Source organism: Schistocerca cancellata, chromosome 2 (assembly GCF_023864275.1).
Source record: "Schistocerca cancellata isolate TAMUIC-IGC-003103 chromosome 2, iqSchCanc2.1, whole genome shotgun sequence".
NCBI lineage: Eukaryota > Metazoa > Arthropoda > Insecta > Orthoptera > Acrididae > Schistocerca > Schistocerca cancellata.
This window is the reverse complement of record NC_064627.1, coordinates 475,536,604-475,680,782: the sequence shown is the minus strand read 5'-3', so window position 1 is coordinate 475,680,782 and position 144,179 is coordinate 475,536,604. Positions and strand designations below refer to the sequence as shown.

The 144,179-nt window shown below is 42.7% G+C and overlaps 1 non-coding gene across 1 annotated transcript; it reads left to right on the top strand.

Annotated features, from left to right (window-relative positions):
* The first annotated feature begins 37,904 nt into the window (after positions 1-37,904).
* On the top strand, positions 37,905-37,979 carry Trnas-cga (transfer RNA serine (anticodon CGA)). The gene has a single exon. It is a non-coding gene; the product is annotated as a tRNA-Ser (tRNA).
* Positions 37,980-144,179: the final 106,200 nt, after the last annotated feature.

Here is a 144,179-nt window from a genome sequence, read left to right as displayed (position 1 = left end):
CCAACTCTGTTCAACAGTCATTCGGCGATCCCCCAAAACAATTCTCTCCACTTTCTCGATCATGTCGTCAGACAGGCTTGTGCGAGCCCAAGGTTGTTTCGGTTTGTTGTCACACGATGTTCTGCCTTCATTAAACTGTCGCACCCACGAAAGCACTTTCGACACATCCATAACTCCATCACCACATGTCTCCTTCAACTGTCGATGAATTTAAATTGGTTTCACACCACGCAAATTCAGAAAACGAATGATTGCACGCTGTTCAAGTAAGGAAAACGTCGCCATTTTCAGTATTTAAAACAGTTCTCATTCTCGCCGCTGGCGGTAAAATTCCATCTGCCGTACGGTGCAGCCATCTCTGGGACGTATTGACAATGAACGCGGCCTCATTTTAAAACAATGCGCATGTTTCTATCTCTTTCCAGTCCGGAGAAAAAAAAATCGGAGGCCTTAGAACTTGAATGCACCTCGTAACATTCGTCTTTGTTTTAATAAAGTTTCCTTTCCCATTGGAACCTTCCCATCTCCTCTATATCTCTTTTGTTGTTACGCAATAACCATCTCCTCTATATCTCTTTTGTTACGCAACCTTCCCTTTTACAATAAGATATGAAACCTTCCCTTTGGATTTCTTTCTCTTGCTTAATAATAACAAAAGAAATCTTTCCTTTGAAATTAATTCTCTTTCTTAATTTTCGCATACAAATTTAAATGCTGCTTATTAAAAGTTATTTTCTGATTATTTCTACGAAACATAGAATGTGTCGTAGTCGTGGCCCTCAGTCGTTACCTGCAATAACCCAGAACTATTCATAACCTTTTTTACTGTTACTGGATCGCCATCTGACTGCTACATCGAACTGCGACATGACTTACTCTGTTTTACTATACTCTATTAGCTGCTGGTGGGCATTCATAATAAGTGGCTGTATTTATTACCAAACCTGACGTTATTCTTTAATTAATTTGATTGAAGTTAAGTAATTCATAGTTAAACTTTTTCTTGACAACAATAAAATTTTGCAAATTTTTTTACGTTGATGGTTTTTGGGATGGATTATAATCAGTAATGCAATATTGCTGGCAAAAATTAATTATATTCTGAATGGAATGGTTTTACAAACGTTCAAATGGGACTTAGCTTTTACAATTATCTGACAACTAGAATTGCGCAAACATACCTTCAGTAGCCTTGAGTTTCTCAAAAAAATAATTCAGTAATATTAGTTCCTCTTATGATAATATTAGCTGATGTCTCTACATCCGTTTATAATCTCTTGTAAATCATAGCTGGTGGCTGGCAGGCACACCGCTCCTCTCAACCTCTCGCTTCAGACCTGCTACCGGCTCGCTTCACTTCTCCCTTACTACTGACTTCTACGAACGCTTAAGTGCGGTCTCTCATGCCAACAATGCTTTCTGGTGCAGACAATCCCTGCTACCATTACAAAATGAATCAATGCGCGGTCTTTCCCGATCTTTTCTTAAAATGTATCCATACGCGGTCTCTCCCGCCCTTTTTAAAATTATATCAGTGTGCGGTCTCTCTTGCCAATAATACTTTGGTGCAGACATTCCCTGCTACCACAATTATTTCCAACATAAAAAAATATTAATTATTCCTACTTAATCCCAGGAATAAAATATAAACATCTTTCATAAACTGTGGTTTGACAACAGACAATAGAAATATACACGTCTTACACCATTAAATTTGTTATACGGCTTGTAAGGGCAATCATTTCCGCTTGATCATCTACATTTCCTTTTATAAAATGTGAACCAAATTCTTATACACTTGACTATAAGCAATGTACTTCTTTGAAATCGATTGAACTGATGTGCAGCCACGACACCTATCGGGCATGTACGGAGAACGTTCCTTGCCGCTACACGGCAATATAACAGTCTCTTTTCACGTGCAGTACGTACGTTACAATGGTGCTCTTTTCATTCCGTACTTTTATTTGTTTCACGAAGCCGAAATGGCTTCGCGCCAAAGAAACTGGTATAGTCATGCGTATTCAAACACAGAGATATGTAAACAGGCAGAATGCTGCGCTGCAGCCGGCTACGGCTATATAAGACAAGGGTCTGGCGCAGTTGTTTGATCAGTTATTGCTGCTGCAGTGGCAGGATATCAAGATTTAAGTGAGTTTGAATGTGTGTAATAGTCGGCGGATGAGCGAAGGGGCACAACAGCTCCGAGGTAGCGATGAAGTGCGGATTTTCCCGTACGATCATGTCACGAGTGTACCGTGAATATCAGGAATCCAGTAAAACACCAAATCTCCGACATCTCTTAGGCCGGAATAAGATCCTGCAAGAACGGGACCGACGACGACTGAAGAGAGTCGTCCAACGATACAGAGTTGCAACCATTCCGCACATTGCTGCAGATTTCAATGCTGGGCCATCAACAAGTGTCAGCGTGCGAACCATTCAACGAAACATAATCGATCGATAATGGCTTTCGTAGCCGAAAGCCATCTCGTGTACCCTTGATGACTGCACGACACTAGACTTTACTCCTCGGTTGGGCCCGTCAACACAGACATTGGACTGTTGATGGCTAGAAACTTGTTGCCTGGTCGGACGCGACTCGTTGCAAATTGTATCCAGCGGATGGACGCGTACTGGTGTGCAGACAATCTCATGAATCCATGGATCCTGCATTTGAGCACGGGACTGTTGTCGCTGGTGGAGGCTCTGTAATGCTGTGGGGCGTGTGCAGTTGGAGTGATATGGGACCCCTGATACGTCTAGATACGTCTCTGACAGGTGACTCGTACGAAAGCATTCTGTCTGAACACCTGCATTCATTCATTTCCATCGTGCATTCCGAAAGACTTCGGCAATTCCAGCAGGACAATGGGACACCCCAAACACGTCCAGAATTGCTACAGAGTGGCTATGAGTTTAAAGACATTCGCTGGCCACATAACCCTCCAGACACGAACGTTATTGAGCATATCTGCGATGCCTTGTAACGTGCTGTTCAGAAGAGATCTCCACCCCCTCGTACTCTTGCGGATTTATGGACAGTCCTGCAGGATTCATGGTGTCTCTTCCCTCCAGAACTACTTCAGACATTAGTCGAGTTCGTGCCACGTCGTGTTGCGGCATTTCTGCGTGCTCGCGGGGGCCCTAAATGACATTAGGCATTGGATCTTTAGTGTACATTGGTATAGTTACGAGTGTTTTGTACATTAGTCTTCCTCTATGTGCTTATATTTTTTAGATCTGAAGATAGTCATTACCGACCGAAATTAGAAACCTGATTACAAAAAAAGACATTGTGATCCATAACTCGAATTATAATAAAGCAAATATTTTCCGTGATCGCAGGAAACTTTCTTGCTGCTGCTTCACAGTTTTTAAACAGTCTCACTCGTTCTGTTCTACTATGACTATATTCTATCACAGTTTCTGTCTCAATCTTCCACTCGTTTACTGCTTCTATCTCATTCATTCCTTCCCACCGCTGCTGTTTTTTCTCACCGTCGTTGTTTCTCTCTCCATCGTTGTCACTGACATAGACTCTGTCTTTCATTATCACTGGCTCCCACCCACTTCTCCTTGCTACTTCCCTTTATTCCTCTCCCAGTGGCACTGTCTCCTTCACTTTTTCCCTAGTCCTTTTCTGTCACTGTCGACTATGTTAAGCTACCAGTGTGTCTTTCTTTTTCTCTCACACTGGCATGGTCTCCCTCGCTCTGTCTAAAACACAACCATTTTGCGCTATCGTCCAGTGTTTATACTTTTCCGTCTCTTTCTCATTGCTACTGTCTCTTTCTCTCGGAGCATAAAAAAGCGCGTACCGGTATATGTTCACATGCAAAATTTTGGGGAAAATTTTTTGAAGGGGATGAGGAAGGTATAATGATGTAGCTGATACCTCACTTTTCAGTCAGAGTACTTTGCACAGGAACATATCCGCGTTTTTTGTTTTTCTAGCTGAACGTTTCTGCGTTGGTTCCTTTCTATACCTGCTACAGGAAGGTATGTCACTCATGTGAAAAGAACTTCGTAGGTCAGTAAAATTTTGGTCGTTTAATTACGTGAAATTGAAATAACGCCGAACTTATTTATTTGTTTAATCGTATTGCTAGGGCCCCCCGTCGTGCAGGCCGTTCGGCAGCTGCCGGCCTTCAAGTTGACGCCACTTGGGCGACCTGCAGTCGATGAGGATGATAGGAGGATGATGAGGACAGCACAACACCCAGTCCCTGGGTGGAGAAAATTCCCCAACCCAGCTGGGAAATGAACCCGGGCGCAGAGGATTTTCAATCCGTCACGCTGACCATTCAGCTACCGGGGGCAGACAACGCAGAACTAATTGTTCATCTCAGACTGGATTTTACGCGCACAAAAACTTTGCAAATGCTTCAGTACCACATCACGGCGTTCGCAGAACCCGTCATGTTATAACGGAGACAGTTCACAGCATATTTCTCCGTACTACGTCACTTTATGAACTACATTTTCGACTCACACCGGATTTTAGGTGCGTATTTTACGTGTATAAGTAGGGTAACTTTAAACTTGTGTATCTCGGAAATGGATGAAGGTATCAAGAAAATTATCAAGGTCGTTCGAGAGTGAGTACTTAGAAATGCATCGTAAAAATAACACACACATGCTGTGCATAGCTACCTTGGAATCTGCGGCTCGTTCTGGTACCGCAACGCCATTATTGTAGGTTGTTTTTCTATAACGGATAAAGATATTTGATAACGGGAAGACGGCAGTTCTAGATAAACGCCTAGAGAATACACTCCTGGAAATTGAAATAAGAACACCGTGAATTCATTGTCCCAGGAAGGGGAAACTTTATTGACGCATTCCTGGGGTCAGATACATCACATGATCACACTGACAGAACCACAGGCACATAGACACAGGCAACAGAGCATGCACAATGTCGGCACTAGTACAGTGTATATCCACCTTTCGCAGCAATGCAGGCTGCTATTCTCCCATGGAGACGATCGTAGAGATGCTGGATGTAGTCCTGTGGAACGGCTTGCCATGCCATTTCCACCTGGCGCCTCAGTTGGACCAGCGTTCGTGCTGGACGTGCAGACCGCGTGAGACGACGCTTCATCCAGTCCCAAACATGCTCAATGGGGGACAGATCCAGAGAACTTGCTGGCCAGGGTAGTTGACTTACACCTTCTAGAGCACGTTGGGTGGCACGGGATACATGCGGACGTGCATTGTCCTGTTGGAACAGCAAGATCCCTTGCCGGTCTAGGAATGGTAGAACGATGGGTTCGATGACGGTTTGGATGTACCGTGCACTATTCAGTGTCCCCTCGACGATCACCAGTGGTGTACGGCCAATGTAGGAGATCGCTCCCCACACCATGATGCCGGGTGTTGGCCCTGTGTGCCTTGTGCCTCGGTCGTATGCAGTCCTGATTGTGGCGCTCACCTGCACGGCGCCAAACACGCATACGACCATCATTGGCACCAAGGCATAAGCGACTCTCATCGCTGAAGACGACACGTCTCCATTCGTCCCTCCATTCACGCCTGTCGCGACACCACTGGAGGCGGGCTGCACGATGTTGGGGCGTGAGCGGAAGACGGCCTAACGGTGTGCGGGACCGTAGCCCAGCTTCATGGAGACGGTTGCGAATGATCTTCGCCGATACCCCAGGAGCAACAGTGTCCCTAATTTGCTGGGAAGTGGCGGTGCGGTCCCCTACGGCACTGCGTAGGATCCTACGGTCTTGGCGTGCATCCGTGCGTCGCTGCGGTCCGGTCCCAGGTCGACGGGCACGTGTACCTTCCGCCGACCACTGGCGACAACATCGATGTACTGTGGAGACCTCACGCCCCACGCGTTGAGCAATTCGGCGGTACGTCCACCCGGCCTCCCGCATGCCCACTATACGCCCTCGCTCAAAGTCCGTCAACTGCACATACGGTTCACGTCCACGCTGTCGCGGCATGCTACCAGTGTTAAAGACTGCGATGGAGCTCCGTATGCCACGGCAAACTGGCTGACACTGACGGCGGCGGTGCACAAATGCTGCGCAGCTAGCGCCATTCGACGGCCAACACCGCGGTTCCTGGTGTGTCCGCTGTGCCGTGCGTGTGATCCAGTGTCCGGAGCAAGTATGGTGCGTCTGACACACCGGTGTCAATGTTTTTTTTTTTCCATTTCCAGGAGTGTATAATGTTAAAATTCGATCGATTTGCTGCGTTTATTTGTTATTTATATATCACCTCGCACCAGATTTTACATGCATATTTTACGTGTTCTAGTAGTTTAAGTTTGAACCTATGCGGCTCAGAGACGAGAAAAGATATCAATGAAGTTTCCAAGATAGTACGCTGTGCATAAACGTCTTGGAATCTGCGGCTCGGTTTCTCCGCTAGGAAATTCTTTTTTCGGAGGTTTTTCTTAGGAACCAACCATGAACTAAAGGTGCCTTCATAAGCCCCTTGAGGCTCACCGTAGACTACATGTAACACAAAACGAACCAACCAAGATGCTCCATTTGCTTACGCGGGGCAAAGTGTGCAGTATTCAAAATTTGTCCCCGTACTGTACAATTGTTACAGAAGAAGGACCCTTTCATTGAGTATACAAAAGGTCCCCAGCCCATGGTGTGTCCGGAACAATTAACCCTGACTTTCTGTCACCGAATAGAATCTGAGACCTGAGCCGCGGAAGAGTCCCGCCTTTATGCGCCGTGTTTTGGAACGTATTGGGTAGCGCATGGTGTCGCGTGCGACCGATAAATTTGGCTCTGAAGCCACAAGACGCGAGGCACAGTTGCGGCACGCAAAGCCGCACAAGACGAGCGCCTAAACGCAGGCACGCGTGCGCACGCACACGCACCACAACAGAAGGCCGGCTGGCGCGCTCACAAAGGCCTGCCCCGGCGCGGGCGGGCGCCGTGAATCTTTAAAATCACTCTGTCGGTGCCGAGCGCCGGGGCAGCTCAGTTGAGCGGGCACAAGGGCCGCGGCTCGTCGCCGCCCGCACCGCTGTGTCAACACGGCCTACAAAGCCGGCAGCCTCAGCCGCCTCCAGGAGGCTAATGAACCTCCTTCCGAGAACCACGCCACCACGCAGGCTGGCTGATTCACAGATACCTGGGCGGCGCGCTCACGAAGGCCGCGGTACGAGCGCGGCGCCCGCGCACAGCTCGGCGCTCCATCCGACAGCGGCGGCCTGTCCTCCGCGGGGGCAGCCTCTTCCGGGAAGGGCTAATCAGCCTTCAGTGACGTCACGTTAGGGTTAGTCTCTCACTGATTGCGCCTCCGCTCCATCGTTGTCATTACGGCGTTTGGCTGAGCAGCGCTGTCTATGTGGAGTCCTGCTGTAGGATGTGCGTACGGCTTCAGCTTTTGTTGCGCACATGTGTCAACCGGAGGTGGTCATAAGGTTTTAATTGTCGCCACTACTTTAGCCGTCTGGATTGGCCTGACGCAGCAGCAACATTTCCGCTGATGCCGAAAACGAATTAATGCTCTATACTTCACTTTATGCATAGGCTGCGCCATATTATTTTGATCCTTCTAGGGCGTGCTACTGTACTATCGGGCGGCGATTTCAGGGTGTAGTAGGGCTGCAGATGTGTACCTGCATATATGATGATGATGATGATGTTGTGGTTTGTGGGGCGCTCAACTGCGCGTTTATCAGCGCCCGTACAAATTCCCAACCTTTGCTCAGTCCAGTCTCGCAACTTTCAGGAATGATGATGAAATGATGAGGACAACACAAACACCCAGTCATCTCGAGGCAGGTGGAATACTTGCATACAAACCGTTACGTAATTTTATTTTACAGGGAGGTGGCGTCTCGTCGCAGGAAAAGTTAGTGACTTATTTTTTCATTTAATAAACAAAATCGTGTAGGCCACGTTTTATTAGCTGTTATTGCCAGTTTCTTCAGATTTAACACTAAAGTATAGGACGGCGTCAGCTAGTGTGCGTCATTGAATAACGCGTAACAGACCAATTCAGCCGAAACGGTAATAACAATTATTTAATACAATGTTATTTAGACTGTTTTGTTCAGTAAACAGCGCCGGCCGCGGTGGTCTAGCGGTTCTAGGCGCTCAGTCCGGAACCGCGCGACTGCTACGGTCGCAGGTTCGAATCCTGCCTCGGGCATGGATGTGTATGATGTCCTTAGGTTAGTTGGGTTTAAGTAGTTCTAAGTTCTGGGGGACTGATGACCACAGATGTTAAGTCCCATAGTGCTCAGAGCCATTTGAACCATTTTTTTGTTCAGTAAATAACTTCATTTTTCAGATGATAGTTAAAACTTTATATTACCCCTCGTGAATAAACCCGTCCTCTCCGTGGCTGATAATGACTTTGGATTGCGGGGCGTCTAATGTTGTGGTTATCACCGCCATACAAATTCCCAACTTTTCACTGTCCAGTCGCGTCATTTTCCAGAATGATGATGAATGATGAGGAGAACACAAACACCCAGTCCTCGGGAGGAGAAAATCCCCGACCGGTAGGAATCTAAACTAGACTCCATTAACCAGAGGCAGAAAAGGTAACCATTAGACCACGAGCTGCTGCTACCGTAGCTGAGTGGCCAACCTAAATGGCTGCCATAAGGAGGACCAGGCTTCGACTCTTGGTACTGCCGAGTCATAGTGAAACAACCGATATGCAAGCACAGCTGCGAGTAACAAGGTAAGTGCTCTAAAAACCACTGTATGCTGCGTAAGAGAATACTTAGCTTTCTTCTTATCTAGTGTTCATCTCTGATGTTGGTGAGCAGTAGCACGCCATTCTACTCCACTGTCTGCCTTTTCCTTCACTTGCACATATCATGCATCACTCATAGTCTGGCGCATGTGTGATGTCTTTAGTGGTCCCTGGCAATTCCTTCCTTTAGTACCTCTGCCTGCTATTTTTCTAATGACGTTCTTGTCTCTTAAAATGAGTCCTATGACTCTTTTTTTTTTTTTTTTAATTGATGTGTATCCACAGTGATATAGTTACCTCTATTCTTATCAGCATTTCTTCATTGGCAACTCTCTCTCAAGCTGATCTTCAAAATCTTTCTGTAGCACAAAATCTCGAGTGTTTCTAACCGTCCTTTCACTTGTTTTCCTATTGTCCAAGTCAGACACTCGTATCGGGCCATACTTCAGACAAATGATGTCCTCATTTATAGACTTGCTGGTCAGTTCTTTCTCAGACTGAATGCAATTCTTTTTTTGCTGTATTTTGTTTGAAATTTCTTTCTGGCTTCTGCCATCTCTGCTTACAGGTATGTTCCTCTGTCGCTTCTAAAACCTCTCTCCCAATTCTCATTTTTAAAGGCTCATGTTCTTCTTTAGTACTACAACAGCATCACATTAGTGTTTCTCTTATTTATTCTCATATCAAATGATTACAGAAAATTCTTTCCATTGTGCTGGATATCTTCTCTATATCTTATTTCGACTCCGTGACCACAGCAACATCATCTGCATATCGCAAACTGTCCATTAATTTTGAACTTTATTGTTCCGCAAACATGCTCTGTAGCTTCCTGGATGAATGCATTGAGTGTATGAGGATATAAAGTACACATTTGAATCAAGCCTTTTCGAATTTTTGATTTTTATTTATTATGAAAATTTTAATCACAGCCACTTTTGTCTTATAGAAGTTTAGACCTGCTTTTCTCAGCAAAAATGGTTGTGTGTGTCCTTGTCTATACACGATAATCTCTCATACTTTTCTCTTACGGCTTTTCTGTAGTGTTACAGCCTCAGATGTTATGAATATCCCAACGTAACTTTGTGAAGTATCTACATGTTTCAACGATTGCCATATAAAAGACTTTTGTACTGACAGAGCTGCTTGGCTACATTCCCTTCTAAATCCTTCCACAACGACACACGCACACACTAGAGAAGCCCAGCAAGTCATCCACTTAAAAACACAAAAAATATATACTTTTACTTGCGCTATGGGGTCTAGTTTTTTTTTTGTCCGGGACATACTGGTCCAGAATTAAACTGAAAATAGTTACCATTCTCCACTTCTGACCAAGCTTTTTGGGAATTTTCTTCGGCCGTAAGGCAAATACCGCTGCTGGAAATCTCCTTCCAAATAAATTCCAATTGAAATTCTTTCTTCCCCGTTACCCGTTCTCTTGGTGTTTGGCTGAAAAGTCTTTGTCTCTTCAATGGGTCTTCAGCCCTCTCTACATAGGTATTGAATAAGGAAAGATAAACGAATTTCTTCGAAGACTCTCCTAAATCCGTTCCACCCAATTCCAGGCACGCCATCAGTACATGGGAAAAGGTGGTGCAAGTCTCTACTAGGCCCAGTCCTCACGGTGGCCGAGCAGTTCTAGGCGCTACAGTCTGGAACCGCGCGACCGCTACGGTCGCAGGTTCGAATCCTGCCTCGGGCATGGATGTGTGTGATGTCCTTAGGATAGTTAGGTTTAAGTAGTTCTAAGTTCTAGGGGTCTGATGACCTCAGAAGTTAAGTCCCATAGTGCTCAGAGCCAGTTTTTAGTCTCTACTACATTACCTTCTTTGCAAGTCTACTGCACTAAAGTGGACCTTTTTCCAGCTGTTTGTCCGTTATTTTTTTAACATCTTTTTCCAAATAAAAGAAATACATGGTTAATGCAGTGGAGTCAGCTTAATTCAGGTGACGCTGAGGGATTTAGATTTGGAAATGAGATCCTGCAGTAATAGATGACTTTTGCTATTTGAGCAGAAAAATAACTCACTTTGGTAGAAGTAACGAGGAAATCAAATTCAGTCGAGAAAAAAATTCTTCTGGAAGATATAAATATGTCATCATCAAATATAAATTTAATATAATTTAAATTTCTCCATGTTGTATGCAACTTGTTGTCAACGACTGCATTATAAATTTATAAAATAATTTTTTTCCCTTAAGTCACTAATAAATATTACTAACAAGTACTGAAGCAGAAAAAAATGACTTCATGAATAAATTTAAGTGTTACGCTCTTCTGAAAGTATTTGATTGGCGTGAAGCCTCATGTCGAAGTGAAAGTAGACGATAAACAGCACAAACAAGAACGAAGAGAATTTTTTAAAATGAGTTGTTACGAAGAAAGATGAAGGTTGGCTGGGCAGATCATATACGAGGGCGTGATGAAAAGTAATGCCTGCGAATTTCTTACGTCCAAAACTTCAAAGCTTCTTAAATAAAACAAACGTTATTAACATTCTACATCTTTATTCTTCCTGTTTACGTATTTATTTCTCAACAAAGTCATCTAGGGCATGAGCACATTTCTCCCAATGAGAGACCTATTTTTTAATATCGTCATTGTAGAATGTCTCACTTTGTTGTCGGAGCCACACCCTTATCTCTGCTTGCATCGCATCGTCACTATCAACGTAAAGTCCTCGAAGGCGTCCTTTCTGTTTTGGAAAGAGTTGAAAATCAAATGGGGCCTAGTCGGGACTGTGTGAAGGATGACTATCTACAGTAAACCCAAGGCGTTGGATTTTTGCAGATGTCACAGCGCGCCGGCCAGGGTGGCCGAGCGTTTCTAGGCGCTACAGTCTGGAACAGCGCGACCGCTACGGTCGCAGGTTCGGATCCTGCGTCGGGTATGGATGTGTGTGACGTCCTTAGGTTAGTTAGGTTTAAGTAGTTCTACGTTCTAGGGTACTGATGACCTCAGCAGTTAAGTCCCATAGTGCTCAGAGCCATTTGAACCATTTTGTCACAACGCTCGTATATGGTCAGACGTTGCCATGCTGAATGAGAGGGTGTTACATGTGTAAACGAACTCTTAGAATTCACGCCTTCAGTTTTCTGAACCGTTTCTCATGCACCAACGTATATAAACTATGTGATCAAAAGTATCCGGACCCTGTCTGAAAATGACCTAGAAGTTCGTGGCGCCCTCCATTGGTAATGCCGGAATTCAATGTGGTGTTGGCCCACCCCTAACCTTGATGACAGCTTCCACTCTCGCAGGCATAAGTTCAATCAGGTACTGGAAGGTTTCTTGGGGAATGGCAGCCCATTCTTCACGGAGTGATGCACTGAGGAGAGGTATCGATGTCGGTCGGTGAGGCCTGGCACGAAGTCGGTGTTCCAAAACATGCCAAAGGAGTTCTATAGGATTCAGGTCAGGGCTCTTTGCAAGCCAGTCCACTACAGGATGTGATTCTCTAGTAACCAGTCCGCCACAGGCCGTGTATTATGAACAGGTGCTCGATCGTGTTGAAAGATGCAGTCATCATCCCCGAATCGCTCTTCAACAGTGTGAAGTGAAGAGGAGCTTAAAACATCAAAGTCCTGTACTGTGATAGTGCCACGCAAAGCAACAAGAGGTGCAAGCCCCCTCCATGAAAAACACGACCGCACCATAGCACCACCGCCTCCGAATTTAACTATTGGCACTACACACACTGGCAGATGACGTCCACCGGGCATTAGTCATACCCAAACCTGCCAAATGATCGCCACATTGTGTACCTTGATTCGTCACTCCACTCCAGTGTTTACGCTCCATAAACCAAGTGAAGCGTCGTTTGGCATTTACCGGGGAGATGTGTGGCTTATGAGCAATCGCTCGACCATGAAATCCAAGTTTTCTCACCTCCCGCCTGACTGTCGTAGTACTTGCAGTGGATCTTGATGCAGTTTGAAATTCCTGTGTGAGGGTCTGGATAGATGACTGCCTATTACACATTACGACCTCTTCACCTGTCGGCGGTCTCTGTCAGTCAACAGACGAGGTCGGCCTGTACGCTTTTGTGCTGTACGTGCCCCTTCACGTTTCCACTTCATTATCACGTCGGAAACAATGGCCTATGGATGTTCAGGAGTTTGGAAATCTCGTTTAAAGACGTATGACACAAGTGACACCCAATCACCAGCCACGTTCGACGTCCTTGAGTTCCGCGGAAGGCCCCATTCTGCTCTCTCACGATGTCTAATGACTACCGAGGTCGCCGATATGGAGTACCTGGCAGTAGGTGGTAGCACAATGCACATAATATGAGAAACATATGTTTTTGGGGGTGTCTGTATACTTTTGATCACGTAGGGTATGTTACACACCTCGACGTGACACGATAAATTTGAAAAATTGAGTGTTGCAAATTGCGACAGCTAAGTAGGAAAGTTAACCGAGTAATATGCGTGACATGTAGTACCTCAACCGGTATTGAAAACAGCATTAAAAAAATCAGAGGCATTAGTTCTGAGCACGCCTTCACAATCAGTGATCGAAAAGCGGAAATAAAAACTGTATGCCTCAGCTTGACAAACAGAAAGACTAAGTTTTTGGAATATATTCTAACACGTCAAGGGATATTTACTTTAGCAATGGAGTGAAGTGTGGGGGTGACAATTGTAAAGGGAGACCAAGACTTGAATACAATAAGTAGACAGAAATGGAGAAAGGGTGCAACAATTTAGACATAAATATAAATACTTGAATAAGGTACTCTAACGTGGACAGCTACATCAGTCTTCGGACTGATAACAGTAACATACACTCCTGGAAATGGAAAAAAGAACACATTGACACCGGTGTGTCAGACCCACCATACTTGCTCCGGACACTGCGAGAGGGCTGTACAAGCAATGATCACACGCACGGCACAGCGGACACACCAGGAACCGCGGTGTTGGCCGTCGAATGGCGCTAGCTGCGCAGCATTTGTGCACCGCCGCCGTCAGTGTCAGCCAGTTTGCCGTGGCATACGGAGCTCCATCGCAGTCTTTAACACTGGTAGCATGCCGCGACAGCGTGGACGTGAACCGTATGTGCAGTTGACGGACTTTGAGCGAGGGCGTATAGTGGGCATGCGGGAGGCCGGGTGGACGTACCGCCGAATTGCTCAACACGTGGGGCGTGAGGTCTCCACAGTACATCGATGTTGTCGCCAGTGGTCGGCGGAAGGTGCACGTGCCCGTCGACCTGGGACCGGACCGCAGCGACGCACGGATGCACGCCAAGACCGTAGGATCCTACGCAGTGCCGTAGGGGACCGCACCGCCACTTCCCAGCAAATTAGGGACACTGTTGCTCCTGGGGTATCGGCGAGGACCATTCGCAACCGTCTCCATGAAGCTGGGCTACGTTCCCGCACACCGTTAGGCCGTCTTCCGCTCACGCCCCAACATCGTGCAATTCGCCTCCAGTGGTGTCGCGACAGGCGTGAATGGAGGGACGAATGGAGACGTGTCGTCTTCAGCGATGAGAGTCGCTTCTGCCTTGGTGCCAATGATGGTCGTATGCGTGTTTGGCGCCGTGCAGGTGAGCGCCACAATCAGGACTGCATACGACCGAGGCACACAGGGCCAACACCCGGCATCATGGTGTGGGGAGCGATCTCCTACACTGGCCGTACACCACTGGTGATCGTCGAGGGGACACTGAATAGTGCACGGTACATCCAAACCGTCATCGAACCCATCGTTCTACCATTCCTAGACCGGCAAGGGAACGTGCTGTTCCAAAAGGACAATGCACGTCCGCATGTATCCCGTGCCACCCAACGTGCTCTAGAAGGTGTAAGTCAACTACCCTGGCCAGCAAGATCTCCGGATCTGTCCCCCATTGAGCATGTTTGGGACTGGATGAAGCGTCGTCTCACGCGGTCTGCACGTCCAGCACGAACGCTGGTCCAACTGAGGCGCCAGGTGGAAATGGCATGGCAAGCCGTTCCACAGGACTACATCCAGCATCTCTACGATCGTCTCCATGGGAGAATAGCAGCCTGCATTGCTGCGAAAGGTGGATATACACTGTACTAGTGCCGACATTGTGCATGCTCTGTTGCCTGTGTCTATGTGCCTGTGGTTCTGTCAGTGTGATCATGTGATGTATCTGACCCCAGGAATGTGTCAATAAAGTTTCCCCTTCCTGGGACAATGAATTCACGGTGTTCTTATTTCAATTTCCAGGAGTGTAATTCTAGTTTAGTAATGTTATGTATAAAATATTTATACATATATTTCCCTGTACTCATGCTGATTGTTTCGCATTCATTTAGTTTTGAGGCAGTTTCTGTTTGCAGACAGTGTTGAAAATCGAATGCGGCCTCGTCGGGACTGTATGAAGGATGACCAACGACAATGAACCCAAGGCGTGGGATTTTTGCAGATGTCAAAGCGCTCGTAGGCCTATGTGGTCTGGCAAGTCCGCCTAAGTCCGTAGTAAGTGATGTGTTTCGTTGTAGTGATGTACGATTTCCTTTTAGGTCTACTACTCCCATTGCTTCGCCTTAAATAAGAAAAAAAATATTAGTGGTCTCGCTCGGAAGAGTCCAATGGATTTTCATCTATGTACACCACCGAACTGCGCCTTGGACCAAAATAGAGACTCTGTTTTCATGAATTCGTCGATCGTAAAAGATATTTGCATTGAGGTACGGACTCGTTGATGAAACGTGAAGCTTTATTTTGTCATTCATGTAAATGATTCATGTGGTTTCCGTCTTAAACAATGTCACAAATAATAATAACAAAAACGATACAATCATTGTCTGACAAGACAGGTCAGTAGTCTTTTACAGCTTCTATGTCTTTTGTTGTGATACCTAAGCGAAAATAAGAGTGATTTGGAATACCTGCTGAATATAATAGAAGCTACATTTAGCTTAGAATTTGAGTTAAGGTTTAGTGAAAGGAAGATGAAGCCTATGAAGACAGTTAAAATGAGAAGCAATGATTTACTAAATGCAATAAATGGAGAATACTCAGAGGAGAATGAATTTTACAATTTACGACGCAAGTTACACAAGATTGTCAGACAAGGAGACGAATATCACTTTCTTCAGGTAATGATACCAGCAGACTGGTATCAAAGTTAGACAAGAAGCTGAGAAAGGCTTTTCGGAAAACCTGCTGGAGCACAGCTATTTTTGGAAAGGAAACATGGACTGCGCAAAAAAGAAGAGAAGTGAAAACTGGAAGAACTTGGAATGTAATATTACATAAGTTTTTAATATTAATGTGAACAGATCAGTAGCCAAATGAAAATATGTTGGAAAGGACGGACGAGGGAAGCGATCTAAGCAGAACGATTTTCAGCCACCGAGTTGGATGAAGTACGAAGACGTTGAAAAAATTAAGTTGTTTTTTTTTTTTTTCAGTCATCGGAAATCTTTTCAGTATCGTGTGTACGTCTGACAGACAAACCCGGAGGGTATGTTGGAAGTTCGACTAAAGAGAGAGATGGATAATAAATATTCCAAGATAACGAGCGGGCGCTTTACGATACAACAGACGTCAGCAGGTTTTGAACGGTGGTTTCTTATCATTTGGTACCGAAAGAGCGTTGCGTTGCGTTACTGGACATTCACATCTCTGAGATACCGAAAACAAAATTTGAACGTCAGTACGTCAGTGTCGTTTTTACCTTTTGCGATTCGTTCAGTACGACTGTAATTGGCATCGATGATTCCTTGCGGTGCGGTCCAAAAACATTTAAGTAAACGTCATCTTACTTCGCATCGTAAGTTATTATGAAATGTAAATTTTCACAGCGATGAAAGTTACAATTATTAAATTATTAACACTTCAGAAATTTGCAGCTCTAGCAGTAAAACTTAAGTTATGGTATTCACAATTCTTTTATTCAAAGACTACATCGTAATAGATGGTTTGCTAACTATATTACATTTATGATAAGCACGATTTGCGCAACTATGAATTTATTAAAAAGTGTAATTGCGCAAAATAATGAAAAAGCCGTAACATGGGGCTACTTGGGGGCACAATTAAACATTGATTAAGATGAAACTGAAATAATTCAAATACCGATTGGCGAAGTTTATTGGTGGGGAACTGGATTTTTCCTAATGTAAAATGTAAATGTCGTGTGACTAGGGCCTCCCGTCGGGTAGACCGTTCGCCGGGTGCAAGTCTTTCGATTTGACACTACTTCGGCGAATTGTGCGTCGATGGGGATGAAATGATAATGATTAGGACAACACAACACCCAATCCCTGAGCGGAGAAAATCTCCAACCCAGCCAGGAATCTAACCCGGGCCCTTAGGACCACTCAGCTACTGGGGGCGGACATTTTCCTAATGGATTTAACACAACCTGTGTACGCATTAATAACAGTGACTGTGTGGCTCAAAAGAGAATTTTAAGTTGTCCATGCTGCTCTGACAGTACTGTCGAACGTGCGAAGGCTAACCCGGAGATGATGTTGAATCCCTAAGTTCCGTTCGTGCCGGTGCTGCAAGTTACTCCTACCGTACTCGTTGATGTAACGTGAGTAGGCCGTTGCTGGCGTGTGTGGTTGCTATAAAAAATTAAATTTTGTCATGTAATTAAGTAGAATGCCGAGATATATGTACATTATTAGACTCAGTACTTTGAAGTCTATGGAGTTATTCTGTTGTTCTTTTGTATAAAAACAAAGAAGGGTCTCTTAGGTTCCCTCTTCCGACCACTTCTTCTGTACCTTCTGATCGCCCTTTTTGTATCTAAGTTAATTGTGGAAAATAATGTTAATAATGAGTTAAAATGTGTTATTGCCTTATTGATCACGTGTATGAACCATTACTAGTTACCTGTACAAATTCATTTCATGTGTAAGCGGCTTGATTCCGCTGGGAAGCGGAAGTTTGATGATGCGTCAATTAGACGCGACCAGCGTGTTATCACATGCATATCTGCGTCCTTCCTTTTACAACCTGCAGTCCAAATTATTTTATATACAAAGTCCATTTAGTTTTGCTGTACACGGCGACATACTTCGTCACATTGTACTGCATATTAACATGATTCTCTATCACCCAAATTATCGCTCTCCTACAGCAACATCTGCGCATGGTTTCACCAAAACAGGGACTTTAGCAGGTAACAAAGCGCTATTCTGGTTTATTGTAAAGTTTTGGTTGAATCCAGTCCTAAATGCAAACTAAACGTGATCATTTGTAATCCCGCTGTACCTGTTGTGATTCACCATACTTCCGAACAACTAGCATTCCGAGGAAACATTTGAGCATCAGAAGCCAGAGTCCATTCTCATCAGCATTAGTAGCCACTGTTCTTGTTTTCTAGACGTTAGTGGGAAAACTATCTGCGAACTTCACCTAGACAATTTCGTCTACCAATCATTAAAAAGTTACATTTTCTCCTCCAATGGCAGACTTGTTTTGTTGTTAAAAATCTCCCACCCGAAACCGGCAAAAACGTAACACCCAAAAAGCTCATTTCCTGCCGTTCTGTTCTCGAAGAAATCAATGCAAACGCTGTGTCATATTGACATCACACTACACTCACAATTCATCGCTTGTTTTTGCTGCTCGTATGGCTACTCTGGCCGTGAGGGAAGAATTAACAGAAGAAAATATTTTAGTTTCCTGGTGACAGCCGCCCGACCACCTGCGAGCTACATATTTTTAGAATCCTGTTTCCATGTGTTGCAGGATGGGTAAGAGTTATCTGTCTCACAGAATGTTTCCTTAGGCGCGTACACACTAGGATACCGAATACTAAAGAACGACAGCCAACCACCTCGTTAGCTGAGATTTTCTTACAAGGGAATGGTCAGGCTTGACATGCCGAAACATGTATTGCTTTTTTTAGCACTGTTATTTAACTGTGCAAAAATGGCCGTATGCAAAATTGTAGCTGCTGACATGAACTGGAAGTCACCTAAAAAAAATCAGGAACATGGATGTGTTTCCTGCTTGGCGCTTCCAGTGACGGCTGGCCACCCCTGGAAATGGCGAGTCGCGAGCGTTGTGCGCATGGTCGGGAAGTGCGACCGCCTTATCGCGGCGTTCACTGAAGAGAAATATCGCTGCGTGGTTTTGGTGGGAAGGGGAAACGAATATTCGTTTCTGTGATATGCACGTCCTTTTAATTTCTGGTACGTATTTCGAAACATACCGTCCTGAAACTGGTTAGAGATGTGAAAGATGTTCTGTACATGTTCATCTATACTCCGCAAGCCACTTTACGGTGACCATTCAATCTCCCCTCACAGGTGATGGCGAACCCAGTAAATGGTTTGCTGCTTGCCATGGAGATATACCACAGACGCCAAATGAAGCAATCAACAGAAAACACGCGTGAAGACTATGTGTTGTGCGACATGGTTGTTAAACTTCTAGACGAGCATATAAATGGCGCAGACATGTGGCTAGAAACAACTGAAAAACTCGATATTGCACACTGTGAATCTACAGACGGCGAAGACACCGACGAAAGCTGCACTCATGAAGACTCTTCTAGTGATAGTGCCACGTACCATCATCAATTATCTCCGAAAGTAACACCAGCAACTACAATTACCTCATCAGCCAAAGAAAAATAGGTGACGTACTAATTGAGCGAAAGTGGTAAGAAACGCCTACGTGTCAGTACTGTTCAAAATAAGTATCGCTTTGTCCGTTCTGAACGTGAATTGTATAGATGGAAAAAGGAAGTCGTTGGACGACGTAAGAGTCGACTGGAAATTGCGACGGAGATAAATGCGCGACTTTTTGAGCTATTTACCGATGCCAGACAACAGTCATTTAGTGTCAGCAATACAACTTTGCGTAATTGGGCGTTAGAGATTTCCAACGCGATAGGCGCTAAAGAATTTACAGCTTCTCAAAGTTGGATTAGTCGCTTCAAAAGATCATATAAAATTGTGGCACGAAAAATAACAAAATTTGTATCGAGAAACAGGTCGGAAAATGAAGTGACACAAATCGAAATGATAGAAGCTTTTCTTACGAATGCATAAAAATAAGATCTCTAGTTTTAGTGAATCGTACGTGTACAATGCAGATCAGTCAGGTTTTCAAAAAGAAATGCGTACGAAAAGAACACTGTCATTCAAAGGGGAAAAACATATTGAGGCGATTGCGCAGTACACGACTTCACTCACCCATTCATACACTATAATGCCCATAATTAGTCTGCATGGTTCATTTCTGCCTAAACTATATGTGTGTCTTCAAGAAGCAACTGGACGTTTTGGACCACGTGTCAAAAGAACAATGTTCTACGCAAACAATCTTGCGGTAGACGCATCGAAGTCTGGAAAATTGGGAAATGAAAACGTTACACTTTTCATGCGTCATTCTTTTATTCCGATCTGCGGGAACAAATCTCTTCTCCTAGATTCACGGTCAGATCATAAAAGGTCTGAATCTTTAAAAGCTATATTTCGAGCGCACCCTGACAAAGAAGTAGAAATACTTCAGATTCCACCAGGCACGACGAACGTAATCCAACCTTTAGACAGAGAATTTTTCCGTCAGTGGAAGGCATTTTACAGAAAACTAACAGAGAAAATTATTGTATGCAGTTCACTGCAATTTCCTGTCTATCACCGTGACAATATTCTCAAGCTGCAATCAGTAGTACATTATCAATTTTCCTCCCCACGGTTTCAGAATTTGTTTAAATATGCGTGGCACTCCTCGAAATATACTGATACTAGGCCTGATTCATTCCTAACACCAGCCCAGTTTTGTCTGCGGACATCTAACAACGTCTGTGATTCGCAGGATCGTCTTTGCTTGTATGTTCTTGGTGCACAAAAATCCTAAATTTTGAACATTGTATCAATATTTCGCATTTTTGCGGTAATTACATCATCATCATCATCATCATCATCATTTAAGACTGATTATGCCTTTCAGCGTTCAGTCTGGAGCATAGCCCCCCTTATACAGTTCCTCCATGATCCCCTATTCAGTGCTAACATTGATGCCTCTTCTGATGTTAAACCTATTACTTCAAAATCATTCTTAACCGAATCCAGGTACCTTCTCCTCGGTCTGCCCCGACTCCTCCTACCCTCCACTGCTGAATCCATGAGTCTCTTGGGTAACCTTGCTTCTCCCATGCGTGTAACATGACCCCACCATCTGAGCCTGTTCGCCCTGACTGCTACATCTATAGAGTTCATTCCCAGTTTTTCTTTGATTTCCTCATTGTGGACACCCTCCTGCCATTGTTCCCATCTACTAGTACCTGCAATCATCCTAGCTACTTTCATATCCGTAACCTCAACCTTGTTGATAAGGTAACCTGAATCCACCCAGCTTTCGCTCCCATACAACAAAGTTGGCCGAAAGATTGACCGGTGCACAGATAACTTAGTCTTGGTACTGACTTCCTTCTTGCAGAAGAGAGTAGATCGTAGCTGAGCGCTCACTACATTAGCTTTGCTACACCTCGCTTCCAGTTCTTTCACTATGTTGCCATCCTGTGAGAATATGCATCCTAAGTACCTGAAACCGTCCACCTGTTCTAACTTTGTTCCTCCTATTTGGCACTCAATCCGTTTATATTTCTTTCCCACTGACATTACTTTCGTTTTGGAGATGCTAATCTTCATACCATAGTCCTTACATTTCTGATCTAGCTCTGAAATATTACTTTGCAAACTTTCAATCGAATCTGCCATCACAACTAAGTCATCCGCATATGCAAGACTGCTTATTTTGTGTTCACATATCTTAATCTCACCCAGCCAGTCTATTGTTTTCAACATATGATCCATGAATAATATGAACAACAGTGGAGACAGGTTGCAGCCTTGTCTTACCCCTGAAACTACTCTGAACCATGAACTCAATTTACCGTCAACTCTAACTGCTGCCTGACTATCCATGTAAAGACATTTAATTGCTTGCAAAAGTTTGCCTCGTATTCCATAATCTTGTAGAACAGACAATAACTTCCTCCTAGGAACCCGGTCATATGCCTTTTCTAGATCTATAAAGCATAGATACAATTCCCTGTTCCACTCATAACACTTCTCCATTATTTGCCGTAAGCTAAAGATCTGGTCCTGACAACCTCTAAGAGGCCTAAACCCACACTGATTTTCATCCAATTGGTCCTCAACTAATACTCGCACTTTCCTTTCAACAATACCAGAGAAGATTTTACCCACAACGCTGATTAAAGAGATACCTCTGTAGTTGTTACAATCTTTTCTGTTTCCATGTTTAAAGATTGGTGTGATTACTGCTTTTGTCCAGTCTGATGGAACCTGTCCCGACTCCCCGGCCATTTCAATTATCCTGTGTAGCCATTTAAGACCTGACATTCCACTGTATTTGATGAGTTCCGACTTAATTTCATCCACCCCAGCCGCTTTATTGCACTGCAATCTATTGACCATTTTTTCCACTTCCTCAAATGTGATCCTATTTCCATCATCATTCCTATCCCATTCTACCTCGAAATCTGAAACATTACTGATCGCATTTTCACCTACATTGAGCAACTCTTCAAAATATTCCCTCCATCTTCCCAAGGCATCCACAGGATTCACCAGCAGTTTTCCTGACCTGTCCAAAATACTTGTCATTTCCTTCTTACCGGTAATTACAAGAAATAAAATTTGGACGTGTTCTAAACCGTATATTTATTTGTGTCTATTTCATTGCTATTTGGAAAGAATATTGTAGATAACATGTCAGCCATATTTGTCAATGAATGTTTAATTATCATACGATCGCTTTCACTGGGGAATCAGCTCTCTCACTGCTGTGGCAAGAGAGCGGCGCGTAGCTAACGCCACCTTGTCCCTAGATGGCGTTGGTATAACGTAGCGAGAGAGGTCAGGGTTGTACAAGAGGCAGTTATAAGCGCGGAAACCATGCGACAATAATGTCTTACTTCATAAAATTGTTTACAGACTTCCAGGTCATGTCAGCAGCTAAAATTCTGCATACAGACTTCTTGCAATGTTAACTCAAAGTGGTAAAAAAAGCAACACAGGTTTCGACATGACAAGTCTGACCATTCCCTTGTTAGAGTGTGCGTGCGGCATATCAGAACCAAAGTAGCGGTCGGCCTTCGTTGCGGTTCGGTCTGCTGGAGGTAACATCAAAGCGTTAGCGATTGGTTGTCATTGGGACCTGTCTCCTAGTATGGACGCAGGGTCGAATGTCCGCAGACTCTAGAGGCGTAACTACCGCCGTATCAGCCTTATCAATAATACCGCCTTATCAGAGATAGCAAAAATTCGTAAAATGTTTCCACAATCTTACACAAGGTGAACACTTAAGTCTTAGGCCGTACCCTAAACGCTTAATTAACCGGGCGACCAAATGTTGGCAACACTGAACGTCTCGGATTTCCCGCGGCGCACGTCAGCAGACAACTATGATTACGCAATGATTGAGGTGTTTCTCTCCGCCAGTTGAAGGAGAACTATCTATATACACATTTATTTCAGTTTGTGCACGCGGCTCATGACGTTCAAACGTTGTAAATCTAGCGATTATTTGTTCAATTATAAGTTTAAATTGTGAAAGATATGAGTGATTACCCCAGCTGAACTATGAAAAGAAGAAATAAACAGAAGAAGAAGGAAATTATAAAGACATTGCCCAATATTTCTTCATTTTTTCAGCAATAAGATTGTGTGAGCGATTTACTTTGCAATGGTAGGTACTAAAAACTTACCTATCTCCACGGAAAAAAAACTTCCTGTTTATATTTTAGGTCACGTAATGTAGCGTTCAATGCTGTGTAACTTAGGACTCATAAGTATCATTACACGTCGTCGCCGAAATGTACAACATACTTAATTTCATTTAAGTTATGGTAACAAACCATAGGGTTAGATAAAGGGTGCTCATTCGATGCATATCGCTTGAGAGCAGCGGCGCGTGGAAAGTTGCCTCTAGGTCTATCGTCTAATCGAACAAATTTCAGTAGGTAAATACATGCGAGCAGTGCATTCGTTATATTTATACACACGCAGTATGCACCTTTATAAGAAAATATATTTCATAATTTTATACAGGGTGAGAAGTATTTAAACCGACAAACTCTGGAAGGTTGTAGGGAACATCAAAACAAATATTTTTCCCTAATGTAATTTTTTCCTGTGAGGATTATTTAAACCGGTGGATGCCGTATTACGGTCGTCAGTTGTTAGAGACCGTATTACGATCTTCAGTTGTTAGAGGGCGTATTGCCCTCTTCAGTTGTAGGCAACTGCTGTCTACCAGTGTAGTAGTGCATTGTCTCTGTTTACTAATGGAGCGATACACCTAGAGTGAGTACACTGATATGGTTGGTGCGTACTACGTAGCGCACCACAACGGATGAGCTGCACAACAATATCCTAATCGCTGTATCCCGCATCATACGACCTTTGTTGCTGTGTACCAGTGTCTGCGTGAGGCCAGGTCATTTAGCAGATTACCTGGACAGGGACGCCGTCGCACGGTAAGAACGCTGCAATTTGAGGAAGCTGTCTTGCAGCATGTGGAGCGGGATCCTTCAATCAGTGCAGTTCTTTGTTAATGTGTGGGTCGGTTTTGTTGGGGACTGTTTAATTGGGCCGTATCTGCTACCTAGGCCATTAAATGGCAGGCACTATTACAATTTTCTCGTCAGGGCATTGCCAGAATTGCTGGAAGACGTCCCGCTCCCTACAAGACAACGCATGTGCTTCCAACAGGACAGGGCGCCGGCACATTTCGGTCGTCGTGTGCGTCGATTCCTGGACCGACGGTTCCCAGAAAAATGGATTGGCAGAGGTGGTCCTGTACCATGGCCTGTTCGATCCCCACATATGTCCCCTCCGGACTGTTTTGTGCAGGGCTAGATGCGCAATACTGTTTACGCAACTCCTGTTGCATCAGAAGAGGATCTCGTTGCTCCAATAGTAGCAGCAGCAGGAACAATTCCGGATACTCTTGGGGTTTTTCCCCGTGTCAGACAGAACATGATCCGACGGTGTAACCTTTGTTTACGTGTCAATGGAGGCATTGTTTAAAATCTAATGTAATTGAAATTGGGTTGTGTTAATGTGTTGGCCGGTCGGTGTGGCCGTGCGGTTCTAGGCGCTTCAGTCTGGAACCGCGTGACCGCTACGGTCGCAGGTTCGAATCCTGCCTCGGGCATGGATGTGTGTGATGTCCTTAGGTCAGTTAGGTTTAATTAGTTCTAAGTTCAAGGCGACTGATGACCTCAGAAGTTAAGTCTCATAGTGCTCAGAGCCATTTTAACCATTTGTTAATGTGTTGTCTCTTGGTCATAAAAAATGGAAAAGCGTTTGTTGGTTTAATTAATTTGCGACCAGAGAAATCTTCCTCTACCGGTTGAAATACTCCTCAAATGAAAAAATAACATTAGGGGAAAATATTTGTTTTGAGTCCCCTACAACCTACCAGAGTTTGTCGGTTTAAATACTTTTCACCCTGTATGCAAAAGTATTCCCAGATTACGTGTATGTACGTGATGTATAATTTTACGCGCTTAAAGCAGAAAAAATTGTCCGTTTCACCATTTTTACTGCTGTGCAATTTCCTGTGGATTAATACTTGTCTTTCTTTGATTTACTTGTAAGTTTTTGATCCTGAACGTGAACCGACATTGTTTAGTCGACTATAAGGGATTTTTGGTAATTTTGTCCACTTACAAAAATATAAGTTTTTGGTCATTCTCCAGAAACGCAAAGGGCTCTATCGCTCAAATGCAAGGTCAGAGAGTTGGATTTTCCTCCTCCATATAATTTTCAATGTGGTAAACAGAGAAAGAGTAAAGGATCTTCTCGCATGACTCTCTTTAGATCACAAAACACTTATACTTCTCCACGTTTCAACTAAGTTAGAGAGAAGCAGTAATGAAGGCAAATCCATTTTTCTAATTCGATTTCCTTTCGTATTCATTGCATTCCTGAGAAAGCGGTTACCTGCTTTGCTAAAAGTGGGCCACCACTGTTATTTCACATAAGTGTAAGATTTCTGTACAGGACGTGTCACAATTAGTAGCGGTCACTTGGGGTACCAAGCCGAGAGGGGCACCAGAAGCAATCAAATGTTTTAAATGGCTCTGAGCAGTATGGAACGTAACGTCTGAGGTCATCAGTCCCCTAGACTTGGAACTATTTAAACCTAACTAACCTTAGAACATCACACACATTCATGCCCGGCGCAGGATTCGAAACTGCGACCGTAGCAGCCACGTGGTTCCCAACTGAAGCGCCTAGAACCGCTCGACTACAGCAGCCGGCCAGAAACAATCCAAGTGAAAGACTTGTATACTGTGTGTACCACAGATATTAACGAAAAATGAAAGGGGTTAAACTGCAGGAGGCATGGTTGGATGGTGGTAGGCGGGATGGTGTAGGGACGCTAAATCAAAAGCCGCTTATATGGAAAAACATTCTCGAATCGACTCTGTATACGATCTCGCGGTAGAAATTACTCATAAGAACCGTAAGACGTCAGCCAGTCTGCCTATGCAGTGGGTGCACTGGGTGGACGTGATAACCCATATCACGTTACCTGTTCGTCGTTACAGCGAGGCGCAGAGGCGCAGGGCGAGCCTAAAGTGCGCCTGTCCGCCGCTTATTACGGACAGCATCTCTGCAGCGCTACGTGCCGGGGTCTGTGGGGCCACTATTCTACGTGACAATGACCTCGCGGCCGTAATTGAGGAAACGCAATCTCCTTCACACCGTCTCGGCCGGGCTGTGCCAAGGAAACGTGTCCTCCTCGAGGAGAGGTTCAAGTACTTACTCCAGTAACTGCTATTTCCCCATCCAATAACAGAGAGAAGGGGAAAGAGAGGGTAAATGCAAAGTAGTAAGAATAGAGGACTAGGCGGGAACACCACAGTGAGGGCAGAAACTGACCGATAATGTGACGGAAGATGAAATGTGTGTCTACCTGAAGAGCATAATGGATCCAATGTTACAGTTTGACAGAACTTTGAAAAACTTGCGATAGGACAAAACACAAGAGATAAGTACTGTCTCTACGGCTTTCCTAAAAACAATTAGTCGACTTAGTTTGTAAAATCTTTGAAACTAGAGACTTGCCATCGGACTTGAGAAGAATAATATAAACAACCTCCCTCTCCCCCCCCCCCTCCCCACCGCTCCCGCCCCCCATGAACCATGGACATTAGCGTGGTTGGGTTGGCCTGCGGGCGTCAACGATATAGATACCCGAACCGCAGCTGCAACCACAATGGAGGGGTATCTGTTGAGAGGAAAAACAAACGTGTGGTTCCCGAAGAGGGGCAGCAGCCTTTTCAGTAGTTGCAGGCGCAAGAGCCTGGATGATTAACTAATCTGGCCTTGTAACATCAAGCAAAACGACCTTGCTTTGCTGGTACTGCGAACGTCTAAAGCAAGGGGAAACTACAGCCGCAATTCCTCCCGGGGGCAGGCAGCTCTACTCGATGGTTAAATGATGATGGTGTCCTCTTGCGTAAAGTATTCCGGAGGTAAAATAGTCCCCCATTCGCATCTCTGGTGGAGGGCTATTCTGGAGGATGTATTGATCAGGAGAAACAAAACTGGCATTATACGGATAGGAGCGTGAAATGTTAGATCCATTAATCAGGCACGGAGGTTTGAAAATTTAAAAATGGAAGTGGATAAGCTGAAGCTGGACATAGTGGGAATTAGTGGAGTTCGGTAGCAGAAGGGACAGGACCTCTGGTCAGGTGGACACAGGGTTACCAATATAAGACAAATTAGGGGTAATGCAGGAGTCGGTTTAATAATGAATAAGAAAATAGGAATGCGGGTAGGCTACTATGAACAGCATAGTGAAATCATTATCTTAGTCAAGATAGATACAGAGCCTACACCTACCACAGTAGTACAAGTTTGCATGCCAACTAACTTCGCAGTTGATGAACACATTGAAGAAATGTGTGGTGAGATAACAGACATTATTCAGATATTTAAGGGAGACGAAAATTTAATAGTCATGGAAGACTGGAATTAAATAATAGCAAAGAGAAGAGAAGGAAACACAGTAGGCGAATTTGGACTGAGGAATGGAATGAAATAGGGATCCGCATGGTAGTATTCTGGACAGAGCAAAATTTAATAATCACTAAGACTTGGTTTCAGAATCATAAAAGAAGACTGCATACGTGGAAGAGACGTGGAGACACCGGAAGGTTTCATATTGATTATATAAAGATTAGGCAGAGATTTATGAGCCAGATTTTTTATTATAATACATTTCTAGGAGCAGATGTGGACCCTATTTTTAATTTATTGGTTTGAACTGTAGATTAAAGAAGTTGCAAGAAGATAGGGAATCAAGGAGATGGGACCTGGCTAAGCTGAAAGAACCAGTGGCAGTAGAGATTTTCAGAGGGAGCGTTAGGCAACAGATGGCTAGAACAGGTGAAAGGAATACAATAGAAGACGAGTGAGTAGGTTGAGGAGATGAAAGTGATGGCAGCAGAAAAACAAATAGGTAAAAAGACAAGGCCTAGTAGAAAGCCTTGGACAAAAGAAGAGATATTGAATTTAATTGACAATCGGAAAAAATTTAAGAATGCGGCAAATGAAGCAGGCGAAAGGGAATACAAATGTATAACAAATCAGAGTGACAGGAAGAGCAAAATGGCTAAGCAGGAATGGCTGGAGGACGAATTCAAGGATTTAGAATCATATTTCAGTAGGGGAAAGATAGACACGGTCTACAGGGAAATGAAAGCGGCTCATGGGGAAAGAGAAGCAACAGCATGAATAGCAAGAGCTCAGATGGAAAACCAGTCCTAAGCAAAGTAGGGAAAGCTGAAACGTGGGAGGAGTATGTAGAGGGTCTATACAAGGGAGATCACCTTGAAGGCAATATTGCAGAAAGCTAAGTGGACATCGATGAATGTGAGATAAGATACCGCGAGATGAATTTGACGGATCTCTGAAGGATTTAAGTTAAAACAAGGCCCCTTAGGTAGATGATATTCCGTAATAATTACTTATAGCCATGGGACAGCCAGCTACGACGAAACTTTTGCGTCTGGTGTGCAAGATGTATGAGACAGGTGAAATACCCTCGTACGTCAAGAAGAATATAATAATTCCAATTCCAAAGAAAGCATTTGCTGACAGGTGTGAAAATTATCAAACTATCAATTTAATAAGTTGTGGTTGCAAATACTAACACGAATTCCTTACAGAAGACTTGAGAAAGGGGTGGAAGCCGACCTCGGGGAGGATCAGTTTGGATTCCGGAGAAATACAGGAACACTAGAGGCAATACTGACCCCACGACTTATCTTAGAAGAAAGGTTAAGAAAAGGGAAACCTACGTTTATAGCGTTTGTAGACTTACGGAAAGCTTTCGACAATGTTGACTGGAAAACTCTCTTTGAAATTCTGAAGGTAGCAGGACCAAAATACGGGGAGCGAAAGGCTATTTACAGCTTGTACAGCAAGCAGACGACACAGTGGTCGAGGGGTGTGAAACGAAAGAATTGGTTGAGAAGGGTGTGACACGGAGTCGTAGACTGTCTCCAGTGTTATTCAATCTGTGCATTGGACAAGCAATAAAGGAAACCAAACAAAAATTTAGAGTAGGAATTAAAGTTTATGGAGAAGAAATAAAAACTTTGAGGTTTCCCAGTAACATTGTAGTTCTGTCAGAGACAGCAAAGGACGTAGAAGATCACTTGAACGCAATGGACAGCGTCTTGAAAGGAGAATATAAGACTAACATCAACAAAAGCAAAACAAGGATAATGGAATGTAGTCGAATTAAACCAGTTGAAGCTAAGGAAACTAGATTAGGAAGCGAGACACTTGAAGTAGTAGATGAGTTTTGCTATTTGGGCAGCAAAGTAACTGGACTTGCAATCGCAAGGTAAGCCTTTCTGAGACATTTGTTAACATAGAATATTGATTTAATTATTAGGAAGTCTTTTCTGGAGATATTTTTCTGGAGTGTATCCATGTGTGGAAGTGAAACATGAACCCATAAACAGTGTAGAGAAAAAGATTATAGAAACGTTCGAAATGGTTTTAATTGCTCTGAGCACTACGGGACTTAGAACTACTTAAACCTAACTAACCTAAGGACATCACACACATCAATGCCCGAGGCAGGATTTGAACCTGCGACCGTAGCAGTCGCGCGGTTCCAGACTGAAGCGCCTAGAACCGCTCGGCCACACCTGCCGGCCATTCGAAATGTGGTGCTACAGAAGAACATTGAAGATTAGACGGGTTGATCATGTAACTACTGAGAAGGGAGGAGGTATTGAATAGAATTGCGGAGACAAGAAATTTGTTGCAGAACTTGACCAAGAGAAGGGATCAGTTGATAGTACATAGTCTGAGGTACCAAGGGATCACCAATTTAATACTGGAGGGAAGTGTGGGCGAAAAATCGTAGAAGAAGACCAAGAGATGGATACAGTAAGCAGATTGAGAAGCAAGTAGGTTGCAGTAGTTATTCGGGGATGAATAGACTCACACAGGATAGAGCAGCATGGAGAGTTGTACCAAACGATTCTTCGGAGTGAAGACCACTATAACAACAGAATAAACAAAATCACAATGATAGCAAGGACAAGAAATTGGGGAATCGCAGTTAACGTTTAGTGTGATGGATGAATTGGCTTTAGAGAGAAAAATTTCTCTGGACGTGGCAGAAACAGCCACTCAAAATGCTTTGCTAACATTTAGCTTTGAAGGTAGTTCGAATTCATAGCCGACAACGCTGATAAGTAAGCTGTTGCAAAAGGAATCATGACCATTTTGCTTCATTGTTGGGAATTCCTTGCTAACATCTATCCTAAACTCCAATTATGATACCTTAATAAATTTACTCTTGTGTCAGGTATCTCAAATGAGATAAATATATTTGGACATGATAGTCTAGGAGCATATGCAAATAGGTTTTAATCCAACTAAATGTATCAATATTGTCGCTGAAATAGTTTTCGATGTGGTTTTCATCTCCATCGGAAGTATAGGAATAAGTGTCCTTTAACAATGACACTAAAGTAGGAAACACTTTCCAGTCAGTTTTGCCACAGCTCTAACTTCTTTATGAATGCCATCATTTTTTCATATCAAGATAGTACAGTTGCTTAATTATCTTTATGTGAAGTATTAATAACATTTAGTTTCTCAAAAATGTTAGTGAGGTAGGCAATTTTCAATAGAGAATCTCCGTTGCTGAAACAGTTTGCCAGTAAGTGGCTTTTCTCCTTTAAGAAACAGAATACCTCATTCATCAGTTGAAGTATCATTTTTTTGGTACTTTACCTCTGGAAAGCCGTCGATCATCACTAAAAATGAAGAAATGAGTATTTCAGTGCCTATCTCCTCACATAGCACTTTTAAAAGCCTTTAGTTTGTAGTTTTATATAACTGTATGCAGCACTTCATGGGGGGGGGGGGGGGGGTGTGCTGATTTTTTTACCGGCCGGAGCCACCCGATGTATCATGTAGTGAGTCCATAGGCCCTACTGTATTGCATCATGAACTGCAGCTTCAACTTTCGCTTGCAGTCCACCATGAATCCAGATGATGAGCAGCTCCGTCTGTGCGTACTACAGTGCCCCTATTCCATGATACTCCGTTTTGATTACAAAGGTTACTGATTGTGTCAAAAGGGCTTTGCGGTGTAGGTTTTCTCAGTACCGGCTCACAGATAAACATTTCCCCTCTAACGCTAAATTCAGCAACGAGAACTTAAGCAATCAAAAGAACATTTTTATGCATATAAGTCGCTTCGTGCACTTGAAATGGAAAAGTTGCTGCAGAAGTTATCGATTAAATGCTCGAGTAAATCGCCAGAAATAACTAAAATTCTTCAACGCATCCTGTCATTAGAGTTAATAGGCATACTTTTCAACTGTTGACCAAGTGAGTCACCAAACAATGCCTATATTATGTTAATCACTGCTGGGGAAATTAGCAATCCTATGCGAAATCTGCTCAGAAGCCAAAAGGGCCTTAAGAAGTCACATTCTTGGTTTTAGCAGATGTCTTGCGCGTAGACAATGAAACATTTACTTTCCCGACAAAAATTTCTTTTGGTTTTCCCGTTACTTTAGGATGTTCGGATTCAAGGTGTCTCTTTAACCTCTTAGGCTTTATGCATCAGCAGGTAAAATTGTTATGCAATTTAACACTGAGGACGCCCTGCATTACTGAGTGTAGTTTTCATGACGTCTAACAACACATAGTTGTAATCACACCTTCTCGTTTCCACCTTTGGAGTATCTCCCTGCCCTCTACCACCTGATGGACCACTGGTGTCTTCATGTATGTCACCAATCAGGAACCGCGTCGTGCTGCAGTCACGCCTTCCTTGCGACCTCGCAAAGCCTGGATGACAGTAAGGCGGCGTCGAGATACAGCAGCCAAACTTGCACTGTGGGCGATAGTTGAGGACATTTCAGACAATGCTGAAAATATGACCGTGGTTTCACTGTCGTCGACCGGATAATAAGAACAGAACTATAGGTGCCAGATGGGAGAACACAGGGTCTGCGACTAGCCAGTAACATGCGAGCTACTGGGTAAGGCACTTTATCCTTTACCCGAATCTTGGACAGCCCGCTCATCTAGATACACGGGACAATCCCGAGAGGAGGCGACATGGCCGCCATTCCAGTTGATACAACGCGGAGAAGGAGTCGGACAATCGCCTTCTTGTGTATCTCTGTCACAGGTTACACTTTTGGCTCGTTTCGACAAGATGTTCTAGAGGCGATGACATTGGCAGCAGCGCATCGGATTCGGAATGTACGGCCGGACTGTGATAATTTCATAGCCTGCTTTGAACTGGGGGGGGGAGGGGGGAGGGGAGGGAATTCAATAAAGACGAACAACATCTTCGTTGTTCGAAGGAAAAGATATATGGAATTGTTTGTTACTAAACTCTATTCAATACATCGGGCTATCCTTGCATGAACCATGGACCTTGTCGTTGGTGGGGAGGCTCGCGTGCCTCAGCGATACAGATAGCCGTACCGTAGGTACAACCACAACGGAGGGGTATCTGTTGAGAGGCCAGACAAACGTGTGGTTCCTGAAGAGGGGCAGCAGCCTTTTCAGTAGTTGCAAGGGCAACAGTCTGGATGATTGACTGATCTGGCCTTGTAACAATAACCAAAATGGCCTTGCTGTGCTGGTACTGCGAACGGCTGAAAGCAAGGGGAAACTACGGCCGTAATTTTTCCCGAGGGCATGCAGCTTTACTGTATGATTAAATGATGATGGCGTCCTCTTGGGTAAAATATTCCGGAGGTAAAATAGTCCCCCATTCGGATGTCCGGGCGGGGACTACTCAGGAGGACGTCGTTATCAGGAGAAAGAAAACTGGCGTTCTACGGATCGGAGCGTGGAATGTCAGATCACTTAATCGGGCAGGTAGGTTAGAAAATTTAAAAAGGGAAATGGATAGGTTAAAGTTAGATATAGTGGGAATTAGTGAAGTTCGGTGGCAGGAGGAACAAGACTTCTGGTCAGGCGAATACAGAGTTATAAATACAAAGTCAAATAGGGGTAATGCAGGTTTAGGTTTAATAATGAATAGGAAAATAGGAATGCGGGTAAGCTACTACAAACAGCATAGTGAACGCATTATTGTGGCCAAGATAGATACGAAGCCCACACCCACTACATTAGTACAAGTTTATATGCCAACTAGCTCTGCGGATGACGAAGAAATTGAAGAAATGTATGATGAAATAAAAGAAATTATTCAGATAGTGAAGGGAGACGAAAATTTAATAGTCATGGGTGACTGGAATTCGACTGTAGGAAAAGGGAGAGAAGGAAACGTAGTAGGTGAATATGGATTGGGGCTAAGTAATGAAAGAGGAAGCCGCCTGGTAGAATTTTGCACAGAGCAAAACTTAATCATAGCTAACACTTGGTTTAAGAATCACGATAGAAGGTTGTATACATAGAAGAACCCTGGAGATACTAAAAGGTATCAGATATATTATATAATGGTAAAACAGAGATTTAGGAACCAGGTTTTAAATTGTAAGACATTTCCAGGGGCAGATGTGGACTCTGACCACAATCTATTGGTTATGACCTGTAGATTAAAACTGAAGAAACTGCAAAAAGGTGGGAATTTAAGGAGATGGGACCTGGATAAACTGAAAGAACCAGAGGTTGTACAGAGTTTCAGGGAGAGCATAAGGGAACAATTGACAGGAATGGGGGAAAGAAATACAGTAGAAGTAGAATGGGTAGCTATGAGGGATGAAGTAGTGAAGGCAGCACAGGACCAAGTAGGTAAAAAGACGAGGGCTAGTAGATATCCTTGGGTAACAGAAGAAATATTGAATTTAATTGATGAAAGGAGAAAATATAAAAATGCAGTAAATGAAGCAGGCAAAAAGGAATACAAACGTCTCAAAAATGAGATCGACAGGAAGTGCAAGATGGCTAAGCAGGGATGGCTAGAGGACAAATGTAAGGATGTAGAGGCTTATCTCACTAGAGGTAAGATAGATACTGCCTACAGGAAAATTAAAGAGACCTTTGGAGAAAAGAGAACCACTTGTATGAATATCAAGAGCTCAGATGGAAACCCAGTTCTAAGCAAAGAAGGGAAAGCAGAAAGGTGGAAGGAGTATATAGAGGGTCTATACAAGGGTGATGTACTTGAGGACAATATTATGGAAATGGAAGAGGATGTAGATGAAGATGAAATGGGAGATACGATACTGCGTGAAGAGTTTGACAGAGCACTGACAGACCTGAGTCGAAACAAGGCCCCCGGAGTAGACAACATTCCATTGGAACTACTGACAGCCTTGGGAGAGCCAGTCCTGACAAAACTCTACCATCTGGTGAGCAAGATGTATGAAACAGGCGAGGTACCCTCAGACTTCAGGAATCATATAATAATTCCAATCCCAAAAAAAGCAGGTGTTGACAGATGTGAAAATTACCGAACAATCAGTTTAATAAGCCACAGCTGCAAAATACTAACACGAATTCTTTACAGACGAATGGAAAAACTAGTAGAAGCCGACCTCGGGGTAGATCAGTTTGGATTCCGTAGAAAAATGGGAACACGTGAGGCAATACTGACCTTATGACTTATCTTAGAAGAAAGATTAAGGAAAGACAAACCTACGTTTCTAGCATTTGTAGACTTGGAGAAGGCTTTTGACAATGTTGACTGGAATACTCTCTTTCAAATTCTAAAGGTGGCAGGGGTAAAATACAGGGAGCGAAAGGCTATTTACAATTTGTACAGAAACCAGATGGCAGTTATAAGAGTCGAGGGACATGAAGGAGAAGCAGTGGTTGGGAAGGGAGTGAGACAGGGTTGTAGCCTCTCCCCGAAGTTATTCAATCTGTATATTGAGCAAGCAGTAAAGGAAACAAAAGAAAAATTCGGAGTAGGTATTAAAATCCATGGAGAAGAAATAAAAACTTTGAGGTTCGCCGATGACATTGTAATTCTGTCAGAGACAGCAATGGACTTGGATGAGCAGTTGAACGGAATGGACAGTGTCTTGAAAGGAGGATATAAGATGAATATCAACAAAAGCAAAACGAGGATAATGGAATGTAGTCGAATTAAGTCGGGTGATGTTGAGGGTATTAGATTAGGAAATGAGACACTTAAAGTAGTAAAGGAGTTTTGCTATTTGGGGAGCAAAATAACTGATGATGGTCGAAGTAGAGAGGATATAAAATGTAGACTGGCAATGACAAGGAAAGCGTTTCTGAAGAAGAGAAATTTGTTAACATCGAGTATAGATTTAAGTGTCAGGAAGTCATTTCTGAAAGTATTTGTATGGAGTGTAGCCATGTATGGAATTGGAACATGGATGGTAAATAGTTTGGACAAGAAGAGAATAGAAGCTTTTGAAATGTGGTGCTACAGAAGAATGCTGAAGATTAGATGGGTAGATCACATAACTAATGTGGAAGTATTGAATAGGATTGGGGAGAAGAGAAGTTTGTGGCATAACTTGACCAGAAGAAGGGATCGGTTGGTAGGACATGTCTAAGGCATCAAGGGATCACCAATTTAGTATTGGAGGGCAGCGTGGAGGGTAAAAATCGTAGGGGGAGACCAAGAGATGAATACACTAAGCAGATTCAGAAGGATGTAGGTTGCAGTAGGTACTGGGAGATGAAGAAACTTGCACAGGATAGAGTAGCATGGAGAGCTGCATCAAACCAGTCTCAGGACTGAAGACCACAACAACAACAACATCCTTGCAAGTCATTTGACGCCGCCCCCCTCCCCCCATGCCACCCGTCCCGACCCTTCGAGATCGTCCTCCGCTCCTCCTCCCCCCTTACCCCCTCCCGCCTCCCCACAGGAGTTTGAGAACCACTGTGTTAGACTGTTAACAATGGTCTAAACATAAGGAATAAGTTTTCAAATATTTGTCTAGCTCGACGGCCTTTTTAGTAATAGAGTATTTTGTCCTGGCAGTCGTGTAATATGTGTAGGATCTATTACTGCTAATCAAAATGTCCTGGATTCCGGGTTCGAGTCCAGCCACTGGTCAAATTTCGAATAAGAATAACCAGTAATTGCGCTAGAAAACATCCGACATAAGCAGACACCCTTCTTCTGCCAACGGGATGGCCTCGTCATAGAGGGCGTTGGAACAGATAAAGTTTCAGGACAGTCTGTTCTCCTTGGTGTGGGAAACTGCCCATAAATAGCTGAAGGATCAACAACGGCCTGAGGATACAGAAGGCAATGGAAACCATTAGACACGCAGTTTGTATTCTCATGACATGTGGCCTGTAATTAAAAAACTGTCGTGACGATTTCTCAATTGGAAAAGTATGTCGGATTGGTTCTTCTTTCGGATCTTCGAGAGGAGTCTGCAAAGGGCAAATTTGACCATGAAGAAGAGATCGAATAACTAGCGAAACATTGTCTTTCCTTCAGTAGCTGTGGGCAATGACGGGAGTTTAAACGTGGTGGGAAGCTGGAAAATCTGAAATATGTGGTCTCTGAAGTTTCATGGATGTACAATACGGATTTCCTGTCTGGCGAATACGGGAAAATATTAACGACAGCAGAAAATGGTTAGACGGGAGTAGAATTCGTTATGAATAGGAAGGTAGGGCAGAGAGTGAGTTATTGCGAACAGTTCAGTGATAGAATTGTTCTCATCAGAATCGACAGCAAACCAACGCCAACAGCTATCAGATATACGTGCTGTCGTCACGGATGGAGGATAACGAGGTAGATGAATTAATTCAGTATGAAAATGTAGATGATAATCTAATACTCACGGGGATTGGAACGCGTTTGTAGGCGAGAGATCAGAAAAAAAGGATTAGGTAGAGTACAGGCTTGGTAATTGGTATGGGAGAGGAAAAATAATAACAGAGTACTGTAGGAAGATTCAGCTGGTAATAGCGAGCATATTTTTCAAAAACTTGTAGTGTTTCAACCTAGTCTGCTTCACTACGAATCTCGCCACTCTCGCAACATATGGTGCAGTATTTTATTCTGTTACTTCATAAAGAATTAACGATTCTGTTATGTTAGGTATATTGAGTAGACGCTGCAGAATGCGTTTTCCATGTTTGTTTCATGTACTACACGAAGACTTGACAGCGGCGGAGGGGTCTTCTGGCACTGTTTTGCTGACGAGGAAACGCCGTACGAGTTTTCGGCAGAACCGACAGCCATACCCTGCGAGAGTATGTCTCCAACCACAAGACGCCATGGCACGTTATTATTACAACAACAGAAAAGATGATCATATATCATGGTAACTAGAATGAGATTTTCACTCTGCAGCGGAATGTGCGCTGATATGAAACTTCCTGGCAGATTAAAACTCTGTGCAGGCCCGAGACTCGAACTCGGGACCTTTACCTTTCGCGGGCAAGTGCTCTACCAACTGAGCTACCCAAGCACGACTCACGCCCCGTCCTCACAACTTTACTTCTGCCAGTACCTCGTCTCCTACCTTCCAAACTTAACAGAAGCTCTCCTGCGAACCTTGCAGAACTAGCACTCCTGAAGGAAAGGATATTGCGGAGACATGGCTTAGCCACAGCCTGGGGGATGTTTCCAGAATGAGATTTTCACTCTGCAGCGGAGTGTGCGCTGATATGAAACTTCGTGGCAGATTAAAACTGTGTGCCGGGCCGAGACTCGAACTCGAGACCTTTGCCTTTCGCGGGTAAGTGCTCTACGAGGTACTGGCAGAAGTAAAGCTGTGAGGACGGGGCGTGAGTCCTGGTTGGGTAGCTCAGTTGGTAGAGCACTTGCCCGCGAAAGGCAGAGGTCCCGAGTTCGAGTCTCGGCCCGGCACACAGTTTTAATCTGCCAGGGAGTTTCAACATGGTAACTGTTCACATTCAGCCACGATTACTTTTGCATACACGCCAATGAATGTATATCTGTGCAATAAAGCTTTTTAAAGTGTTAAAGAGAAAATAGATGTGTCGGTGTGGTGATTTATTCTGAAACAATCAAAATGAAGATATTTTGAAAAAAGTCTACTTGAGAATTGCTTCACTGAACTTTTATGGTTGATTTAAAACTAAGAAGGAATTACGTCTCAAAACTGAAGCTTTACAGTTATCTCTCGTCTTTAAATATTAAGACTGAATTTAACAGAGATCGTTTCCTATTCTCAGTGAAAGCGAAATATAATTGCAGGACCAGTCGAACAGCGTAATGAGTGAAAACCATAGATTGAGATTAAGCTCAAGAAAGATGAAAGTAATGAGGAGTAGCGGAAATGAGACAGCAGTAAACTTAATTTCATAATTGGGGGCCACGAAATAGACGAAGTTAGTGGATTCTGCTACATGGAAGCAAAATATCCTCTGACGAAATAAGCAAGGACATAAAAATCACGCTTGCACAGAAAAAGAGCGCATTCCCGGCCAAGAGAAATCTACTTCTGTCAAACATGCGCGCCGCGCCGAGTGGCCGCGCGGTTTGAGGCGTCGTGTCACGGACTGCGCGGCGCCTCCAGCCGGAGGCTCGAGTCCTCCCTCGGGCATGGGCGTGTGTGTTGTTCTTAGCATACGTTAGTTTAAGTAGTGTATACGTCTAGGGACCGATAACCTAAGCAGTTTGGTCCCTTAGGAATTCACACACATCTGAACATTTTGAACAAACATGGACCGTAATTTGAGGAAGAACTTTCTGCCAGTGTACGTTTGCTGCACAGCATTTTATGGTAGTGAATAATAAAGTGTGGGAAAACCAGAAAAGAGAAGAACCGAAGCGTCTAAGAAGTAGTTCTACAGAATTATGTTGAATATCAGTTTGACTAGCAAAATAAGAAATTTGAAGATTCTCCGCTGAATTGTTGAAGAGAGGAACATGTCAAAAAGATTGATAAGATGAGGGACAGGATAATAGAACATGTTTTAAGACATCATGGAATAACTTCTATGGTACTACAAAGAGCTGTAGAAGGTAAAATCGTAGGAGAAGAATATATCCAGCAAACAAATGAAGACGTAGGATGCATGAGAAACTGTTTATCGTTGAGTGAGAGTAGAACAGGGAGGATTCGTAGTCACTGTAGCGGTATTTCTACTAGGAGCGGTGGTTGGCAGTTTGCTTTAAATGTGAGAAAATGTAAGTTTTTGCGTATGGGTGTGAGAAACATTTCTATAACGATCTAATACGGTATTAATGTCGCACTGTTTGACTGACTCACGTTGATTGACGACAAGAAATATACACGTAAGGCAACTGTAGAGGCGACTAATGGGCAACTACGGTTTACTGTCAGATTTCTGGTGAAGTTTAGCGCACCTGTAAATTAGACTGCGTACAGAATACTTGGTTGAACGATTTTGGGTACTGTAGCAGTGTTTGTGATCCAACAGGTAGCATTATATGGAAACATCGAGGCAACGTGTTGCTAGATGTGTGACTGGTCTGCTCAATCAATAAGAGAGTTTCACGAAAGTGTTGCGTGAGAACGGATGGCGATCCATCTAGTGTAAATATTGATACTATCCTGATACGCTATTGGGAATAGAGAACCAACATTTGCTACAGAATGCAAAACGATCTACGCGCGAAGCTCATCGCGTCTTGTAAGAACTGGAAGGACAAAATACGGGAGATTCCGACCGCACAGCACACTACATGGTTCAAATGGCTCTGAACACTATGGGACTTAACATCTGAGGTCATCAGTCCCCTAGAACTTAGAACTACTTAAACCTAACTAACTGAAGGACATCACACATCCATACCCGAGGCAGGATTCGAACCTGCGATCGTAACGGTCGCGCAGTTCCAGACTGAAGCGCCTAGAACCTCTCGGCCACTCCGGTCGGCAGTAAACTAAATCATTTTCTTCTCGCTCCGTTTGTGAGTGCAACAATAAAAGAAACTACTGGCAGTGATATAAATTACATTCCGCCATGCAGTATACAGTGGCTTGTAACTTTGTTTATAGAGGTTAATTTAGATGCTCATTAAGGGGCATTTTGTTTAGTGTTTTACGGTGTGCATATGACAAATAAATACAGGTGTATCAAAAAGAATAATTCGATATAAAAAGTCGTAACTATTATGTTATTTGATATATATGCATGAACAACATACTGTTGGAAAGAGCAAACTCTCCAGTTGTACATGTTCCCGATAGGTAGTAACAATGTGCGCCCACTTCAGTTCTAGTAAAAATGGCGTCGGGACAACAGAAATTGTTTTGTGTTCTACGTTTTGGGCTATGCGTGTCAGTAATAACTGTTCAGCGTGACTTTCGTACTACAGCACTACAGCACAGAGCATTAGACGATGGCAATAATAATTCATGAATAATTTCAAGAAACAGGTTGTTCGTGTAAAGGCAAATCGCATGGCCGTCCACGGGTGTCCGATACAGACATCGAACGCATCCGCCGCAGTTTCACAAGAATCCCGCAGAAATCCATTCACCATGCAGTTCGACAGCTCAACATGGCACCGATGTCCATCTTGCGTGTGTTGCGTCGACGTTTACACATGAAACCATTCAAAATTCAGCTACTGCAAGCTCTTCGTGACGGTTATAAAGAACATGGTGTGGAATTCTGTAATTGCGTTCTTGGCAAGATGGAGGATGACAGTTTTCTTCCACGCTTAGCGTTTAGTGACGAGGCAACATTACATTTAAAAGGAAAGCTGAACCATCATAATGTGAGAATATGGAGAACGGAACAAGCAAATGAAGTTGTACAACACGAGAGGGACTCTTCAAAATGCAATAGTTTTTTGCAGTTCCGCGGGAAAAGGTATATAGTACATTTTTCTTTGCCAAGAATACCGTTACAGGAAGCACATATTTCAATATGCTTGAGAACTTTCTTTCTCCAGAGTTGGAGACTGATTCGAACGACTTCATTTGCCAACAGGATGGGCCACCGCCATGCATCTGGAAGTGCTGGAATTTTTAAATCAAAGAATTACTGAACGATGGGTCGCTCACACTGAACAAATGATTCACCTGTACATTATTGGCCTCCAAGGTCACCAGACCTGACTGTGTGTGATTACTACTTGTGGGGCTTTATAAAAGACTCTGCTTATGTGCCTCCGTTACTAACAACAAAGAATGAAATGAGACATGGCATAACAACAGCTTTGCAAGCTGCAACTCAAGACATGTCTCTGCAACGTGGGAACAGTTTGAATACCGCATTGACATACGTCGTGCATCTCAAGGGAGCATATGAAAAGGTATGAAAAAAACTTTTTGAGTTTTCTGTTCATCAAAAAACCAAATTCATTGCATATGTTTATTAGTTTCAGAAATATAGACTTGCCAAATCGGATGATTCTTTTTGATACGCCCTCTATACAGTTCTGGTACAATAACAGTTATAAAAGGCATAGATACCGAACAAAATAAATGGAGAATTAATGTTCGATGTTCAGATATTCCAAATTACTTGATTGATTTGAACCACCAGCCTGATGTAGATCTTCCAAACATCTGGTGAAAGCACGTAGGGGACATTCATGCACATTAGATGACACTGCCTATGCTACCTCACTGAAACTACCGCTCAGATTATTGCCGCCGCAGTTGTGGAGTGTAGCAGTAGTTCTTCATGTCCTGTGTCTAATATAGATGAAATGGACGAGGGAGAAAAATTGAAATGTGAGAGACACTTCTTAGACTAGTAAGAAGATTTGACCGGGTTATAAGTACCATTCCGATGAAAAACAAAGAATAGGAATGCTGTCGTAAGTAAATTTTTACTTGTTGTTAGTACAGTTAGAATGTCGTGATTCCGTCTAATCTTATCCGCCATCCCTCATTACTGTACAGGACCACAGTACATGAACAAATTCATTTGAAGTCGTAAGGATCGTCTCGCAGCTGCAGACTTACAATACCTGATGAAGTACATGACTGCATTTATTAGATGACTTAAGGACCGTCTCGCAGCTGTAGACGTACAATATCTGATCAAAAGTATGTGGATATCTATTACTGGACATTAATATGGAACATTTCAACCCTTCGCCTTTATGATGGCTTAATCTCAGCTGTCGCACATTCAATAAGCTATCTGATGTTCTGTCTGAGAAAGATAGCCCATTCTATCTCAATAGCCGAAACCGGAGATGGTAGTGATGTAGGAGGCTTAGGTCTGGAGCGAAGTCAACTTCGTCACACATCCCAAAGATGTTGCATTGGGATCAGGTCGGGACTCTGGGCAGGTCAGACTATATCACGAATGTTATTGTTCACAAACCATTTCCTCCAGATGCTGCTTTATGAGAGGGTCCAGTGTCATGCTCATACAAACAGTCACCGTCTCCAAACGGTTCCTCTACAGAACGCTGTACGCTACGCTGTAAAATTCGTTCATATCCTTCAACGTTTAACATAGTGCAATAAAGGGACCACAACATAACCACGAAAAACAACCTCGCACCATAACACGACCACCTTCTCTCCAGGTCCCTATCGGAACTACACTTCATGGCAGGTAACATTCTCCAGGTATTCGCCAAACACAAACCCTTCCGCCGGCCGTGGTGGCAGAGCGGTTCTAGGCGCTACAGTCTGGAACCAAGCGACCGCTGCGGTCGCAGGTTCGAATCCTGCCTCGGGCATAGATGTGTGTGATGTCCTTAGGTTAGTTAGGCTTAAGTAGTTCTAAGTTCTATGGGACTGATGACCTCAGAAGTTAAGTCCCATAGTGCTCAGAGCCATTTGAACAAACCCTTCCGTCGGATTGCCACAGCATGAGTCATCGCTACAAGTCACTTGTTTTCAGTCATACACTGTTCAGTGGCGTTGCTCAGTACAACCGCCCAAGAAATATTTCGGTTCTGAGGAGCTGTCGACAATTGTAACCAGTTTTTAAATGGGAACAGTTTAGATTACGCTTTACCATGATTGTTATTGATATCAAATGAAACAGCAAGTTTACTGTTATTAGTTACTGTTTATTTACATCCACGATACGTTCAGAAGGCATAAACCTCCATCATCAGGTGGATTTACATGTGTTAGTATGACATATGGTTGTGATGTGTTACGATTTTGGAGTAACTTCTGGCATTGTCGCCAGTGGTTACGGATTCCTTTCTCTGTTGTAACACATCACAAGTAAACTGTCGTTTACCAGGTGTAGAAGTATAGAACCGGAATACGGTGGCAATAATTAATGTCTGTTGTTTAAAACTGATAAACAATATTTTATTCAAAATAATCTCCATTGCTGTTGATACATTTCCCCCACCTCTCCGGCAGGCTATGAATGCCACGCCTTCCAGCCACACAATACCCCACTCTACAGCCAAAAGAATTACGAGATACACTGAAGAGACAAAGAAACTGGTACACCTGCCTAATATCGTGTAGGACCACCGCGAGCACGTAGCACAGCAACACAACGTACAACGTGGCATGGACTCGAATAATGTCTTAAGTAGTTCTGGAGGGACGTGACACCATGAATCCTTCAAGGGTGTCCATAAATCCGCAAAAGCGCGAGGAGGTGGAGATCTCTTCTGAACAGCACGTTGCATGACATGCAAGATATGCTCAATAACGTTCATGTCTGGAGAGTTTGGTTGCCAGCGGAAGTGTTTATACTCAGAAAAGTGTTCCTGAAGCCACTCTGTAGCAATTCTGGACCTGTGGGATGTCGCATTGTCCTGCTGGAATTGCACAATTCCGTCGAAAGCACAATGAACATGAATGGATGCAGGTGATCAGACAGAATGGTTACATACATGTCACCTTATATACGTGTCACACGTATCACGGGTCCCATATCATTCCAACTTCACACTCCCCACGCCATTACAGAGCCTCCAGTAGCTTGAACAATCCGCTGCTGACATGCAGGTTCTATGGATTCATGAGGTTGTCTCAATGCTCGTATACGTCCATCCGCTCGACACAGTTTAAAACAATATTCGTCCGACCAGGCAACATGTTTCCACTCATCCATAGTCCAATGTTGGTGCCGACGGGATCAGGAGAGGCGTAAAACGTCGTTAGCGGATTCCTGATATTCACGGCACACTCGGGAAATGGTCCTATAGGAAAATCCTCACTTCATCTCTACCTCGGAGATGCTGTGTCCCACATCTCGTGCACCGACTATAGCACCACGTTGAAACTCACTTAAATCATGATAACCTGCTCTTGTAGCAGCAGTAAGCCATCTAACAACCGCGCCAGACGCTTGTTATCTTATATAGTGTGGAGAAAAATTGTGTCACGAAATTTTAACCCTGGATAGCTGATGCCAGAAGGAATCAGAATTACTTATGTTGTGTAGGTCGACAACGCACAATTTTTAAACTACCGGAACGTTGGCACCACGCTCTCCGATTGGCCGCGGGGTTGCCCTGTTGCCGGATGCTCTGGACAACGCATGACCGCTGCCGGAGATCGATATATATCCAAGGCGGCCCGCAAGGTCGGTGGTAGCCTTCCACTCTGGGGGCCTGGAGGCGAATCCGTCGGGGTCCCAACACAACCATATCTCTTTGTTCTTCAAACGAATATTGCGCCACCATGCGTACTGTATGACTAAATCGTACGCGATGTGTGTGTGCTCCGAAGCGAAGCTTACGTGCGAATGCCTCTGACCTGAGGCGGAGACAAACAGCAAGACCTATTCGACGCCAGCCGGGGTGGCCGAGCGGTTCTAGGCACTACAGTCTGGAACTGCGCGACTGCTACGGTCGCAGGTTCGAATCCTGCCTCGGGCATGGATGTGTGTCATGTCCTTAGGTTAGTTAGGTTTAAGTAGTTCTAAGTCCTAGGGGACTGATGACCTCAGAAGTTAAGTCCCATAGTGCTCAGAGCCATCTGAACCTATTAGACACGTGTGCGTATCACGTTGGGGCAGTGACGGGGCGAGGAACGTTTGTATGTGTGAACCGACAACCATAGCGCTGCACGTCAACCGACGAACGGCAACAGGGCAATCTCACGGCCAATCGGAGCGCGTCGCACCAATTTTCCGTAGTTTACAAATGGTACGTTGTCGACCTACACAACACTAGTAATTTTGGTTCCTACTGGCATCAGCTATCCAGGGTTAAAATTTCGTGACACAATTTTTCTCCACCCCGTATAGGCATTGTCGACCACAGCGCCGTATTTATCCTTATACATATCTCTTTATTTGAATACGCATGCCTATACCAGTTTATTTGGCGCTTCAGTGTAAATAAAGACATTAGAGACATGGCTACATGATTTAAGGATGCGTAACTTGAAAAGGACATTATCCACTCAGCCACCAATGCTTGATGTACTACAATTTAAAAGTTACATCCAACAACATGCACACAGTCATTCGTATACCAAGAGTAATATAGAACATTTAAATTGATTTACACAGAACAGTTACCCCATGATGCGTTCAGCTCCTGTAAAGTGATATATATGCCTGCATAATGATACGTCATGCGCAGTGATTACAGACATCACACTGGTAGGAAGCTGTTGTCCACTAAGCACCAAGCATTGCAGTAATTCAGTTGTCACGTGGTATCGCAGTGGACAGCCGAAAATGGTGTGGTCGATGTCCTCCTCCTCCGTGCCGTAATCACATAAGGGTGAATCAGCCAGCTGTGCCGATAGATGTGCAGTTGTAACCATCCATGGTTAAAGCGGAGGTGGAACATGGTAACCATAAAACATTTGTGTAGTACATACCAAAGAATTATCAAGGAAATGGGAGGAGGAGGAGATTACTGTTTAACGTCCCGTCGACAACGAGGTCATTAGAGACGGAGCACAAGCTCGGATTAGGGAAGGATGGGGAAGGAAATCGGCCGTGCCCTTTCTAAGGAACCATCCCGGCATTTGCCTGAAGCGATTTAGGAAAATCACGGAAAACCTAAATCAGGATGGCCGGACGCGGGATTGAACCGTCGTCCTCCCGAATGCGAGTCCAGTGTGCTAACCACTGCGCCGCCTCGCTCGGTGGAAGGATCTACGATAGCTACAGTTGCATAATGCCTTCCTCTTCGTTGGTGCAACAGGAGCCACTTACTGTTGTGCAAGGTTCTGCCGCAAGTCTTGCAGTAGGTCTGTGAAAGGAACGTGTTCGTAAGGCTTTGCCCCGCGTTACAGGGCACTCTTAACGAGAGCAACTGCATTGCCTTTGATACCATGATGCCCCTTTATCCCCTGCATTCTGATATTCTTATTGGAAGCTATAGAGCTGTAATACAGTATATTATCTGGTACACCAAATAACTGTTTGTATTATTGACGACATGATTTAGTATGACCAGCAATGCTGATCGCGACTCCGTCGTAATAGTGATTTTATCTAAGTGGTCAGCATGGTATTGCGGTGAGCTCCGCCGTAAGCACCAGTGCCTCTAGATGGAGCTGGAATTGGGCATTGCGGTGTTTTTGTTCGACATAATATGCGCTTCCACCTCCATCTGTAGTACGTAACCCGACTGTGTAAAGACGGTGCCCATGTTCCTAAATACTTTAAAAGTCTTTTAGCTGTTCTGAGTACATGTTAGATTCCATGTACGCCTCCAGAACTGAGTGATCAGCACGGCAGAATACTATGCGACGGACGGGGTTCGATTCCCGACCAGATCGGAGGTTTCCTCCGCTCGGGGACTGGTTGTGTGTGTTACGTTGATCTCATCATCATTTCGTCCTCTTCGCCCAAATGGCAGCAACTAAAAGTACTTGCACCAGCTACTGGTCTACCAGAAGAGAGGCTCTAGCCAAATGCACATTTGATTTGATTCCAATCTGTTAGCATGTCTAAATCCGTTACTGTATTTCTGTAATCTGTCATGAAACATGGATAGTGCGAAACTGTTGCGATTCGGTGACACAGTGGAGAAATATCATGAAGCATATACTAGTGACGGAACTTTCTTTACAAACCAGTGTCTACTACTACAGAATTTCTCTGCCAAACATCCGAATTCTCGAAAACAAAGGATCTTGTCCAAATTGTGAGTATTTAAGGAGATACTTAGAACCAATGCATTGTCTTCTGAGTTCGAGTGGAGGCTCATTACTTCGATAAGAAGAACATTCATAAAGGTTGACCGCAGAGCACCTGAGGAGTAGCTGATTTCTTTAAGCTAGCATCCGTCGAAGGTTTGTAGGGCGGGATCAGCGGCAGAACCTTAGAAAAGCCAATCGTAGCCAGTATATGGTTGGATTAGCGAACGATACAGTCTTGGGCTGGCACGCCACAAACCCCGCATAATTCAATGCATAATATTAATTTGCCTTTTTATTTTTATATAGGATACACTCCACATGCGTGGACCAAGTAAGCTTCTGGTCGATATAGAGGATAAGGTATTTGACAGCTTATTCGCCAGGACCCAGTAGCATCGTTCTTGGGGCTTGCGCGTGTGAGTGCAAGCCGTGGATTTGGCTGGCGATATTTGTGAGGAATTGCCATGCAACAAACCATGAAATTCTTCAGTAGCCAGAAACAGCTGAAAGATGATATTCCTTGAGGCTCAACTTGTTATATAGAAGGAGAAGTCGTCTACTTATTGTATCGTTTTGACATTATGTAGAGGAAGTATATATAGATTCGCAGTCTAAAGATTGAAAAATAGCGGCAGTAAGCTCCTACTCTGCGGCAAATCTTTGCTCTTGTAAGGGGCCCGACGTACACCTCATCTTATCCTATAATTAACGTTCTGTTCCTTAGTAAGCAATATAAACTGCGGATAAACATGATAGGCATGCCAAGGTGCTTCATCTGCAAAATGCACTAATCGTGAGCGCAGGACGAAGACATAGGCTCTGGTGAGGTCAATATAAACAGCCAGTAGATACTTGTTTTTCTTTGTTTCTTGGAAATTAAAATAAAAAATGCTAATTGAAAATAAAAATAATTAATTAAAACATACTAAAAAGGAACAGCGACATACCTTTAAAGGGGCACTTAACATGCACTAAAAAGCTGAAGGACGTGCGCAGGGGAAAAATGGCTGTGGAGAGAGTGTTATTTGGAGGGTAAGTGTTTGGGTGTAAACATATAGGCTGTTGGCTGGCATACACGCAAATGATGGTCTGGTGTTAGGGTGGATAGTGGGAATACGCAAACGGGAAAAGACTGGTGTTATTGGAATCTAGTCTGCGGATCCACGACAGGTCTGGTTAAAGGAAGACGTCGAAAGCATCCAGAGGCGTACCGCTAGATTTATTACCGGTGGGTTGCATCAGCACGCAGATATTACGGAGATGCTTCTTTGGCTCAAATGGGAAGCCCTAGAGGGAAGACGAACCTGTTTCGCGAAGCGCTATTCAGAGAACCGGTATTTTGGGCTGATTGCAGAACTATTCTACTGTCGCCGGTAAAGACTAGGAAAAACAAGAAACTATTGCGAGTGGAACACGAAAGGAAGACTAGTAGCGGTACGTGGTACCCTTCGGTATGTAATGTACGATGGCTTGCGCAATACGTTTATAGATATAGATAGCGTAAGATAGGCGGAGGTTTCCGATGTGCATGAAGAGGGGTAGGAAATTGATGAGATCATAGATCCAGAGTGAGGGCCGGAGGGTGGGGGGGGGGGGGGGGAGAAACAGATGTTTAAAGCAAGGCGGAATATATGACCAAAAAGTCTTTGTCTACACATACTATTAATTAATTCCCCCCGCCACGTTCTTCTCTCTGTACGTGAAGGCTAATTTCAGGAACTACTGCAGAGATTTTGGTACCGTTGTAAGTAGGATGTTTAGGTTTTTGTGTTGGTAACGTCACGTAGCGCTCTGTATGAAAATCACTGGCTGTCCTGGTGTGCAGTCTGTGGCTGGTTGGCATTGTTGGAATATAGGCTATTGTAGTGTTGGGTAGTTGGATGTGAACAGCGTGTAGCGTTGCGCAGTTGGAGAGCCGCCAGCAGTGGTGGATGTGGGTAGAGAGATGGCAGAATTTTGAGAGCGAACAATCTGGACCTGTGTCCATCATCAGAAAGAGTAAATTTGTAATACTGGATGTCATGAACTGATATATATATATATATAATGACTGTTGAACACTATTAAGGTAAATACATAAATAGTTAGTGCCTTCAGTAGTTAGAATCCTTTATTTAGCTGGCAGTACTGGCGCACGCTGTATTGCAATAGTTTGAGTAACGAAGAGTTTTGTGAGGTAAGTGGTTAATGAAAGGTGTAGGTTATTGTTCGTCAGGGCCATTCTTTTGTAGGGATTATTGAAAGTCAGACTGCATTGGGATAAAAAAAATATTGTGTGTCAGTTTAGTGATGATCAGAATAAGTAAAGAGAGAAATGTCTGAGTACGTTCAGTTTTGCTCAGCTGTTTGAAAATCAAATAACGTAAGAGGTTTATCAGCACAGTAATTCATTAATTTTTCTAAGGGAAGGTTTCACCGTTTTCACTAAAAGACTGACTGACGAGGAAGGTTGCTGTTGATAGTTTACAATAATGGTAATAATGAGTGTACAGCGTATATATTGTTTTCTGGCAACCGTATTTACTTGGTGTTTGGCGTGACAATGGCAGCGATGGGCATTAGGGGCCAGTAAGCTACAGGGGAGACGGTATCTGGCGAGAAAGGCAGTAAAGTTAAGAACCGCCACAGCTCAAAGAAATGTTCAAATGTGTGTGAAATCTTATGGGACTTAACTGCTAAGGTCTTCAGTCCATAAGCTTACACACTACTTAACCTAAATTATCCTAAGGATAAACACACCCACCCATACCCGAGGGAGGACTCGAATCTCCGCTGGGACCAGCCGCACAGTCCATGACTGCAGCGCCCTAGAGCGCTCGGCTAATCCCGCGCGGCCTCCACAGCTCCACTTAGCAAGAAGTTTGAACAGAATGTATAGGTCTGTATATATTTTCTGTATCTATTCATATTGTAAAGTCTTTCAAACCGTTTTTCCGTTTTTTTTCTTTTTTTTTTCATCAATCTTCAGACTGGTTTGAAGCGGCCAGCCACGATTTCCTCTCCTGTGCTAACCTCTTCATCTCAGAGCAGCACTTGCAACCTACGTCCTCAGTCTTCCTCTACAGTTTTTGCCCTCTACAGCTCACTCTAGTTCCATGGAAGTCATTCCCTCATGTCTCAACAGATGTCCTATCATCCTGTCCCTTCTCCTTATCAGTGTTTTCCACATATTCTTTTCCTCTCCGATTCTGCACAGAACCTCCTTATTCCTTACCTTATCAATCCACCTAATTTTCAACATTCGTCTGTAGCACCACATCTCAAATGCTTCTCTTCTGTTCCGGTTTTCTCACAGTCCATATTTCACTACCATACGACACTGTACTCCAGACGTACACTCTCAGAAATTTCTCCCTCAAATTAAGGCTGATACTTGATATTAGCATACTTATCTTGACCAGGAATCCCCTTTTAGCCATTGCTAGTCTGCTTTGGATGTACTCCTTTCTCCGACCGTCATTGGTTATTTTACTGCCTAGGTAGCAGAATTTCTTAATTTCATCGACTTCGTGACCATCTATCGTGATGTTAAGTTTCTCGATATTCTAATTTCTACTGCTTCTCATTAAGTTCGTCATTCGTCGATTTACTCTCAGTCCATACTCTGTACTCATTAGACTGTTCATTGCGTTCAGCAGATCATGTAATTCTTCTTCAGTTTCGCTCAGCATAGCAATGTCATCTGCGAATCGTATCATTGATATCCTTTCACCTTGAATTTTAATTCCACTCCTGAACCTTTCTTTTATTTCCATCATTTCTTCCTCGATGTACAGACTGAACAGTAGGGTAGAAAGGCTACATCCTTGTCTTACACCCTATTTAATACGAGCACTTCCTTCTTGGTCGCCCACTCTTATTATTCTTTCTTGGCTGTTGTACATATTGAATATGACCCATCTCTTCCTATAGCTTACCCCTACTTTTTTCAGAATTTCGAACATCTTGCACCATTTTACATTGTCGAACGCTTTTTCCAGGTCGACAAATCCTATGAACGTGTATTGATTGTTCTTTAGTCTTGCTTCCATTATTAACCGCAAGGTCAGAATTGCCTCTCTAGTGCCTCTACCTTTTCTAAAGCCAAACTGATCGTCATCTAGCACATCCCAAATTTTCTTTTCCATTCTTCTGTATGTTATTCTTGTACGCAACTTGGATGCATGAGCTGTGAAGCTCATTGTGCGATAGTTCTCGCACTTGTCAGCTCTTTCCGTCTCCGGAACTGTGTGGATGATGCTTTTCCGGAAGTCAGATGGTATGTCGCTAGACTCATACATTCTATACTCCAGCGTGAACAGCCGTTTTGTTGCCACTTCGCCCAATGATTTTGGAAATTCTGATGGAATATTATCTATCCCGTCTGCCTTTTTTATCTAAGTCCTCCAAAGCTCTTTTAAATTCCGATTCTAATACTGGATCCCCTATCTCTTCTAAATTGACCCCTGTTTCTTCTTCTATCAAATCAGACAAATCTTCTCTCTCATAGAGGCTTTCAATGTATTCTTTCCATCTATTGGTTCTCTACTTTGCATTTAACAGTGGAAATCCCGTTGCACTCTTAATGTAATTAACCTTGCTTTTAATGTCACCGAAGTTTGTTTTGACTTTCCCGTATGCTGAGTCTGTCCTTCCGAGAATCGTTTCCTTTTCTGGGTCTTCACATTTTTTCTGCAGCCATTTCGTCTTAGCTTCCCCGCACCTCCTATTTATTTCATTCCTCAGCGACTTGTATTTCTGTAGTCCTGAGCTTCCCAGAACATTTTTTTCTTTTTGTATGGGGTGGCTAATCTTAGGATCTATTACGGGGTTTTCACTAATAGACAGGCTGATTAACGAGGAAGGCTTCTACATACACTTTATTACCACTATGCCAGACAAGTCCACTAGCTGTAGATAGTGTTATCTATGTGAAGCTAAGGTTGGTCTCTAGTGAAATACTTACTCACAACAATTTTTTGTAGACTTAATGTGAGCAGTTGACTGAAAGAAGCATTATTATCATCCATCTTTAGGTTATTACATGGTTTCTGTCTATAACTTTATATGAACATCGCGACCATTCCATGGAAGATGACACATTCAATTGCCTTCCACGCCCGGTCCGAGTCTGCGCTCCTTTTCTAACGGTCTCACCGTCGACCGGAACTTGAACCCTAATTTTCTTTTCCTTCCTGCGATACTGCACCGGAGAACCACCGGAACAGCAGATACGGTAGGAAAGTGATAGTCTCGAAGAAGCAACACGAGCGGAAGCCAGAACGACCGTAGAGGAAACAACGAATGTATTTGGTCGGTGACCGCACTGTTTAATGTTCCGTACCTGACTCGACTGAAACATAGCGCTTATTCGAAAAAGGCAGGCGGGAAGTAAGCCAGCAGAAATAAAAGCTCGAATAAATCCCCTGGGGGCTGAACTGGTGGACGGTATATGCGATAGATCTTTGTTCTGCGGCCGGAAGGGAGGGCCACGTGTGTGTGTGTGTGCGCGTGTGTGTGTGGGCGCGGAGTGGCCGTTCCTCTTTCGGCACGGCCACGGCGACACTGCGCGCCCGCTAAGACGCCGCCGTCGCGAAGAAAATCCCCTTTAAGGAGCGATAGATAGTGCGCAGGCGGCCTGGGGCACGTGTTGGCGCATGAGCAGTAGCGTCGCGCCGCCGCGCCGCCCCGAGGCACAGCTTCCAGCTCCAGCGGCGCTCCAGTCCCGTCAGTCAGGCGTCGCCCGCCGCGCCGCGCCGAAGCCAACGTGAGCACGCGACAGACCCGACCCCTCGCCACGCCGCTACCCGCTCGTCACGACGCGTCCCTCTGCGCGTAGTCGACTCCGCCGTCACAGCTCGCCGCCACAGGTACGTACGCGCTGGCGGCTCTGCTGCGCCCTTCTGCTTTCTCCTGCACTCGATCATTCTTTCCCCATCACGCTTTTTAGTTATCTATCCGTCATCACTGTTCCACTGACTTGATGCCATCGGTAAGAATGTCAGCGGCTGACATCTCAACTAGGAGTTTAGTTTGTATTGGGCACATAGATCTTGCTGATGCTCTACAATATTTCGGCACTGACCCGTGTCAGAAACATCAGTGATTACCTGTTCTAATCACATTAGATTATTAGCTGGGGAAGTAATTCTCCCTAGTTCATCAGCAATGGTGGTGCAGCTGTCTCTGTGGCTCTGCATGTACACTGAACTCATCTATATGTTATCATCCGTACCAAAGATGTCAATACACACTACTTGTTACTGACACTTTGATGTTAACTGATCATTCGGTTTTATGTCTGTGAAAGCTGCAGCATTTTCAATAACGAAGTTTGACACACAACCAAAAATCTCACTTTGTATATATAGTTCAGTTTTTATGAGCGGGACCGTAGTCCAGTCACGAGGCTGCAGCAGCGACTGTGTGTGCAACCAACTGTGACAATTTAATTTTATACATTGGTATTTGTCGTAGATAATAAAGAACTATTACTGTAAAAGAGTAGCTACACCGAAGGCAATAATTGCTATTTGCTATCCGATTCCGTTTTTAGGGTTCCCATTTCTAACTGTAAAAATTGACTATGTGTGTGTGTGTGTGTGTGTGTGTGTGCAAGCCTGCATGCAGTGTTCGCTATTCATGTGCGACACCAACGCGCACAGGAGCCGATATCGCATTCATAAGCTCTTCAATAAAACAAGCAGTTCAGTTGTTTATTATTATTGTCGCAACATCTCGATGCCATTGGTAATTTCGTCTCATGTCGAGCGCGTGGTTGGCAGAGAGCAGTGTTGCCCGATCTTCAGCATCTAGTCGTGCCTTCGTGGTATTGTGTAAATTATACGACAGAAAACTAGAAAACTGGCCATTCCAATTTCACACACAAATGACTGGCTCCTATTTCAGTCCCTTTGCACCTGATTTTCCGTATCTGCGCTTTCACTCCACAAGATACCGTAGTGTAAAAAGGAGGAGGTTACACAGCGTACCAGGATCATTTCTCCCCCTCCCCACACCCCCCCCCCCTTTCTCCCTTCTTATTGCATTCGTGAATGGCACGCAGAACTGACGATTGTTTGCACTCTTACGTATGTACCCAAGTTACTCTAATTCTGCCAGCATGGTCGTTATTCGAAATGTATGTCGGAAGAAATTTAATGAAGTAATTCGTACTTGACTTACATTTGAGAATGGGCCTCGGAATTTTTTAATAAGGCACAGCGTCTTTCTTATAGCGTCTACCTCTGGAATGTGTTGGTAATTCCTGCGGCGCTCTCGTGCGGAGTAAACAAACCGATGACGAACCATGTAGCTCTTTGTTTTCCCTTCTGAACACATTGTTCACTTCGTGGTCTGGTGAATCACTCTTGTGGCATGCGACAGCACATTAGGAATTTCATCAGCAACGTTTTGTGTGCAGTTGGTACTTACGTTGTTATTCATTCTAATGGAGAGAGAAAAGAAGTGTAATACAAGTTTCCAATAAATATTACTTTGATTCTAGTACACATTGCCTTTCTCTCAGTAAAAGCTGCAGTACCCTGGCAATGCAGCAACAGAAAGCTGAGATTTTATTTATTGCCGATAAGTTTTGTTATAGGTGTCGTAGTAACAATATTGCTATAGGGGCAATCGCTAATTCGAAATGCGGCAAGCTTTGGAGTTTCCAAAAGAGAATGTACACTAAAAGACTGATCGTAAGTTTCCCTGTTTCCGATGTTAGGGAGTGTGTAATGTAACGGCATTGACTATAGTTTCATGCCGCCGTAAGGTTATTGTTAGCCAATAGGACATTAACCTATAAATATCATAATAACTATCCAGCATGAAGCTTACTTCAATCATTCAACTTTTTCTTTCAAAAAATTTGCTGCACCATACACTGACATTTGCTTCGCTGTGTTATATGTCAGCACAGCGTATTGCCCCGAAATGTCAAATATGCAAAGATAGTTCTCTCTCCGCCACACAATAGCTTTTTCTGCCCTCAATGATTGTATACTAACTTGATGGAGTTGGATGTTTGGTCTATGGTTGATGTTACCGCTTTGATTTCCATTTGTTCACTGGAAACTATTGTGCATAATATTTTTGAGGGAACCTTTGGAGCACCACGCTGTTTGGATAGCAACGAGTGTCTGTTTCAAAATATTGTCGTGATATGTAACTGCTCCTCATTTCATTCAAAGGCACCCAATGGAAAAATTACTGACACATCGATATATCCACTCTTCAGGTATCGTAGACTCATTGTTTTCTGCGCATGCAAGAAAAAAAAATAGTATGAAAATTGCGTGTCATACCAGATACACGCACGTTTGGGAGCAAAATATGATAAAGTGTCACCTATAATATTATCACGAAAGTCACTTATTCTAGAGAAAGTAATCTTTCATTCGTTAAAAAGACAAAATGAGCGTCATTTTATCTGTAGTTAGCTACTATAGATCGTTGTGATCGTTTATATTAACAAAGAATATGTGCCAAGGCAACCACGATGTCATCCGTACCTGTAACAGTGAATCTTAAAACAAGTAAGATGACATGTTGATACATAATCTGAAACAAACTGGTTTTTCACTTTTATGTCGTGTTTTTGATTTTTTACTGAAAAGTTCGCGGGGCCTTTTCAAAACTGAATGTTTAAATAGAACAGAAATAATTCGAAGTCCACACAACCCACATGGTATTAAGAATCTCGTTCGACATTAGTTTTCTCATACCCTCGCATCAACATCGTTGTTGTGTACAAGAAAGTGAGAAGGAAAACGTACCATGTTCCACCCTGAACGCGGGTTCGAGGATCTCCGGAATATTTGTCCATTTGTTTTATACATTGATCACAATGTCACGATTGTGACATTCCGATGCTGATGGCTTGTTTTATGAATGCTTATTTAAAAAAATACTGCAGTACTTAGCTCTCCCCACTCTAACATAAAATGAATGATAAATGCTGGAAGAGAATCAAGGTATCTTCACGCGGTTATTAGCTTAAATATGTCGGTTGTCAATGAAGGGCAACTACTCAACACTATTTCAACGAAGCGTTCCATTAGACTCTACCTTATTCACCAAGACTAAAGTTACGGTATCCTAACTCTGACACTCTACCATTATTTCTCTACTATTTAGGCAATAACAGCTTTTTGCAAAAGGTAAGCTGTAGTTTTTCCATTTCTAGGTTCAAAGTTCAGTTTTAGAAACATCCTTGCTTTTCTATGTCTATTTCAACAAGCGTAACCACACAACTACCAAGTTTTCTTATAACTGTTTTCGTCAACGAATGCCCCGCTCCACTGCTTAATAGTTATTTCTGTACAAAGTACCTAAAGCCATTTCCTCATACAGTTTCAAAAACGACTTTTCAACACTGAGATTGCCATTATAGCGAAATCTGCGGTTAATTTTGCATTGTCATTGGTATTTTCATCGCTGCCTAGATCCAGGCCGACACGGGAGAAGTAAGATCGAATTATTCACTGAGGAAACTGGTCATCCAAGGAAAAGATAGAGTGACAACCTACGGTAGACTGAGGGATACTGAAGTAAACAGGCATTAGTCTAGGAAGAAAGAAAGAAGAAGAAACTGAGGAAACTAAAGAGGGAATATGTTTTCATGTTTTGCATGTTTGTCAGACTTTTCTCACAAACGTTTGTAGCAGCGTAAGTCCACTATCTAACTGTTTTACAGTCTTCGTGCCGAAAAAAACTCTTTGTGCTAGATATTGTGCATATAATTTTGATATGATATCTGTTTTCTGAAGCTGGAAATCGGTCCACCGATCGACCAATATTCAATATTGTTTGCAGCACACGCTTGACAAGGAATGGAGGTAAAGCCGCTGACGTTTGGCTGCAGCGTTAGGTAATGGTTATCTGATTGAATTTTCTCGTTTGGAAAAATGAGAAAGAGCGATCTTTTTTACTTGAAAACAAAATATCTACAGCCAAGCTCGGAGAAAGAGGTATTTATGTGACCCCGGCTATAAAAAGTTTGTTTTCCATGTGATGGCTATCTCTTGCAGACAACGCGTAGGGCTACAGAACACAGCTCAGATGTAGTAAGCAGTACTGAACAGCAACAGAAGGCTGCAAACAGATGTAGACTGCCCAAAATCACTTCCGTGAAGATGATCCCTGTATAAATGTGCGTAGTACACTGGTGAACCAAACTTTATTAGCAACTGCTTAATGGAGTGTTGGTTTCCCTTTCGAACGTAATACAGCAGCGATTAGCGATTCCGCGTCACATGACTTAGACAAGTCCTTGGTAGGCTTCCGGACGTACATAGCATAAGGTATCTGTCAGGTCAGACAGTTCTCGTAAATTACATGCCGGTGCCTTGTAAGAGCAAGGCGATCACCCGATAGCATCCCAGATGTGTTACATTGGTTTCAAATCCGGCGAATCTGGTGAACACGATATTAACGTTAATTCAGTATCATGCCTCTCAATCTACCTGCTGAAGGTGGCATCACCATTGTGGAAAATCACAAAGTGTGAAGGGATGCAGGTTGTCCGTAGGTAGACCACAACAGTCATGATGTCTTCGGTCACTACCGCAGGTTCCATGGGAGCCCATGTGGATGACTCAATAGCATAATACTGCCCCCACCCGGCTCTGTTAGTGACGCGGTGCTTGTTTCACGCAGCCTTTCCCCTGTGTAACGGCGTATGCGGACACGACCACCGACCCTGCATAACAAGAAACCAGGCGACAAGTATCCATTTATCCGTGGTCCAATCTCCATGACTCTGTGCCAACACCAGTCGTAATTGGGGATGTCGTTGGGTCGACGCAGGAACATGTAGTGGTTGTCCACTTCAGAGGCTCATATTCAATAATGTGAGCTGAACGGTGCGCTCTGAAACACTTGTGCCTGAACCATCGCTGTAACCTTTTGTGAGATTTGCCACGGACCTCCTCATATCCTGCTTTACAGAGGGGCAAGCCTGAGACCTACAAGTTCTGTGATGTGACCTGGACGTCCACCAGCTTGTCATCTGTCGTGGTTTAAATGTCCTCCATTTCCCAAAGCAGCTCACGACAGTAGCACTCGAACGGCCTATCAGCTTGGCCGTTTAAGAGATGCTCGTTCCCAAGCGCCGACAGCAATCTGCCCTTTGTCATATTCGCTCATGTCAGCGGATTTCCCCTTTTCGACTTTGCTCCGGTTGTTTACTTCCTTCCTGGTTCATGTCGCCGCCACTCCATCAGGTGGCATTCAGACTTTCAGAGGGCATTGGTCGTAATATTTCGGCTGATCAGTGTCTGCTACTGTCGTGCTGCACATTTGGCTTCGTGCCGTTCAGTTGGAAAGATTTTCTTCATTCGCGCCCAGTGGCCCCTTTCCTTCACGTAGGGCGAATGTTGTGTTCGTTGAGTATGTTTGTGTGTGGAGCTTGGTTTACTGAAGAGCCTGCGTAAAACCAGATAATGGAGTGTAGTCCAGTTCCCTCAAATGGCAGCAAAGAGGCCACCGGGATGCACTTTCCGCCCGATGGACGACTCACCAACAGTGTAATGTCACCTCAATCCATGAGGATCTGTGGAGAGATCCCAGGACACTGGACACACATGTGACGATCAATAATTTCACGGCATCTCCTCTCTCCATCCTTTGATGGCCAAATACAGGTAACGAAAACGTTTCTCAAGGCTAGAGTCGACCGTCTTGCACAATCGGTTGTTAGTGACCTTGGCCACAGAACCGGTACCCATGATATTTTCTACATCTACATCTACATCTACATTTATACTCCGCAAGCCACCCAACGGTATGTGGCGGAGGGCACTTTACGTGCCACTGTCATTACCTCCCTTTCCTGTTCCAGTCGCGTATGGTTCGCGGGAAGAACGACTGTCTGAAAGCCTCCGTGCGCGCTCTAATCTCTCTAATTTTACATTCGTGATCTCCTCCGGAGGTATAAGTAGGGGGAAGCAATATATTCGATACCTCATCCAGAAACGCACCCTCTCGAAACCTGGCGAGCAAGCTACACCGCGATGCAGAGCGCCTCTCTTGCAGAGTCTGCCACTTGAGTTTGTTAAACATCTCCGTAACGCTATCACGGTTACCAAATAACCCTGTGACGAAACGCGCCGCTCTTCTTTGGATCTTCTCTATCTCCTCCGTCAACCCGATCTGGTACGGATCCCACACTGATGCGCAATACTCAAGTATAGGTCGAACGAGTGTTTTGTAAGCCACCTCCTTTGTTGATGGACTACATTTTCTAAGGACTCTCCCAATGAATCTCAACCTGGTACCCGCCTTACCAACAATTAATTGTATATGATCATTCCACGCATACTCCCAGATATTTTACAGAAGTAACTGCTACCAGTGTTTGTTCTGCTATCATATAATCATACAACAAAGGATCCTTCTTTTTATGTATTAACAATACATTACTTTTGTCTATGTTAAGGGTCAGTTGCCACTCCCTGCACCAAGTGCCTATCCGCTGCAGATCTTCCTGCATTTCGCTACAATTTTCTAATGCTGCAACTTCTCTGTATATTACAGCATCATCCGCGAAAAGCCGCATGGAACTTCCGACACTATCTACTAGGTCATTTATATATATTGTGAAAAGCAATGGTCCCATAACACTCCCCTGTGGCACGCCAGAGGTTACTTTAACGTCTGTAGACGTCTCTCCATTGATAACAACATGCTGTGTTCTGTTTGCTAAAAACTCTTCAATCCAGCCACACAGCTGGTCTGATATTCCGTAGGCTCTTACTTTGTTTATCAGACGACAGTGCGGAACTGTATCGAAACGCCTTCCGGAAGTCAAGGAAAATAGCATCTACCTGCGAGCCTATATCTAATATTTTCTGGGTCTCATGAACAAATAAAGCGAGTTGGGTCTCACACGATCGCTGTTTCCGGAATCCATGTTGATTCCTACATAGTAGATTCCGGGTTTCCAAAAACGACATGATACTCGAGCAAAAAACATGTTCTAAAATTCTACAACAGATCGACGTCAGAGATATAGGTCTATAGTTTTGCGCATCTGCTCGACGACCCTTCTTGAAGACTGGGACTACCTGTGCTCTTTTCCAATCATTTGGAACCTTCCGTTCCTCTAGAGCCTTGCGGTACACGGCTGTTAGAAGGGGGGCAAGTTCTTTCGCGTACTCTGTGTAGAATCGAATTGGTATCCCGTCAGGTCCAGTGGACTTTCCTCTGTTGAGTGATTCCAGTTTCCCATGAGATACTACGATGTCTATGGATAGAGGAACATTATAGATGGAGGAATACAAAAATAAATACTTTTTCATTTTTTTCTAAAACCGTGGATAGTTGCTGAGTTTAGGACCTTTTACATCTGCAGAGGTCAAGAATCGAGAGGCAATTCTACATTTATGCAAAAAATATTCAATTATTACAGTTACGGACTGATTGTGTGGGCAGTAAAGCGTTTGTCCACATATGCGTCTAAGCACTATGCAGAACCTAAGGTTTATTGGTATAATATTCCGTTTTGTGTTGGTCAAAATGTGCGCCCACATATAGTGCAATTAGTGGGTGATATGCTACGGGACAAAGCCATCGGTCGAACTTCTCAGGCAGCGTGTTTCTCGGGTCTGAATTCTGGTGAATGGTTGGGATGCGCTTGAGCGATAAATTGCAGTTAGACCAGCAATTATCGTAATTGTGCCAAAGCTAATGAACTATCTTCTTGAGGAGCACAAATTGTCGCTCAAGAAAGTGTTCATCCCCCCCCCCCCCCTCCCCGTGGTATCAAGCCGTGAAGCAGTGTTGGATCAGTGACTAAATTAAGACAGTATAATTAGGTTTGTATCTAAGCTACTGAAACGATGGAATATTAATAATTTCACGAATCGAGTGTAACGGTAAGATTTGCTGAGGAAGCTCGTGTAACTTACCTAGCAGAGCACAAGCGTACGAAATTGCGAAGGGATCGGTCTAGGGTCTAATTTGTGCGGTAAATAACGTTATCGACACAACTGTAGGAGCGCCAGGTCTACGGTGACTGTTCTGGGTTTTTCCTCACCAGGATCGAGAGCCTTACCTCAACAGACAGTGTGATCGATTCTCAAGTCGCAAAGTAGGTTAAATTCCTTCGTGTCTCTGTTACAGAACTTAAAGTTGGAAAACAGATAATCTGTGAGTTTGACATAATTCATGCCTTGTGAGTCGATGCCTTACTAGCTGTATGATTTTGCTGAGGGTGCCAGAAAACCTATACATATTATAACAATTCAACAACAATAAGAGCATCGATACCTAATACACAGAACTAACGGCGGGGCTAGGTATTTCACATCTTCGTGATAAATTTATGATACCGTGGGTAATCTCAAGATCTTGAAATACTTGACACGCTCGTCTCAGAGATCTGCGGTACAATGTGGGCATGAGGCTGTATTTAATCATGTAACTTGCTCACTGTTCGTACGCTCTGGAAATACTGAAATAAATGTATGTCAGGATGGCGCACCACATAATTAGCACTGCGATGCACTCCATGGTTTAGATGATTTGGTTGGCGTTTATGAACCATACACAACATTAGCTCGATGAAGATTTCCGACTTTATGACTGTGGCGCAGACAAGTTGCTGAGTTTCTGCAGATTCAGCGACACTTTACGTCTACCTACAGGGAATCTTGCAGGATGTCGTATACTACACTGACAAGACGTGGAGTAGAAATTGAGCCAACATGTCCAGAAATCACGTTAGACCCTTTATGGGACATTGGTGAAGCAGTCTCATCAGATGTGTCTTGACCTCGGTGCTTGTCAATTTGTGGACTTCAACAGCTCTGAAAATCGATAGTGGGCATAGTTTATGAAGATACGTTTGTATCAATTTAATGTTACCATGTTTAGGCAGTTCCTTGTTTCTGCTTTCTGAAATCTGTCTACTTTCTGCTCTGCTTTATGCAGGGTGATTCATTTAAGTTGTAGCGTCAAAATATCCCGAGAACAAATCAAAGAAAAACACAGCAGGTGGAAAGGTGTAGTGGAAAGCACAGGGGAGAAAAGTATGAAAAGAATAACGATCTATATTTCATGTATGAAAACATTTACTATCAGAGAAGTACTCTAGCCTTGATTTTAGCAGTCTTCCAATAAAGCTAAGTCACCCTAAAAATATGGCTCCTTAAGAGTTTGGGTCTTAACAACTCTCTTGACACTCGCTACAGGTGGGAAAAAAAATCATCAGAATTTGAGTTCACCACACCAATGAAAATCCTAATAATTCGTAAGAAATGCAAGACGTGGGTGAGTAATGAAATTAGATCGTCCTTCGAGATACGTAAGTGAAATCAATGAAACTAACACACGCAGAAGCTAGCCACGTAACTCCTTTGATATCTGAATTTACTCACCACTGATGAAACGAGAGGATTAACCGGAATCCCAACCAAAATGTCTTATCGTAAGTGTGCCAGAAACCAGCACGAATTTATCGTCGCACTAACCCAGAAAATTTCTAAGACTTTCCAGACGCTATGATCTGGTGAAACATTAGTGACCGTGGGCGCAAGACAGCCAATTATCAAGAAACGACACTGCAGCACGAGGCCCTTTGTCAAGTCGAGTGGATGATAAAAACGCCAGCGCCTTTTATTCAAGCCCCTCGCCTTTGAACAGAGTTCGCTGAGAATTTACACAGCTTGCACGTTGGTCTCCCTGACGAACCGCAAGAAGTACTTTTTAAAAAGAACCGGAAAACAGTTGTCTCCGCTCAGTAACACCACAAGCCAGCGTTGAAAATTAAACTCAACGAACGCTCCCACACCTCTATAACGAGAACCAAGAAAGCTATTCCGATTCTACAATCACACATCCACTTCCAACCATTCACACATTCATTCAGCACAGTGAATTATGTTTCCGTAACATAAGATGCTGATTTTTTTCCTTTGGGTCATCAGTCTTCTGACTGGTCTCTTGCAGCCTGTCACGTATTCCTTTCCTGTCTCAATCACGCCATCTCAGAATAGCATTTGCTTCGTACGTCCTGAATAATTTGTTGGGTGTATTCCAGTCTCCTTCTTCCCCTACAGATATTACGCTCTACAGCTCCCTCTAGTACCACGCGGGTTATTCCTTGATGTCCTAACAATTGTCTTATTATCCAGTCTTTTATTATTGTCAGTATTTTCCATTTGTTCCTATCTTCGGTAATTCTGCAGAGAACCTCCTCGTTCCTTATCGTATCAGTTCACCTGACTTTCAAGATCCTTCTGTAGGATTACAGTTCAAACGATTCGAATCTTTTCTGTTCCGGTTTTCACACTTTCCGTGATTCACTACGATACAATGCTGTACGCCAAACGTACAGTCTTAGAAATTTCTTAAACTAAGGCCAATGTTTGTCACTAGTAGATGTCTCTTAGCCAGGAATGAGCTCTTTGCCTTTACCAGGCTGCTTCTTATGTCTTCTTCGCTTCGTCCTTCATTGGCTATTTTGCTTCCAAGGCAGTAGAATTCCTTAACTTCGTCCACTTCGTGATCACCAATTAGGTTGTTAAGTTTCACGCTATTCTCTTTTTTGCAACTTCTCATTAATTTTGACATTTGCCGATGTGCTGTCTATTAATATTCTGTACTGATTAGACCGTTCCATTCCACAGATCCTGTAATTATTCCTCAATCTCACTGAGGACAGCAAAGTCATCAGCGAATCTAACTTTGATACCCTTTCACCAGAATTTTAACCCCTGCCATTAGCTTTCCTTTTATTTCTGTCACTGCTGCTCCGATGTACAGACAATAGTAGGAACGAAAGACTGCATCCCAGTCTTACACCCTTTTTAATCCGAGCATTTCATTCTTTGTGTTCCAGTCTTATTATTCCCACTTAGTTCTTGTATGTATTCTATATAACCCATTTTTCCCTATACCTCACCATTATTTTGCTCAGAATTTCAAACATCTTGCACCATTTTACAATGTCGAACGCTCGTTCTAGGTCAACAAATGCTAGGTATGTGTCTTGATTTGGCCGCGCGGCGTAGCCGCGTGGTCTAGGACACCTTGTCACGGTCCGCGAGGTCCCCCCGTCGGAAGTTCGAGTCCTGCCTCGGGTATGGGTGTGTGTGTTGTCCTTAGCGTAAGTTAGTTTAAGTTAGATTACGTAGTGCGTAAGCTTAGGGACCGATAACCTCAGCAGTTTGGTCCCATAAAACCTTACCACAAATTTCCAAAAAAATTTTGTCTTGATTTTTTCTTCAGTCTCGCTTCCATTATACAGCACAACGTCATAACTGTCTCTCTCATGTTTTTAGCTATCTTAAACCCAAACTGTTCGTAATCTAACAGATCGTCAATTTTGTTTCCAATTCTTCTTCATACTATTCTTATAAGCAGCTTTGATGAATGAGCTTTACGGTAATTCTCACACTTACCTGTTCTCGCTAGTTTCGGATTCCTGTGGATGATATTTTTCCGAAAGTCTGATGATATGTCGCCAGTCTCATAGAACTCGAACTCGAATAGGCGTTTGGCTGCCAAGGCTCCAGTAGTTTCAGTAAATCCGATGGAATGTTATCTATCCGTTCTGCCTTATTTGATCTCAAGGCTTTCAGAGTGCTTTCCAATTCTGACTCTAATACTGGATCATCTCTTCCATAGCGACTCCAATTTCTTTTATCACGTTATCAGACAAGTGCACCTCCTCATGGAAGCCTTCAATGTACTCTTTCCAACAATCCGCTCTCTCCTCTGCGTTCAACAGTGGAATTCTCATTGCACTCTTAATGTTGCCACCCTTGCTTTTAGTTTCATCGATGAGTGTTTTGACTTTAACTGCATCAGTCCTCCCGACCAACATTCATTTTTCGAATACCTCACATCTTTCCCGTAGCCACTTCGTCTTGGTTGCTCTGTACTTTCTATTTGATTCACTCGTAAGGGATTTACATTGCTCAGTTATCTTTCTTGTACCTTTGTTTATCTGGCCACTGCTCGTGAACTGAACTGCTTACTCTGGTATTCGTTATGACAATACACACATCCTTAGCGAGCTTCAAACGCGTCTCATCATTCCTCGGTATTTCAGTATCCCACTTCCTTTCGTAATTACTTTTTCGGACGATTCTCTGGAATTTCAGTCCTCCCTTCATCATTAATAAATTGTGATATGAGCCCGTATCTGCACCATGGTACGCCTTACAGTTCAATAACTATTTTCGTAATCTCTGACAACGATTGTATCTAGCTACAAACCTCACGTGTCTGTGGGCTTCTTTTGTGATTCATGAACAGAGTATTCAGTATTAATAGGTGAAACTTATAGTAGAACTCAGTAAGTCTTTCTCCTGTATCATTGCTAATACGAAGCCCATATTCTCCCACAATCGTTTCTTCTACGTCTTCCCCTACAACTGCATTCTAGTCCCCCATCTTTATTAGTTTTTCATCTCCATTTACTTACTGAATTACGCCATCCATATCCTCATATAATTCCACTATCTCTTCATCATAAGCTTGTGATGTTTACATGTATACCTGAATTGTTTCTGTCGGCGTAGGTTTGCAGTCGAATCTGATGAGAACAACCCTATCATCGCAGTGTTCACAACAGCTCTTTCTCAGCTCTACCTTCTTATTCATAATGTATCCTACTCCAGTTATACCATTTTCTACTGCCGTTGATATTACCTTATATTCGTCTGAACAGAAACGGTTAGCTTCTTTCCATTTCACATCACAGTCTCCCCCACTTTGTCTGTTTGAGCCTTTGCATTTCCTTTTTCAGATTTTCAAGCTTTCCTGCTACGTTCAAACTTTTGACATCCCATGCTCTCACTCGTTGAATGTCATCCCATCGTCGATTATTCCATCTTTTTCTCATGGTCATCTCCCTCTTGGCAATCTCCTCTCAGAGATTCGAACGGAGGGCTAATACGGAATCACAATGACATTTTTCAATTACAGGCCACACGTCATGTGGATACAAATGTATCTCTAATGTAGTGGTTTCCACTGTCTTCTGCATTCTTATGCCGTTGATCACTGCTGATTCTTCCCCTTTTGCGGACAGTTTCCCACCTCAAGTGCAAGAGAGCCTCCTGAATTTCTGTCCGCTGTTCCGCCCGCTTTCACAAGGCCGTTGGCAGAACGAGGGCGACTTATTAAGTCGGAAACCTTCGGCCGTTATTACTACACTCCTGGAAATTGAAATAAGAACACCGTGAATTCATTGTCCCAGGAAGGGGAAACTTTATTGACACATTCCTGGGGTCACATACATCACATAATCACACTGACAGAACCACAGGCACATAGACACAGGCAACAGAGCATGCACAATGTCGCCACTAGTACAGTGTACATCCACCTTTCGCAGCAATGCAGGCTGCTATTCTCCCATGGAGACGATCGTAGAGATGCTGGATGTAGTCCTGTGGAACGGCTTGCCATGCCATTTCCACCTGGCGCCTCAGTTGCACCAGCGTTCGTGCTGGACGTGCAGACCGCGTGAGACGACGCTTCATCCAGTCCAAAACATGCTCAATGGGGGACAGATCCGGAGATCTTGCTGGCCAGGGTAGTTGACTTACACCTTCTAGAGCACGTTGGGTGGCACGGGATACATGCGGACGTGCATTGTCCTGTTGGAACAGCAAGTTCCCTTGCCGGTCTAGGAATGGTAGAACGATGGGTTCGATGACGGTTTGGATGTACCGTGCACTATTCAGTGTCCCCTCGACGATCACCAGTGGTGTACGGCCAGTGTAGGAGATCGCTCCCCACACCATGATGCCGGGTGTTGGCCCCGTGTGCCTCGGTCGTATGCAGTCCTGATTGTGGCGCTCACCTGCACGGCGCCAAACACGCATACGACCATCATTGGCACCAAGGCAGAAGCGACTCTCATCGCTGAAGACGACACGTCTCCATTCGTCCCTCCATTCACGCCTGTCGCGACACCACTGGAGGCGGGCTGCACGATGTTGGGGCGTGAGCGGAAGACGGCCTAACGGTGTGCGGGACCGTAGCCCAGCTTCATGGAGACGGTTGCGAATGGTCCTCGCCGATACCCCAGGAGCAACAGTGTCCCTAATTTGCTGGGAAGTGGCGGTGCGGTCCCCTACGGCACTGCGTAGGATCGTACGGTCTTAGCGTGCATCCGTGCGTCGCTGCGGTCCGGTCCCAGGTCGACGGGCACGTGCACCTTCCGCCGACCATTGGCGACAACATCGATGTACTGTGGAGACCTCACGCCCCACGTGTTGAGCAATTCGGCGGTACGTCCACCCGGCCTCCCGCATGCCCACTATACGCCCTCGCTCAAAGTCCGTCAACTGCACATACGGTTCACGTCCACGCTGTCGCGGCATGCTACCAGTGTTAAAGACTGCGATGGAGCTCCGTATGCCACGGCAAACTGGCTGACACTGCTGGCGGCGGTGCACAAATGCTGCGCAGCTAGCGCCATTCGACGGCCAACACCGCGGTTCCTGGTGTGTCCGCTGTGCCGTGCGTGTGATCATTGCTTGTACAGCCCTCTCGCAGTGTCCGGGCAAGTATGGTGGGTCTGACACACCGGTGTCAATGTGTTCTTTTTTCCATTTCCAGGAGTGTATATTTGTTGTAAGAGAAAGTAGTGGTTGGGCCCGAGTCCGATCTCTGGGACGTTTTGATTACTAGTCAAAAACGCAATGACCACGGGCATACACATATAAAAAAAAGGAAATGAAATAGATAAAGATGCTTTGCTACACAGTCCTTCTCCCATGCATAAGTATACATTAAGAAAGAACAGAAAATAAATCTGCTGAACAAAATGAAGCCAGGTTACTCCCTATAAGTAATAATTTCATGGATGGTGACTGCAAAAGACGCCTTTCAATCCGAGAAGTAGAAAATCTATGTCAAACCAGGATTCGAATCCACGTACTTGTCTTTTACGAACAATGCGACACCAAATTTGCCATCTGATCATTTTAGAACACCTAGTGGTCAGACCCAGAACTTTAACTTGCCACTTTTTCGTCTCCATACTGTTTCACGTTTTGCCCATATTTTTAACACCGAACAAGAGGATTTTCCCATCAATAAGGTCGCTGAATTCTCCTGTCCGCCCCGATAGCTGAATAGTCAGCGTGACTGCCTGCCATCTTAAGGGACCCGGGCTCGATTCCCGGCTGGGTCGGGGATCTTCTCCGCTCAGGGACTGGGTGTTGTGTTGTCTTCATCATCATTTCATCCCCATCCGGCGCGCAGGTCGCCCATTGTGGCAACGCATGTAATAAGACCTGCACCAAGGCGGCCGGACCTGCCCCGTAAGGGGGACCTCCCGGCCAATGACTCCAAACGCTCATTTCCATTCTTCTCATTTCATCTATTCCCATGTCAGTTAATTTCCGCTTAGTGACTATGTTCGAAACGAACTGGTACATCATAACCTCCCTCCCTTCGTTCTATTATTTGTTAATGTAAAGGTACCTATAAGCTCATTAGTATGAGTCTTGTACGAAAATGATACTTTATTTCCCCACGACATAAGCGATGACAACCTTTCATTTGCGAATTTTAATATAAGGACCATTCCACAAAGGATTATTTTAAACTCGTTCGTGAATGTAAATATCATCTGTCTGTTAACTGTTCACAGTTAGTCGCATATGCTAGTTATTTGGATTATTGACATGAATAATGATGAGTTGCGAAGTTGACAAAGTCATTATGAAAGCCCTGCTGGGGATCCTGAACGAGAAAAGTTTCTCACTTAACTGTACTTCTGACTTAAATAGAACAAACTTTTTCTTTCATTTTTCCTCCCACAGCACTCTCCGTAGACCTTGAAAATCTGTCGAGAATTCTCCACTCTATCTGACGCCTAGTAATAGTATATGCACTCCTAACATATACACTATCCTTTGCATATTTCCAATTAAAATGCTGAAGTAATGGATGTTGTAGCTCCAATAAGCAGTGTCACAGAAATAAGGTGGTGGAGGAGCAACGAAAACATTATACAGTACTGCATGAACTTATCAGAGAGCGCATTTAGAGACTGTTGTTTTTACAATTACGACACTGTTTCACTGCCATTGTTCATCTATTCTGGGAGCCTGTGGGATTGATTTTAATCTAATTATTGCAGGCACGTATATGAAATAGAGGAAGAATGAAATTCATAGGGAAACGTTACGAGAAGTTCGGGAATTAGGGCGTTTAGTACCTTTAATCTTATTTTATAGTACACAGATTTAATACAGGAAATGTACTCTAAACTGAAGGATTTTTTTAAATAAAAAACTCCTCTATATGTTTCGATCAGATACATAAACTGGAATGTTCTGCTTTTGACATTTGTCACCAGTGGAAACGCTTCCGATATTACTGAACACATACAAGACTACTTCTTTCCTGCAGCTGCCACATACTGGAGTGTTACAATAAAAGACGTGAAGGACATACAGAAACAGTAACCGGCGATGAAAACACGGAGAAAGTGTGCAGTACGGCGCTGGGCCGCAGGCGATTATAGGGGTACGGAATAGCTGACCCAGTAAGCATCGCAGAAGACTGCTTGTAGTGCACGTCCTCTGAAGAATTATTTATGAGGCAGCGTAGTCCCACATTTATTGAATACTGACGTAAACAGAATGCGGAAAAACATTTCTAAGCAAAGTTTAGACTAATTTTGAAAGAATGTATCTGACATGGTGCATCGATTTGTTATCGTGGATGGAATGTGATCTCACCGCGACACTCCTGAAAGAGATCGTCGGTCTAAGTAAGGAGTCACGGTATTAATCGTCCACTCTAAGCCGACTTACCTCTCGATGACTGCCGACAGTAATTGTTTTGGTAGACGATGCGTGACGTCGGACCGACATTCACCTGCTTCCGGTTACTGTCAACTTGAGATTTGAATGTTGTGTCCAAATAGCATATTCGCTAAGGATGTCAACAAATTTAAACCATTAAAAAACTGTTTTTTAAAAAGTCCAAAAAGTTCAGAGACATATTTCGTTTTGGCGTATAAGTGACGTCAGCTCAGTAACTACGGTGGCAACTTCAACTACAAACAGTACACAACAGACGTGCATTTGACCAGTTAGTTGTGAGCAGGTAGTGTTAAGTAGTGGACGTGTGGCCAATAGCGTAACGATGTTGGTACGTCATAAGTCGTAATGGAAAGTCATCTCTTAACCAAGTATTCAAGACATTCACCAGAATGGTTTGAAGAAGAGAAAAGTATGTGCAAAGTTTGTCCTGCACATCTTGGCTCCCGAGCAAAACCAACAACGCATAGACACTTTCTGCGACTTCATTGAAATGCAAAACGCGGACAAGACGAAAGTACCACAAAACAACAATGTGCCAAAATTCACTTTGACTACTTAACCCGACATTCCAGCCAATACGAGTTGAATAACTTCCCACGGAAAAACTTGTGTGACAGTTTCACACGGTTGTATTAACATTCTGTGCGTTGGACTCAAGTGGACAGAGACAATGTAGAATACCTGAAGGATTAAAACCACCATCTTAACTTTTCACTACTTTCCACTGTTTTCTTAATTCCTGGGCTTTTCAAACTCAATTACACGTAGCATTTCTGTGATCTGTATATCCACGTGTTACGTCTGCTTTACTTTAGTGGCCGGCCTAAGTGGCCGTGCGGTTCTAGGCGCTGCAGCCTGGAACCGCGAGAACGCTACGGTCGCAGGTTCGACTCCTGCCTCGGGCATGGATTTGTGTGATGTCCTTAGGTTAGTTAGGTTTAACTAGTTCTAAGTTCTAGGGGACTAATGACCTCAGAAATTGAGTCCCATAGTGCTCAGAGGCATTTGAACCATTTTTTACTTTAGTACTACGTGAGCCCATTGAACACGTTGTTGTCTGTTGATTAATGTTGACTAGGTTGGCAGCACCGAAGAGCTGTTGCTAACGAGCCAGGTCACCCAACCAAACAGAGGGTCTTGTTGAAGCGAACAATTATAGGTAGCCCCACTTGGAAAAAGCGGGGTCGCGTGACGGAAATCCTACGGCCTGTGTCTTCTGGAAGGAAAAAGTTGATAGTAAAACAACTACTGTTAAATACTACACACGTCTTCAGGACCAACACGAAGCAAATATGCTCGGGAAGAGCATTAGACTACAAAAGAAATTCAATTCACAAGGATACTGCACTTGTCCACAAATGTGTTTTGGCAACGGGAAAGCATGGGGAATGGGAAGTATGAATTGTAGGAATGTTCACGCTGTTCGACACATGTAGCAACCCCTGATTTCCACCTATTCCCGTAACTAATGGTGGTTGTATCAGCCGCATATAGTTGATTTAAGAGTTTCCAGAAACGTGTTTCACATGTAGAATATACTCACTGCGAAATAATTTGACAAAATGGGTGAATAGTTATGAAGTTTTAATTATCTCGCGGAAAAGACTTCATTACGTTTTTGAAAGAAGTTATTTAGTAATGTCAATGGCTACTGATAAACTGTCTATCCAGTTATCAATACCCATCACCGCACCCACTACCACACATTGTTTAATAACGCAACATTATACACACTATCAGGACCATGGCTACGATATTTGGTTTCTGTTTTGTGTAACGAAACATCCAATTTCCTTGCCTGAAAAACTGAGTCACTATCTCTCCCTAAATAATGTAATGTTGAGCCAAGGAAGGGAATAAAATATCAATACTATCTCTTAATTTATTCAATGCTGAGTTATTAGTGAAACATTTTGTACTGAACGATAATCTTTTTTGTCTTGTTTCACAAACTTTATTATTATTGTACGACCCAAGTTTCGGTTTTTTAAGTCCATTTTCTAGATTAGATTAGATTAGATTAGTTTTTCGTTCCATATATCCGTGCTGAGGAGATCCTCGTGGATGTGGAATATCTCAATTTTTTAAGCTGAAATAACAATACTAGTAGTATGAGTATATAAAATACATCATTTTTAAGCTGAAATAACGATACTAATGGTATGAGTATATAAAATTGTTTCTATTAAGAAATTCGTCAGTGGAGTAGAAGGTGTTGGCCAGTAGTAAGTCTTTCAGACTCCTTTTAAACTGATCTTAATTTGTAACTAAACTTTTTATGTGTGCTGGCAAATTATTGAAGATAAGTGTTCCTGAGTAGTGGACCGCTTTTGAACTAAAGTAAGTGCTTTTAAGTCCTTGTGCAGATCATTTTTGTTCCTGGTATCGTATGTATAAACTGAGATGTTTGTTGGAAAAAGAGATATATTATTTAGGACAAATTTCATTAACGAGTAAATATACTGAGAGGCAGTAGTTAGTATTCCCAGTTCTTTGAAGAGGTTTCTACAGGACGTCTGTGGATTTACTCCAAAAATAATACGTATTATACGATTTTGAACTCTGAAAACTTTTGGTTGACTTGTAGAGTTACCCCAAAATATTATACCATATGACATTATGGAATGAAAATAGGCAAAGTATGTAAGCTTTTTCATTTTTATGTCGCCTATGTCTGCTAACACTCGAATTGCAAATAGAGATTTGTTAAGGCGTTTCTGCAGTTCTGTGGTGTGCTCCTCCCAACTGAATTTATTATCAAGTTGTAATCCCAGGAATTTAAGACTGTCAACCTCTTCTATCTGCTCTTCTTCATACTTTATGCATATGCTGGGTGGAAACCTCTTACAGGTTCTGAATTGCATATAGCGAGTCTTTTCGAAGTTTAATGTCAGTGAGTTGGCTTTAAACCATTTATTAATATCCATGAAAATATCATTAGCAGATCTTTCTAGAGCTACGCTCGACATATTATTTATTGCAATACTTGTGTCATGTGCAAACAAAACGTACTCTGCTTCTGGCAGTGTAACTGACGAGAGATCAATAATGTACGCAAGAAAAAGCAATGGCCCTAAGATGGATCCTTGTGGGACACCACATGTAATTTCTTTCCATTCTGATGACGACTGACGACTTAATTCACTAGTCACTTGCAGTGACACCCTTTGTTTCCTGTTAGCGAGGTATGACTCGAACCATTTTGCAGCACTGACCGTGACACCATAGAATTCTAATTTATTTAAAAGGATGTTGTGGTTCACATAATCGAATGCCTTTGACAAATCACATAAAATACCTGCTGCTTGTAATTTGTTATTTAATGAATTAAGTACATTTTCACTGTAGGTGTAAATAGCCTTCTCGGTATCAGAACCCATCAGAAATCCAAACTGAGTTCTTGATAATATGTTATTTGTGGTCAGATGGTTGAGAAGCAGCCTGTACATTACTTTTTCTAAAATTTTTGAGAATGCTGGCAAAAGTGAAATCGGTCTGTAGTTTGGTGGTATCTCTTTATCCCCTTTCTTGAATAGAGGGTTAACATCTGCATATTTTAGCCAGTCAGGATATGTCCCAGTTATAATTGACTGGTTACACAAGTAACTTAGAATTGTATTAAACTCACAAGAATATGCCTTAATTAACTTTGTTGATATTTCATCGTAACCACTAGAATGCTTTGTTTTTATTATGTAAGTTATTTCTTTTGGTGAAGTAAGTGACATATTCATGTACCTGAAGCTACTTGTAAAGGCTAGTTTCAGATATTCAAGGGCATTATTTACTGATCCTGACAATCCCATTCTATCAGTAACGGATATAAAGTACTTGTTAAATAGATTTGCCACACTATGCCCATCGGTCACTAATGTGTTATCTACCCTTAATGCTATTTACGCCTGTTCCTTTCTGCTTCTACCAGTCTCCTCCTTCACTATATCCCAACTAGTGCGCAACTGATCCCAAAGATGCCATCAATTTGTGCCAAATTTTACTTAGTCTCCATCTTTGGAATCAGTTGTGTACTAGAAAATGGACTTACAACCCGAAATCTATAATAAAGTTTACGAAACAAGACGAAAAAGTGTTTCGCTAAGTTAATGCAATCAGTATTATCCTTTGCAGAACTCTATTGTAAGCTCTCCATAAAAAAAAATGGTAGAATAGTATGGAGTGAAATGACAAAGGTTTCATTTTTATCATTATTATTTGCTATTACTACTTTTTTATCAAATAACTGCTGTATGTTATCCTTGTAATCCTTCATTGTATTAATGCATTGCTTAACAGGAACCTTTTTTAACAGCCTCGTTTTCGTTAAATAAGTTATCTTTAATCCTGGGCATTTTATTGGACACTTTTATTCTTTGGTATGAAATGCTTTTTTCATACTTTTGCTTGTTCTTTGACGGTAAATGTTAGTTCAATCTCCCTCTTGCTCCATGGTCATGGTAATTAGCAAGGATATTTTTCAGGTGCGTAGCTGATTGGTAAATGTACACACAAATTGCAGTTAAAATGCCATTCTTTTGAACAGATCTTCACAATGATCCCAATTACTATTTTTGTTTGTTATTCGTACAGCTCACGTCTATGTTTAGAAAACTGTGTTCATATTTTATTTATTCACTCCTAAAAAAGAATTCCTTAAGTAAGAACTAAGTGTACATATGAATAGTAGCCAAACGATACAGGCTGTTGTACACTGTTATCAGGACTGTGACATAGCATGCTGATGACATTCATGACAATTGGCTGCAGATGTAGTTGCCACTAGTCATCTGCCGTTGTATGGTCTGACTCATCAAACGGATAAAGAATTGATGCGTCTATGTGGGTTGGTAGGATGTGAGGTCGATTTGTGGAGGTCAATTTTTTTCACCTAGGTGAACGGGGTCTGAGGAGAGATAACGTTGTGGAGGCAACTGCCTTCCCCTGCCACTTGTCCATTTGTGGGTACGTCCTTGTGAGGGCGCTTGCGTCACGCTAGAAGGATTACCCGTCGGAAGAGGTCTGTAGGGTATCAGATCTGTTGTATGCTACTAGAAAAGACCCTAAGTTTCGCCATTTGCCATCTAAATTATCAAAATGAGTTTTTTATGTACTCCTCGTACAGTCATCACTGCCTTTTAGAATTAATAGTCACACTTAACACAGGCAGTCATGTACGCACAGAAAGCGCGAAAGTGAGTGAAGAGAGAAACCCTCTTCAATTAGACCTGCTGAACGACCGCTGGGCCTCCGTTCCGAGAACGTCTCTCTGCTTCTATTGTTCCCTGCTCTGGGGACTCCTTTTGTTGTACCTCAGTGTGGCAGGTTCAAAGCTGCGTTGTCACATTTTGAACTCGCTCTATACCACCTCCTTCTTTGAAAACTTACACGCTTACAGTTGAGCGTGTGAACAATATCACATTTCGCGTGCCTACGTTTCATATAATGAACAGCGTATCAAAGAAAGGCTGTACTTTGTACTAGGGGTCCGGCAGTGAGTTGCCTCTCCTTGTCACGAAAGCAAAGTTCTCTGTACTCCTCAAAATGTGAAAATTCACTGTAGCTGTTCCTCTTAGGTGAAACTCCGTCATTAATGTACTCCTGAAAATACACATCATGTTTACCGTCCCGAAGAATACCAATGAAGTGAAGTAGGGTAACAGTTTATCACCGTTGCGTGATTGTCATAACCTGAAGGTGTACTAAAGACAAATTGCTTTGGAAGACGAATATGAAAAAATATGGCTGAAACTGACATGGAAATAGAAGTGAACTGGTAGATAATTCTTTGTAGATCATTAATGGTTGAAAGTAAGCTTCAAAACCTTCGGTACCGCGGTGCAGGTTTTACGTCCCCCATTCCTTTCTTCAACCCTTCTCTGTAACAAGCAAATAGAAAACGTCTGCAATAGCGTATAAGAAGTTACCTGAGAACTTCTCTCGTTACAATTACAGACGCAATGTTTTCTGTTCACACAGGCGCACCATAGTAGCTTCAGCCTTCAGCGAATCGTCTGTCACATAATGTGTCACTTTTGGTTTCAGCTGATAGACACGTAAAATCTAATGTCTCCACGTAGTAGACATATTTAGGTAACTGCTTCTGCACGCTGACCGGTATGCGTGAGATTAATTAATTAATTACATCAGCTACAACATTTGTCACGATCACACGAAAGACATTTAAATAACTCTTTCTTTAATTCTGCTCGACGATAGTGGGTTTACTCTGATTCTTTTACGGGGGGCCCTGAAAAATTCCTGGTTATGTTGCCTTATAGGTGAAGTAGAAACCAAATGTGGACTCATCTGAGAGTTTGAGATCACAATATGCAACTCAGTAAATATTAGGTATTCACTATTCCTAGAAGTTGTTCTGTTGCAGGTGATAGCAGAGATGACAGACTCACAAGCAAATTTCTCGTCACTGGAGTTATGAGCCGTCGTAAAGTGTTTGTTCCTCCAGGAAAAAACCGCAAACGCCATTCACACTGAGAGATCACAGACATTAGCAGAGACGTGTGCTTCCTACAGCACTGTGAAAACTAGGATATCTCACTTCAAGACCGGCCACTTCACTGTTGAAGACGAACCTCACAGTAGCCACCCTCAAGCCGCAACAGTCACTGCAAATTCCAGTGCTGTCCACGAGCTGATTCATGAGGACCGACCAATACCTACCAAATGATAGCTGGGATACTGGACGTCTCCTGGAAGTGTGTTCTTAGATATGCGCAAGTTTTCAGCGGCATGGGTGCCGAAATACTTGACCTGTGGTGGTCGGAAGGGACGCGTTGAGATGTCGAAAACCATTTTGCGCCATTTTGAAGCTCCAGAGATCTTTTTGGTGGGATTAGTAACGGAGGATGAAACAAGGCTACACATTTAAGATCCTGAAACCAAGGAACAATCAAAAGAATAGCTCCACAGTGGGTCGCCACAGCCGAGGAAGTTCCGCACCCAGAAATCGGCCAAAAGAATGATGGCGTCTGTATTCTGGTTCAAAGACGACATTCTGTTCGCGTAGTGTTTACCGCAGGGGTCTACTATAACCGGAAAATATTATGCTAACCTCCTGGACCAGCTGAGCGAAGCAATTAAGAAAAACCTCCGGGTGATGTTGACTAACGGGGTACTTTTGTTGCATGACAACAGCCATGCGCACTCGTCCAACGTTTTGTATGCCAATTTGACTACCCTGGGCTTCTAATTAGTAAACCATTGTCCCTACTCGCCATACGTAGAACCCCCGGACTTGAAGAAACACATGAAGGGTAACAGTTTTCAGGGCAATGAAGATGTCAAGGAGTCTGCGAAGAGCTGGTTTCCCGACCGACCATACGACTTATCAGCATCGACAAGAAAAGCTGCAACAACCATTTACTGAGGATATCAGTCTCAAAGAGGATATATTGAGTAAATGAGTAACTGCAAAACTCTAGTATTTTTTTGCATCTTCATATTTTCGTCGCGAAAAGATTGTTCCATAAAATTTCTGGCGTTCAGCCGCATAAATTAGACTTATTCTTCTAGCATTTCGACTTTATACCGTCCAGCATCTTCAGAGTGAGCAGATGTGGAGAGGTGACAGACGCTTCAACACTTGCTCCGTCCTTTCTCGGACTTGGTAGTGAAAGAAACAATTGAAATTCGGTTAGCGACTAATTTGATTAATAGAGATAGTGGCTTGAGCTTGGACAAATCATGAAATACGGCAATTTCTGAAATAAACTCACAAAGACGTCGCGACGGGGCAGCTCGCAGTAATACGTCGGCATCACCGTGTGGATGATCGCGCAGCCATAAATCTAATTCCATGTGTAAGTCATACCTTTTTGCGGCCGATCAACGTCTCTGGCGACTTGTGTGTCTGTGGCCTTCTTTTAGAAGGACGGAGGAAATGCTGGAGCGTCAGTCACCTCGGCTCGTTCTGAATATGGCTGGACAGTATATAGCTGAAATATTAGAAGAAGAAGTCGAATTTATGCGGCTGAACGCTCTAGCTTTTATGTTTCTAAGTAACGCCAAGAACATTTCAGCGCCACCTCGTATTTAATGAGTTATCTCAGAAATCATTTATTTGAATTAATATCATGTAAGGCAGTAAGTTTTGATTAATCCACAAACATATTTACTTCAGCAACATTGTACCAAACGATCACCACACCGAATAAGCAACTGTCTCAAATAATATGGGGCATCTATCTGTACAGCCGATAAAGCTGCAAGAGAAGTCGTCGTTCTGTATCTGCGGATGCATTCAGCATACTTACTAAACCACACAGTAAAATTATGTCATTAATGAGAACTTAACCACATTGTGTATGACTGAAGGATCGGCATTGTTGTTCTAGCCGACATGCACGGCGCTCCAAAGGCAGCCGAGTATGGCCATGCCCACAATTAAGTACATTATATCCTTCCGCGCCCCTCCAGAAGTCGGCGTATGCAGAGTTCCGGCAGATGACATGTCGACTGTCGTCGCCAAATTATCAGTTACTCGAAGCAGGTACAGCGAATAAGGACCGTATTCTGACGGAGAGACAAACAATTGTAAATACAATATCTCTGGCTACATTTAAATGTTGTGAATAAAACTGTAAACGAACACACTTCATGCTGTGCGATCGCCCTGTAGCCGCTTTTATTGCTCCAAGATGACCGGTTTCAACAGTATTATGCTGCCGTCATCTGATCTTTTCTGAGACTTGCTATAAAACTGCCTTGTTACATTACATGATGTCAAAGCATAAAACGTACTCCCCGCTTATATAAGTCTTGATAAAAATCCATTCAAAAAATTACACACAGTTGGTAAAATGCACCCAAATGATAAAAATCACGCAGCTAAAATCCTCTTATCATCCACGCAAGCATGTGAGAATCGTGTTTACCACCAGGTTGCATGGACTACACGAGGATTTTACTGTGTAATTCTTATCATTTGTGTGTATTTTACCATCAGCGCGTATTTTATCGACTGGATTCTTATCATGACATGTATACGTGGTGAGTGGCTTTTAGGCTCTGACTCCATGCAATGTAACATAGCGGTTTTATAGCAAATCCCAGCAGATCAGATGAAAGCAGCATAAGACTGTTGAAACCTATTATCTTGGAGCAATAGAAGTGTCTACACTGCGATCGGGGCGTATGAACTGTGTTCATTTTCAGGCATACCGATCGTCCCGCAGAACATCACGTGCACCTTTACAAATTAATGAAGAAAAGTGTCGGAATGTCACCGATGCAACTGAAAGTCTTTTTGTAAGCAGAATAAATATCTATCCTGTATCCGTCACCTACAGCTGCCGACACAATAATGTCGTTTCAAGAAAATTCGGGGTGCAAACTGATCTGTTTTTAGGCTAGTAGCGTAAAACCAAAAAAGTAGACGAATCGGAAGTAATAAGAGCAAAAGGTTTCATTGCTTCAATGGCTTCATTTGTGGTTAGTATGATTATCTTAGGTTTTCCCCCTTGTCGGAGTTGTGCTTAAATGCTGAGGGGTAAAAATTTACCCCGAAAGATGTATTTTTGCGGGATTATGGTTATATCTCGTGAAAGACTCGCAATACTGAAAACATGGTTATGTTAAAAGTTGAAAAAATGGTTCAAATGGCTCTGAGCACTATGCGACTTAACTTCTGAGGTCATAAGTCGCCTTCAACTTAGAACTAATTAAACCTAACTAACCTAAGTACATCACACACATCCATGCCCGAGGCAGGATTTCGAACCTGCGACCGTAGCGGTCGCTCGGTTCCAGACTGTATCGCCTAGAACCGCACGGCCACTCCGGCCGACACTAAAAGGTTAGGACATTACATTCTGCACTGAATGAGATCAGACGCATATTCTTTGGAGTACCTGTTCACGTACTATTTCTCATCAAAGTTGGACAAATTTTATATATTTATAAAAAAATTTCGTTTTTACTTCTGCTTTATGGTAAATCCTCTAAACTAATCCATCTATCAATAAAGTGGTCGATACAAAAGTTCTAGAAGAATAAACTCAGCGTTTGATGACACCAAAAGCGAATTTTTTGGGCTATCCGTTTCCGTAAAGCTCCACCTTAAAGTTGGACCATTTCTCATCAACAATGAAGATTGCAGTTTAATGCTGTTCTTCGGTAAGTTTTATTTACACTATCTTAGACATAGTACTATAGCATTCTACCGTGCTAGTTTTGTACTTATCAAATACAGTAACACAATAAAATATTAAAATTATAGAATACGTAAAAAGATAATATTAAAAAATAGTTTTATGAAGAATATGATGATATTCATTCAACTAATACAAAGATGGAGGCAGGATAAGAAACAGTTCTTCAAATCAGTTAATGATGATTATATTTCATATTAAAAGACTGTAGGTAAAAGTATGAGGATGAGAAAGGGAAAAAGAGGTTGTTGTTGTTGTGGTCTTCAGTCCTGAGACTGGTTTGATGCAGCTCTCCATGCTACTCTATCCTGTGCAAGCTTCTTCATCTCCCAGTACCTACTGCAACCTACATCCTTCTGAATCTGCTTAGTGTATTCATCTCTTGGTCTCCCTCTACGATTTTTACCCTCCACGCTGCCCTCCAATACTAAACTGGTGATCCGTTGATGGCTCAGAACATGTACTACCAAACGATCCCTTCTTCTGGTCAGGTTGTGCCACAAACTTCTCTTCTCCCCAATCATATTCAATACTTCCTCATTAGTTATGTGATCTACCCATCTAATCTTCAGCATTCTTCTGTAGCACCACATTTCGAAAGCTTCTATTCTCTTCTTGTCCAAACTATTTATCGTCTATGTTTCACTTCCATACTTGGCTACACTCCATACAAATACTTTCAGAAATGACTTCCTGACACTTAAATCTATACTCGATGTTAACAAATTTCTCTTCTACAGAAACGCTTTCCTTGCCATTGCCAGTCTACATTTTATATCCTCTCTACTTCGACCATCATCAGTTATTTTACTCCCCAAATATCAAAATCCATTCCATTATCCTCGTTTTGCTTTTGTTGACGTTCATCTTATATCCTCCTTTCAAGACACTGTCCATTCCGTTCAACTGCTCTTCCAAGTCCTTTGCTGCCTGTGACAGAATTACAATGTCATTGGCGAACCTCAAAGTTTTTATTTCTTCTCCATGGATTTTAATACCTACTCCGAATTTTTCTTTTGTTTCCTTTACTGCTTGCTCAGTATACAGATTGAATAACATCGGGGAGAGGCTACAACCCTGTCTCACTCCCTTCCCAACCACAGCTTCCCTTTCATGCCCCTCGACTCTTATAACTGCCATCTGGTTTCTGTACAAATTGTAAATAGCCTTTCGCTCCCTGTATTTTACCCCTGACACCTTTAGAATTTGAAAGAGAGTATTCCAGTCAACATTGTCAAAAGCTTTCTGTAAGTCTACAAATGCTATAAACGTAGGTTTGCCTTTTCTTATTCTTTCTTCTAAGATAAGTCGTAAGGTCAGTATTGCCTCACGCGTTCCAGTATTTCTACGGAATCGAAACTAATCTTCCCCGAGGTCGGCTTCTACTAGTTTTTCCATTCGTCTGTAAAGAATTCATGTTAGTATTTTGCAGCTGTGGCTTATTAAACTGATTGTTCGGTAATTTTCACATCTGTCAACACTTGCTTTCTTTGGAATTGGAATTATTATATTCTTCTTGAAGTCTGAGGGTATTTCGCCTGTTTCATACATCTTGCTCACCAGATGGTAGAGTTTTGTCTGGACTGGCTCTCCCAAGGCTGTCAGTAGTTCCAATGGAATGTTGTCTACTCCGGGGGCCTTGTTTCGACTCAGGTCTTCCAGTGCTCTGTCAAACTCTTCACGCAGTGTCGTATCTCCCATTTCATCTTCATCTACATCCTCTTCCATTTCCATAATATTGTCCTCAAGTACATTGCCCTTGTATAGACCCTCTATATACTCCTTCCACCTTTCTGCTTTCCCTTCTTTGCTTAGAACTGGGTTTCCATCTGAGCTCTTGATATTCATACAAGTGGTTATCTTATCTTCAAAGGTCTTTTTAATTTTCCTGTAGGCAGTATCTATCTTACCCCTCGTGAGATAAGCCTCTACATCCTTACATTTGTCCTCTAGCCATCCCTGCTTAGCCATTTTGCACTTCCTATCGATCTCATTTTTGAGACGTTTGTATTCCTTTTTGCCTGCTTCATTTACTGCATTTTTATATTTTCTCCTTTCATCAATTAAATTCAATATTTCTTCTGTTACCCAAGGATTTCTACTAGCCCTCGTCTTTTTACCTACTTGATCCTCTGCTGCCTTCACTACTTTATCCCTCAAAGCTACCCATTCTTCTTCTACTGTATTTCTTTCCCCCATTCCTGTCAATTGTTCCCTTATGCTCTCCCTGAAACTCTGTACAACCTCTGGTTCCTTCAGGTTATCCAGGTCCCATCTCTTTAAATTGCCACCTTTTTGCAGTTTCTTCAGTTGTAATCTACAGGTCATAACCAAAAGATTGTGGTCAGAGTCCACATCTGCACCTGGAAATGTCTTGCAATTTAATACCTGGTTCCTAAATCTCTGTCTAACCATTATATAATCTATCTGATACCTTTTAGTATCTCCAGGGTTCTTCCATGTATACAACCTTCTTTCATGATTCTTAAACCAAGTGTTAGCTATGATTAAGTTGTGCTCTGCGCAAAATTCTACCAGGCGGCTTCCTCTTTCATTTCTTAGCCCCAATCCATATTCACCTACTACGTTTCCTTCTCTCCCTTTTCCTACTGACGAATTCCAGTCACCCATGACTATTAAATTTTCGTCTCCCTTCACTATCTGAATAATTTCTTTTATTTCATCATACATTTCTTCAATTTCTTCGTCATCTGCAGAGCTAGTCGGCATATAAACTTGTACTACTGTCGTAGGCGTGGGCTTCGTATCTATCTTGGCCACAATAATGCGTTCACTATGCTGTTTGTAGTAGCCTACCCGCATTCTTATTTTCCTATTCATTATTAAACCTACTCCTACATTACCCCTATTTGATTTTGTGTTTATAACTCTGTAGTCACCTGACGAGAAGTCTAGTTCCTCCTGCCACCTAACTTCACTAATTCCCACTATATCTAACTTTAACCTATCCATTTCCCTATTTAAATTTTCTAACCTACCTGCCCGATTAAGTGATCTGACATTCCACGCTCTGATCCGTAGAACGCCAGTTTTCTTTCTCCTGATAACGACATCCTCTTGAGTAGTCCCCGCCCGGAGATCCGAATGGGGGACTATTTTACCTCTGGAATATTTTACCCAAGAGGACGCCATCATCATTTAATCATACAGTAAAGCTGCATGCCCTCGGGAAAAATTACGGCCGTAGTTTCCCCTTGCTTTCAGCCGTTCGCAGTACCAGCACAGCAAAGCCGTTTTGGTTATTGTTACAAGGCCAGATCAGTCAATCATCCAGACTGTTGCCCTTGCAACTACTGAAAAGGCTGCTGCCCCTCTTCAGGAACCACACGTTTGTCTGGCCTCTCAACAGATACCCCTCCGTTGTGGTTGCACCTACGGTACGGCTATCTGTATCGCTGAGGCACGCAAGCCTCCCCACCAACGGCAAGGTCCATGGTTCATGGGCGGAGGGAAAAAGAGGTAGGTACAAAATTTCAGACTTCGATGTTTGACTGTCGTTGGGCCTTTCGGCTCCTCAAAGTCTATAATTTCCAATTCGGAATACTTTGCCCCATCATTCGACTGCACAAAGTCTGTAACTTTCGCGGCCCCATATATGCACTCACGTCTTCGTCAACATTTGGTTCGTCAATTTCCTCTGGTTGGAGAGAGTTAACGTAGGACATCCTCTTGCGGTTGACACAAATCAATGAGCACTTAATCTCAGCCTTCCGACACCCACAGCCACCTGCACATCCCTTGCATTTGCAGAAAAATGTGGAGAGAAGAAACTGCGGGGCTGGTTCCTTGGAGGTAGGAACGGGGTCAGGACCAAACTTTCGAGCACGCTATCCCCAGAGGGGTAGGTCCATCTGGTGTGCTAACCACATTTTTATTTGTAGGTAAGTCCTTAGGCAATGCTGGCAGGCTGCTTCGGACATTGGCGTCGCCAGGTTGAACTTCTATTTTACGGGGGCCTTGGAAAACATATCTAAGCGCAATTTATCTGAAGTATCACCTACTCTACCCCCTGTAAAGCGTTGTTAAAAATCGTAGTGCAGCTTCGGCAATAGGTGCAATAGGTGTCATGCTAGAAGAAAGATACGATTTTTTCAAGAAGACATTAATTTTCGAGCAACAGCTTCACTACCATCTTTTCGCCGTGCTTCAAGATCGCTGAAATTGTGTCACATCCACTTATGGCGTGTAGTAATATAAGTGGCCTGCTGATGTTGTCTGCCGGTTTGAAGCTGTTGGGACGAAATACTTCTAATGAGGTGATTCCTCTCCAAGTTTTAAAGAATATATGTTGGCTGACGGTGTTACTAGGCCATTGAGCATGATGAGAAGCTCCGTATCCCCACCGACTACCACAACCCTCTAATGCTCCTGTGCTACCTCAAGTGCCGTGGCAACAGTCAGGTGATGTACGTCTTCACTAGCTTGCTCTACCGAGAAGCCTTACCTTCAAGCCTCTCAGCAAGCAAGCTAATGAGACGCGCTTTATTTCCGTCGTTGGAGAGGAATTGCTCCTGAGTCATGACCACCACCATTTACTCGATAAAGACGTCCCCAGGTGTCTTTTGCTTCGACGGCGGTGCTTAGCATATTTGATGCTCTTGGTGGACAGGTCTTATGAGTAGCCATCAAACACCACACTTGTCGTACTTCGATTGTAGTGTCGTTTTAGGTATTTACCGTATTTGTTTATGATCAATTTAATGTATCACCATTCTTCCACACAAACCGGGAGACAAGAAAGCCAGCATCGATGACAAAAAGCTGTTCCTTCCAGGTATACCTTTTCACTGGTGTGAACAAGTCAAGTAACACTGACTTGGAAGTATTCCTCAATCCGAGGGGATAAGGTGCCAGCTCATAATGAATTCTTTAAATTGTAACGAACACTTCCTCACAACCTATACAATCAATGTAAGATGGTCTGACTTTAAGGTTGAGCTGTACAGTAACGGGTGGTCCAAAAACGCACTTTTTAACTCATCGAACACAGAATTTACTCCTCTATAACGTTTGCATGGACCACTTTATTGACAGATGGATGATTTTGGATGATATTAACAAAAATAAGAAGTTAAAATGAAAATTTTTCATGCATATATAGAATCTGTCCATCCTCGATGACGTATAGCATTGGAACGGGCCGGCCGCAGTGGCCGTGCGGTTAAAGGCGCTGCAGCCTGGAACCGCAAGACCGCTATGGTCGCAGGTTCGAATCCTGCCTCGGGCATGGATGTTTGTGATGTCCTTAGGTTAGTTAGGTTTAACTAGTTCTAAGTTCTAGGGGACTAATGACCTCAGCAGTTGAGTCCCATAGTGCTCAGAACCATTTGAACCATTTGAACCATTGGAACGGGTGGTCCAAAAAACATGCTTCTAGTCTCATTCAATGCATAATTTAAAGCTCTACAACTTCTAAAGGGACCCTGTTTTCGATATCTTGAATCTTTTACGAGATAGAGCCATAACACTGCAAAAACACCCTTTTTGGGGGTACATTTTTATCGCCCCCCCCACTACCTAAGCACAAATCCAGCAAGGGAGAAAACCTAAGATAATCATATTATCACAAATGAAGCCATCAAAACAGTAAAGCCTTACGTGGCAACTACTTCCGACTTGGATTAGCCCAATGACAGTATTGACATTATGACTTCAAACAATGCATGTTGATAATTATTAGTAACGTCATGTAAGAGCGAATAATATCCAAAAATTTATGGAATGCAATAGCTTATTTAGCGACAGACAAATTAAGTAACGAACTGGAAAGAAAACACTATTAACACAGGTCATTTGGCAAATATGCTGACATGCAGTAAATATATCGATTTTACCAAGTGACAGAGAGACTAAGTAACGAACTGGAAAGAAAACACTATTAACACAGGTTATTTGGCAAATATGCTGACGCATGCAGTAAATATACCGATTTTACCAGTAGATGAAGATACAACAAACCTGTATCAGTTATATAGCGTACAAAATAAAGAAATGTTTCATATGGATAAAAGCAACTAGGTAGTGGATTGGGAGAGTTACAAGCACAAGATAGTAGGAACATAAGAAAGTGTGCTGTACTAAACAAAGCAATTCGGAACTGAACTAGAAAGGTTGCGAGAATGGGAGTCCGACAATGAAAATTTCATATAAAAAACTGAAATCAGTAAGTGTGACTGAAACAAATCAGGAACGTACTTTGGACTGAGATAACATTTCATCAGTTAAGTTTGCTTATTTCACAGTAACTAACAACAGGGAGTAAATTGTTGATGCAATTAAAAATTTTGACACTGAAAGTGTTTTGAAATGAATAAATATGTGTGCACCTTGAGTGAAGTGACGTGTGACTACAGAATGGGTTAATCAGTGCCTGATAGTATCAAAACATTAAAAATGCTCTGATATTTTTCTTAAGTGCTTCACTGCTTCTCATCATATCATAATGAATTAATAAGTGTGCACCTTGAGTGAAGTGACGTGTGACTACAGAATGGCTTAATCAGTGCCTGATAGTATCAAAACATTAAAAATGCTCTGATATTTTTCTTAAGTGCTTCACTGCTTCTCATCATATTTTTCTCTCATTTCATTGGCGAAGTACAAAAGCTAACATCTGACCTTCTCGCAGCAGGTGCATACATTTCACATCACTTCACTCAAGACTAGATATACTTAAAGTATCAAAACGATTCGCAGCCGATGATAGGCCCACATGGTCCGAAGCGCATCGAGTGATTCAGCTAAACAAGAAAAATTGAACATAAGGCGTTATTACTTATACTTCCTGTGTATTGAATACAGCCCCGTCCACAACTCCAAAATATGGATAAAACAAAAAAATTAATGATCATTAGTTCACAATTTTAATCAGGAACAGTGGTAGGTAATAATTAAAATAATGTTATATCAGATGTAATGCTAAACAAGGTGCTTTTATTCATTGTATAAAGGACGAAAAGTGGGGAGGAGACTACCGTAAAAATGCGTAACGCTGGAGGTAAGATAATACATCACTTCTTTCAATATTTAAAAAAAATTATGTGGAGTATGTCTATTTCCCAATATTCAAAGAACGTTGTACTTACTCTATTTCAGAACAAAGGAGACCGACAAGGTATAAAAAGCGACAGACAAGTAAGAAGCCTCTAGTAATGAAACTATATTAACTAAAATTATTATTAACTGAATACGAAAATTTAGGATTTTACTCAGCCTTTGTTAGTAAACTGAAGGACTCCCTAAAATGGAAACAGGAAGTGTAATATATCTTAATACAACGTATTGTTGCGCCTAAAAATGATGTACTTCACACGGTTGCGGCAAAAATTAAGATATTGCCCTTGACTAACGCAGAAGCCACATAAGTGGGTCAGACAAGTTGACTGAAAGTCATTACGTTGTGGGCCACCTGGTGATACAACAAAAACTGCGCAACAATTACAGGCAATTACTACATCGCAGGGTGCAGCCACAGTGGAAATATCAACAATGCATCAGGAAAGCAGATCCATTGCAGTGTTGGTGGCCTGGTTACTTCACATCTGGACCACAGACTTGTTGTGGCTTACATGACCAGAACCGATGCAGTAGCACAATAAGTACACACCATGTCAGTATAAATAACCCTCAATTTTAGTCAAAGATATTGCCATTTGCCCATCATGTCTCGAGGAGGTACCTAGGTTGGTCTACCAGTCTATATGGCTCAACCAGTTACTCGCTTCTGACTCTGGCGCTGCTAGTCATCCGGCAGGTCACCTGGAGGCCCTACTTTAGCTGGTGCTGCTGCTGTCTTCTGTCGTTGAGTCTATAATTCTCACCCGGGGATGTGCAGCTGTTTGTCTGCCATCGCCTTTGTGGGCAGACTTGTTGCTGCCCACCTCTGCTCTGAGCAGACTCCACTATTATGAGCTGTCTCTTTTGCGTGGGGTCACCAGCGTGGCCATGCACACCTTGGCCGTCCTCGCCCCAGGACGTAGTGGCCCTTGGTTAGCCCAGCTGATGCAGTGTTCCTGCCTGCTGAGTCAGCAGTCTTGTCGTGTCACCGGTGCTGACGCCAGCGCTTCCTTACCTGCCACTGCCGTGACATGTGACGTGCTGACTGCAGCTGCTAATTCGACTGGGCGTGCACTTTTTACATTCTGCCAGTACTAGTACCACAGTCAGTGACATGACAGATGTACATCATGTAAGAAATGAATGGTTTCCTAATGCTGTTTCTGAAATGTCTCATTGGGCATCTAACAGGCACCTGCTCAGCACTCACTGCAATGCAGTGATTAGGTGATGGTATTCCGGCATCCTGACTTCGATTTACTAAGTACCACCATCCTTAGCGGCAATTCAACATGTTAATTATAATATATAAACAATGCATAACCGCATTTTACTGCGTATCTTTTGTGCATATACACTGTACAAAACAACAATGGAATCATAGTACCTGCTTGTAAGTTTTGTAGTTGTAACAACTCGATGGACGAAAAGAAAAAGAAGTGTAAACGCGGAATAAAGTATTTCTGGTACCGATTTTTTTTTAGGAAGAAATATCCCGATGTATCTGAAAGGAAGTATTTATGATCATCGTTTATTAAACTTTTGGCTCATGGCAGTTGAATCAGATCATTCGAACATCAAAGATCACCTAATGGGAAACTTACTTAAAAACCGTTCTTTTAGAGCTAACAGTGGAGACACTAGAAGTGGATCCTATACCATAAGGAATAGTCTCCCACATGGTTCGGTTCTGGTCGCACTTTTATTTAACTTACACACGAGCGACATAGTCACCTCTGATTCCAAAAAGCTTCGGTACACCGAAGATCTAGCGATAAAAACTCAAAGCAACACATCCTAAGAAGGCAAACAGACACCTACTAACAATATAGAAAAATCTCAATGATGAAACCATTTTAGCTACCTTAGGCTGTCAGTTTTATTCCTTTATGCACCATACGTACATATTACATGACTGACAGGTTTCGGCCTTAGGCCATATTCAACTACACTCCTGGAAATGGAAAAAAGAACACATTGACACCGGTGTGTCAGACCCACCATACTTGCTCCGGACACTGCGAGAGGGCTGTACAAGCAATGATCACACGCACGGCACAGCGGACACACCAGGAACCGCGGTGTTGGCCGTCGAATGGCGCTAGCTGCGCAGCATTTGTGCACCGCCGCCGTCAGTGTCAGCCAGTTTGCCGTGGCATACGGAGCTCCATCGCAGTCTTTAACACTGGTAGCATGCCGCGACAGCGTGGACGTGAACCGTATGTGCAGTTGACGGACTTTGAGCGAGGGCGTATAGTGGGCATGCGGGAGGCCGGGTGGACTTACCGCCGAATTGCTCAACACGTGGGGCGTGAGGTCTCCACAGTACATCGATGTTGTCGCCAGTGGTCGGCGGAAGGTGCACGTGCCCGTCGACCTGGGACCGGACCGCAGCGACGCACGGATGCACGCCAAGACCGTAGGATCCTACGCAGTGCCGTAGGGGACCGCACCGCCACTTCCCAGCAAATTAGGGACACTGTTGCTCCTGGGGTATCGGCGAGGACCATTCGCAACCGTCTCCATGAAGCTGGGCTACGGTCCCGCACACCGTTAGGCCGTCTTCCGTTCACGCCCCAACATCGTGCAGCCCGCCTCCAGTGGTGTCGCGACAGGCGTGAATGGAGAGACGAATGGAGACGTGTCGTCTTCAGCGATGAGAGTCGCTTCTGCCTTGGTGCCAATGATGGTCGTATGCGTGTTTGGCGCCGTGCAGGTGAGCGCCACAATCAGGACTGCATACGACCGAGGCACACAGGGCCAACACCCAGCATCATGTTGTGGGGAGCGATCTCCTACACTGGCCGTACACCACTGGTGATCGTCGAGGGGACACTGAATAGTGCACGGTACATCCAAACCGTCATCGAACCCATCGTTCTACCATTCCTAGACCGGCAAGGGAACTTGCTGTTCCAACAGGACAATGCACGTCCGCATGTATCCCGTGCCACCCAACGTGCTCTAGAAGGTGTAAGTCAACTACCCTGGCCAGCAAGATCTCCGGATCTGTCCCCCATTGAGCATGTTTGGGACTGGATGAAGCGTCGTCTCACGCGGTCTGCACGTCCAGCACGAACGCTGGTCCAACTGAGGCGCCAGGTGGAAATGGCATGGCAAGCCGTTCCACAGGACTACATCCAGCATCTCTACGATCGTCTCCATGGGAGAATAGCAGCCTGCATTGCTGCGAAAGGTGGATATACACTGTACTAGTGCCGACATTGTGCATGCTCTGTTGCCTGTGTCTATGTGCCTGTGGTTCTGTCAGTGTGATCATGTGATGTATCTGACCCCAGGAATGTGTCAATAAAGTTTCCCCTTCCTGGGACAATGAATTCACGGTGTTCTTATTTCAATTTCCAGGAGTGTAGTTTCATTACTAGAGGCTTCTTACTTGTCTGTTGCTTTTTATACCTTGTCGGTCTCCTTTGTTCTGAAATAGAGGAACTACAACGTTCTTTGAATATTGGGAAATAGACATACTTCACATAATTTTTTTAAATATTGAAGGAAGTGATGTATTGTCTTACCTCCAGCGTTACGCATATATATATATATATATATATATATATATATATATATATATATATATATATATATATATATATATATATATATATATATATATGTGTGTGTGTGTGTGGACAAAATATGTTATGTGGACATGTGTCCGGAAACGCTTACTTTCCATGTTAGAGCTCATTTTATTACTTCTCTTCAAATCACATTGATCATGAAATGGAAACACACAGCAACAGAACGTACCAGCGTGACTTCAAACACTTTGTTGCAGGAAATGTTCAAAATGTCCTCCGTTAGCGAGGATACATGCATCCACCCTCCGTCGCATGGAATCCCTGATGCGCTGATGCATCTCTGGAGAATGGCGAATTGTATCACAGCAGTTCACAATACGAGCACGAACAGTCTCTACATTTGGTACCGGGGTTGCGTAGACAAGAGCTTTCAAATGCTCCAATAAACGAATGCTCCATCGTGCATGAACCACATGTTGTGTCGTACTTGTAAAGGCACATGTTCTAGCAGCACAGGTAGAATATCCCGTATGAAATCATGATAACGTGCTCCATTGAGCGTAGGTGAAAGACCATGGGGCCCAATCAAGACATCACGAACAATGCCTGCCCAAACGTTCACAGAAAATCTGTGTTGATGACGTGATTGCACAATTGGGTGCGGATTCTCGTCAGCCCACACATGTTGATTGTGAAAATTTACAATTTGAACACGTTGGAGTACATACTGACGAAACTAAAATGAGCTCTAACATGGAAATTAAGCGTTTCCGGACACATGTCCACATAACATCTTTTATTTATTTGTGTGTGAGGAATGTTTCCTGAAAGTTTGGCTGTACCTTTTTGTAACACCCTGTATATATAAAATTGTGTAAGTCACACGGTTAATAAATAACCTAACGGAGATTTAGCATTACAATGCGAATTACATCCAATAAATGTGGGACACTGAGTGAGTGGTGGTAAAATGCTTATAGGAAATTGCTAGGAGAGACTGGAAAAGAAGCAAATGGACCAGGAAATAGAGGAAATCGTGGAGCATGGGTGGTAGAAGTATCAATCTTTAGTGGGTTACAAGAGCTAAGGAAAGACAGGGGGAACAGCATAATTGGATGTTCAGCCACCTATGAGGTCTAGGAGACAGCGGTAATGACTACTGACGCAGAGGCGCTGAAGTCGGTTCTCGGTGGTAGAAGAGTTTGAAACGAACCTATTCAACCTCGCGAGGCTCAACGCTAATCTGCTTGAATAAAAGCGCTGCGAAATCTACATGCAAGCCTTGAAGTAGTGTCAGAACGAAAGGCTGGCACTAGATTGCGAGCCACACTACATCTATTTACTTTGTTTAATGGAAAGAGTTTAGAAGACGCAATAAGCAACGGAGGAGCAACACATATGCATATAGCTGCAGTGTATGGAGGACAATGGCTGATGACGAAGATTGTAGTGACTGTTCGGCTACTTTACTTCGTCTGTCGACAAGTGCCTGCTACCACCTTGTTAAAATCCGTTAATGAGTAAACAAAGAGTACAATGAACGAAAGTCATGACAAACTACCCCTGGCTCAGCGTCTAATTTAATATAGACCCTTTGCCCCATAGTGTCTCACATAGTTAGATTCGGAAAGTTATTAAAATTCGATCGTCGACCCATCTTGGCATTCAGGATAGCAAATACGACGTTAGCGTACAGGCCATCAGTCGTCGGAGGGACTACTCGGGAGCGCAGCGGCCTCAGCAGCGAGGGCGCGGGTGGGAGAGGCGTGAGCGATGGCTGCACCGATTGGTAGGTTATGGTTTGACTGATGCCCCGAAAGAGGGCTCTGATTTAAATCGTCAGACGAGAATGAGACTGACTCTGTCCATAACAGTAACGTAAGGTGCGTTTGGTCTTACCGGAACTTCTTTATGCCATCGAACGTGGCTTATTTTGAAACGTCCCCTTAGAACAATTTATACACGACTGTGCTGATAAACCTCTTACACTATTTGCTTTTCAAACAGCTGAGCAAAACTGAACGTACTCAAACATTCACTAAAGTGACACACAATATTTTTAGCGCAACGCAATCTGACTTTCAAAAATCCCTACAAAAGAATGGCCCTGACTAACATTAAACTACACCTTTCACAAATAAATTACATCACAAAAATCTTCATTACTCGAACTACTGCAATACAGCGAGCGCCACTATTGCCAGCTAAATAAAAGATTCAAACTACAGAAGGCACTAACTACTGATAGGCATAGTTAGCAAATGAAAGATTTTAATGGAGAACAAACAATGTATTTACCTTAATATCATCACAAGTCATAATATATGTAATTTCAAAACTCCGCCATCTCTCTCCTGACATCCACCACTGCTGGCGGCTCACCTCCAACTGCGCAACGCTACGCATTGTTCACATCCAGCTGCCGCTGCCCAACACTACAATGGCAGACAACAATGCAAACTAGCAACAGACTGCACACAGCACAGCCAGTGATTTTCATACAGAGAGCGCTACGTGGCGGCGGCGTTACCAATATAAGAACCTAAACAGCCTACTTACATAAAGAAAACATAAACAGCCTACTTACAATTTTTCAAATGTCACTGTTTCTCATCGTATTTAAATGTTTGGAAAAATGGAAGAGTCTCATTGTATTTTGGTTTTAGAGCTTTTTCTCTTTCGTAATTATGAAGCGAGAGACCTGATTTTTTACACTTCATCTGTTTATTATCCTGAAAACTGAGTAAGAAGTTCTCCTCCTTAACTGAAGGTGCTAGCTTGTTTGTAGTACAGATCTTCATCAGGTTCGCAGTACTACTGGAGATTTCTTTATGGGAGGACTGGAACATGGCATTTCAGCTGAAGAGCTATTTCAAGGAGGATTAGCTACTCAAGTTTCAAATACGATATAAATGGCCAGGAAAGTTGAAGATAAAACGAATCAAGAAATGTTTAAATTTAAAGCCTCGTTGATGAACTCATATGAGATGGAACATTACTTCACTTTGACACCGATGGAGGAGGATTTCGGTCACGGACGTTTAAAAGCAGTTAAACTATGAGTAGCCCAAAGTGATTAAGGGAAAACCAGAAAAGCTAATTCGTGGCTGCAGGAAGAAGATATATACTTCTGTAACTACTTCGGCTGCTTTAATCGATTTTTGGTCAGTAGCGCCACTAACATCATATTACCAAATACTTATTAATCCATCTAACACACGCGTTTCTTCGTTTGGAGCAAGTTATTATCTACGAAGAAGGAGTGACTTTTCCACCATATTCTACTCCTCACATATATATAACATAGTTTCCATCTCAATGAAGAATTATTAGCCGAGTCCACAGTTTATAGACAAATCTAAAGTTTATGGATATCGAGCTACAATGTGTAACTAGCTAACGTCATGTTTTACTGACATTCAGTTGTCATGATGCACCTTATTCTGAGTGTTCCACAGGGCTCTGTTTTGACACCGTTCCTGTTCTTGTTATGTACAAATGGCATTCCTTCAGTCACTGCTCATTCCTGATGACACACATCGTAATCAAAGATGGCGCTCCTGTGAAGAATTCAAAGGCGAATAGTTTTACAACTCGTAAGGGCGATCAGAACAACGCCAGTAAAATTTCTAGTAGTAATTGAGGAGCGTCTTTTCATAACTTGATGTATGTAAAAAATTTCAAAATTGAGTTAGGTGTGGTACTGGCATATAGTTGACCTTTTGCATCAACTCCTGAACAAAGTTTTAGTAAAAGTTGACTGCTCCCGTGTATACGAACTCTCCAAATCATAAGGCTTTAAAAAACCACGACATGGGCCCTATGAATTCTTACAAAAGTCAACAAATGCTATATAGTTACTCCCACTTGTCTCAGCTCTCTTTCCAAAGCATGCAGTTGCGTGTAATTGAGTATACTGGTTGCTTTAAGCGATGTTACTCATTGTTGTAACAATATTTACTGGTCGGAATAGTGTTCCAACCAGACTTCATTGTAATTCCAACACCTGCAGCTTACCTTTAGCCAAGCATTCACGTGACGCTCACCTGTACGTCTATTGCAAGCGGAAACAGAATGGATGATGATTCTTCTGGTTCTGATAACGGCACACAGTCAAAGAATGTTCTGACGGGAGAAAAACCTCATTCAAGAAGAACTTACATCGACCTGAAACGCAAAGAAAAAGTGTAGAAAGCAACACATCATTAAATGCAATCATGGACTTGAGGTTCCGCTTTCAAAAGCTACATGAATGCGAGAATGTAAAGCTCATGAATACTGCTATGAAGATATTTAACACTTTCATCATCACTTGACATCATGAAATAAAATGAACCAAGATAAATTTCTGTTATGATTTCTTAATATTTCTTCACCTCAGCGCACAGTAGTGGTCACCCAGAATACAAAGAGGATGAAAGCAGTGACAGTGAAATATACCAAAGGAGTGGTGAAGTAGTGCCTGTTTGGGCTGCCACTTTCCAAGGAGTATCTGCCATGTCAAAGGACAGGTTATTCTATATAACAAGCAGGTTCTATGATGGAGGAAGGTTGCCAAAGAAAAACAGAGGAGGCGACAGAATAGGAAGGGATCATAAGGAGCTAGCTATTGTCATTAAAAATGATATAAAATAATATAAATGCAGAGAGAGCCACCATGAAATGGGGAAGTCTACGAGAGATTATTTGCCTTCAGATATCACAGTCAGTAAAATGTTCCAGAGATTCTGAGAAGAAAGAAAACAAATTTGGATTCAAACAGTGTTCCTTATCAAATGACAAGCATATGTTTTACAAACATTTCAGTCTATCAATCAGGACACCTCATACCGATACCTACTCCATTTGTAAGGTTGTTCTAATGGAAATAAAACTTGAAACATGTCTGCAAAAGATGAATGAACTACGAACTACACACAGAATACATAAAATTCGTACAAAGCAGTTTTACGATATAATGAAGGAAGATTATCCTACTGTCATTAATATTTGCTTTGACATGCAAGAAAATGATCAGACAATGAGGTTTTCAATGCTAGACAAGTACGGTTGTACAACCTGTGCATCATGACCCATACTAAGGAGCAAAAAAGGGAAAGCATCGTTTTCTACTCTTGGTCGGAGACAGGATCTTCGAGAGGATGCAGTCAAGTTTCTTCGGCTTTGCTCGACTTATTTTCTGACTTGCGTAAAAAAAACTAGATGATGGCACAAATACCATACATCTATTCTGAGATTCTTGTAACAGAAGAAATAGAAACAGTTGTACGATGCCGATGCTTACAGCGTTCCTGGAAAACAGCACAAAATTCAATAATATTCATCATTTGTTCCCCGTTCGTGGCCATAGCTACCTGCCTCCAGGCTGAGTGTTTGATAGAATTGAGAGGTCGTAAAAAAAAAAAAAAAACCTTTATTACGATACTTTAGAAGACAATGGAATTCTCAAAGTTCTAAACACATACTGGACTGTTAAAAATCAAAAAGATAGTGCACAGGAGGTACTATTATCCAAGCTGTTATCCATGTTATCCAAAACGAACAGCCAGCGCATCATCACATACAAGAAAGCATAGAAAATTGTTAATGTGTCAGTACGTGAAACATTCTCTGGAGATCCAATATAAACTGACATCCTCAGACGAAAGAAACATGCCCTCAAACAGTACTAACATCCGCCGTTTTACGAAAACAAAATATGGTAAGTGAAGAAAAGAAGAAAGATATTTCTGCCTTGTTGAAGTATTTTGAAATTCCAGAGGAAGCAAAGGAATTTTACAGAGATGTCCAAGACGAATAACGTATAGATGTAAGAGGGAAAACTTGACAATAACAATGTGATCGTAACATGCAATACTTTTTGTGTTATTTATTCCATACTTCATATAGTACTGATAAGCTAAACAATTATGATGAAATGGTTGTAAGTGCTCTTATTATTTTATACCACTGCAATTCTGTTATTATTGTTTTTATGCTCTCGATAAAGTCAAAATGTATAAATTAAAAAAATGCTGTATATAATAATATACGCAAAAATAAGCGTTTTACGACAATACAGGCATATAATGAACACTACAGTACATGAAAATATTGGTTGTGGAAAGAAAATACATAGAATTAGAGAAGCCAACGTAAATGATACCAGCAATTATTGTAAGCATTTATCGACTTTTGAAAAAAAATTAGAATTATCAAACCTCAATATAATGTTATAAAAATAAATTTTAATATTCATTACAACGCTTTATCAATGTTAGTGAGTTCTAGCAGTCGTGTAAAAATTGAAATTCCTAAACATATCTATCTAGGTGAGAACAGGAAAACGCATTTTATGAAAAACTGTGTCTGTTGCATTTATGGAGTTCTTAAAAAACGCTACCCAGTTTGGGAATTATACCTCATAAACTCGCAGATTTGATGGACAGGAGCTATTTACTGGCTACGACGCGAAAATACAGAGAGAGTGCCGGCAATATTTGGAGAGTTGATAGATAAAAGAGATACAGCAAGAATATGGTGTACAAGGAATAGCGACCTATGTGGGCAAATACAGGCTATAGTGGGCGTTCACTTTTTGCAAGATTCAAACAGCAAATCAGAATGAAACACTTAGTTTTGTCAATTTCGTCATGGGCATGGATCCTAAGTGTGACGTAGATGCATGTGTGGTGACAGTGGAAGCCCAGGTCACGATTCTGAAAGTTAAATGATAGTCCAGAATGAGATTTTCACTCTGCAGCGGAGTGTGCGCTGATATGAAACTTCCTGGCAGATTAAAACTGTGTGCCCGACCGAGACTCGAACTCGGGACCTTTGCCTTTCGCGGGCAAGTGCTCTACCAACTGAGCTACCGAAGCACGACTCACGCCCGGTACTCACAGCTTTACTTCTGCCAGTACCTCGTCTCCTACCTTCCAAACTTTACAGAAGCTCTCCTGCTTGCCCGCGAAAGGCAAAGGTCCCGAGTTCGAGTCTCGGTCGGGCACACAGTTTTAATCTGCCAGGAAGTTTTAAATGATAGTCGCTCAAGCAATGTCCATGGACGAAATGCTGCGATCCAGAGAGGCGTGTGAAGCTTTGTTGTATATTTCAAACATTCACTCAAAAACGAACTGCAAAAATACATTAATGCAAGACGTGAAACATGATACGTTAAGGACAATGATACGCAAAGGTGCCAAGAAATTAGAATGCTCATGACAGCACGGATGCTACACAGCCAGCGCGGCCAACGACGATGCGGCTCTCGTGCGAGTCGAGCCAGAGGACCTGCAGCCATTAGTACTCGCTCTCGGTCGTCCCAGGCACCGACTAGTTATGGTCGCGGGAACCTGCCGAAGGAAAATTCAGGATTTCGTCCCCGAATCCTAATAAGAAGGAGACCATTGCCGCACGTGGATGTAGCTTGGGGTGAACTGGAAATTAAGCGGAGCACTGCGAGGAAGAGAAGGTGTGGCTGAAGGTAGCTGCTCCTGTACTAGACGTTACGTTCTCCTCTCATCGTCTCGCAGTTCAGTGTAACAGTGCAATATCCATTGGCTCCAACAGTTAAAGGCGGGCTCCGTGTTACCCCGACAGGACCTGAAAGTAAGTGTTTTATATGTATACATTTTCACGTCCTTCGAGTGCAGGAGGCGTGGTCACGTGAACACAGTACTTATATTTAGGTAATAATACCAGATAGTAAACGCTAAAGGTCCATTACAACATCGTAAAAATATATAACACAGCATGGACAATTTAATTAGGAATCAGGTGTTGACAGATGTGAAAATTACCGAACTATCAGTTTAATAAGCCATGGCTGCACAATACTAACACGAATTCTTTACAGAAGATTGGAAAACCTGGTAGAAGCCGACCTCGGGGAAGATCAGTTTGGATTCCGTAGAAATGTTGGAACACGTGAGGCAATACTGACTCTACGACTTATCTTAGAAAACCTACTTATCTAGCTTTTATAGACTTCGAGAAAGCTGTTACAATGTTGACTGGAATACTCTCTTTCAAATTCTGAAGGTGGTAGGGGTAGAATACAGGGAGCGGAAGGCTATTTACAATTTGTACAGAAACCAGATGGCAGTTATAACAGTCGAGGGGCACGAAAGGGAAGCAGTGGTTGGGAAGGGAGTGAGACAGGGTTATAGCCTATCCCCGATGTTATTCAATCTGTATACTGAGCAAGCAGTAAAGGAAACAAAAGAAAAATTCGGAGTTGGAATTAAAATCCATGGAGAAGAAATAAGAACTTCGAGGTTCGTCGATGACATTGTAATTCTGTCAGAGACAGCAAAGGACCTGGAAGAGCAGCTGAACGGAATGGACCGTGTCTTGAAAGGATGATATAAGATGGACATCAACAAAAGCAAAACGAGAATAATGGAATGTAGTCGAATTAAATCTGGTTATGCTGCGGGAATTAGATTAGGAAATGAGACGCTTAAAGTAGCAAAGGAGTTTTGCTATTTGGGGAGCAAAATAACTGATGATGGTCGAAGTAGAGAGGATATAAAATGTAGAATGGCAACGGCAAGGAAAGCGTTTCTGAAGAAGAAAAATTTGTTAACATCGAGTATAGATTTGAATGTCAGGAAGTCGTTTCTGAAAGTATTTGTATGGAGTGTAACCATGTATGGAAGTGAAACGTGGACAATAAACAGTTTAGACAAGAAGAGAATAGAAGCTTTCGAAATGTTGTGTTATAGAAGAATGCTGAAGATTAGATGGGTAGATCATATAAGTAATGAGTAGGTATTGAATAGAATTGGGGAGAAGAGCAGCTTGTGGCACAGCTTGACTAGAAGAAGGGATCGGTTGGTAGGACATGTTCTGAGACATCGATGGATCACCAATTTAGTATTGGAGGGCAGCGTAGAGGGTAAAAATCGTAGAGGGAGACGAAGAGAGGAATACACTAAACCGATTCAGAAGGATGTAAGTTGCAGTACGTCCTGGGAGATGAAGAACGTTGCACAGGATAGAGTAGCATGGGGAGTTGCATCAAACCAGTCTCTGGACTGAAGACCACCACAACAATAACAACATGGGTTTAGCTTATTTCGTAATCGGGACTTAGCTACAGTATTGTAACACGGAAATATATTAACGTAATACATACAGTTGCTTCAAAATGAAAATTAAACAGTCTTTATCGAAACAGAACAAGAATGTTATAATTTTAATTTATAATATTCTTTTGACTTCAATGTTCCAGATCCATACTAATGCTTTTAAAAATTACTACTAGTTTACTAACACATTGACATAACGTAGCTGTATAGTATCCTCATCTGCTCTCAATTAGAATGGTAGTAACAGATCTAATAAGATATGTTATGGTACCTAGACAGCAGGTTACATGTCTATACCGTGGAAATTAAGAGAAATACAAAATGTTAAGCCCAATGCACATCCTACAAGGGAAGGAACAATATAAGAAATACCGTATTCATAAAAATTACTAATTGATTCCCGATAAATAGGCTATTACTTAACACTAAAAACTACATAACCCATTCAGTTCTGTACAAAGCACGATACATGACACATTATCATAGTAACAGAGCACATGGGAAAGTAAATATTTGAAACTGGATGTAAAAAGGACCTTGGTGTCCTTGAACTTAAATCAAATATTATATATATCCTTATTCGCTTGATATTAAAACCATCAAAAAGTAGGTTTACTTTGAGTACGTGCATGGATTAAGGTCTTAGAGAGTAATTTTCTCCGGAAATAAATTAGCCATTGGACTGAAACGTGTGAGTCAGCAGTTGCTGATGTTGCCGTTACTGATACGGAAGAGGTAAACATATAATACGAACGTCAAAAGTCCATTACACCTTTCACTACTTGTAGCAAAACCATATAACTCCTGAGGATGTGGGAACAACCTCTTTGGCGCTAAATTCCTTTTTAGAAAACGCCTAGAGTAAGAAACGAACATCATATGGTCTAATGAGGGGTGACTTCAAATGTCATCCTCTATGCTTCCAACGAAGATGAAAGTATTAGATGACTGTTTCATCTTCGAGATGCGTTGATTTAAGAGAAACAAGAAAATGGCTTACTAATTGGTACAGCAGAAACACAAGCTGCTTGTTTACACAGCCAGATAAAAAAAATGGTTCAAATGGCTCTGAGCCTAGAACTTAGAACTACTTAAACATAACTAACCTAAGGACATCACACACATCCATATCCGAGGCAGGATTCGAACCTGCGACCGTAGCGGCACAGTCAGATAAATCATGTAATTAGAGAGGTGTTGAACGGTCACAAAGTTCTTCTGTGTCTAGCCATTTTGAAGTTTCGTGAGTAAACATGTTGTTATTTTGGCTTCGTTAGTTGCCCTCATAAGTTTTCAGAGCTGTACACTCTTCACTGGTTGCCTACAATTTTAGGTTAGATATTTGGAAGGACCAGACCACAGCTGAGATTTTCTCAACGGTTCTACGATTTCCTTTCTTGATAGCATCTTCAAGTTTCTCCCATCATGAGCTTCAGTAATGTCTAAGTTTAACGTCTGTTCGTATTAGGCCTGTCTTTCACACATCCATAGCCACTTTTGGAGCACACAAAATACATCAAACGCCTGCAATATATTTCAATGCTTTACCATCTTTAAACAAGAAAACTCGGAAAAAACGGAGAAATTTGTAGCACCGGATCAGTCTCTACGTACATACCATACTTTGATATGGAGTTACATTTCATGGAACGGCCACATGTTTCCCGTTTGTTACGCGTAGAGTAATTAAATTTTATTTTTGTAGTTTACTTAATGAAATGCGAGCGTCTGTAGGATTAATTACCTGAAATGCCAACACTAAAAATGCAACGTTATTTCGGTTTATATATTGTATCATGCCGTATGACAGCGTCGACAGGATTTAATTTATGTTGAGCGGGATTTACTTTTGCCCGGCTTCCCAGCTGCGCGGTACGCGTTGGCAAAAATTTACAGTCGTCCAAACATCAGCTGCAATATCAAACAGCCGGATATTTATCTGCTGACAGCAAACACAACACAAGAAGAGATTATTGCTAATTCAGCAGTGGAGCTGAAGAGATTTACCCATGACGCTAGAAGAAGCTACGTGTCGTCACACAATTATCATTACGGGCTCAAAGAAAACATGACTCAACCTGGTTGTGAAGCATTGAGTGTTCGATGTTAAAAATGAACTGATTTATGATGTACCTGTAGTTTCCTTTTACGTGGGGCAGTCATAATCATTTCAGTTATAGCCGTAGTAGTCATTAGAGGAGCAGAGAATATCAATTTCGTCAATGGGCTGCGACATTTTATTTTGGCTTCATTGCTGCGTGATACGCTACAGCACTGAGGGAATTTCACTGCGTTCCAGGCCAGAATAAATGCACCTGAAAAAATAATAATGGTTAACCTGAATGAGGTAGCACTGTTTTAAACAGACTGACCCTGTAAAGGAAGGGCTGGAGGTTCCAGGCATATTGATTTACGTTTTCTGTGATTTCTATAAATTAATTAAGGCAAATAGCGTGAAGGCTCCTACGAAAAGGCCGACTACCTGTCCCATAGTTGTCAAAGAAGTGCTGCTCCTTTTGAATTATCGCTGAGTAAGGGACAGAGAGTCACGGATACAATACGCGAGTTGGGATGGAATCGTTAAAACAAACGCGTACTTCGTTGCGGTAAGAACTTTCACAAAATTTTATTCCCCACCGTTCGTTTCCGAATGTGAAAATGTTCTTTTGAGACCAACCTATACAGGGAGAAATGATCATTGTAGTAAAATAAGAGAAATCTGAGCCAACAAGAGAAGTTTTAAGTGTTCGTTTTTGTGCCGTGCTGTTAGAGGGTGGAATAGTAGAGCAATACAGGAGGTGGGAAAGTGATTCGATGAACTCTCTGCCAGTTACTTAAGTGTCAATGGCATAGTAGTCATGTAGCTATAGAGGGAGACCTGTGAAGATGTAAATAATGCTTGTATACAAGACTTATGTTTGTTTTGGCTTTTACTTATTCTCTATAAAAACAAAGCTGTAATATTATGACAGTATCAACATACTTCTAAGAGTGCTTGACGGACGCATCCAACAATAACAATTCCTTTTTTCCTTGCGCCTTTAGTCTTCGCACTGGTTTGATTAGGCCCGCCACAAATTCCTCTCCTGCGCTAACCTCTTCACCTCAGGGTAGCACTAGCATCCTAAGTCCTCAGTTACTTGTTCGATGTATTCTTTGTTTTGCCCTGCAGTTTTTACTCTTTCCTGCTCCCTCTAGTGCCATGGAGGTTCCTCCACGATGTCTTCAAACATGTTATATCATCTGTCCCTTCCTCCCGTCAGTGGTTTCCACATGTTCCTTTCTTTCTTCACCGGTTCTGCGTAGAAAATCCTCGTTCCCTATCTCGTCAATGCACCTAGTTTTCAACATTCTTCTGTAGCACCACATCTCAAACGCTTGAATTCTCTTCTGTTCCGGTGTTCAACCTGTTCGTGACTCACTACCCTATAATACAGTGCTCCAAACGTACATTCTTGAAATTTCTTCATCACATTTAGTCCTGGATTTGATACCGGTAGACCGCTCTTGCCCACGTAAGACCTACTTCCCTGTGGCAGTCTGCTTCTTTATGTCCTACTTGCTTCGTTCATCGCGGGCTATTTTGCTTCCAAGACGACAGAACTTGTCTACTTTTTGATCACCAACTTCGATGTTCAATTTCTCAGTGTTCTCATCTTTGCTATTTCTCATTACTTTTGTCCTTTTCCTGCTTACTCTCAATCCATATTCTTTACTCGTTAGACTGTCCATTCGATTTGACACATCCTGCAAATCTTCTCCACTTTCACTGAGTGTAACAATGCCATCAGCATTTCTTATCACTGATATCCTTTCATTCTGAATTTTAATCCCGCTCTTGAACCTTTCTTTTATTTCCGTCATTTCCGTATACACTGAACGGTAGTGGCGAAAGACTGCATCCGTGTCAGTCACCCCTTGTAATTCGCGCACTTGGTTTTCATCTTCTTCTTTTACTGTTAACTCTTGCTTCTTGTGCATACTGTATATTTCTGTCTTTGCTAAGTCGGCAAAACTTTGTGAGTGTGTCTTGATTTTTCCTCGGTCTTGCTTCCATTATCAAGTTCAACGTCAGATCTGCACTCTGGTTGTTTTATGTTTCTTAAAGCCAATCTGATCGTCATATAACGGATCCCCAATTTTCTTTGCCATTCCTCTGTGTGTTAGTATTGCAGCAGCTTGGATGCCTGTTCTATTAAGGTGACTGTGTGATATTCTTCACTTAAAACTCTCTATACAAGCGTGAATAATAATGCGAGGTTTTTGATATGACGCTCGTCTCGCTGAATTTTATTTCATGATCACCTTCCTGGTAAACATGTTCCGCTACGGCCGATTTATCCGTGTGACCCAGGCGGCAATTTCTCTTATGTTCAACAAGACGGGTGTTCACACTTCTCTTTGTGGTACCGATTCCTTGTAGTTGTGGACAGGTTTACATCGGTACCACAAAGAGAAGTGTGAACACCCGTCTTGTTGAACATAAGAGAAATTGCCGCCTGGGTCACACGGATAAATCGGCCGTAGCAGAACGTGTTTACCGGGAAGGTGATCATGAAATAAAATTCAGCGAGACAAGCGTCATATCAAAAACCTCGCATTATTATTCACGCTTGTATAGAGAGGCTATCGAGATTGATAAACACCGTAATAATTTTAACAGGAAAGGCGAAGGTGTTAAACTGGATAAAATTTGGATGTCAGCGTTGCACCGCAAGCGTGACGATTGATTACTTGCAATCGAGAATGTTGGCATTACCAGAGACAATCTCATAGCCGACGCCACGTGATCGACAGTGGCGCCCTCTGTACTGCCTATATAATAAGCGTTTCCTCGAGTTCTCCTCGCAGTTCGCCGCTTTACCTCCGAGGATGTCTCCCGCAGTCGTAGACGAAACGTCAGAAGAGATTTTTATACTTCGACCACGGCCTATCAGCCCGGAAGTTTTATGGGAAGACAATACCGGCCGTGAAAGCTTACATTTGATGATTGTGTGACAGTTCTTTGACACATCTGCCCCTTCGGAATTGTGTGGATGATACTATTCGTTGCAATTTCCTCTCATGATTTTAGAAATTCCTACGGAATGTTATCCATCCCTTGTGCTTTATTTGATCTCAAGTCTTCCAGACCTCTTTTAAATTCTGACTCTAATACTGGATGCCATATGTCTTCCACATCGATTCCAGTTTCTCCTTCTTTCAAGTATCTGACGAATTCTCCCCTGACTGAGACTTTCAATGCACTCTTTCCTCCTCTCTTCTGTCTCCTATGCCTTTAACAGTGGAATTACCATTGCAATCTTGATGTTACCACCGTTGATTTGACATTTCTATATGCTGAGTCAGTCCTCCCGGCCATCATTTCTGTTTCGATTTCTTCACATTTTTCTTGCAGCCGTTTCGCCTTGACTGCCTTGCACTTCATATTTATTTCGTTCCTAAGAGATACATAGCGTTTCTGTGGGATTTATATTGCTAAATTCCTGTCTCGCGCTTTGCTATATTTGTAATTCCTTATTTCGGCGGTAAATTGAAGTATTTAATTTAGTATATCTCTTGTACCTATGTTAGTCCGTCTAAGGTCTTTGATTGTCCTTTTAGCGATATCCACTCCTCTTCAACCGAACTGCCTGCTCTGGTATTCCTAATCGCAGTATTGGTATCCTTAGCGAATTTCAAACGGGTCCTGCCAGTCCTCAGTACTACAGAATCGCACTTCCTTCCACACTGATTTTTCCGGACGATACTCTTAAACTTCAGTCTACTCTTGATCATTTCTTACTAGTGATCTAAGTCTACATGTTCCTGTGTGTACGCTTTCCAGTGCAAAACCAGATTCCGGAATCTTCATCCGACAGTGATGTAATCCAGCTGGAATCCTACCATTTCCCCACGTCTTTCCCAAGTATATCTCCTCCTCCTGTGATCGTTGAATACAGAATTCGCTATTACCATCTGAAATTTATTGCAGAACGCAATTAGTCTTTGTTCTCCCTCGTTACTACAGCCAAGCCTCTATTCTTCCGTAACCCTTCCACTCCTTCCCCTTTAACCTTGTTCCAGTCCCCCATGATTATTAGATTTTCATTGCCCTTTTCATACTGTATTTCCCGCTGGATGTCCTCATATACTTTACTGTCTCGTCACATTCTGCTTATGACGTTGGCATGTATATCTGAAGTATCGTTGTCAGCGTTGGTTTGCTGTCGAGTCTGATGAGGACACGCCCCATCACTAATCTGTTCACAGTAGCTCACACTCCGTCCTAATTTATTGTTGTTCTTGTGGTCTTCAGTCCAAAGACTGGTTTGGTGCAGCACTCCATGCAACTCTAACCTGTGCAAGCCTCTTCGTCTCCGAGTAACTACTGCAACATATATCCCTCTGCTTCCTGTATTCCTTGGTCTCCCTCTACGATTTTTACCCGCCACGCTTCCCTCCAGTGTTAAATTGGTGATCCCTTGATGACTAGAATGTATCCTGCCGACCGATCCCTTGTTTTATACAGGTTGTACCACAAATTTCTCTTCTCCCCAATTCTATTCAGTACCTCCTCATTAGTTACGTGATCTGCCCATCTAATCTTGAGCTTTCTTCTACAGCACCACATTTCAAAATATTCTAGTCTCTTCTTGACCAAACTACTGTATTTATCTTCCATGTTTCACTTCCATACATGGCTACGCTCGAGACAAATACTTTCAGAAAGGAGTTTCTGGCGCTTAAATCTATACTCAATGTTAACAAATTTATCTTCATCAGAAACACATTTCTTGCCCGACCATCATCATTTATTTTGCTTCTCAAATAGCAAAACTCTTACTACTTTAAGTTCTCATTACCTAATCTAAGTCCCTCAGTATTATCTGATTTAATTAGACTACATTCCATTATCCTCGTTTTGCTTTTGTTGATGTTCATCTTGTATTCTCTTTTCAAGACACTGCCCGTTCCATTCAACTGCTTCTGACGGAATTACAATGTCATCGCAAACCTCAACGTTTTTATTGCTTCTCCCTAAACTTTAATTCCTACTCCAATTTTTCTTTTGTTTCTTTTACTGCTTGCTCAATATACAGAATTCCTAATGGTTTACACTCTCGTTCTCAAATTCTGACCCGCTTTTGACTTGTGGCCAACGAGCCGAGTTTCCGATTCATCAGTTTTAGAATCTTATCATGGAGTGGGAGAAGTCTCCTGCTCTCTTTGGCTGCTTCTGATCGATGGGCTTAAGAATAATGAGATAGAAAAGAATAAGAGCTTGCTGGACTTAATTACGTATTTTTCATTCGTCATAAGTCGGAATCCCTGCGCATATTGGTCAGCGAGTTCCCTTTCTGGCGAAAGACAACTCAGTTACAGAGCATTCAAATAAAAACACTTCACTTTAGATCTTCAGAGAGAACACTTCACGTGGGGGCTTTGAAGAGCAAACAATTCATGTTAGTGTTTTGAAGAGTTTAGGACAGGAAAGAGACTTCTTAAGAGATGATCGATAAGAAGGAGCCTCGCAGCCACTGGAAGGATGTCTCTACTTGAGCATTAAGTACAAAGAGAGCCACTGCAGCTGCCGTCTTTCGTATTCATGCTCCGGTAAGACGAATCATAGTCACACCAACTCACGACGTTCGGAAGCGAACTAATTCGCTCCATTCAGCTGACAAGTACGCAATTCTAGAGTGTCACTTGTTGCTCTCTAAGCTCACCTTGGAAATCTTATGGTGTTCACTCTACCTTTCTGTGTGTTTCCTATGTTTAATTGAAAACTTGTGGAGTCACTCATCGTGTACGCGTATTATTGACATAACTGCGTTTCATCCTCCTCAACCACCTGTGCCAAGGTTATGCTTTAGGATTATAATCCCTTGTCCGTTTATCAATTGTTATTTTCAGTATTTCACTGGATAATTTCCATGTTTAAAGACAATAATGTTATTTGATACTGTGACCATTTGCTTCCATTCATAGCTAGAAAATCACTCTTCTCATTAATACACTCCTGGAAATTGAAATAAGAACACCGTGAATTCATTGTCCCAGGAAGGGGAAACTTTATTGACACATTCCTGGGGTCAGATACATCACATGATCACACTGACAGAACCACAGGCACATAGACACAGGCAACTGAGCATGCACAATGTCGGCACTAGTACAGTGTATATCCACCTTTCGCAGCAATGCAGGCTGCTATTCTCCCCATGGAGACGATCGTAGAGATGCTGGATGTAGTCCTGTGAACGGCTTGCCATGCCATTTCCACCTGGCGCCTCAGTTGGACCAGCATTCGTGCTGGACGTGCAGACCGCGTGAGACGACGGTTCATCCAGTCCCAAACATGCTCAATGGGGGACAGATCCGGAGATCTTGCTGGCCAGGGTAGTTGACTTACACCTTCTAGAGCACGTTGGGTGGCACGGGATACATGCGGACGTGCATTGTCCTGTTGGAACAGCAAGTTCCCTTGCCGGTATAGGAATGGTAGAACGATGGGTTCGATGACGGTTTGGATGTACCGTGCACTATTCAGTGTCCCCTCGACGATCACCAGTGGTGTACGGCCAGTGTAGGAGATCGCTCCCCACACCATGATGCCGGGTGTTGGCTCTGTGTGCCTCGGTCGTATGCAGTCCTGATTGTGGCGCTCACCTGCACGGCGCCAAACACGCATACGACCATCGTTGGCACCAAGGCAGAAGCGACTCTCATCGCTGAAGACGACACGTCTCCATTCGTCCCTCCATTCACGCCTGTCGCGACACCACTGGAGGCGGGCTGCACGATGTTGGGGCGTGAACGAAGGACGGCCTAACGGTGTGCGGGACCGTAGCCCAGCTTCATGGAGACGGTTGCGAATGGTCCTCGCCGATACCCCAGGAGCAACAGTGTCCCTAATTTGCTGGGAAGTGGCGGTGCGGTCCCCTACGGCACTGCGTAGGATCCTACGGTCTTGTCGTGCATCCGTGCGTCGCTGCCGTCCGGTCCCAGGTCGACGGGCACGTGCACCTTCCGCCGACCACTGGCGACAACATCGATGTACTGTGGAGACCTCACGCCCCACGTGTTGAGCAATTCGGCGGTACGTCCACCCGGCCTCCCGCATGCCCACTATACGCCCTCGCTCAAAGTCCGTCAACTGCACATACGGTTCACGTCCACGTTGTCGCGGCATGCTACCAGTGTTAAAGACTGCGATGGAGCTCCGTATGCCACGGCAAACTGGCTGACACTGACGGCGGCGGTGCACAAATGCTGCGCAGCTAGCGCCATTCGACGGCCAACACGGCGGTTCCTGGTGTGTCCGCTGTGCCGTGCGTGTGATCATTGCTTGTACAGCCCTCTCGCAGTGTCCGGAGCAAGTATGGTGGGTCTGACACACCGGTGTCAATGTGTTCTTTTTTCCATTTCCAGGAGTGTACATCGATCTGAGTAGTGCTGTGTTCATTTGTTTAATGCTTTATTGTGCCACCGCTATTAAAATTAATTAAAAAAGAAATTTCCATTGTGTGACAGTATCCTTGTTATAATTAATCTGCACGATCACTGGGATGATTCCTCACACTATTGGTTATCAAGTTTTGGTACTGTTCATCATAAGTATATGCTCCAACCCCTGCCGACATCCCTACACTACGCAGTAGTGAAATAATATACGGCTCTCATATGATCTGTACTTATTCATCCAAGCACTTTGTAGATAGTAGTTACCTATTGCAAGGTGGTAGATTTTCTGTATTTGGTGATTAGTATCTGATTACAAAATTGTTAAAACTTTCTTCTCCATTCGTTGACGTACTGCCTGGTGGCCCTCGTCTAGGGATCTCTTGCTATATTTCGTTCAATCCATTTTCTAATGTTTCACAAACAGGACTTCCTGGTCTTGTCAAAGATTTCCCCCCCCCCCAAATTGCACCTGCAGTGGACAGTGAATCTTCAATAATTCCGTTCTAGTATCACGTCATAAAAATCGCTGAACGAACTTCGACGAAGGTCCCGCGTCGCAAGCCAATAGGCAATATTTTAATAACCAATTATTCGATAATTTTTATTTTTATTTTGTATGAAATTGTAATTCGTTTCTTCTACTCCATCCTTCGTGAGAACACTCCTGCCGCCCCAGTTTGCCCCCACCCCCGCTGCCTCCTTTCTTTCGGATGACAAAATACTATGAATTCGTTTGGAACGTAGAACTGAACTATGGCGTAGAGTTTGGTGACAACCAGCTGGATGTGAACATCTCACTCCCGTCGCTTCTAATTACCACAGTCTGGTAGTTACCAGCGAGATTTGGAGAAGTAAATGGCTCTTATCGATTACAGCTACATTTATCTGCATGTTGACTGGAGTCTCGTTGTAGAGCCCAACACACACGCTCGATAAGACAAAAAATTGAAATTTATTGTTGCTCCCACTGCAAACTAGAAGTCTGGTGTCATCACACAAATCTCTAGTTTCTTCTTTTTTTGTTTTTGCTGTAAAACTCTTGTGTGTGGCCATGTTGAGTATGTACTAGTGAGATGAATGTCGCAAGGAAATACATTATTGGTCCTGGAATTAGTTATCCACGGGTTCTGTTGGTCACGGGATAGGGGTTCCGTGACTATATGTTGCTCGCAAACTACTACACAAATCCAGCAAAACCTAACATAAGCTGCTGGAAATCGTCTATAACTAGACGAAATGTCTTAAGTCAAGCTGTAAGATAAGATATAATATTTTTACGATGTTGGAACTACCCGAGGAGGTATATGTATGAAAGATCGTTGGCGTATACGATCTTGAAGCGACAACTGAAGTTCAATACTTAGGAGTGGTGCTTCTCATTCAATTCTTCTCATTCAATTTATACTCTTAATATCTAGAATTTCAGAATTAGTTTTCAAGTAGAACACGTAGACTACGTTTTTCAGCACTTCCAGTCAGGTAAGGTATGATACGAGTTTCAGGACACACTATTCACGAGTGAAATGGTTATTGATGTATAAGTTGTATTTACATCTACACAGTGCATGTAACCGCGCGGTCTATGCCAGAGAGGGCTCTTGATTTGTTAATAACTCTATTATTGCTATACTGTTAATGATCTTATGATTGCCGTTATAGTGGTATCACGAAAGCAAGGAGTATTTTTGAGTGGATCCTTACGGCAAGAAAGACAGAAATCTCATATTTCACATCTATTAGATGAGTCTTCGAGCCGTATGTGCTATTCGTAATTAGACAACATTTAGGTTGACAGCATACAAGATTATCGATTATCACCAATGAAGCCAGTGATAAGCGATGGTAAGAGAGAGAGAGACAAACAGAGACAGACAGTGAGAGAGAGAGTGTGAGAAGCAGAACATAACCTTAAAAAAAACCACATAAGTCATACTGTGCAAGGATTGTTTCCGCATCGTGTTAATGTATTTGCGACTAATCTTCTCATCACCTTTGCTAATGGTTAACTGCTGTGTGCTATTGATACGGAGGGTCCAACGATATAAGAAGACAATACTTTCCACGGACGATTGCGTATCTATGCAATATTACGTCAAAAGGTATAGCTACGCTGTAATGGTGAAACTGAATCAGTATTTGCACTAATCCTCTGTGTGCTAAACAAACAAATGGAAAACAGTCTAGGAAATACGTCTGAATTTTGTCATTAATAAGGAACTTGTGTACACTAATTTACGTAAATCATGTTTAAAGAAGTTCTGAATCGGTTAACGAGACAAAAAGTTGAATGACCGCTTTGCAGAAAGCAGGACCCGATTATGTGATTTATGATGATACACCATGCTTACAGATGGAATCATTTCTTGCATGTATTTTGGTCGATTTCAGTGCCTGATATCGATTGGTGCTTTTTCTCCTGATCTGCAGTTATTCGTAGTTCTTTAACAACACTTTTTCCGCTATGTTTTCATTTCACATTATTTTATTGTATTAACTACTGTTAAAGAGCTACTGACGGAATTTCGCCCTGTGAAATAGGAAACACTTTTTCTATCGTTTTACACGTCCTTAATTTAGTATACCAATCTTTGTGTATCGTAACTGCACCATCAGCGCGGGCGATCGCTAACCGAAGGGGCCTGGGTTTGATTCCCGGCCCGGTCGGAGACCTTGTCCGCTCAGGGACTGGCTGTTATCTTCTCCTTCCATTCGTATCGTCGTAACTGACATTCCACTGTTAAACTGACTCTGTAGGCACGTCCCGAAAGCCAATAAATTGAAAAAAAGAACCTGGTTCATTACTCATTGCCTGAGAGAGTGAATACTTAAAAAATGAGGTCAACATCATTATTACATTTCTTTGTAGCCGTATTGAAATATTTGTCTCTACAATTTCGTCTGAATCGTGTGATCTGTTCTTTTCTTTTCAGGCGGTGCTACTTGAATGCTGCGAAGCGAACGAACTCCACTTGCTCTCGATGTTTCTTTTTGATCTTTGATCTTCTAAGGCTTCCGCTTGATATAATCAAGGTCTATAAATTATTCAGACTGCATTTCGCTGCCATTAAAAGCCCTCGGCAGTTTATTACTCCTTAAATTAAAACACAGACGCAAGTTGCCGAGTGCGCTTTTACGCATTAAAGGGTGAGAAATACACCGTTTTCGCTTAGCCACTACGCCATCTCGCACGGTGCCTGATAAAAGAAAAACATCTGCTACAGACAAACCTCTTGTGATCTAAAATCTGGCGGGACTACTACAGTAACAGGATCTGTAAGGAAACGATGAAGTCACTAGGACGGACGAAAAATAAAACAAAATTCCTTGACTAACAGACATAAAAGATACATATGCTAGGCTCTGAAATGCCGATATTAGTAATACTGGTTAAAATGCTGTGTTGGTATTTAGGACGGTGGATCTTCTTCCACCTAGGCCATTCTTGTACATCACCACACGTTACATATAAGCTTTCTCGTACGAGTGTTTATATGAACAATCGGATACGCTATTGAGATATCAGTTTACGATAACCTATTTTGGCATTCTGTTGTGAAAGAAATACGATAGAGTAACTCTTAATCACCTTAACACCACAAAAAATACGAAGAAAAGTGTAAGGAAACAAAGTTTATAAATGTGTCTGATGTGTCCCATTAAATAATCGCCAAAAATAACTATAAAACATCGAGAAATTACATTACATAGAAAACTATCTACAGACATTATAAAATATTACTGAAGACCATGCAATAATATACGAGAACATTCAGGCGACAAAAACATAGCAAACAGACTTAACAGGTCTATAGTTGTTAGATCCTCCCATTTATTACATTGTGTCAAGAAGCATATAAGTAAACAAAAAAATTGTAATTATCTCATAAATAAGTAAAACAATAAAGTTGGAACCGCATTCTGCGATATTTGGAAAACAAGAAGACCATACGAAGGGATAATAAGATCCACAGAGAGGTGATAAAAGTCATGGGACAGTGATATACACATGTATAGATGCCAGTAGCATCGCGTACACAAGGCATAAAAAGAGCAGTACATTGGCGGAGCTGTCATTTGTGCTCAGGTGATTCACGTGAAAAGGTTTGCGACGTCATTATGGCCGCACAACGATATTAACAGACGTTGAACGCGGAGTGGTAGCTCGAATATGGACCTTCCATTTCGGAAATAGTTAGGAAAATCAATATTCCGAAATCCACAGTGAAGAGAGTGTGACAAATACCAAATTTCAGGCATTACCTGTCATCACAGACACCGCAGTGGCCGACGGCGTTCACTTAACGATAGAGAGTAGCGGCATTTACGTAGAGGTGCCAGTGCTAACAGAGAAGCAACACTGCGTGAAATAGCAGCAGAAATCAATGTACGATGAACGTATCTGTTAGGACACTGCGGTGAAATGTGGCGTCAATGGGCTATGGCAGCAGATGGCCGACGCGAGAGCCTTTGCTAACAGCACATCGTCTGCAGCGCCTCTCCTTGGATCGTGGTCATGACGGTGGGACCATAGAGTACTGGAAAACCATGGCCTGGTCGAATAAGTCTCAATTTCAGCCGGTGAGAGCTCACAGCAGAGTTCGAGTGTGGCGCAGACCCCACGAAGCCACGGACCCAAGTTGTCAACAAGGCACTGTCCACAAGCTGGTGATGGGTCCATAATGATGTGGGCTGTATTTACATGGAATTGACTAGGTCACTCTGCTCCAACAAAAGCGATCATTGAAAAAAAAAGTGTTCATGTTCGGCTACTTTGAGAGTACTTCTCGTTCCCAAACAACGATGTCATGTCGCTGGTTCACAATTGTTCGCGATTGGTTTGAAGAACATTGTGAACAGTTCTAGCGAATGATTTGGCCACTCAGATCGCCCGACGTGTATCCCATTGAACATTTATGGGACATAATCGAGAGGTCAGTTCGAGCTCAGCATCCTGCACCGGCAACACTTTCGCAATTATGGACGGCTATAGAGGCAACATGACTCAACATTTCTCCAGGAGCATCCAACGACCTTTCGAGTTCATGTCACGTGGAGTTGTTGCACTACGCTGGGCGAAAGGAAGTCCGACACGATATTAGGAGGTATTCCAAGAATTTTGTCACCTCAGTGTCTTACAGTGTTCGTACAAGATTATCAAACGAGCAGAAATGTAAAATATTAATGCTCTGCCGTTATTTCTGCTCACCAACTGATGAGAAATGGTCTGAAGATGATTTTTGTTAATATCAAAACCGGTTACTATCTGACGCGTAATTTTTAGTTTTTAATAAATCATTGTCATCAAGACATTATTCTTTTAATTATCTATCAGATCGCTGTTAATTTCCAACAGTGTTTTCGAAACTTCTTGATAAAGTAAGTATATCGTAATTAGAAATATATAGGATTACGTAGTAAAAATAAATTCGATCCATACTACTTTTGAGTTTGTAAAACAGTCATGGTGTAAGTAGGCTGTTTATGTTTTCTTATTGGCAACGTTACATAGCGCTCTGTATGAAAATCACTGGCTGTGCTGTGTGCAGTCTGTGGCTAGTTAGCATTGTTGTCTGCCATTGTAGTGTTGGGCAGCGGCAGCTGGATGTGAACAGCACATAGCGTTGCGATTATGATGTTAAGGTAAATACATTGTTTGTTCTCTATTAAAATCTTTCATTTGCTAACTATCCCTATCAGCCTATCAGTAGTTAGTGACTTCCGTAGTTTGAATCTTTTATTTAGCTGGCAGTGGTGGCGCTCGCTGTATTGCAGTAGTTCGAGTAACCAAGATTTTTGTGAGGTAAGCGATTTGTGAAACGCATAGGTTAATGTTAGTCAGGGCCATTCTTTTGTAGAGATTTCTGAAAGTCAGATTGCGTTGCGCTAAAAATATTGCGTCAGTTTTTCAAAGGGGACGTTTCAATGGTACAGGTGGAAAAATACGTGAACATAATTGTCGTCAAACACTGGAAAGCAAACATAGTCATATTCGTATAGCAACAAATGCATTTCTTACATTACGTCACGCAGCTCGCTCACAAAAACAAAGGGGTCAGTACAAAGACAAATACGAATTAGTAATATATTGCATAGAACAATCGTGATCGCATACAAAATTCTTTATTCCTTAATTCGTGACCCGTTTCGACCCACTGTGGATCATCCTCGTACCATACTCCAGCCACGATGTTCGAAGACGATGCCACAGTGCACGACATCAGTGGGCGGTATCCACAATTCTTACTCCGTGCCGTCATCTCCGGACATTGTCAATGGAGTAAGGTCCGAGAATGGTCCACATCGGGTCACCTCTTAAGAATACAAGCTAAAAGTGCTTTTATGCGATCGAGACTTTTCTATATAACACTTTGTTACTGTCCGTTGCGTTCGCTGCTATGCCTAACATGTCTACAAAGTTTAAGTAAAAATTACCCAAAACAATATCGCTATCGTGAATGTACACTTTTAAAATTCGATGTTATGTGCTTATTACTTTATAGCACGAGTCTTCTATAGAAAACAAACACATCAGAGCTAGGTCGAGAGTAAATTGTATTACAGTAACGATATGAGAAGATTATAAGAGTCTTAGCAGTAAAAAAGGTATTAGAGCAGTTATGTATTAACAAGTATATCACCAAGCTCAATCAGATGGCTGAAACTTATGGTATAGAAAGCTTTTGCAATGAGTATGTGATATAGCTCACACACCCTTATCCAGACGCTGTCTTCCTCGTATAAAGGCCTTTTTGTCTGTCGGCGATCGGTTACTCTGTTTATATTCGGGCTAGGGTAACCACTGCCAGATACACAGACCGCTTCGGAGACTAGCGTGTCAATATTGCTCTCCTGGAGCGGATGACTCCGAAGATAAGCGCATTTAGCCACAGGCTGTCAGCAGAAAAGCCGCCGAACAGTGGCCACAGGGGATAAGGCTTACGCTGTGCTTCCAAATCATACGCTCAGTGACTGTGAGTCGAAGATCAGGCTAGTTCAGACCTACCAATTGCTGAGCACAGATTACCACCAAAGCCCTTCTTTTAATCAGTGTTCACAAATTCCTTATCTCGTTGATTCTGCGGGGAACCACCTCATTTATCAGTCCACCTGATTTTCAACTTCCTTCTGTAGCACCAAACCTCAAATGCTTTGATTATCTTCTTCCATGTTTTTCTCATAGGCCGTCATTCACTTGCATAAAATGGTGTGCCCAAAATGTACGTTCTAAGAAATTTATTCCTCAAATTGAGGCATGTATTTGACATTAATGGGGTTGAAGAGTAGCATAAATGGAATTAGGAACAAAATTTAACGTACAAATTGGGAAGCAGTTAGTAGAGCAAGTAGACTTCTGCTACCTAGCAAGCAAAATAGCGCACGACAAACGAAGTTCGGTGGAAATGAGTGTCAGACTAGCACGGACAAAGGCGGTATTCCTCGCTAACTAGCACCACAAAGACAATATACATCGTAAATTAGCACAGACAAAAACGATCTACCTTGCTAACTAGTACACGTAAAGGCGTATAACTCTCTGAATGAGGTTTGGTAGTTGTGATTAAAATTCTGCTGGGTATTGTACGGCGTCGTTGTATAAAATAAAAAAATAAAAACTATAGACTCAACGGAAATTGAAAATATTTGTACAGTGAAGCTATACAACAACCAGAAGAAATTAATTCATGACGACAACGGTCGCTGAAGCTTATGTAGTTACGTAAGTCTGCTAGTATTAAACACAAGCCTGAATGTAAGTTATCCCTGAGAATGTACGTCTGAAAAATAGCTTTTTACGGCAATGAATATTGAACTGTAGGAAAACTGGACTATAAGACAACCTATGCGCCCGAGATATGGTATAACAGAAGGATATTGAAAACTAGGTAGATTGATAATATGTCTTTGATAAAATGTCTTTCTCCACACGATCGGCCAGGAGAGGAACACTGGCTATGTGAAGGGACTTGATAGTGTTAAGACATCGGGGAATAACTTCCATCCTGCTGGTGGGAGCTGTAGAAGGCATAAATTAAAGGACAAGACACGGACTGGAATATATCGAAAAAGTAATGGAAAACCTTGGGCGTAAATTACGGTAAAATGAAGAAATTGTCACAGCAGGGGAAGACGCGACAGACTGCATGAAAGCAATCAGGACTAATAATACCCTCAACTCCCTCTGCCCCCCCTCCCCCCAAAAAGAAAAAGAATTGACCTCTTTCGGAGTTCTAGTTTGCTTTTTATCAGCTGGAAGCCAGTGACTGTATAACGAGAGAGACGATTACGGTTTAATTGGTTAATGTTTGGTAGCCGTGATTTCTGGAATGTGAAAGGGATACCTGTGATTGAATATCTTGCACTGAATAACATAAGAACTAGCCATTGTGACGTATTCTTCTACATAAAGATTCTTGAAATATACCTGGAATGAAAAAGAAAAAAAATAATCTTTAAGAGAACAATGCACCTGCTTACGAATGTGTTTTGCAATGGGGAATTTGAGGAATTTGCAGTAAAAAGTACTAGAAAATGCATCCGAGTTACCAGGCTCAAAATTCTCTCTTGCACATATTGTCACGTCCACTGAAACTAGGCCTGAGAGCAGGTCATGGCGGCACACAGAGATGAACTTCAGCGGTGGGATCCGCTCACCGGATTTCATATTATGAAATAAACAATGAAGAATTTAATGATAGATGACAAATTGTATTATTTGTAATTAGAATTGTTCACCCTTGAAAAACCAGTTCAAGCGACAATTCGACTTTTAAAAAAAAGTCCTGTATGCCACAATACATGATTAAATTCTTAAGACCGAAACTTCCGAGAAAATATGGAAGCGCGGCGTGAATAGTTAGACTGAACATTTTCTCGAGATAGATGCAGTTTTATCCAGGTTATATCGAAACATATACTTATAAGTGCGTATGTATCTAAGGAAGGCAGTCGACCAAATTTGATTGGTTGAAATGTTAGGCTCGTACGTGCGACGTGACAGCAGTTCACGAACTATTGTCAGCAGGCAAAGTTTATTTCTTGTTCCTGGGTACGGTTTCACCAGCTGTTGCTCCATGGCAATCGATACTCAGTTTGCGGTAAAACTAAGGAATAATCATAGGAAATGGTAAAAAAATAGTAAATGTTACGACGGGTGAGGATATAGGATCCTTACAACTAACTTGAAAAATAAGAGTCCAAAAAAATCCATGCCCGAGGCAGGATTCGAACCTGCGACCGCAGGGGTCACGCGGCTCTAGACGGTAGCGCCTAGAACCCCTCGGCCAACTGGCCGGCAAAAATAAGAGAATTTTTGACCTGAAAAACAGTTTTTCATGGCACTACCGAGAAATTTTCCTCTTTTTAAGTTCATTTTTTTAGTGACTTGAAATCTCAAAAATATTACGGAGTTTCCACCTTATCTGAGCCACTGTTTGTGTCCTACATGGTGTTCAAAATATGATATTCATATCTTTCAAACTACAAGCTGTATGTTGGAATCCACTGAGAAAGAGAGTGTGTTTGTGGGATGTCGTCATTTCAGGATGGTCTCTTAAAGTAAATATTTGACATGAAACACTTCTAAAACTGTACAACTACCACCTCTCTAGCATGAGTCACACCTTATAGTGCCTAGATGGCGACGACTTTTTTCACAGTATTTTCTTCATCACCCACAGGAAGCACTGTTTGTCCCCAGTGACACGTGGCTGTTCAAGACCCACCCTTAATCAACAGAGCTTGGTTCAAGCAGGATGTAAGACTGGAATAGTATGCCTCCTAACCGTATCCCACTTACGCTCGTAAGTCTGACATCAACACAGCGGAATTGGAAAGGCGATGGGGGGAGGAGGGGTGGGAAGAAAATCTTCGATTATCTGTGAAGCGTGATACTCCGACATCTCAGGAGTCCTGCAGAACGTACAGGTCTCTAGATGGGAGCATCAAATAACCAAACTCGTATGCATGTACTGTCAAATATTTTCTGTGTTGTTTACTCGCGAAGGACGATGACAGATGTTGCGTTGTGGCCTGACACAAACTAGGCAGGCCACGATTGCGAACCATAAGGCACGTGGAAAGCGAGAACCACATTAAGTCGGTGGCCAAAGACACTAGGGAGCGAACGTATGCGGCAAACGTTAGTTTAAATCAGTACCTATGACGAAAGCCAGAAACGTCTTAAACCTTAACCTACCATCGGGCTGATGGTCCTCATCCATGAAGTTTTATATCTTCTCAGTTAGTAACTACACATTTTATACTATGACTTTTCATGATTTGCAAAGCTAGTCATAATTTTGCATAAACAAAAAGATATAAAAATGAAGGTATGACTTTGTGTTAAAGTGTTGTGGCACGTTTCCTCCCATGCCGTTAGAAACAATTCAACAACTAGATGTCTGCGCTGCGTCTGTTACTTCGTTTGCCATTGTTGATTGCTCTGTCATTTTTTCACTGTTCAACAGTCCTCCTTGCTACAGACACATGTTTCTTCTCGTGCAATATTTCATAACAGTTATCTGTTCTACAAAATGAAAGTATTACGGAGAAGAGTACTATCAGACGAGGGAATTGTTGGAACAGTCTTCTAAACCCACCTGGTGCTTGCGAATGTCCCAGTGATGATGATAGTGATGTAGATATCGCTGAAAGCTCAGAAATTCATTACGAATCCCGTTACGAACATGGAGAAGAAAAAGTTAGTACAAATTCTGTTGAGTGTGACTTATTGTTTTCTCGTAATGGGAGTGAAAGACGGGCTACAACTTCTCAATCTGGAATTTCTCGTAGGCGGAGCAAAAATGATGTATTGAAAGAAGACCATGGATTTACAAGTTATTCGATTAGGAACTATAATCATGAAGAATCTTTTTTATGGTGTTCTTTCGTGTGCCCCTCACTTACGAAGTGTGTATGTGGACTACCAAGGAAAGTCGAATCGATACGAGGGCTGGATGGATATACAAATGCATGAAATGAAAAAGTTTCTTGGTGTTCTAATCCTGACTTGAGTTTACGCGTCAAGAAATGAAGATTTCAGTTATCTGCGGAGCGTTGAGAATGGCCGACCACAGTTCAATGAAATTGTGTCTCACAACCGCTACCATGCTATTCTGAGGGCGTTGAGCTTCGACAGTGCAAGAGCCAGACGTGAAAGTCGATCCAGCAACAAATTGGAACCAATCAGAGAAGTTGGTGAGATGTGGGACATTACCTCTGGGGGTGCCTATAGACCAGGGCGGTGTATGACTGTGGAAGAAAAGTTCTCACATTTCGAGTTCGCTGCCCATTTCGACAATACACCCCATCAAAACCTCGTATATACAAAATAAAGTGCTGGGCAATTCATGGCAACGGAACAAGGTACTGCTCGAAGAAGAAAGTATATGTGGGAAAGGAGGATGAAACTAGGGCGATGCGACTTAGAGGTAATGTTGAAAAGGTGAACTGCCTGCCGACTTTATTATACCTAAAGGACGTGAAGTTTACATTATTTGGTTTTCAACCAGATGTGATGATAGCCTCTTGTGTTCTTAGGAAAAACAAAGTTGTTACCGTCCTCACCTCTCTTCATGACCAGTCAATAGTGTCATCATCAGAAGTAAAGAAGCCTGAAGTTACAATGAAATACAGTGCCACATAAGGCAACGTTGTCATCATGGAACACAAGACATGATGCTACAGTGTGATGAAAGAAGCAAGGCGCTGGCCATTGGCGGTTTTCAGCAACATGATCGATGTAAGTGTAATAATTTGGATGATGGTGGCTATAAAAAAAAATGAGATATCGGACTTTCATCATCAATTTGGGAAAGCAACTAGCAGGGGTAAAGAAGTCAGTAATTTCTTTAGTAGCACCGGATCCAGGAACGGCAGTGAAACCACCAGCTAAGGAAAGGAGATGTGCATGTTCTGTAAGAAGAAAGATAGAAAAAGTAAAATTACATGTCGTATGTGCACCAAACTTGTATGCTCGGAGAATTCTGCGTTGTCTGTGGACCCTGCGTAAATCTGCAGTAAGAATGAACGCCACCAAAGAAGTATAAAAATTGCGTTTTTCAAACTGTAAACTTTAAACAAATCAAATTATTTGAAAAGTATTTAGACCTGAAAAGTCGCTCACATCATAAGTAGTCAAAAGAGAGTTTATGTCAGTTTAAATAACTGGTCCGACTGGCAGGCAACGCCATACAGATTTATTAGTAAGCAGAGGGCTGAACAACACATGAGCAAACAGAGTTCCAAATAAATGGATCATGAAAGCGAGGTATCAGTAGCATCTGCGAATCACCGTTACGAGTCTTCAAAGACGCGATTCGAACGGCACTCAGGAGTGGGTATTTATTTCCTGTCGTCATGTGACCAGTCCTCCACGACCACTGGAAGTGTATCCACCGAAAACGGAACTATCTGCTACAAAATATTGTAACCACCATTCTGCGAATCTGTTTGAGTATCGTTGGAGCTGCGGGATACCGAAACAGACGGCCAATGACACCGTTTTCTTCCCTCGTCGATATTCTGCATGCTATGTTACTAACATAGCCCTCTATTGCCTCCATATTTTTCGTTATTTTACTTTACATAGCCGGGCGGTGTGGCCGTGCGGTTCTAAGCGCTTCAGTTTGGAACCGCCTGACCGCCACGGTCGCAGGTTCGAATCCTGCCTCGGGCATGGATGTGTGTCATGTCCTTAGGTTAGTTAGGTTTAAGTAGTTCTAAGTTCTAGGGGACTGATGATCTTAGAAGTTAAGTCCCATGGTGCTCAGAGCCATTTGAACCATTTGAACCTTACATTTCTCCACCATGGAGGAATCCGTCTATCATTACTGTTTATGCTCTATTTGCTCTCTTAATTCAAGTTGTATGCATAGGCAACATTTAGGTTTACTTTGACAATTATAGTCTACACAAAAATATTGCTGTCCGTTGCTAAACTGTCTCGGTGTATTTTATAGTAGTTCAATTCAAATGGCACTGAGCACTATGGGACTTAACATCTGAGGTCATCAGTCCCCTAGAACTAAGAACTACTTAAACCTAACTAACCTAAGGACATCACAAACATCCATGCCCGAGGCAGGATTCGAACCTGCGACCGTAGTGGTCGCGTGGTTCCAGACTGTAGCGCCTAGAACCGCTCGGCCACCTCGGCCGGCTTTTATTGTAGTGCTGGTACAACTGAACTTCCTTTGGTTCCCAAGCGAGAAATGAAACAGAAATTAGATGTCTCTGACTTCGGATATGCTTGTGTACCACGCACCCTCTGCGGCCCTACAGTAACGACTATACTCACTGGCATTGGCAGACAGCTCACTGCGCCGCAGGTCGTCGGAGCAACAGGAGTCGAGGATATTCAGGGCGCCGTGACATTTGCCAACGGCCACCGCCCGCCAAGAGGTCACCTCAGTGTTGAAGGTGCCAAGTCGTGTCTCGGATTCGAGGCGTTGAACATTACTGAAAACAAAAATTTCTGCATGGGAAGGAGGGGACATGGTAATTGGTGGATATCCTGTGGTGCGAAAGACATATGCACTTCAATCCTACTCGGTGACCACCATAAAAGAACAAATGAGAGGAAATCCAGATATTCCAAACACCATCACAGAAGAACTGATACAAAACTTAAAAGTAAACACCGAGCAAAATTACTTTCACTATGACAATGAGTTCTGTTTACAAAATTAAGGAGTCCCAGTGTGAACCCCAATGTCATGCACAGCAGCAAGTATTCTAAACAACAGCACTGAAAACAGAATTTCTGCATAAAGAAATAAACAAAAAATTTAAAGTATTAAACTTACATAGATAGTAGACATTCAGGAAGAAGCACAAGAAAATATAAGGAGTTTGCACAGGCACATAAGAAAACCACACCCACGCACAACTTCCAATTCACTACGAAAATGGAAATGGACAGAGCAAAAGACCTCAAAAACACAACCTCTAACAATGGATATAGCTTCAACATATTTAGAAAGGAAACAGCTAACGACATCATGATACACGAGAAACAAAACAAAAGTCAGTCATGAGTCATACAGTATAGAGACCTTCCAGGACGCTCTGAGCCAAAAGAACTATCAAAAAGAACTAAACATGATCATCAACATAACAAAAGCACTGAATTCAACAGTGAAACAAAGCACTAGCTGCACAACAGTATTAAAATCACAATACGGACAGAAGACACACAATTTTAGCACACAAGACACACTAACACCTGAAAACTGATCTCCCAATACACAAAACAGGGCACTACAGCTTACCACAGTCAACTCACACTAAGGAGTAGCCATCTGCTCACCAAAAAAAAAAAAATGTATAGCGTGGCCTACCAGTCGCGCTTCTCAGGGACATGTTGTTTAAATTGACATAAATTGATACTATTGTGACTACTTATGATGTGAAAGACTTTTCAGGTATAAATACTTTTAAAATAACTTTTTTAATTTAAAGTACACATTAAAAAAAACACAATTTTCATACTTTTTGATGGCTTTCATTCTCATTGCAAACTTGTGCAGGATCCTCAGACAATAGCAGAATGTTTCGAGTATTCGGGTTTGGAGCACTTACGTCATTTTACTTTTTCTTCTCTACACTATATGCCCATCTTCCCCTTTTCTCAGATGGTGGTTTCCTTGTCCTTCCTAGCTCCGGTACTACTAATGAATTCATTGACTTCTTTGCCGCCTCTAGTTGATATCTTAAATTGATGATGAAAATCGGACATACCATTTCTTTATTGGTGGCCAGCATCATCCAAATTTTGTACGCATTTATTAAACTTACATCGATCATGTTGAAGAAAACCACCAATGGCCAGCGCCTTGTTTCATTTTTCACAGTGTAGCATCGCGTCTTCTGGTCCAAGGCGTCAACGCCGTCCTTTGTGGCACCATATGTGATTATAACTTTAGGCTTCTCTACTTGTGATGATGACACCATTGGTTGGTCATGAAGAGAGCTCACAGTAAAAGCTCTGTTTTTCTTAGTGTCATAAGATGCTATCATTACATCAGGTTGAAAAGCAGATAATGCAGTGCATACCTCACGTCCTTTAGGTGTAGAAAAATCAGCTGGCAGGCACTAATGGGCTACATCGAGAGATATAAAGAACGCTATCGCAGGTTATATTACGTCCAAACTTTTCAAGTTCAGCCACCAGGGTTTTCACAACATTCTATCCAATTTTCACGGCTCTGATTTCTTCCTCCTCCCAACATACACTTCCTCCTTCCAGTAGAAACTTGTTGCATTGTTACAAATTGCCCAGAATTTCATTCCGTACCTACCCGGTTTTGATAGGATGTACTGTCGAAACCGGCAGCGGCCTTGACATGTGACCAACTTTTCATCTACGGACATAAACCGTCCTGGACTGTAGGTATCCCTAAGGGTAATTTCCGACATCACAAAAACTTCTCTGACTGGTTCTAATTTATCACTCGATCTATGTTCACGTCGGGCTGCTGCATTGTCAGAGCGCAACAGCGTCAGAATAGCGAGAAAGAACTCCATCGAACAATGGTAGGCCATTCTCAACGCTCCAAAGATTACTGATATCTTCATTTCTTGACTTGTATACTCAAGTCAGGATCAGAATACCAAGAAAATTTTTCATTTCACGCGTATCAAATACCACCCAGTTCTCTTAAATTGTTCGACGTTGTTTGTTGGACCACATTAGAGTTGTTGATATTTTTAAAAATATCAGTAATCTGATAAATCGACATTTATAAACATATCATTGTCGTCACTCGATACATCGAAGTACAGTATTAATATTTCGATATATCGGCGGAAAAAATATCGACAAATCTACCTAAAAAAATATCGGCTGCATATTGTAAATATAATGACAGTTATAGAGCTGTATATTTAAGTACTGATTTATTATTATACATTCTGTAAAACAAAACGCTAGCAGCCTACCTATCGGCCTTAGAGCAAGAACTGAAAGGAAAACAATGCACATTTAAGCTAGGCAATTACCACTTTCCTAATAACTGCATGTAATTGGTACAATAAAAAGTGTCTCATGTGTCCATCGTTCGGTTTCGTGACGTATCGGGTTTTTCCAGAACGCTTCATGTCGACTTCCATGTTTTCTCATTTCTGGCATAGACTTAGCAGTTGTAGTGTCAAAATTGCGTGGTGAAGCTAAATGTTGAAGTTTCTGTTAGTAATGCTGAGCGCCGTTTATGTCAGCATTTCCCGTCACACGTCTCCGCAGACAGCAAAGACCGATCTCGTAATTTAGATTTCTGTTCATTATTTACAGCAACTGTTTCTGAAGAATGGTGATGTGAAGGAATAGCATATTAGTTGCGTTAAAAATTGCTTTTTAACAGAGCTGATGGGCTATTTCTTTACGGCGGAAATCTTGTTACTTACATCGCCATCCCTCTGTGCAAGCATCACAACGTAAAAGAGAAAGATTGGACATTATGAAAGCTCAAAATGTAGTAAGACTCCTTCATATAGTGAAAATAAAATCGTGTCCTCGTACAATTTCAACAGATAAACTTCAAATATTTTCCGAAAATTGTGAAAAAGTATAGTGTAAAATAAAAATATCGGCACTCGATATTGTCTTTCTGCTGTCGATATATCGATATGTCAGTGCGAAAACATAGCATAGATGTAATCGAAGTCATTTGGAAATGTTTCAGTATTGATACATCGATAATTTTTCAACAGCCCTAGTCTACAAACACACTTTGTCGGTGAGGGGTACAAGAAAGAATAACATAAAATAAGATTTTTCATCATCACAGTTCTTAATCGAATGACTTTTAGATACCTCGTCTTCCTTCAATACATCCTTCTTGCTCCTCCCGGCAGAAATTTCAGCTTGAGATCTGTAGCCCATTTTTCACTCCCATTACGAGAAAAGAATAACTCACATACAGCAGAATTTGCACTTAATTCTTCTTCTCCATGTTCGTAACGAGATTCGTCATGATCATCATCTTCGTGTACTTCTGAGTTTTCAAAAAAAGTGGTTCAAATGGCTCTGAGCACTATGGGACTTAACTTCTGAGGTCATCAGTCCCCTAGAACTTACTACTTAAACCTAACTAACCTAAGGACATCACACACATCCATGCCCGAGGCAGGATTCGAACCTGCGACCGTTGCGGTTGCGCGGTTCCAGACTGTAGCGCCTATAACCGCTCGGCCACCCAGGCCGGCTCTGAGTTTTCAGCCACATCTGTATCACAGTCATTATCAATGCAGGATTCACATTCACTAGGTAGGTTTCCAGAATCAGAAGACTGTCCAAATGGCTCTGAGCACTATTGGACTTAACATCTATGGTCGTCAGTCCCCTAGAACTTAGAAATACTTAAACCTACCTAACGATATCACACAACACCCAGTCAACACGAGGCAGAGAAAATCCCTGACCCCGCCGGGAATCGAACCCGGGAACCCGGGCGCGGAAAGCGAGAACGCTACCGCACGACCACGAGCTGCGGGCTAGAAGACTGTCCAACAATTCCCTTATCTCCTCGTCTAATAGTACTCTTCTCTGTAACATTTTCAGTTTGTAGAACAGACAACTTTTATGAAATATTGCACCAAAGGAAACATGTGCGTATCACAAGGAGGACTGTTGAACACTGAAAGAATAACAGCGCGAGTCAATAATGGCAAATGAAGCAACAGACGCAGCGCAGACAACATCTAGTTCTTGAAGAATTGCTTCTAACGGCATGGGAGGAAACGTGCCACAACACTTTAACGCAAAGTCACAGGTGAATTTTTATACCTTTTTGTTTTTGCAAAATTATGACTAGCTTTACAAATCATGAAAGGTCATAAAATAAAATGTGGAGTTACTAATAGAGAAAATATTAAACATCATGGATGGGGATCTGTGGCTCGATGCTAGGTAAAGTGTTGGTAACATCTTCAAAAAATAAAGTAGATACATCGTTCAAGACAAGTAACATAAAGATAGAGATGCAGTCTTACGCCTTAACAACAAAAGAACACCAGAGCCAGAATGCGATCCGCAAAGTACTCCTCTAGAACATTAAACAGTCTCCTGGTTCGATGGGTCCAGGTCCGTCTTGCATGACCCACATCTTGTTGAAATCGGGGTCACTTTGGATAACGGGGATGAAATCATCTATAAACCTTCACGTACCGTTCGGTAGTCACCGTGCCATCAAGGAATAACACACCGATTATTCTGTGACTGGACACTGCACACCAGACAAGACTTCTCGAACACGAAATGCGTATTCTCAGTCCCCAAAATCCGCCAATTTTAGTTATTGACGAACCCATCTACATGAAAATGGGCTTCGTCGCTAAACCAAACTATAACGCGCGTACTAATTCCCATCATACCTCGCAGCCAACCGTACAGTTTAAACGTCCTAACACAAACTGTTTAGAAGCCATGACGACTTTGTTTCTTGTAGTTCAATAATAGTTGTCCTGTAACTGTGTCATTATATATCCCACTGATGATGTTTTAAAGTGGAAAAAAGGGGAAGCGCGTCTGGGAGAATAAAATACATTGCAGTAAGTGTAAGTGTTTTTTATTTACAAAACAAATACAACTGTATCCGTTTACTGGGGTAAATATTATGCTGCCCCAGTAAACTGATACAATCATTTTCAACAAGAAGATCATTAGAATGCGTGTCTGTAGGCGGAGAAAGGTGGCTAGTATGCAGAAACCTAATTTCAGAGCTCAGCCTACTTCATTACATGTAAGAATGGCAATCTGATAAAGGACAAGGAAAGAATTGTAGTAAAATGGAGAGAATACTTCCCAGAACTTATCAATCATCCAGACCCGGATGAGATGCTACCTGCAGACACCACGGAGAAAAGTAAAGATGAAGAAGAATGAGAAGTGACTGAAGAAGATGTGAAGACTGGAATCATAAAACACAGAAACAACAAGGCCACAAGGAGGGACAGGATAACAGGAGAACTATTCAAAGAGGGAGGGGGGAACCTGCATTTAGAAATATATAAACTTATTCAGTTAATATGAAAGAATGAGACATTATCAGAAGAAAGGAAATTGGCCATAATATGCCTGACATACAAGAAGGGAAGCAAAATGGAATGTGGTAACTATAGAGGCGTCAGCTCGCTGAATGAAACCTACAAGGTACTGTCTATCATTATCCTCAGAAAACTACAATCATTCATGGAAAATAACATACAGGAATACCAAGCTGAATTTCGATTAAACAGATCGACAATAGTTCACATTTAGATTCTCAGACATTTCTTTGAAAAACACCTGGAATATGATAAAAATACTTGCAGTTTGTAAGTCAATTTCAACGTGCATGCGACAGCATCCACAAGAACAGTTTGCACAGTACACTATTTGACGTCAGAATCCATGAGAATCTAGTGAGAATGGTGCAGACTTGTATACATAGGGCAAGGGCAGTTGTGCGTTTCCGAAGGGTCAAGTCAAAAAAAGTTCGCGACTGAGACAAATCTCACTCAGACAAGGGCATGTTCTCCCATGTGTTCTATTCAGTGTCATCTTAGAGAAAGTAATAAGGGAATGTAATCAACAGAAATAGGACGGAGTAGATATAGATGGTAATTTCAATAGTCTCGCATATGCAGATGAAACAGTACTGCTAAGCGAGTCAATCCACGAGCTGAAAGAAATATGCCAGAAAATGAACAACTCCGCACAGAAGGTCGTTCTAAAGGTGAAGCAAAACAAAATTGAGTTCATGCAGTTAGGAAGAAGACAAGAACAGCAAGGATTTGTTGAGACAGATGGCATTAGGTTCAAGATAGTTCAGCAGTTCAAATACTTGGGATCTTGTTTTATCAGCAACAATAACATAAAATGGAATTGAAGGACAGAATAGCAGTGGGAATGAAATGCTTGTATTCCCTCATGGAGAAGCTCAGCTCAAAATCGATATCCGGAGGTATTAAGACGAGAATTTATAACGTAGCGATATGCCCAGCAGTCATGTTTGGTTCAGAAGCTTGGAGCATGACAAAACGCGAAAAGGAAAAAAATATTAATATTTGAAAATAAAGTAATGAGGAAGATATGAGGACCATCTTAGATAAAGGGGAATGGATAAGGAGGAGGGATGAGGAACGAAACTTCTGGTTAAGTCTGCAGGACAGAACAGGTAGTTGGAATGATGGAAAGGGGCAAAAAATGAGCGGCTGTCAGTTACACTCGAACACACAACTTTATTTAGTTGCCCAAACATTACAGCGCAAATTTCCGAGCTTAACTATTGACTGAATATGTCACACAATCTTATGGCTTAAGTGCACAACTTCTTTAATTTTTAAAACGGCTGAAGGCCCATGATTTAAAACAAATTACAATAAATTTTCAAAGAGGAGAAAGCGCAAGGTTTTATCCTTAATAATATTTCAAATGAGGCTGGAGGCCCAAACAATCTAAGACTTGACAAGTAAGGAATTTTAATTTTAAAACGGCTGAAGGCTCATGATTTAAGACCCGACTGAAGACATACAATCTCAAAATATCGGCTATGGGCCATTAAAATACACAATCAAACACCAATAAGAAAAGGCAGTACAGCCAGCGGTGCTCAGAAGTTTGGGGGGTCGGTCTGCACAAGAAATATTAATGTTCGCTTAGAGGAGACAGGGAGTCGGCCCAAATATATCCGATCCGCCTGCAACCCAACCAAGGGACAGTCAACGGACGCACCGACAACACGACTTGCTTTCCACCTGACCAGTACTCAAGGAACTCCAAAGCCAAAACGTAAAGAGTGTTGCCGCTCACAGTCAGGTATGCGTAATCTGTCGAAACTACACACACGTGTTGGACAGTGTCAACAAGGTGAGGAAAGGACACTGCTTGAATTTTACGTCAGCGGCCACGGAAGGTAACCGGAATGCTAACGGCCACAAGGCAGAAAATTCCCCTGGTGCACTTGGACTTCAAATAACCAAAATACAGTTAAACTCCACCGCATGGTGGCCAAACTCGAACGGTCGCTGTTGCTCACGGGAATCCCCCAACAGCCAACCATGAAAACCAACGGCACAATGTGAACAGACTGGCTTCGGTAATTAAATCACCTATCAACTTTGATGTCCTGGGTCGGTGAGCCACGAATCTCGTAGCAATCGGAAGTGCTCCCACATACTCCGACACTGCGTAGAGACCGCCAGCGGGCCCGGCCCACTGCGTGGCTGATCCACACCAACCGACCGACTGCCGCACACTGGCTAGCCGGAAACTATAAGCACCAGACCAAAGATAGTACAAGGTGCGAATATCGATACACACCACTGCTGCCACACGTAGAAAGAGGGAGAACCACAGCATAGCCGCAATAACCGCGGGAAACCAAACCCAGAGTAACAGTCAAGGTTTAAACCAACGCATAAGCCGGGGCCAGCACGGTTAAAGGAAGTGTACCCCTTAATGCAACAACCAAAAATACTTCAGAAGCTTAATATCAAAAGAATCCAGTAGGTAGGCCATGTAGCCCGTATCCAAGTAGAAAGACAGGTGAAGAAAGCATTTGAGGAAAAACCAAATACCAGACGTCCCATAGGACGACTTAAGCAGCGCTGAATGGACGACCTGATGGAGGACCTCGCAGCCATGGAGACTGAAGACACCTGCAGGGACTGGTTACACAACACTAAGGAATGGATGCAGCTTGTGGAAGCAGTGAGTGTTCTCCAGGGCGTGTGACCGCTGGACAAATATGCATGTTTGTAGGTAGTATGCTCAAAATGGTTCAAATGGCTCTGAGCACTATGGGACTTAACTTCTGAGTTCATCAGTCCCCTATAACTGAGAACTACTTAAACCTAACTAACCTAAGGACATCACATACATCCATGCCCGAGGCAGGATTCGAACCTGCGACCGTAGCGGTCGCGCGGTTCCTGACTGTAGCGCCTAGAACCGCTCGACCACTCCAGCCGGCCGGTAGTATGCTGCACACCTGGTTAGTAGACCCTGCTAGTTCGCTGAAATCTCGTCGTCCCAGAGCTGGCGAGTTCTAAAGGATGCCTATTGCTGTTGAGAAGCGTCAGCGAACATTTTGTCTCTAGCAACAGTCATTCTCTATGACGTGAACTAGCACGCCTCGACGTTTGTCACATAGATCTTTGTCCTGAGAGTCGTCAGCCGCTTTTTCTCTGATGTTTCTGCAATTTTTGGAATCAGCAAAAGAAAGAAAAAAAAGAAAAAACTGCTCATCATAAGTTCTCTGCGACGTCCAGTGTCAACAAAAACCATCAGTTAGTTTCCTGACACAAACAAAAGGATTTTTAATGCGGAATTTTACGTCCCCATTCGATAGAGGAGTGCCAAACTAGTCTACTACGATATTCGTTTTATCGACATGTACTAACAGTAAGGAATCCCCGAAGATGTTCGTTTGGAGCACAGCATAGGCAGTACTCCAGCAACGCCTGAGAAGCGCTGCTGCAAGGCGGTAGGAGACGGCGAGCGGCAGGGTGGCGCACCAGACAGGGCAAGTCAGATTATGAAGGCGCGGCGAGCAGATGTTCCGAACGTTCAGTGCCTGTTGTGGTTATCGACTGCATCCACTTGGCCACAGTAGTAATACAGCCCAATACAGTACCATTTTTAGACGATTCCATCAGATGGCGAAGGGTTTCAATTTCCATGTTCCTAACACGTCGGTATCTACCGTATATTACTGACATTTGGGATCAAGGAAACTTAGCACAAAATAAGCGAAACATCTTTAATTTATCTTAGTTACTGCAGTTAGTGAGTAGCAAGACTTTACTTTTACAATGACAGTGCTGGTAAACAGTCATAAGCCTTTTTTTATATTTTAATATTGATTCTTCGTTCTGGATACATAATCCGCTAAGAACTCAAATAACATAAAAAAAGGAATCCTAAATCCTAGTCAATGTATAGTAGTCACCAGAGACTTAGAGAGAGAGAGAGAGAGAGAGAGAGAGAAGGAAGAAGGAAGAGGGAGAGAGAGAGAGAGAGAGAAAGGAAACAGTAAAATGGGAAGCCAAATTAAATCACAATTGGACTGAATCAGTCCCACACTCTATATGTTCATATTCATACAAACCGTTGTTTTCTCCCATCAATTGCAGTGAATTCCTGCGTGACGATTTCCACGTTGCTCTGTGTACACCATATCCTTCATTGATCCCCAGAAGTAGAATTCAAGGACAGAGAGACCGGGCGACCTAGCTGGTCGTTCAACATTCTTAAGTCTGTCTGAGATATTACTGGAAAAAGATCCCTTGGTGGTTGGTATGTAGACGCAATGCAGTGCAGTGGCTTGGTGCACCATTCTGTTGTATCCACATCACTTGCTCCGTTCTTATATGAATATCGTCTAGCAGAGCAGGCAGTTCGTTCCAAAGGTACTTGGCGCTCACTCTCTCGTTAAATCTTAAAAAATGGGGTGCAACAACACGGTTATCGTTAATTGCCACCTTAGCAGTTGACGCTCCATGGATGATGATGATCTGCCTCTCGCATCCATTGGGGGTACGTGAAGGCCCAGGAGCGTACAAAGCGTTGACTCGTCTGTGAATAGAGACTCACTAAGAAAACGAATAGCTTGATTTAACGCTCACTCACAAATGATCAGCTGATTGACCGTGTCCTTCATTCAAAGCTTATGACGCAGGTGCCAGTGGTATCGATGCATTTTTGATTCTTTCAGAAAAGCGATGCATGACATTTGTAGCTCAATAGCGAGCATCCGTGCAGTGCTGTATGGATTTGTGTGTATCATATCCAACAAACTGATGTTGTTTCCATTTAGCACAGGCCTGTTTCCTGGTGTTTCTCTGACCGCAAGCTCGGTGTACTAAACCCCGAAGGGTATCTTCAGAAGGACACCTCCCTTCTCGTGCCGTATACCTTTCTGCGTACATCCGAACTGCCTTCCTGGCGGCCTCAATACACATGCCTTAGCAAATACACTCCTGGAAATGGAAAAAAAGAACACATTGACACCGGTGTGTCAGACCCACCATACTTGCTCCGGACACTGCGAGAGGGCTGTACAAGCAATGATCACACGCACGGCACAGCGGACACACCAGGAACCGCGGTGTTGGCCGTCGAATGGCGCTAGCTGCGCAGCATTTGTGCACCGCCGCCGTCAGTGTCAGCCAGTTTGCCGTGGCATACGGAGCTCCATCGCAGTCTTTAACACTGGTAGCATGCCGCGACAGCGTGGACGTGAACCGTATGTGCAGTTGACGGACTTTGAGCGAGGGCGTATAGTGGGCATGCGGGAGGCCGGGTGGACGTACCGCCGAGTTGCTCAACACGTGGGGCGTGAGGTCTCCACAGTACATCGATGTTATCGCCAGTGGTCAGCGGAAGGTGCACGTGCCCGTCGACCTGGGACCGGACCGCAGCGACGCACGGATGCACGCCAAGACCGTGGGATCCTACGCAGTGCCGTAGGGGACCGCACCGCCACTTCCCAGGTAATTAGGGACACTGTTGCTCCTGGGGTATCGGCGAAGACCATTCGCAACAGTCTCCATGAAGCTACGCTACGGTCCCGCACACCGTTAGGCCGTCTTCCGCTCACGCCCCAACATCGTGCAGCCCGCCTCCAGTGGTGTCGCGACAGGCGTGAATGGAGGGACGAATGGAGACGTGTCGTCTTCAGCGATGAGAGTCGCTTCTGCCTTGGTGCCAGTGATGGTCGTATGCGTGTTTGGCGCCGTGCAGGTGAGCGCCACAATCAGGACTGCATACGACCGAGGCACACAGGGCCAACAGCCGGCATCATGGTGTGGGGAGCGATCTCCTACACTGGCCGTACACCACTGGTGATCGTCGAGGGGACACTGAATAGTGCACGGTACATCCAAACCGTCATCGAACCCATCGTTCTACCATTCCTAGACCGGCAAGGGAACTTGCTGTTCCAACAGGACAATGCACGTCCGCATGTATCCCGTGCCACCTAACGTGCTCTAGAAGGTGTAAGTCAACTACCCTGGCCAGCAAGATCTCCGGATCTGTCCCCCATTGAGCATGTTTGGGACTGGATGAAGCGTCGTCTCATGCGGTCTGCACGTCCAGCACGAACGCTGGTCCAACTGAGGCGCCAGGTGGAAATGGCATGGCAAGCCGTTCCACAGGACTACATCCAGCATCTCTACGATCGTCTCCATGGGAGAATAGCAGCCTGCATTGCTGCGAAAGGTGGATATACACTGTACTAGTGCCGACATTGTGCATGCTCTGTTGCCTGTGTCTATGTGCCTGTGGTTCTGTCAGTGTGATCATGTGATGTATCTGAGCCCAGGAATGTGTCAATAAAGTTTCCCCTTCCTGGGACAATGAATTCACGGTGTTCTTATTTCAATTTCCAGGAGTGTATATTCCTGGAGAAATGTTTGATACACTCGGTGCTGTCTTACAGCATATTTATTCACTACCGGTCTCGAACATGGACCAACTTCGCAGTGAAAGAGTATCTATTGTGACAACTTCACATGGCATATATGCTTTCTAAGCAGAAAACATACGCCATTGCTGACTTGAAGAAGAAAGAAAATGGTAATTAACGACGTAATACAGTCTTAACCAAACAGAAAGCAGCGTTGAAAACGTAAAAAAGCACGTTTTCTGCTTAGTTAAGCCTATATTACGGCGTTAAATATCACTTTCTCACGTCTTCAGGTCAGCAGTGACGCATGTTTCCCTGCTTAAAAAGCATATATGTCATATGAAGTTGTCACAATAGATATGTTTTCAATGAGAAGATGGTCCATCATAAAAACCAGTAGTGAATATATGTAATGTAAGACAGCATAGTGTGTACCATGGATTTCTCCAAGTATATCGGTGGCGTTGACAGTCGTCTGAAAAAAAAAAAAAAATATTGACTGTATTGCCACCAGCTACTCAGCAGGATACGGAAAACTCAGCCTACAAATGTATGTTACTTTGATCGTCCTATATGTATGTGCCTGAATAAATGTGCATCTATACTATGGCTGTAATACCCTAATTTGGCTATTGTATATTGTCCTCATGTTCTTCTAGATGGTGTTTATAGACCCACACAGCTGTTCAATTCTCTAGCCGCAGCTTTTGAAACAATCCTTCCAGGGCATACAAAAGAACATTGTATTGTTAATTTAGGTAGATAATTATCGACATAGATTGAATCGGGAACATCCCAAACGCGTGCCAAGGGCGATTAATCATTATTAATTATGTTACACCTGGGATTTTTATAGTATACTACTTACGCGTATCCTGTGTTACATTTACGTCTTGTTTACTCGTTTCATTGTACTGTGCATGTAAAATCTGTTTTGTGTAGGAATTCGTCCTTTGTTAATCTTGTATAGCTTCGTATCAGAGTAGACTTACACTAATGTATCTCTGCATTGTCAAAACAAATTATAGGATCATACACTGAACAAAAAAAAAAAAAATTGGTACACCTGCCTAATATAGTGTAGGGCCCCCGCGAGCACGCGCAAGGACTCGACTAATATTTACAGTACTGGTGGAGGGAATTTACATCATGAATCCTTCAGGGCTGTCCATAAATCTGTAAGAGTACAAAGGGGTGGAGATTTCTTCTGAACAACACGTTGCAAGGCATCCCAGATATACTCAACAATGTTCATGTCTGGGTAGTTTGGTGGCCAGCGGAAGTGTTTAAACTCAGATGAGCGTTCCTGGAGCCACTCTGTAGCAATTCTGGACGTGTGGGATGTCGCATTGTCTTGCTGGAATTGCCCAAGTCCGTCGGAATGCACAATGGACATGAAGGTATGCAGGGGACCAGGCAGGTTGCTTACTTACGTGTCACCTGTAAGAGTTGTATCTAGGCGTACCAGGGGTCCCATATCACTCCAGCTGCACACGCCCCAGGCCATTACAGAGCTTCTACCGGCTTCAACAGTCCCCTGCTGACTTGCAGCATCCATGGATTTATGAGGTTTTTTCCATACCCGCACACGTCCATCCGATCGACACAATTTGAAACGAGACTCGTCAGACGACGCAACATGTTTCCAGTCATCAACAGTCCAGTGTCGTTGTTGACGGGCCAAGGCGAGGCCTAAACCTTTGTGTCGTGCAGTCGTCAAGGGTACACGAGTGGGCCTTCGGCTTCGAAAGCTCATATCGATGATGTTTCGTTTAATGGTTCGTACACTGACACTTGTTGATAGCCCAACATTAAAATCTGCAGCAGTTTGCAGAAGGATTGCACTTCTGTTACGTTGAACGATTGTCTTCAGTCGTTTTAGGTCCCGATCTTGCAGGATCGTTTTACGGCCGCAGCGATGTGGGAGGTTTGATGTTTTACCAGATTCCTGATATTCAGGGTACATTGGTGAAATGATCATACGGGAACATCATCACTTCATCGCTACCTCGGAGATGCTGTCCCATCGCTAGTGCGCCGACTATAACATCTCGTTGAAACTCACTTGAATCTTGGTAAGCTGCCATTGTAGCAGGAGTAACAGATCTAACAACTGCGCCAGACCACTAGTCGTCTCATATAGACGTTGCACACTGCAGCGCCGTATTCTGCCTGTTTACATGTATCTGTATTTGCATGCCTACACCCGTTTCTTTGGCGCTTCAGTGTATTTCCAATGCAGAGATGGCTGTAACGGCACGTACAGAAAGCCAATAAAGGAAAGAAAGACAATCATATGCTGCTATTGCCAGCCCAAATGTTCTCTAGAATTTGTCATTTCGGTAAACATTTGCTCGCCACATCTACCTTGTCAAACTCGCCCCTTTTCATCTTTCGTGCCGCCCTGCCCACAGTGTCTATTATCGTTACGCATCAGCACAACTTCATCGCTGCAGAAGTACTGGATATTCTTCGTGTTTCACTGACCGTATTAATACATGTCGCTAAACTGAATATTGCATCAGAGTAATCTGACACCGCTCTATTGAGTGGGCACATAAAATTCGACTTTAAAAACCATTTTAGTTTTCGTAAAGGGAAACGGAATGACTTTTTTCGTTGACACTGGGTATCGCAGGAAACTTGTTATGAGCAGTATTTGGGGTGACTCCAGCTCTTTGTTTCAAAAAAGAAAGTGCAGTAATCTTCCGAAATACCAGAGAAAAAGCGCAGGACTATTCTTAAGAGGGACATAATGTACGCGCGCGTGTGTGTGTGTGTGTGTGTGAGAGAGAGAGAGAGAGAGAGAGAGAGAGAGAGGAGAGAGAGAGAGAGAGAGAGAGAGAGAGACAGACAGACAGACAGAATGGGGAAGTTTGGAGAAGGGTGAGACGGGGGGGGGTGGGCAAAGATTTACAAGTAAAGAAAACCATAATTGATACATCGACCAGTGAAGTTGCTTTAATTAAAAGGGAAACATGCGTCGTCAAAATAACACTTAATAGCAGTCGCATAAGATGCAATGACTCCAATACTGTAAATCTGAGACTGCGGAAGAGACAACAGCGAAATATTATTTCAGGGATGGCCGATTTTTTGTAAGTACAGTGCAGCAGTACGCGCTTGCAACTGCAGCGGTCAGTTAAGAGATTTCGACGAGGGCGGATGTAATCTGCGTGTACGGTAGCAAGATGCTGCGATAAAAAGGGAATACCCATTGGTCTGCAAAAGAATGTCTCGTCTGTAATGTAATTGCCTCGATCAACTCTCCACTACGCTGGTGGAGAAAGTGAGCAGCTAATTACTCCCGACAGCTTTTTGACAGTGAAATCCCTTTAAGGTTTCCTAACTAAACGGCCAATGAGAACTGTAGGATCTGAACCTCTCAGTCAAAGGAATCTTAATAAATTGAATATTGATCCGAGAAAGTAACTATTTGTTCGTCTTTAGATTATCCTGAAGAGACCGTTCCAATTCGTATATTGTGCTGGGTTTCAAAGCTTTTTTAAACAGTACGTTTGACAATTAGTGTTGTATGAAGACTTTGTTAATATCGCTTCTAGCTCGTAACATGAAAATAAATAATGACCTTCTGCATGCCAAATCTGTAGCTAGAGCTGGCAGCAGCAGTTAGGATTCCACTTGCAAACAACATTTTCGGACGTTTTGACAGTGCTTGCTGCCTTCCCTCACATTTCCATGATCGACAATCGTTCTGCTCTACTATTTACAGATGACACAGACGTTATGTCCGCGTTTCTGCTTTGCTTGTGGTAGTTTTATGCAGCACTACTGTAGCGGCATCATATCCGGTTTTTGTGTCAAAATGACCCAACCCGTCCCCGCTGCGAGGCGTTTTACCATGCTTCATGGAGACTAGTTCAATAACTATCGCACAGAGGGCAACGCGGTTACTAAACAGGTTTTCGCATCTACTGGCTCCACTCCAGTATCGCGCAAAAGGTCGACTCATTGATTGAAACGGACGCTGCTGCAGCAAAAATAAAGAAAGAAATGTTCAGATGCGCCCCAGATAGCGAGCAGTGTTTGGCCTGCCGACGGTAAGGAAAGAGAGCAGTTGACAGGTGGAACCGGAAGTCCCGAAAATTGTTTAGAACTGCATACAATGACTAGGATTTAATGAGAAATTCACAGGTTTATATAGCTAAAGAGATGCCGAATTCTCTTAGTAATCGTGTGTAGGAACACCGTATGGCAGCGTAAGAGCGTCTCTAACACTGACCACACACACCTTTGTACCAGAAAGGAAAATGGTAGCACAAAAACGGCAAATAATTATTGAGCAAATTTATGGATGTAAAAGAAGGGAACCAATGTTTTGACTTACCTGGCAGCTTCAAAGACATTTAAATAAAAAAATTTTCAAATATCCGAGCTTTTTTATTTGTTTGTATTAGTACCCACGTCATCAAATTTATTGAATCGTGTTAAGTAAAGTAACATGATGTCACCCTCAGGAAAAATCCAACCCCGCGCCCCACCGACAAACTTTTCTAACTTTTAAATGTATGTTCTTGTGAAAAACAATATTACGTATTGTTTACTGTGGCTGGTGAATTTTCTGGATTTTGAGCACATGATCAGGGACTGTAGCATATAAACTGCAATATGCTGATGTCCCAACGCCTCGCAGTTAAGAGAGCTCACTGCGCTGGGGAAGTAGGCTTAAGTCGTAATAAAGCGCAGTTATGTCAAGACGTTCTAATTTAATTGTCTTTGAAGGTGCCAGAGAAGTCGATTAGCTAGTTCCCTTCCTTTACATCCCTAACTCTGCCCAGGACACTTTTGCCTATTTTATGCTATGGTAGGAATATTTTTCGTTGTGATTCCCAACTTTCACTCTACCATTATTTTGACACTAGACTGCCATAGCTTGACAAGTGATGTAGACCTTCGTTGACTCGGGCGACGACTCATCCGATATTTTTTTTTATTGTCTTTCGAACCGTGCCGCTTATTTTGTAGCAGCGGATAAAGCTGCCACAAAACAATAGGACGACCATTAACTACATGTATCTGTCTACATTCTAACAAAATTTGAACCTATTCGCACAAATCTGAAACATACAAGCTGAAAGCGCGAAAAACATCACTAAAAACGTGAAGTCACATGTTTGAAAATTTTCAGTTTTATCGTAAGAGCTGTTTATGTAGCTGAATCACTTTAACCCCTACACTTGCATTGAGTTCACGAAAAAATTATTTTACGTGCTGCATTTAGCTTGAATTTGAGTCGTCATACTTCGACAACCGAATAATGGGCATTGGATCTTAGCGCAAACTTTGAACTGACTCGTACATGTTTAAAGTACAGAAGTGGGACGCTTCATATATATCCCAGAGAAACTAATTTTTTGCACAAATTTGTACGTAAAATCTAAACGGTGTAAAACAAATGGTGCCATTAGCTAAGCATTATTTTCAGCCTAGTCACCATCCTTTGCAAAAGGAATTAATCGATTTGGACAATTTGCATTTGCGTCGGTTCCGGTTCGTCGTTCAAGCCTTGCTTAAATACGGTAATATAGCTACAGTAAGACAGATGTTGGAATGCCTGTACAAATGGCCGCCAATCCGAGGTAACCAAGACATTTACCTCATGTTCCTACCTAAAAGAGGAACCGAGACCCCCAAAGCGCGATCCTGCGTGCAGCCTTCTCAAACATGCTGGGTGTTTTACAATCTTTTGACGATTTTAAATTTGAATAACACACAAACTAATCGCGAAACTAAGTTAAATATTTTACGTAATGTACAACATTTATTCAAGTGAAGGAATTCTGGAAATTTCATTGTGATTTCGATCTTTTAACAGTTGCAAGCTTCTCGGCCGGTCGTAGTACACTCTCGCTTTTAAATAACCGCATAGAAAAAAGCCAGCAGGTAAATAGGGCGAGAGAGGTGGCAAGTAAGTACATAATTTGTACCGACGATAAAGCAGATCACACTGGACCATGCGATGAGAGGACGCTGACGATATGTTCAGAGTTTGGGTGCGTTTCTAGTAACGAAGATCAGGGTTTGCCTGTAAACTGCGACCCACACGTTCCGTATTCTTAAGAGTTCAGACTGTTTTCCGAGGGCCTGTTAACTTTCGATTCGATACATTGGCAGTTGCGCTGAAATTTCTTACGCAGTTCAGTACTGTTCCGCGAGCAAGTATTGGATATTGCGACTGAATCCTGAAATGTTTACGAAAGGCACGTTGCACGTTCAAGGCAAATTCGCCATATCGAAAAGAGCACTGCACCGCGAACACGCACTGTTGCTTGGACCAGTACTGTGTCTAACAGTACAGTGTCTAACTTAAGAAATGTTGTTATTCTTAGTAATTAAGTATTTTTATGTAATATATTTTGTCAATATTTCCTTATGAATGAATATCATTATATAATTTAAATCCAATATCAAAAAAGGGATTATCTAGGAACAAGTAGTGAATACGCTGGTCTACTCAGCGCGATTTGCTATTGTGACCAATCAAAGATCATATTTCAGGAAGGAAACATTGTCGCTAAGGGCGAACGCGTGCAATGCAGTTGAGTCTGGCTCAAAAAATGGTTCAAATGGTTCTGAGCACTATGAGACTTAACATCTGAGGTGATCAGTCTCCTAGACATAGAACTACTTAAACCTAACTAACCTAAGGACAGCACACACATCCATGCCCGAGGCAGGATTCGAACCTGGGATCGTAGCGGTCGTTCGGTTCCAGACTGAAGCGCCTAGAACCTCACGCCCACAACGGCCGGCAATTACGGTGTTAGTTGGGCACCCAAGCAGGGCCATGTCCTGTCATTATCAATTAAAACTGAGTTTTACTATTGATGATAAAAAGACTAAAGTTGCTAAATTAATTTAATTTTTGTAATTTTTTTCAAAAAGTAAAAGATATGAAAACTTTGAAAGCAATTGAGACTGATAGTTAAAGAAAAATGTTTCTTTCTCAGCGGTATATTCACTTAAAGATACAGTATTAATATTCAGTGATAATAAAAAAATAGTTTCAGTGCGGTTTTAAAGATTATTTTACATCAGAATGTTTAATTTCTTTGTGTAATCAATAATTTATGCTCTCATTTCCGAAATACGTAACTGTGTTATTCAAAAGTTAAGCGGTAGTAATTTAAAGAAAGTTATGTGCCAATAAGATACATTTTGCGTAACAGAAAGTATTTGTTTAAGAACAATTACAGTAGTAGAAATATTAACAATAGTTATTTTGGTTGACTGCGCGAAGCTCTTTAACACGTAAACGGGATACCTAACAGTTAGTAGTCAAGTGCATATGCATAGCGCAATTTGCCTTACTGATTTCATTAGTGGATTTATTTCACTACTGTGATTTTTAACCTGAGCTCGTTTCAGTGTTTTGTGCTCGTTCCCGCCTGATTGTCTTGCATTAATTACTGCGTAAATGCTTTTTCAAACTGATGAACAATTACACAGTATCATTCGCTGACACTGTAAGCTAGCGACCGTTTACTGTAACCATTGCAACCTAAACTGAAAATATTTAACTTCATTACCTGAAATTTCATTAACGGCTTTGGAGTTGTTATTATTTGTCAAAATTGTTTCGATCGTTAATATGTAGAAGTAGTTGCGCAATAACAATTCGGTTATTATTGATTCTACATTTTTATTTAAATTGTTATTTGGGACCGATACTTTTCCCAGACAACAGGGATGTTAGGAACGTGTCACTAATTATTTCAGTTGTCCGAAAGTGTGGACCCGATAGATAGTACGAAATGATTGTTGACCTGCGTGCGGGTGAAACTTGATAGTCTCCACTACTAATAGACGGCACCACTGTCGTTGTATTTTCTGTTTTTAAGGTGTGTTATACAAATTTGAAATCGTCAAAACCGCGCGGCGCCATGTCGCGGATTGCGCGGCCCCTCCCGCCGGAGGTTCGAGTCCTCCCCCGGGCGTGGGTGTGTGTGTTGTCCTAGCATAAGTTAGTTTTAGTAGTGTGTAAGTCTAGGGACCGATAACCTCAGCCGTTTGGTTCCTTAGGAATTCACACATATTTGAACATTTGAACATATGAAATCGTCAAAACACCCTGTATTTGTTACAGCGCTCTGAGCTGCTACGATATTTAACATCCCCCCTTCCCTCCACCACACCCCGTATTTCCCTCTTTCCTACCTTTCGCCTACTGTAAAAGATCATTTTTTTCCTATGCTATGGCGAATTTTATTGCTGCGTTGTGCCCCGTTGCCTTTCGTTTTGCCACAGCCGTCAGTGTGAGCCAGGTATCTCTGAATCGTGTAACCTTTATTTTAACCGTAAGTGTATCGCATTCTCTCAAGCGCAGATTGGAAATCAGACCAGCATTTGCATAAAAAAGCGTGCAAAACCGCCTAAATCGCACATTCAGGCTAGCTGGTATAGCACACCGACGCTCATTAACAAGTCGCGCAGATCTGAGCTGACTCTATCTCAGCAGGTTATCAGTTTCGCTTCAAGCGATGTGAGCAGGTCTCTGGCGTACCTGGCAGTCGTTGTTTATAAAACAGCCGATGAAGACGTGTCTCTAAGAATAACTGAAAATGTGTGAAAGGTTAACTATGAAAACAATCGTAATCGCAAGAACCTAATTGGATAATAAGATTAAATGCAATCATTTCCGAAGTAATAATGGATTATTGAGAATAGTTCACAACAAATTACTTCTGAAAATAAATTGCTACACCTTCTCATGTCAATTTTGAACGATGGTTATAAAGTAGTGCAAGTCAAACACAATAAAGACATCAAGAAAGTACCACGAAATTCTTTAGTAAATCAGAGCAAATCAACGAACTTAACCCCAAATTCAGTTGTCAGTCGAGTGGAACAAATTCTGTTCATTTACAAGCTGCTTAACAGAACAGTAATTATTAGTCTTGCTATCTGAGCGAACGTGTGCTGAAGCAATAGTTCGAACACGCAATCATGAAACCACGAGAAACACTTCAGAAAATAAAAAAAAAACAATCACGTGAACTATGGTTTCAAACTACTAAAGGAACACAAGTAGCCTGTAATAATTTATGAAAATGTAAATAGGAAGAATGTTAAGTCGTCTCAATTACAGGCAAAACTGCTTTACCCCATAATAAAGTTAACCTGTCGGGCCAAAGACATAAACTTTACAAATTAAGACGATAGAATTTCAGTGTTTTAAATAATTTAGATGGCTTTGCAAGAAGCAATAATACGTAATAAAAATTCAACGTAGATGCAATACCAATATATACTACACGGTCAAACCTATCCCGACACCTCTGTGTAATATGCAACTGATCAATATGTGTCACTAGAGGCAGACCAGCCGGTATAAAAGGAGGCGGCGAAAACTGCGTTGACAGTACAGCAACAGTAACAGTACAGTGGGCCGGTCAGGATAAATCTGTCACTTCGAACGTGAACTAGTCACTGGATGTCACCTGGGTAACAAATCTAACAGGGACATTTCAATCATTCTAAAGCTGTCCAAGTCGTCTGTTAGTGATGTGGCTGTGAAGTGGAAACGTGAAGGGGTAATCACAGCTTAACTAAGCCCAGTCAGACCTGTTCTACTGACAAACATTACGGAAG